Source organism: Spinacia oleracea, chromosome 3 (genome assembly GCF_020520425.1).
Source record: "Spinacia oleracea cultivar Varoflay chromosome 3, BTI_SOV_V1, whole genome shotgun sequence".
Lineage (NCBI taxonomy): Eukaryota > Viridiplantae > Streptophyta > Magnoliopsida > Caryophyllales > Amaranthaceae > Spinacia > Spinacia oleracea.
Genome location: NC_079489.1, coordinates 94,431,418 through 94,575,596, shown reverse-complemented (window position 1 = coordinate 94,575,596; position 144,179 = coordinate 94,431,418). Strand labels below are relative to the sequence as shown.

The window sequence follows — 144,179 nt, the reverse complement described above, 5'->3', positions numbered from 1 at the left end:
CAAGTTATGGGACAGGATACGTTCTGTTCGATTTATGGATCGATTGCGAAAAAACGCGTGATCAGTTTAGCAGCGTGAGGCTTAGGCTTAGGCTTAGGGGTTTAGAGTCAATACTCAAAATAATAATTGTGTGTTGTGTTCTTTTCACGTCGAACTTAGGGCTAAATTTATAGAGAAGAGTTCGTGGAAAGATAGAATTGTAGAGCTCTAATCCAAGAAGAATTAGGAGAAAACACGTACCAGGGTATTTTTAGCGCCCAGGGCTGGGCGTCAGAAATTTCGGCGCCCAGCTCTGGGCGTTGAAAATAGGATCCAGGCAATTTCAGCGCCCAGGGCTGGGCGTTTAAAATGATGTTTGGGCTGTTTTCTTTGTCAGATTTGGACTCTTAGAATCCGGAGTGTATGAGACTTAATCGAGTCTTTTAGTGCGTAATAATTTTATGACGGAATGCGTCTGGGCCCGTTACGAACTCTAGGCTCGTTAGGATTTAATTAATATGCAACTCTTATTTTTGAATCGTATTAGGAATAGGATTCTCTCGCAATTTCTATATCATTTAGGATTTATGTTGGAGTGCAACACCTAATTCTGACATTTTTCTATCTTTTATGACTTGCCACTTTTAACAACTACCCATTACGGCAGTTACTATTTTTAGCAGATTTCCATAAATAGCAGGTTTCTATAAATAGCAGGTTTCGGGTGAAATGAAAAGGGGAATTGAGATTCGTTATTTTATAGGAGATGCGTTGTCAAGTGGAGATTTACGTTTTCATCATCGAACCTTCCCTTTCGGGAATGGGGACAAAAGTAGGTGTCTACAACGGCGTAGGAGAATGATGTCATAATTATAACTTTCACTCAATTAAATAATTCTGGAAAAAATATCCTAATTAAGTTAACTTACCTATAATCCTTAGCTTATATATACTTCCTTTGTTCCACTCCCTCTTTCTCTCTTTTTAGGATTTACAAAAATTAGGGTTTTCTAGGGAAGAAATTTGGTTATTTTCGCCACATTCTCTTCAATTCTGTTTTGTTTTTTTTTGCATTAGATTTCAATAAACTACATATTCAGTGTAGTAAGTACCCTATGGTGGGTTTGATTCTAGTTAAGTTTTGTGTGTTTAGTTTAGTTCAAGTTGTTTCTTTGTAAAAGGTTTGTGCAGGATCGAAGAGGAAGTCGACTACAATCAGGCGAATCAGAAGGATCCGAAATCATATTTGGCACGGCTAAAACAAATCTATAGTCCCCTCATCGAAGAAGATCGAAAATCACAACGATATAAAAGAGGAGATACAAATTTTTTGTTATTTTACGATCGTAGGTATGGTGAAAGGAAGTTTTTATTTGATTCGATTGTTATGTATTTGTTACATTCAAATTTGTATGTAGATGTCATATTACTTTGTATCAATGAAATAATATGATTATAAAAATAAAAATAAAAATTCTTATACTCCTTAGTTAATCATGAATTTTTCAAAAATTAACATCTCCACTTCCTTTCTCTTTCCCCAATTTGTTTTTGATCACCAAAACAAGCAGAATAACAAATTGTGTTCGGGCGAGCAGAATAATTGAGTTCCTGGTATTAAACAAATTGATTTGTAGATGTTGTTGGATTTTTTGTTGCCGGAGTTGCTGGTAAATCGGAACACCAAAACGAGCAGAAGTGGAGGAGAGACAATTGATGTTATTGCTAGTCAGAGAACAAAGATCAATGGTAGGAGAAAACAGATAGATTAACGATGAGAAGCCATTGGTTCTTTGTTTAATCGATCTCATCAAGTATTGTTGTTGTGAGAGCGATAATTTTAAGTTGTTGAGATTGTTGTGTTTTATATTGTTGTTTTTTTTTTACATAGGATAATTTTGCATTATGAAAGAAAGTACAACAAACTAAACTAGAATACTAGGGTCTTTAGAAACTAATACAACATTAGTACAACAAAAATACAAAGCATTGACCGCCGAGAGAATAGTAGGCTCTTTTGGTGTCTTCCCTTTGTTTGCCGGGATGACCTTGCTTGCACAACCCAGCGATCCACTGGAAATTAGCATGCCAAAGCCACCATTGGCTGTAGTTTTTGTTTTATAGGAGATAAAGCGAATATTGGAATGGTAACCAATGTGAGGCATCCTTGCTAACCTGTTAACCTTGGAGTACAAAGAAAGAAGTGGAAGTTTGACAATACCACAAGCGAGCTGGAAAGACCTTCTGATCGAATCACAAGCATCTTGAGCCACAAAACGAGACTCGAAAAGCATGCTATAAATCCCAAAAAATGGGAGAGCAGCGTTTGAATTGAAGATTTTGAAAGCATAGAGTACAAAGCTCCACACTAACCTAAATTGAAAATTAACAAAGGTTAATCCTAATAACCAACTGACAACTAGAACCTGTGAACATTGGCCCTTCCTTACACAAACTCCTTCCCTTGCCAAACTACATAACAACATGTCTCCAAAGAAACTAACAAAGATCAGAGTGACTTGCAACACATACAACCTTCCTCTCCCTTCGAACTTCAGCATCCCTACTTCAGAAAGGGAAAGAACATCACTCCACTCTACCCCCCAAAGGCTATAAACTAAACCCAATTTCTTCGCTATCATACCATATCCAATTTTAAACCACAACAACAAAAAGCACAATTTCTTACCAATTACATCAACAAACTTCAAAAGGTACACACCAAAACCACAAAGAGACCAAACAACTATCCACACTACACTACAATCACATAACATAATTACAAGAGAAACACATAAAAGCCAAACAACACTAACAACTAAGCTAACCTCCATAATCAAAAGCGAGGAGACAACAATTAAGGAGTTCAAATCCAAACCAACAACGAATTTAAGACCAAAAACAGAAACCCTAGCCCAATGATTACCTTTACCATCAAGGTCGGCGTTTTTCGACACTACAAGACGACGGAGACACGGCTAACTTAGGAATCCCTACCATAATCTTTACCTTTACCATCAAGGTCGGCATTTTTTGACACAATGAGACGGCAACGACTAGGATAGATTCAGACTTAAAGACAATCACAACCCAAAGAAACGAGCGATTCTTACCCCAAATAAGCAACCCTAATTCTTAATTTTACCTTTACCGGCGTTTTAACGGCGGCGGCGATTAGGATGATCTCGGAATACCCGCCCAAGGGTTAAGTGAATCTGCTCCCACAAACTCCCCCTCACGAAACCTGGAATTAGCCTTAGCTTCTCCAATAACCTTTTCAGCAGAAAGAAGAGCAAATAAGAGTAGATCGAAGCCTCTTATTACGAAAAAACTTTGCTCCTTCTTCAACTTTGCTGGAAATTCACACCTACTAATTTTTATTTTCCGATCTACAATCTACAAACAACAGAACTCGAAAAAAACTGCGGCTCGCCGGTGATCTGTAGCAAGCAAGGATTCTCAAGCCACCAGCGAGCCGTCGGTGGAGACGGCGCTAGGGTTTGAGAGTTTTTCTTAGAGAAAAGAGAGAGGGTTTTATTTTGAAATTACTTCCTGTGAGGGGGTCGAAAAAGCACGAGGCTAATGCGTGACCTTGTCCCTCGTGGGTGTGACGTTTCTTTTTGTCAAATCAAGTGTAATTGGTTTTCCTGTGAGTTTACACCCAATTGACTAGTAATATAGGAGTCGCCATTCAGTTTTTAACGACAATGAGAAAAACTGACAAAACCCGGTTATCGTGGCATAAAGGGAGTGCAATTATGTTTGACCACGACGGCCGTAGGTTCCCTTGTGATCCCTGGTGTGGGGATCTCTCAACATACACCCGCAAGGTAGAGATTGAGGGTTCGGGGGACTGTAACTACCGAGAGGAGTACTCGCTCTTCGATAACTCCAGAGGCAGGATATCCTTACTAGCTCAGCATAAATAATCGAAGGGACATGTGTTAACTATTAAACTAATCTGAGTTTATTTTATCAATATGCAACATATAGTACTAGATCGAGCGCGATTATCTGATTTAGATTGTTTTAAGGGACCTAGCATGATAATCCAATTTCCCAAAAATATCATATTTATTAGGCGTGATCGAACAATCAGATTTAGTTAGTTTAACAGTTCATAAAAGGGCGAGGAAAGCACTTAAATCATAGAAAAGGGACACATTACGACGCACCCTTGAGAGGTGCGTCACGGTTCTCAGAAAACTAACCACTTTGACTTTTCTATTTCTCCTTTTATTTAACGAATCTCAAATTATGGGACAGGATACGTTCTGTTCGATTTATGGATCGATTGCGACAGAACGCGTAATCAGTTTTGCAGCGTGAGGCTTAGGCTTAGGGGTTTAGAGTCAATACTCAGAATAATAATTGTGTGTTGTGTGTCCTTTTTTCACGTCGAACTTGGGCTATATTTATAGAAAAGATTTCGTGGAAAGATAGAATTGTAGAGCTCTAATCCACGAGGAATTAGGAAAGAACACGTCCCAGGTAATATCAGCGCCCAGGCCTGGACGCCGAAGATATCGGCGCCCAGAGACAGGCGTTGAAAAAATGATCTGGGTTATTTTCTTAGTCAGATTCGGATTCCTAGAATCCGGAGTATTTGAGACTTAATCGAGTCTTTTAGTGCGTATTAACCTTGTGACGGAATGCATCTGGGCCTGTTACAAACTCTAGGCTCGTTAGGATTTTAATTAATACGTAACTCTCACTTTCGAATCATATTAGGAATAGGATTCTCTCACAATTTCTATCTCATTGAGGATTTATGTTGGAGTGCAACACCTAATTCTGACAGGTTTCTATCTTTTATGATTTGCCACTTTTAACAACTACCCATTACGGCAGTTACTATTTTTAGCAAGTTTCCATAAATAGCAGGTTTTTATAAATAGCAGGTTTCGGGTGAAATGAAAAGGGGTGATCGAGATTCGTTATTTTATAGGAGACGCGTTGTCAAGTGGAGATTTATGTTTTCATCATCGAACCTTCCCTTTCGGGAATGGGGACAAAAGTAGGTGTCTACAGTTAGCCCCCACTTTGACTGAGTCTTGGAGTAAGACGATGGTCAAAGTATTAGACGGAGTGCGTCGCACAAGCCCCCGAGTGATAACATTTGACTTAAGGGTCATCACTTGAAGTCTCGACATATCCCTCACGTGTCATTGGGATTTGTCAACGGATAGTATAGAAACTTCCTCACTTTGTCATTGGAAGGATCTAAAGGTGCGTAGAAACTCCCTCACTTTGTGATTGGGAGTAGCTACAGATGTTTTCGAAATCAAAGCTATAAAGTGTAATTGGGCCTGGCCAAGCCCAATCACGAGGTAAAAATGTTTTTAAAGATTCTCATTTTCAGGGTTAGCTAAACGAGAAAACCCCTTGTTTTTATGGGACGTAAAACGAAGGAAAATCTAGCACATCGTTCTTTTTTGGAAAAAACGAAAAACCAATCTTTGGAAAAAGGGAAAGCTACTCACATCTTTCTTTTTTGAAAAAACGGAAAACCAGAAAAAGTTATCGCTGCAGCGACTAAGGACCTGCGCGGTTAGTGACGCAGACCCCACCGGCTAAAGATGGCGAGCCTGTCCGCTAAGGGTGGACACCTCGTCCGATAGAAGTGGACGAATCTATTTTTGAAATTTGAAAATAAGGACCTACGCGGTTTGTGACGTAGACCCCGCCGGCTAAAGATGGCGAACCTGTCCGCTAAGGGTGGACACCCCGTCAGATAGAAGTGGAAGAATCTATTTTGAAATTTGTTTTGTGTTCATTTTTTGAAAATAAGGACCTACGTGGTTTGTGCCGTAGACCCCGCCGGCTGAAGATGGCGAGCCTGTTTCATTTTGTTCATTCTGGCAATAGCGAATTCTTTCGAGGGATGCTCGAATTTAGTTGTAACCTGAACGTGGGTTGACAACGGGTTTAGACGGACCTTTGTCTTGCGACCGTCTGCTTTCGTGGTTTTGAGCTAGTCTTTACGGCTCGAATTTTGCCACTACTTGGTCTTTGATCAGAGGATCACGTACAAGTGTCAATGACGACCCTTCTCTGAGGTCGAACCTGTTCTTTTGAGATCATCCAAACATGGGACGGCGTATAGCATAGTCCGGGAATGTGATTTCGATTGCGCACTCTTTGTTGGAGTATACTTTTCGCGAGCCCCCAAGCACTTGGGCTTTGTTGGTCATTTTTTGCATACTTCATAACGTCTTTTAATCATGTTTGGGGTCGTGCTCGTACGTGCGAGCGACCTTTCATAGTGGTGTGCTATTTTGGCGAAGTCATGGGGTGCGACTTCAGTCTTTGGGCGACAAGGTTTAATATCATCCGGTTTAGCTTGGCCCGGATTAATCTTTTGACGGACTAACATTTTTTATTTGAGAAACCAACGACTTAACAACATTTTTTTGGTGTTTCGAAGAATGACCTTGATATTTCATATTTGTTTTGAAAAGCGTACATATATGTTCCTTGAGACAAGTCTAAGTTTCGACCAAGTTTTACCATTCATTTTTGCTATTTGGGAGCTTAAAGGTGCTTTTGGGCTAGATCTTAATTGCAATAGGGCCTCGTGTCTAGCAACACGGTTTTAAGTCTTTTCCTGTTCCGCGTTTTGTGAAATCTGGGCCTTGGGCTGCATTTTCGGCGCCCAAGGCTGGGTGTTAATTATTTCGGCGCCCAGCTTCGGGCGCTGAAAGTCCTTTCCTGGCGAATTCTGACTTTCGGATTTCTTAACGCGTTTCCGAATGGGATCAGGATGTCACTTGATGCGTTCAGCTATATATAGGGGCTAGATACGTCCCTATTTTCCATCACTCTTAATTTCCTTCTTTCTTTGCTGTGTTTTAGTTACTCCTTGCTTTCGTCATGTCGATTCCTACTTTCTCACTCCAACGGGCTGTTAGGCGTTGGCTACGAACCCTTACTCCCACAGAAAAGGCTTTGTTAAAAGAATACCACTTAGAGGCACTTTTAGGCTTACAACAAATAAATATTGACTATAATTTTTTGCATGCAGCCCTAAGCTTTTGGGATTCCGATCATCATGTTTTTGTCTTTCGGGGCAATGAAATATGTCCTTTGCCAGATGAATTCGATGCGATCCTTGGTTATCCTACTAATGCTACCCCTGCCACTCCTGGCACTATTGAAGAGGATAAAACAACCATAGGGGATTTCCTAGGACTAGATGCTAACATGCTTGCTGAAATTGTTGTAGGTGATGAGGTTAATTTGGCAAACCTTGTAAAACATCACTTTAGGCCTAGTAAGAATATGACCGAACAGAAATTAAATATTCGAGCCCTTGTATTTTGCTTGTTGAATCATTATTTGCTGTCGAATAATAATGGTGAGTTCGGTGACATAAGGTTGATCCCCTTGATTAGCCAGATGGAAAGTTGCTATTCTATTATGCCGTTGGTTGTTGCCGAGACTTTGCTGAGTGCGGATGAGCTGAAGAAGGATGCCAAATCTGGATATTTTAAGGGAAGCCCCCTATTACTGCAGGTGATCGATTTTTTTTCTTTGCGCGCGTATACGTTTTTTTGCATATATATTTTTTATTTGTCCTGCCTTGGGGCTGAGTTTCAGCGCCCAGGGCTGGGCGCTAGAATTTTCGGCGCCTGGTCCTGGGCGTTGAAACTGCGCCCCAGGAACCGTTTTCTTTTTTTTTTTTTTTTTATCGTACCCGTTTTTTGCAGATTTGGCTCGTGGAACAGCTTAGGCTCTTGGAAACTCCTGCCATTCCTAAACATTATCGCTCTATAGCCTTGGGTAACCGCAAATATTTGCAGCGAGGCCAGGACGAGGCCGAGTGGGCCTCCTTTTTTACTCATGGTATCTGTTCTATTAAGTGGGTGGTACCGTGGTGGGGTTTGACTACTATGACGGGGGGTTCTGATGTATCGGTTTATGTTTCCTTGTTGGGGCTATCTCAGCCCATTGATATTTTCCCTTACCGAGTCATGCGTCAATACGGTTTAAGGCAGACTATCCCCTTTTCTAATACGGTACCACCTAAAGTAGCGGCCTTTTCACAAGCACGGGTTCAAGCGTGGGCTAAGTATTATGATGGTCTCCCGCGTTGGGCCGTAGCTACAAATGGCTTTGTGGGTCTTTCTGAAAACTATAAGTTGTGGATGAGCTCCGATGATAAGGCCGTGAGGACCGAGGCTCGAAATGGGGAGCCGGCTGAGCTTTTGATACCTCTCATTCGGGTCAGATATGAGGGCCGTGATTCTGCCAATCCTCGCACCCATGGTATTAAGACTGTGAAAGCTCGTCCTGATCGAAAGCGAAAGGAAGTTCCTCCCCGTTCCAGTTCTAGGCCTAAAAAGGTGCCTAACATGAAGGGGCCTGCTGTTGTTAAAAGAAGTGCAGGCTCTCGCGGAGATCGTCGCCGGAACAATGTATGGGTTAGGAAGGCTCAGCCGCCTATAGAAACAGTTGCTAGTCTAGTTGATGATAATAATTCTTCTCCCACCATTGTCTGTGCCCTTGAGGCTGAGCGGGCTATAACCGAGAATGTTTCTGAAGCCTTGGCATCTTTGGAAGTTAGTGTCCATGAGACGGTTCTTATGGAGATTGATATAGGGTCTGAGGGGGTCGAAAAAGCACGAGGCTAATGCGTGACCTCGTCCCTCGTGGGTGTGACGATTCTTTTTATTCAATCAAGTGTAATTGGATTTCCTGTGAGTTTACACCCAATTGACTAGTAATATAGGAGTCGCCATTCAGTTTTTAACAACAATGAGAAAAACTGACAAAACCCGATTATCGTGACATAAAGGGAGTGCAATTATGTTTGACCACGACGGCCGTAGGTTCCCTAGTGATCCCTGGTGTGGGGATCTCTCAACATACACCCGCAAGGTAGAGATTGAGGGTTCGGGGGACTGTAACTACCGAGAGGAGTACTCGCTCTTCGATAACTCCAGAGGCAGGATATCCTTACTAGCTCAGCATAAATAATTAAAGGAACATGCGTTAACTATTAAACTAATCTGAGTTGATTTTAGCAATATGCGACATATAGTACTAGATCGATCGCGATTATCTGATTTAAGTAGCATTAAGGGACCTAGCATGATAATCCAATTTCCCAAAAATATTATATTTGTTAGGCGTGATAGAACAATCAGATTTAGTTAGTTTAACAGTTCATAAAAAGGGCGAGGGAAAGCAATTAAATCATCGAAAAGGGACACATTACGACGCACCCTTGAGAGGTGCGTCACGGTTCTCAGAAAACTAACCACTTTGACTTTGCTATTTCTCTTTTTTATTTAACGAATCTCAAATTATGGGACAGGATACGTTTTGTTCGATTTATGGATCGATTGCGATAGAACGCGTGAACAATTTCGCAGCGTGAGGCTTAGGCTAAGTGTTGGAGTCAATACTCAGAATATGAATTGTGTGTTCTTTTCACGTCGAATTTGGGGATGTATTTATAGGGAAGAGTTCGTGGAAAGATAGAATTGCAGAGTTCTAATCCACAAAGAATTAGGAAAAAACACGTACCCAGGTATTTTTAGCGCCCAGGCCTAGGCGCCGAAGATTTCAGCGCCCAGAGCCAGGCGTTGAAAATAGGGCCTGGGCTGTTCTCTTAGTCAGATTCGGATTCCTGAAATCCGTAGTGTTTGAGACTTAATCGAGTCTTTTAGTGCGTATTAATTTCATGACGGAATGCGTCTGTGCCCGTTACGAACTCTAGGCTCGTTAGGATTTTAATTAATACGTAACTCTTATTTCCGAATCATATTAGGAATAGGATTCTTACAGTTTTCTATCTCATTTAGGATTTATGTTGGAGTGCAACACCTAATCCTGACAGGTTTCTATCTTTTATGACTTGCCACTTTTAACAGCTGCCCATTACGGCAGTTACTATTTTTAGCAGGTTTCCATAAATAGCATGTTTCTATAAATAGCAGGTTTCGGGTGAAATGAAAAGGGGAATCGAGATTCGTTATTTTATAGGAGATGCGTTGTCAAGTGGAGATTTACGTTTTCATCATCGAACCTTTCCCTTTCGGGAATGGGGACAAAAGTAGGTGTCTACAGTTAGCCCCCACTTTGACTGAGTCTCGGGATGAGACGATGGTCAAAGTATTAGACGGAGTGCGTCATACAAGCCATGGTGACCTGTTTTGGCGAGGGTCTCACGAGCCCCCGAGTGATAACATTTGACTTAAGGGTCATCACTTGAAGTGTCGACATATCCCTCACGTGTCATTGAGATTTGTCAACGGATAGTATAGAAACCTCCTCACTTTGTCATTGGAAGGATCTAAAGAAGTGTAGGAACTCCCTCACTTTGTCATTGGGAGTAGCTACAGATGTTTTCGAAATCAAAGCTATAAAGTGTAATTGGGCCTGGCCAAACCCAACCACGAGGTAAAAATGTTTTTAAAGATTCTCATTTTCAGGGCTAGCTAAACGAGAAAACCCCCTTGTTTTTATGGGACGTAAAACGAAGGAAAATCCAGCACATCGCTCTTTTTTGGAAAAAAAAGGAAAACCAATCCTTTTAATTTTTGGAAAAGGGAAAACCAGAAAAAGTTATCGCTGCAGCGACTAAGGACCTACGCGACTTGTGACGTAGACCCCGCCGGCTAAAGATGGCGAACCTGTCCGCTAAGGGTGGACACCCCGTCCGATAGAAGTGGACGAATCTATTTTTTGAATATTTGAAAATAAGGACCTACGCGGCTTGTGACGTAGACCCCGCCGTCTAAAGATGGCGAACCTGTCCGCTAAGGGTGGACACCCCGTCCGATAGAAGTGGACGAATCTATTTTGAAATTTGTTTTGTGTTTTTTTTTTGAAAATAAGGACCTGCGTGGTTTGCGCCGTAGACCCCGCCGGCTGAAGATGGCGAGCCTGTTTCATTTTGTTTTTGAAGACTTCATTTTTGGAAAACTGAGGACCTGCGCGGCTGGTGACGCAGACCCCGCCCGCTGAAGGTGGGCGAGCCCTGTCCGCTAAGGGTGGACGCCCCGCTCGCTGGAGGTGAGCGAACCTGAATTCGTCTTTTCGATTTGGGATTCGTGTGCCGCGATCTTGCCCGATTGAGGTGGGCAAGTCCCTATTTCATTTTTTTCTTGTGATTTCTTTTGAGAATTTCTTTTTATTCATTCTTATAGGACCGAATTCTTCCGAGGGATGCTCGGATTTAGTTGCAACCTGAATGTGGGTTGACAATGTGTTTAGATGGACCATAGTCTCGTGGTCATCACCTTTTCATGGTTTTGAGCTAGTCGTTTTGGCTCAATTTTTCCACTACCTGGGTCCTTGATTAGGGGACTATGTATAAGTATCAACGGCGACTTTTGTCTCGAGGTCGTAATCCGGTTTTATTTTTTTGAGACATCCAAACACGGCACTTCGTACAGCGTAGTCTGGGAATATTGTTTTAATTTTTCATACTCTCTTTTGAAATATATATTTTCTTTCGAGCCCCCAAGCATTCGTGCATGACGGTCATTTCTTGTGAAAGGGGTTCCTTGGGGATACGCAATTTGTGATGTCCTTGATCGTGTTTGGGATCGTGCTTGTAAGCGCGAGCGATCTTTGTAGTGGTGTTCTACTCTTGACAAAGCCGTGAGGTGCGACTTTCAGTAAAGAAACCGGCAATTTTCGAGTCGAATGGATGCGGCAGGGCCAAATAGAAGTTAGGTCAAAGTTAGGGCCTTTTTTGAGCCTGGGTTCATTTTCGGCGCCCAGGCCTGGGCGTTGAAATAATTCACACCCAGGTGGGGCGTTGAAAGTGTTGTTTGGGCTGGTCTTTTGATGACACAGTTGGCCTCTTGTTCATTCGTTTATTTCACTTGGAAGTTCTATGTATTCTCTTCTCTTTTGTTTTTTCCTTTATTTTTAGAACGTGATGATTTTCTCGAGAAGCCGTAGCCGATTGGTGGACTACGGTGCCTGTCGCTTTGGGGCGATTATTTTAAGGAACTGTTGCTCTTAAGGCGTACAGTTATTTCGATAGTTGGGCGAGTCGATATGGCCCGAGGAACATACCTTGAGGCGTAAGACTTTGACCGCTCTTGTTGTTGTATATTTTTCCTTTTGAACGCGTTCGTGAATGTTTGATACTTAGAATGATGATATGTATGTGCGGTCCATTAATCAGTTTGCTTGAATCATATTTTTTTTGAGCAATGACTGATTTTGAATAGTTTGCTTAGAAGCTTGATAGGGTTCAGGCCCATTCATGAAGTAGGCTCAAGCATCGTGCCCTTCTTGATCGTTCAAACACTTGCTTCGAGTTTTTTTTTGCTATGGTCGTTTCGTAGCTTGGATCCCCCAAGTATGCATGTTGGGATGCTTCCTTTTGGCGTACGATTTCTGTAGGTTCTTTCGAAAAAGATGCCTTGGGGTTCCGCTCGTGTAGGTGCGAGCTATCCCTTTTGTGGTAGGTAATATTTTGCTACCTTTAATCCTTAATGTAGAAGTCGTGTGGCTTGCATTTTGAATTTGGGCGATAAGTAGTCTTTGCCTCTTTTACACGTGCTCTTGATCGTGCCTACATTAGTGCAATATGCCTTACTCTCTTTTTTTTAGACTTGCACCGTGGGATGGCTGAACTTATGGTGCGACGTAGGCTTGTGTGGCCTAACAACATGTATTAGAGCATTTCTCCAGGTGTTGGGATATCATTGCATTGGAGTACTTCATCACGCCTCGTTCAGGTGCTCGAACAAGTGTAGCACCTTCTGCGTGGGTTTGCACGGCTTATTACTTCGTTCGATGCGAGGATTCATAGATGTTTATTTCTTGTTTTCATATCTGGGAAAATTTTTGACAAGCAGAAAGATTCAGCGCCCAGGCCGGGGCGTTAAAGATATCGGCGCCCAGCTCTGGGCGTTGGAAATGATTTCTGGGTATATTTGGGCAGTTCTTATCCCTTGATTTTTTCTTTCGCTTTTGCTTTGGAACGAGGTAGACTGTGTAACGGGCGCTTGTAGGGCGAGCGTTATGTGCAGTAGTTTGATCGGAGTTTTGGTGACTTGCGATTTTCAGTTACCCTTGTTAGTGGGGTGACTTTATATATTATAAGTAGTGCTTAGAATTTGGGAGGGGTTGTAGCCATTCTAAGGTTTGTTTTACACAATTTAAGCTTAGGATTGTGCCCCTATCCCGTGTGTATAGCATTAGCGTCGAGAATTCGTGATGAAATCGTCATTTCGAGCATTTTTAGAGTGTTTTTCTCAAGCCCCCAACTGTAGCTACGAGATTGTCTTGGTGCTATAATGCTTGGCATACGTTTTTATGCATTCATGGTGACACGGATCATGAATAGTTTGAACCAGACTCGTTTAGTGCGAAGTATGTTCGAGTAGTGATTTTGCTACTTCTCTTGTAAATGTCGTATTGTGCGACATTGCGATGGTCAAGGTAGTAACATGTGGAGGTGTGCCTTGACCAAAAGTTAGGTGCCTTTCTTTACCCATAATCATATTTAGAAATCTTTTTGACTCACTTGCAACACCGGGATAAACGCATACTTAGATTAAACCAACGACTCTTTATTATGTTCGAAGAAGTCTTTGAAAATTATTTGAAAAAATCCGAATCCTACCGTGTACAGTCCGAGGTGTCCTAGGTAAGTTGACTTATAGAAAGGTTCGTACAGGATTATATGAGTGAATCAGAATACTGTTACGATTTTTGGAATGCTGTCTAAGGATTTGCTGGAAGCCATGGTGCAGGTGTCAAGATATTACTTGTGCCCGTTTGGCATATGCTTTTAGGCTTTTAGGGCCATCTTTTCCAGAATTGCGGGAATATAAACCGTTTTCAAATCGACTTAGATTTACTTGGTGTATGTCTGTACAAAAGGTCAAGGTATACTTAGTTCTTTCCCTATCTCTTTCATTTCAATTTTTTTTAGCCCCCAGTTGCTATTATGTCTTCCCATTAACGATGTTTTTAGATTTCGATCTTAGATGCCCGTGTCATATGTCTGAGTAGGGTGAGCCTTGGTTAAGTGCCAAGTCCTATTGACAATGTCTGATTTTTTTTTTCAAAGGGGATTCGCAAACATTTGAATTACCATGAACGGGTGCCCTGAGTTCGAATGAACGATGGGGCGATGCCGTAGAACAATCCTCTTTATTGCAAGCTTACTGCCTTTACTACTTGTTGGCGATTATGACTGTGTCTAGTGGTGAAAGAAGGTCTTTAAGCGAACGACTATGTCTAGGGGTGAAAGTAAGTCTTTAAGTGAGTTAGTTCGCTCTAAGGAGGGTCAAGTCGAGTACTTTAGAGGTCATGGACGTTTGCGCTAGCCCCCATTCAATTGAGGCAAAGCAATTTTTTTTTGAGTCTTGGCTAAGTGCCTAGGAGTGTGAGTGCTCCTTCTGGCAAGGGTACGTGCCCTTATTATTTTTCGATGTGTGCTCATTAATTTTGGCATCTTGGTGACTTGGATTCTTCCTTTGACTTAAATTTTTCTTTCGACTTGGGTTGCAAGTAATTAAATTTCAATAAGGGACTTCTATTTTTTATTCTTGTTTTTCTATAGGCTTTAATATTTTTGCAAATTGGTTGGACCGAATCATGGATTGCCTACGTATCCTCCTTAAATAGATTTAATTTGGAATCGGGTCTTGCGTAGTTCTTAGCCTAGAAAATGGTTTCTTAGAATGCCGATTCTAAACAAGTACGTTCTGAGGTGGAAACATATTATTTGAAACGGTAGAATAAGTGAAGTTTATTATTTTAATCTGCTGCTTTGCCGTAAGCCAAAAATTTGTTTTATATTTTTTTGAGTACATGTATTTCTTGGTGGTACGTATATCTGAATACGTGTTGTACCCCTCCAAGTGTTCCTTAGTTTTCCGTGTATGTGCGGATAAAATGACGAGCACTTCTGGACAAAATTTGGCTGGCAGAGAGATTCAGCGCCCAGGCTGGGGCGTTAAAGATTTCGGCGCCCAGCTGTGGGCGCTAAAATAATTTCTGGGCGGATCTTTTTTGGTGCGCTAAATGCTTCGTTTTTCTTTTTAGACTTTTAGAGGCGCTTTTGCAAAGTTTCTTTTTTATTATTCACATTTTATTATTATTTTGCAATTTTCATTTGTTTCCTTTTTTTTGTGTTTGTGAATCAAGACGGCTTGAAAGATGGGTTGAATGAGGTAGGATAATTTGTATAGGTATTGGTCAAGCATGAGCATTATATCTGCTAGGACTCATAATTTGCAGCCTCAAGCTTGTGTCACGAGTTTACATGAATCAAGGCCAATGAGTAGCATGGGGGCGGCTTAAGGGTATATCAACAAGATGTATCCACACAAGTTATATGGTCATTATGCTAATGGTGGTGTAAGAACAGGTTTTGGAAATAATGGGCATGACGCACGTGTCAATGACCGTACGTGGTTCGACAACAAAAACAAGAGTCGAGGTAATGGTTTCTTGGGTTATGGCAATGAGAACATGTGTGGGTTAAATGAGCTGAACAGGGGCCCCAGAGCGAAGGCGTCTAAGAACATAAGGATTGGAAGAGGTAGAAATCGTAGAACTTTATGTAGTTTTTGTGGCATGATTTGGATTGGTTGACTCAATTCTTTTCCTTTGCTTTACTTGTGTAAATTTCGCACATTGGGAGGTACGGGCTAAGTATTTCACGGCTTGCTCTTTTCGCTCTCCCTTTTCTCTTTCTTTTTAAGCATTTCATGGCTCGCTCTTTTCACTCTCCCTTTTCTCTTTCTCTTTTTTTCTTTTCGCTTGGGATTTCTCCTCAACATAAATCCTTCACTCAATTTGGGCTAAAAGGTAGATGGTTGTGGTCTTTGAGTCACGAGGCGAGACTGAGTGAGCCTCGTTTGGTAGGCCTATAGTGGACCTTTAATTTTAGTAGGCCTAGGGTGGACCTTTAAATTGTCTTACTTTGCAAGCGTATTTAGTCGTTTCTTAAAATGTGAAAATAGCGTAGATTCAAAATGTTATTTTTACCTTATTGAAATTTAACGAAAGAATTACATCGAAGATAATTTTTTGCTTCTTTTCAAATTCCGGTTTCCGGGATGGAAGTTGTGATTTAGACTTGAACTTTCATTAATTTTTCTGATTATAACCCGTGTATGAATACAAGGAGGTGGCCTAGACTCAAAATAATGACATGGTGTAAGCCTATAATACTTGACCAAGCGACTCTCAGACTTAGGCTAATTGGACCGTAACTTTCGTTGGTTGACACTTTAGATTTTAACCCTTGGGTGTTCATTTGTCATGCGCCATTTTGCTTAATGTTGGCAAGGTAGTTAATTGGGGAGATCGAATTTTTACTTTTGCAAGACTAGAATCATTAGTGCGGCTTCTCTCTTAGTGTGTATTGCTTTACCCCAATGGTAGCCTTATGGTATGCCGATTTGGGTATTTTCATGGTTTGTCATGTTGCATTCATGGAAAATCTTTTAGTCCGTACTTAGGAGTATTTAGAGGAGCGAGTGGCTCGAGAGGACTATGATAGTCGTGACCCAATGTGATTATAAGCCTTGAGGCCATTAATTTTTTTCTTTGCCAATGGTATTAACACCTTAGGTTCACTTTGGGGGTTGTGCGACTATGGGGGAATGATTTCCAGAATGTGACCGTTTCCATTTTGCAAATACTATAATATATTCTTTTTATTGGCGAGAGAGAGTATTGAGGCCGTGGATTCCTAGCAAGGGATGACAATTACATATGGGTGCTCATTGATTTAAGTGTTAGGAAGGGAGACTCAATATGGTTTAACCTTTTAGCTTGCAGAACGACACCAAGTATTAGGACCGATTCTATGGATAAGACAACTAAGACTTAGGATTTAGATTGTACTTCGCCATAACCTAGTCTAGACTCGGATTTTTTTTTATTCGAACATTATTTTTCTTTGAAGACTCCATTTGAACATTATTTTTTGAATACTTTGCCCATGTGACATTCAAGGTCGTTTAATTAGCATACTCGGTTTTGGTGCCGAGCATTGTCGTCGTAGGAGACCTAACAATGACACGAAGAGTTATTTTTTTTTTAGTCGCTTTTAGAATCGAGTGCCTTTCTTACGCCCTCGTAGCAATTCTTTTTACGAACATATTTTTGTGCTACGTATTTTCCTTTTGCGCGGGCACCGAGGCTGCTGCGCCTGACCAGAAGACCCAGCTGCAACTTCAGCGCCCAGCATGGGGCGGGAGAAATTCTAGCGCCCAGTCAGTGGCGTTGAAAATGCGTCCCTGGCTGGTTCTCGTTTTCTGTCTTCTGTTTACGCGACTTCTATTTGCGTGCTTGCCTAATAACGTCCTTTACGCGTAGAAGCGTTTGTGGGATTCGTTACAGGCCATTCCGAGCGTCGCTTATTTTTGTGGCGATCATTCGGGTTTGCGGAACACGTATTTCGGTATAACTCTTTGGCAAATTAGTCTATGAATGTTTGGTCAATTTTTAAGGTCGTTGGTTTTCTAGGATAGTTTGTCACACACAATCACATATTTTGCTACACATAACTAACATTCATCGTCAGGCGATAATAACATGTCATGTAGTTTATGATAGGCTTCTATGGGTAGTTATTTGCGCCTGGCTTGGTACCGCTTCTATCGTAAATCCAACACATGCTCCGGTCGAGGTAGTGTCTTCAACAGACGAATTTCGCTCAAGAGGCCAACCCGCAAGTGCAAGCCAAGGGGGCATGCAGGCGAGAGGGACCTAATGAGCGAGCGATTGGGTTCGGGATAGGTGTACTACCTGCACAAGTACCGAGTGGGCAACATGCGCGGCGTATGCACCCCCCTATTGGCGGAAAAAGGTATACTTAGTCCCAACTCCCGAGGGAGCCGAGATTCGTTATGCGGTTCTGCCCGTTCACATTAATATGCTGATTTTCAAGTCGTCCCAACTTGATGGGGAAATAAACGCGGGGTAGGATCGTTTCACCCTTCGGTTATTTTGATTACCTACAAGAACGAGTATTTCCTTCACTATCCCCAGTGGAGTCGCCACTGTGAGGGGGTCGAAAAAGCACGAGGGTAATGCGTGACCTCGTCCCTCGTGGGTGTGACGATTCTTTTTATTCAATCAAGTTTAATTGGATTTCCTGTGAGTTTACACCCAATTGACTAGTAATATAGGAGTCGCCATTCAGTTTTTAACAACAACGAGAAAAACAGACAAAACCCGGTTATCGTGACATAAAGGGAGTGCAATTATGTTTGACCACGACGGCCGTAGGTTCCCTTGTGATCCCTGGTGTGGGGATTTCTCAACATACACCCGCAAGGTAGAGATTGAGGGTTCATGGGACTGTAACTACCGAGAGGAGTACTCGCTCTTCGATAACTCCAGAGGCAGGATATCCTTACTAGCTCAGCATAAATAATTGAAGGGACATGCGTTAACTATTAAACTAATCTGAGTTGATTTTAGCAATATGCGACATATAATACTAGATCGATCGCGATTATCTGATTTATGTAGCATTAAGGGACCTAGCATGATAATCCAATTTCCCAAAAATATTATATTTGTTAGGCGTGATAGAACAATCAGATTTAGTTAGTTTAACAGTTCATAAAAAGGGCGAGGAAAGCAATTAAATCATCGAAAAGGGATACATTACGACGCACCCTTGAGAGGTGCGTCACGGTTCTCAGAAAACTAACCACTTTGACTTTGCTATTTCTCTTTTTTATTTAACGAATCTCAAATTATGGGACAAGATACGTTCTGTTCGATTTATGGATCGATTGCGATAGAACGCGTGAACAATTTCGCAGCGTGAGGCTTAGGCTAAGGGTTGGAGTCAATACTCAGAATATGAATTGTGTGTTCTTTTCACGTCGAATTTGGGGCTGTATTTATAGGGAAGAGTTCGTGGAAAGATAGAATTGTAGAGTTCTAATCCACAAAGAATTAGGAGAAAACACGTACCCAGGTATTTTCAGCGCCCAGGCCTAGGCGCCGAAGATTTCGGCGCCCTGAGCCAGGCGTTGAAAATAGGGTCTGGGCTGTTCTCTTAGTCAGATTCGGATTCCTGAAATCCGTAGTGTTTGAGACTTAATCGAGTCTTTTAGTGCGTATTAATTTCATGACGGAATGCGTCTGAGCCCGTTACGAACTCTAGGCTCGTTAGGATTTTAATTAATACGTAACTCTTATTTCCGAATCATATTAGGAATAGGATTCTCACAGTTTTCTATCTCATTTAGGATTTATGTTGGAGTGAAACACCTAATTCTGACAGGTTTCTATCTTTTATGACTTGCCACTTTTAACAGCTGCCCATTACGGCATTTACTATTTTTAGCAGGTTTCCATAAATAGTAGGTTTCTATAAATTGCAGGTTTCGGGTGAAATGAAAAGGGGAATCGAGATTCGTTATTTTATAGGAGATGCGTTGTCAAGTGGAGATTTACGTTTTCATCATCGATCCTTTCCCTTTCGGGAATAGGGACAAAAGTAGGTGTCTACATAGGGGCAGCGCAGAAGACTGTGGGGGTGGATCCTGCGAACATTGCCCTCTACAAGACTTTATTTGATGATCCGGAAGAACTAGAGTAGTGTAGTTCTTGCTAGGGTGTAGGTGCCCTTTATTTATTTCAGTTGTGTTTGTGTTTTCATTTCTTAGCACTTTGTTTTCCTTCTTATTATTTTTCAATAAAGGCGTATTTTATTTTTCATTTTCATTTTTTGTTTGTCCTCTTTTTTATATTTTTATATGTCTAACACTTTTTGCACAATTTATATATGTTTTTTTTTATTGAACCGAATCCTTGGTAAGGATTGCCTACGTATCTTGTCAGAATCAGGTCGCGCGTAGTTCTAGCTAGAATAAATTCTAAGATGCCGGATTTTGATAGATATGCCCTGAGGTGGAAGCATATTACTTAACCGGTCAAATGAGTGAAGTATTATCATTATTTTCGTCTGCCGTTTTTTTTTTTGCCGTAAGTCGCATAAAAAATGAAATTCGACTATTTTTTGTATGGCTATATTTTTTGGTGAGCCTACGTGATGTACCCCACAAGTGTTCGTTTTTTTTTCCGTTATGTGCGGATAAAATGACGAGCACTTCTAAAAAATTTAGGCAGGCAGAGAGTTTCAACGCCCAGGCTGGGGCGTCAAAAGATTTCGGCGCCCAGCTCTGGGCGCTGAAAATGATTTCTGGCGGTCGTTTTTGACGCTTTGCTTCACGTGTTCTTGCATTTTTTTCTTTTTCTTCGTTTTAGTGCTTTGCTTTTTTACTTGTATAAAAATTGATTTTGAGGCTATTTCGAAGGCTTTTTTGCTTGTTAGCGTGAGCCGCATTTTTGTCCGGATTAATTTTTTCTATTCGTGACTCGAAACGGCTTTGAAAATGGAGTTAGGGTGCGGGAGTTATGAAGATCTTTGTGTAGGCTTTTGGGTGGGTTGAGGTGCGTGTCGTTTTTGAAGGGTATGGTGGGGTTACATTTTATTAATTCCCTTTTTAAGCAACATTTGCATTTGTTTTGGATTTTGATTTCCTTTGATTTCTTTGGGTTGCATGGATTGACTTTTATGATGACACTGGTTGACCTTTATGTTTTGGGGATATGAAGGGGATGGTACGGTTTATTTTTTGGATTTCGGGAATTGGTTCCCATGGCACGATTTCAAGACCGAGTGGGCCTCGTTTATTGGGCCTAGAGTGGGCCGCCTCTTTATTTTTGTATTTTGCAAGTACATTTGGTGCTTACTTAGTGTTAGAATAAAATTTTAGGAGAAATATTACGCCTTTATTAATTTGGAGAGTAAGGAAAACACACTGAAATAAAATTGACCTATATTCTAAGGGGTCTTAGGACCGTCTAAAGTCTTTATTATTTTTTCTACCAATCTAAAGAACTACTAGGCGCTTTTTACTAAGGTGCTCTATGTGGCTCAAGCCTTGGGTTTAGTCTCGTAAAACTTTGGTCCTTCACCGGTACTCATCTTGAATTCTATTCCTTTTGCATTGACCCACTGATATGTCTTCACCCATCCGTTCTCGATTTCTTCTACTGTTGATGCAGGAGCGATTAACCGGGTTGGATCGAAACCTTCATCTTGTAAAGCTAGGGTAGTCATCACACTCTCGTCCTCCATAGGCCTCGATTCGTTAAATAATGTCCGTAGAGCCTGGTTGTCCAATATTTCAGTTGTTCTAGTCTTGGTGAGGTGGGGTGCCTCATCCAAGGTGTGGCAGTCATGGAAGATTTCAAATCCTGGTTTTAGCAAGCCATCCTGAACGAAGGGTTCAGGGAAATCACAGCATGGGTGTCATTCTCCTTCCTAAACGAACATCCCGTTAAGGGTTCTTTGATACGGGGAAAGGAGGGTGGTTTGTTTGGCCTTGTTAAGGCGTAGCCCAGACAGGCGGTCGGCAATATCTTCCTCCGTTGGTTCATAGCCTAAGCCAAAGGGAGTAGATTTCTTGGGTAAAGGATGGAATGTGCATTCCTTCTTCCTTATGCCCAATGGGGTTCCAGGGAAATAACCTTGAGCTAACAGCATTCTAGGGATGACTCGGGATGCGTGCGGGTCTAGGAATGCTGGATCATAATCTTCGATGAACTGGCTTGCTTCTTTCATTTGAAACCCGTAAAGGTCGTCTGCAGTTTCGGCCGTTCCAACCATAGTACAACTGACGTCGAGAGGAGGGGCGCGGATTTCTAGTATTACCCCGTTATGGTTAAGTTTAACCATTTGGTGCAAGGTAGAAGCCACACCTCCTAAGTCATGGAGCCAAGGTCGCCCCAAGAGGAGGTTGAAAGTGGGCTTGATGTCGATTATTTGAAACTCCGTGGTGAGTGCCACAGGCCCGGTTTGTATGGTAAGGTTGATTTTTCCCAACACAGGCCTTCGGGAGTTATCATAAGCTCGTACCCCTTGCGTGGAGGTTTGGAAGTCATCGTTTCCTAGCCCCAAGCAATGGGCGGTTCGCAATGGGCAAACATTAACCGCCGAACCGTTATCTACGAGCGCTAGGGGGATGTTTTGTCCTTTGCATCCGACTACTAGATAGAGGGCTTTATTGTGAGCACCCCCCTCTTTGGGCAAGTCTTTGTCAGTGAAAACTATGGCGTTTTATCCGGCATCTCTCTTGACATGGATAACCAATGAGTCAGGTGTGATATCTGTAGGTACTGAGATGAGGTCGAGTGAGCGAATAAGCTTTTCGCGATGTTCCTTTGAAGTACACATGAGATCCCAGATGGTAATTTCGGCTTTAGTTCTTTTTAGTTGTTTCAAGAGAGGATTTTCAATGACTTCTGCGATGATGGCGTGTCGTCCATTCTCAGGAGTTTGCCTAACTGGGATATCGTCCATAGGAGGTGGGAGAATATCTGGTTGGTATATCCTTCCGGATCGGGTGAGGTTGTCGATAGTGAGTGGTGCACCTTGAGGCGTAATGTACACCGTAGGGTCGAAGTTCTCATTTTCTGGTTGGTCGAGAGAGATGTGACAAGAGCCGAGTGGGCTTTTGTTTTTGTTGGGTTTGCCAACGTTAGGGAGAGGTATCACTTCATCCTCTATCATGTCCTGGATTGTATTTTTCAGGTTCCAGCAGTTTTCGGTGTCATGCCCATTTCCTTGATGGAACTTGCGATAAGTACCTTCGACCCAATATTTTCTCTTGACAGGAGGGTCACGGGTGGGGCCTATAGGTCTCAACTTTCCTTGATTGGTTAGTCTTTCGAAGGCTTGTACCAAAGTCGACCCGAGTGGGGCAAACTTTCGGTCTCGGACCCATCTTCCGGGGCTTCTTCGGGCGGGAGTCTCCTCTACGGCATGGACTTCTTGGGCTTGGGATGTGTTGCCCCTGTTGTAGGTGTTGCTTTTGTATGCGGGTTTACTTTGTATTGTTTTTGCGAGATCATCCTCGATCTTTATTCCCACATCATAAACTCTTTTGAAATTGTCAAGTCTCAGGTACCTAAGGTGTTGTCTGTAAGCCGGGTCCAGGTTGTCAATAAATTTTTGGACCAATTCTGTTTCGGGAGGCCTATTGATTAGTTGGGCCGCCTGGTCCCTCCATCTAGCAAAGTAGGTTGTGAAACCCTCATTTTTCTTTTGGAAGAGAACTTCCAGCTCGCGCATGGTGACTTGAAAATCCATGTTCGACGAGTATTGCTTGATGAAGACATTGACAAAGTCTTCCCAAGTGGGGAAGAGCTTAGGGTCCTGGTGATAGTACCATTTGAGCGGCACAGGTTCCAAGGACAAAGGAAAGGCAGGTAAATACATGGACTTGTCCACGCCTTTCAAGTTCATGGCATTCACAAAGCTCAATAAATGATCACGGGGATTGTCTGTGGCTTTAAACTTTGGTAAGTCAGATGAACTAAACTTTTCTGGTAGTTTGCCAGGAAAAGGTTCAGGACCGAGGGAGAAGTACTTGCTCCCCATGGTTTGCTGTAGGACCATTTTTTCAATCCTCTTCTCGTTATCGAGGTCATATTTGGCTTGTGCAGCCGCTAAGGCTTCGTTTTCCTTTTTCAGTTGGCCCATGAGTTGGGTCATTTGAGCCATCTGGTCTCGCAATTCTTCGATGGACATGTTTGAGGGTGCGAATCGAGGTTGGGGAAGCGGAGATCCTTGAAATGAGGGATGACGGACGGAGCTTGGAGTCACTAAACCTGGTGTTGGCGATGTATCTTCGAGACGTACTAACCTTTGATTTCCCGATCGGCACCAAGTGGCAGGACCAGTCCTGTGCATCAGATAAGCTAAAGTTTAGGCCCCAAAGTTTCAAGCATTACTTAGTCTAGACTTTGACTCTCTCTATTGGTTTTTCGCTCTTTCTTTTGTTGGTACACTTTTAGTTTATTTTTGCTTTTGGTCATTCTTTGGCTTTTCGAAACACTTGCCCGTGTGACATTCATAGTTATTAGCATGTTCGGTTTTGGTGCCGAGCATTGTCGTCGTAGGAGGTCTAACAACGACGCAAAGAGTTATTCATTTATTAATTTTTTTTAAGTCGCTTCTAGAATCGAGTGCTTTTACTTACGCTCTCGTAGCAATTTCTTTTTTTACGAACGGTTTTTTGTGCTACGTATTTTCCTTTTGTGCGGGCACCGAGGCTGCTGCGCCTGACCAGAAGGCCAAGCAGCAACTTCAGCGCCCAGCGTAGGGCGTGAGAAATTATGGCGCCCAGCCAGGGGCGTTGAAAATGCGTCCCTGGCTGGTTCTCGTTTTCTGTTTGCGTCTACTTTTGTTTATGCGACTTCGATTTTGCGTGCTTTCCCAATAACGTCCTTTACGCGTTGTGCAGCGTTTGTGGGATTCGTTACAGACCATCCCGAGCATCGCTTATTTTTGTGGCGATCGTTCGGGTTTGCGGAACACATATTTCGGCATAACTCTTTGGCAAATTGGTTTATGAATGTTTGGGCGATTTTTTAAGGTCGTTGGTTTGCTAACATTGTTTGTCATACACAATCACATATTTTGCTACACATAACTAACATTCCATCATGAGGCAATAATAATATGTCATGTAGTTTATGATAGGCTTCTATGGGTAGTTATTTGCGCCTGGCTTGGTACCGCTTCTATCGCAGATCAAACACATGCCCCGGTCGAGGTAGTGTCTTCAACAGACGAATTTCGCCCAAGAGGCCAATCACGATGTAAGCCAAGGGGACATGCACCAATGAGAGGGACCTAATGGGCGAGCGATTGGGTTTGGGACGGGTGTACTACTAGCGAAAGTGCCGAGTGGACAACATTCGAAGCGTATGCACCCCCCGGTTGGCGATGGGTATCCTTAGTCCCAACTCCCGAGATGAAACATCTAAGGGAGCCAAGATTCGTTATGCGGTTCTGTCCGTTCACATTAATATGCTGATTTTCAGGTCGTCCCAACTTGATGGGAAAATAAACACGGGGTAGGATCGTTTCACCCTTCGGCTATTTTGATTACCTACGAGCACGAGTATTTCCTTCACTATCCCCAGTGGAGTCGCCACTGTGAGGGGGTCGAAAAAGCACGAGGCTAATGAGTGACCTTGTCCCTCGTGGGTGTGACGTTTCTTTTTGTCAAATCAAGTGTAATTGGATTTCCTGTGAGTTTACACCCAATTGACTAGTAATATAGGAGTCGTCATTCAGTTTTTAACGACAATGAGAAAAACTGACAAAACCCGGTTATCGTGACATAAAGGGAGTGCAATTATGTTTGACCACGACGGCCGTAGGTTCCCTTGTGATCCCCGGTGTGGGGATCTCTCAACATACACCCGCAAGGTAGAGATTGAGGGTTCGGGGGACTGTAACTACCGAGAGGAGTACTCGCTCTTCGATAACTGCAGAGGCAGGATATCCTTACTAGCTCAGCATAAATAATTGAAGGGACATGTGTTAACTATTAAACTAATCTGAGTTGATTTTATCAATATGCAACATATAGTACTAGATCGAGCGCGATTATCTGATTTAGATTGTTTTAAGGGACCTAGCATGATAATCAATTTTCCCAAAAATATCATATTTATTAGGCGTGATCGAACAATCAGATTTAGTTAGTTTAACAGTTCATAAAAGGGCGAGGAAAGCAATTTAATCATAGAAAAGGGACACATTACGACGCACCCTTGAGAGGTGCGTCACGGTTCTCAGAAAACTAACCACTTTGACTTTGCTATTTCTCCTTTTATTTAACAAATCTCAAATTATGGGACAGGATACGTTCTGTTCGATTTATGGATCGATTGCGACAGAACGCGTGATTAGTTTTGCAGCGTGAGGCTTAGGCTTAGGGGTTTAGAGTCAATACTCAGAATAATAATTGTGTGTTGTGTGTCCTTTTTTCACGTCGAACTTGGGCTATATTTATAGAAAAGAGTTCATGTAAAGATATAATTGTAGAGCCCTAATCCACGAGGAATTAGGAAAGAACACGTCCCAGGTAATTTCAGCGCCCAGGCCTGGGCGCCGAAGATATCGGCGCCCAGAGCCAGGCGTTGAAAATAGGATCTGGGCTATTTTCTTAGTCAAATTCGGATTCCTAGAATCCGGAGTATTTGAGACTTAATCGAGTCTTTTAGTGCGTATTAACCTTGTGACGGAATGCATCTGGGCCCGTTACGAACTCTAGGCTCGTTAGGATTTTAATTACGGTTTTTTCATGAAATGCCCCTGAGGTTTCACGAAATTCACCAAATACCCCTGCGTGTTTCAAAATACATAGTATACCCCTAATTTTTTCATACTGTTCACCAAATACCCCTATTATGACTTTCCGTTAGTCCTCCGTTAAGTCATGTTTATAATTCACTAATTGCACCTATATATAAACTTTTTGCATAATATACACCTATTTGTAAAGTTCTTTGCACCAAATACCCAAACTGCCTTTTTTCTTTTCTCTCCATCCCTTCTTTCTCTTTTCCTGATCCATCTTCTCTAGTACTCCTATTTGCTTTGTCAGTTTTCAACGGGATGATTGTCCTTGCAAATGTGTGTTTTAGTGTTGTTGTGTTGGTGCTTTTGATGCATAAATCAAGGTTGTTTTTAGGTGTATACAAAAAGGGTCCAAGCTTGGTAGTTAAATTTCTAAATCACTACATTGATGATGCCATATACGAAATACTCTGTATTAGGTAACTACTTCATCATAATGAAGCATATTCAGTCCAACTAACGACTAATCCATATTTTACGCTTTGCAACAAATCTTTCATCGATTTCATTGCTATAATCATAATAGATTAAAACCCGACTACAATATCAACAAAAGAACACGAGATCTATATTTAACAACAAAGATCAAAAGATTTATCAGACATGCAATTATAAGAAAACACCATGTCAATTTGATTCAAGCCAACAATACAAAACACCCCCAAATTACACTATTAATGGTAGAAATTATATACAAATTGAAATGGAAAATGAATAAAAACAATTGGAACCATCAACAATTGGAAAATAATCGCCCACAAATTGGACTGAGATTGGAGATACAAGAAGGAAGAACCCAGAAAAGAACATACGGGAATGTAGATTGGAGAAACTCGCGTTCATTGCCTTCCTCCGATTCACCGCATTATCCATCTTTAAAATTGCAAACCCCAAAAAAATCAAATTGGGTAAAAAATTGAAAATTGCAAACCCAAACAAATTATCCATTATATCACCCACAAAACTGCACCAAAATCTAGAAAAGTCATCCACAAATATTATGGAAAAGCAGTCCCTAATTTGCAGAAAAATCGAATAAAATTAAACTCCCACAATCCCTTTTCGGTGCTTGTCAAGTGGTACTTCGTGGGATGATGAGAAATGGGTTGGAGAATGCAATACTTTTAACCGGTTCCGCCATCGTCGCGAACGCCTGACACGCCGCGGTGAGATCCGCTCTCATTGGCGACCGACACGGGCTGACCGGAGGTAATAGCATGTCGGATAAGTCGTCGCTTGAACTGATATTGGAGAAACAAGAAGGGCGAACCCACAGAAGAGAGTATAAGGTTGAATTCGGATTGGGATGCGGATATGAATTTGTGTTGGGTTAGGCTAATCAATGGGGTAGAAATATTTGTTTTTGTGAAGAGAGCAAAAATGGCAGAAGAAGAGAGGAGAGAGAAGAAGAAGAAGAAGAAGAAGAAGAGAGAAAGATGGGTCGAACAACAGAGAGGAGAGGAGAGAGAAGAAGAATAAGAAAGAGGAATTTTTTTTTTTTTATAAAAAAAAAGGTTAAATGTAGAATATTGGGTGAGTAAGGGTATAAAGGTAAACTAACGTTAACGGAGCACTAACGGCCGTTAAGTCTAGGGGCATTTGGTGCACTTTAACTTTAAATAGGGGTATACTATGTATTTTGAAACACGCAGGGGTATTTGGTGAATTTCGTGAAACCTCAGGGGCATTTCATGAAAAAACCGTTTTAATTAATACGTAACTCTCACTTTCGAATCATATTATGAATAAGATTCTCTCGCAATTTCTATCTCATTTAGGATTTATGTTGGAGTGCAACACCTAATTCTGACAGGTTTCTATCTTTTATGATTTGCCACTTTTAAAAACTACCCATTACGGCAGTTACTATTTTTAGCAGGTTTCCATAAATAGTAGGTTTCTATAAATAACAGGTTTCGGGTGAAATGAAAAGGGGTGATCGAGATTCGTTATTTTATAGGAGATGCGTTGTCAAGTGGAGATTTATGTTTTCATCATCGAACCTTCCCTTTCGGGAATGGGGACAAAAGTAGGTGTCTACACTTCCAAATACAATCAAATCAATCAATTCGTTTTATATTTTTGTTGTTGTTGTTGTTGTTTGTGTAAAAGAGAGGAGAGAGAAATTGGAGGCAACCATGGCGATGAGCAGGGGCTGCCATGGCTGCAACGGGGGAGGAAAGAAAAAAGAAAGGGGGGATTTAATTTATGAATTTAATTAGTGATTAATTACGGGAAAAAACCTCAAGTGTGGGCTCATTTTAAGGGGTTTAGTGCGGGCTTTTAATCTCTCACGATTTTCTATTGGGACATTAAATTTTTGGGTCGTTTAATCTCTCATAGTTTTCTATTGGGACATTAAGTTTTTCTCATTTTGCCAATATCAAAATTTTGGTAAGAGTGAAACATTATAAATGAACGTAATTTTCCTTGTTTAAATAAAAAAATAGAGGAATCTCAATGCACATTAATTAGTCGTTAATAAACGTGGAAAGGGCAAAATGTAAAAAACAAAAAGAAACGGAGGGAGTAGTTGTTAGGTTATGATACATATGACATTACATAGATCATGCGGAAACAACCATTAACCCAGGACAACATATTATTTACACATAATCATATAGCATAATTTAGATGCATACTCTTTGTTGCGTGCCCTCCCTAGCTGCGCCCGAACCGAACAAGAACAAGTCTTTAGGACTCCAAGTGTCGTCCCTCCGTAGATAGTCCACAGCACGTCCGGATCCGCCTTAAGATTGACCAACTAGAATCGCCCTTAAGGTACTAGAAAATTTCGGCACTTTTATGAGCAAGATGTGTGTTTTAATTTTCTCTCAAAAACTCACTTTTTGAATACTTTTAAACTTGTTATAAATTGTGAGCCCTAGCCTCATATTTATAGGGGTATGGAAAGGGAATCGAAATCCTATTCAGATACAAATTAATTAAACCTAGAATCCTACAAGAACTCTAATTTAATTAATTTATCAAATAGAATTAGGAATTTAATCATTAACCGAACTCTGCATGTTTTAGGAAACGTGCACGAACACAAACACTTACACACGCACACACGGCAGCCACGATGGGCCGCCCATGCGTGCGCACGAGCAGCAGCCCATGCAGCAAGGCCTGCGCGAGCTGCAAGCCCACGCAGCTCCCGCGCGCGCTGCGCGCGCTGTGCGCGTTGCCACGGCCTGCTGGGCCTGGCCTTGCGCTGGGCCTGTCGTGGCTGTTTGTGCGGCGCGCTTGGCTTGCTGGGCGATGGCCTGGCTTCGTGCTGGGCCTCGTCCGGCAGGCCTCGTCCGATGCTTATTCGTACGATACGCTTCCGATTAAATTTCCGATTCCGGAATTCATTTCCGATACGAACAATATTTAACATTTCCGATTCCGGAATTAATTTCCGTTTCGAACAAATATTTAATATTTCTGTTTCCGGAATTATTTTCCGATTCCGGTAATATTTCCGATTCTGACAATATTTCCGTTTCCGGCAATATTTCCGATTCTGGCAATATTTCCATTTCCGATAATATTTTCCGATACGTACCATGTTTCCGTTTCCGGCAACATCTACGACTTGGATAATATTTATATTTCCGATACGATCCATATTTCTGTTTCCGGCAATATCATCGTTTCCGGAGTATTCATTTCTTGCCTGTGACGATCTTAGCTCCCACTGAAACCAAGATCCGTCGGTTCCGAATATTCATAGATGGAGTATTTAATGCCATTAAATACTTGATCCGTTTACGTACTATTTGTGTGACCCTACGGGTTCAGTCAAGAGTAAGCTGTGGATTAATATCATTAATTCCACTTGAACTGAAGCGGCCTCTAGCTAGGCATTCAGCTCACTTGATCTCACTGAATTATTAACTTGTTAATTAATACTGAACCGCATTTATTAGACTTATCATAGAATGCATACTTGGACCAAGGGCATTATTTCCTTCAGTAGTATTTAAAAATAATAAACAAATTTGTTTGGTCCCCTCATGCCACATGTCAAATTTTCCATGCATGAAATTGGTTTTCCATTTGATGTTAATGAACACCAATTTTTAAATGGTTTTACTCTCTCTCTTCCTTTCTCTCTCATCTCTCCCATCTCTCTAATCATTCTATTGTTTTTTATTCAATTTTCTTTCTTAAGCACCAAAAATTGGTGTTTGATAAACATGCTCCAAATGTGGTTGGTGTTGGGGAGAGAGAGGAGGTAAAATATTATATTTTACTGTTTGATAAACATGCTCTAAATGTGGTGGGTTTTGAGGAGAGAGAGAAGATAAAATATTATATTTTACTGCCTTCGTCCCAAGATTACAGTCCTGTATTTCAAATCGGGCGTCCCATAATTATAGTCTTCTTTTCTTATTTGAACATAAAATACTTCCTATATTACCCTCATGTGGGTAAAAATACTGATGTGGGTAAAAATACCCCGCCTACATGGCCCAATCGCGGCACGACACGTGGCACAAAATTGCTTATTTGACAGCCACCTAGGAGTCAGCCAATGATGATGTATGGCTGAGTTTAATGTACAACTCTCCTTAAAGGCCCATGGCCCATAGGGAATGTTATGATAGTGACACTTGTCACATTATAGTAAACTATCCAATCATGATAAACCCCTCTAGGGTTCCCCCCCCCCCCCCCCAAAAGGGGGAGACTATAAATACACTCGATTCCCAAGGAATTTGTACACAAGTTCCTAAATAGAGAAACACCCTTTAATTCCAGATAGTTAATGCTTTCTTTTCATTAAGTACTTCTTTCTAAAAACCCTAATCTTACTTAAGCATCGGAGGGAATATTCCTCTAGGAATATACTGGTTTTGTAGGTACGCGCCCGACGTGGACTAGACTCGACTCTACTTGGAACCTGATACCTCCTCGTCATCAAGCATTGGAAAAACTCCCACAACATTTAGCGCCGTCTGTGGGGAGGTAAGGTAACATGGTAGACATCCAGCACTTCGGGGACGCGCCCATCAACCAAAACGAAATCGATGAGACCACGATGTATGGTGACCGTCCTCCCTGAACCACGACGAGAGAAGTAACCAATCTGTGGGGCAGGACGGCCGTCCTGAACCACAACCTGAGCAAGTCCAGGTGGAAGATGAGGCGGGTCAGCCTTCATTTCCTCCTGGTGGTCACTTGAGGGCTGACGCCGATACAGTCATGGAAGAGAACCCAGACCTGCCGGTGTCTAGCCGGATTTAAGGCACAGATGGACACACTCCAGGATAAGATCAAGACCATCCGCTCTCAGTCTCATGGGACGGGGATGCCATTCTTTAATGGGCTTACTCGGTCTAATGTCTGGCGGCAAGACCAAGCTCGAAATGACGACCGAGACAGACGCTTCGACAGAACTAGGACTTCTTTCTAGCCTATGGCTCCGCGTCGGATTCTAACAACCGCTCGGCCTGAACCTGGACCATCCAGAAGAGTACCAATCATTCAGCTAGACAGGCCTCAAGAAACTGAGCTGTCAGATACAGGTTCCACCCCTGTCATGCAAGATTCACCCCTTGCTGCTCCTTCGCGCCGTCTCACCAGGACCCATGTCAGTCGCGCGGATAGCGAGCGACGTAGAACGTCCCAGGGTAGAAGGCAAGATCCGATATTCAACAGGGGGTAGCCGGCCTCATCCTCGACTACACCACTCCATTCTGTGCTGACATTATGAATGCTCCTAAGGAGCCTAAGGTGAAGCCACCAGCTATTGACGCCTACGATGGCACCTCTGATCCTGACGTGCACCTTTTGGCCTATCGTCATCACATGTATGTCCAGGGGACTACTGATGCAACCTGGTGCCAATACTTCTCGTCCACTCTGAAAGGGGTTGCCTCGAAATGGTTTGAGAAGTTTCTCGCTGGAACGATCAACACTTATGCAGAACTGGAGATGTTGTTTTCTGCAAGATTTATGGCTTATAAAGAGGAAAAGAAGACGAGCGTGCATTTGGGCTGAATACAACAAGGGAAAGACGAATCTTTGCGTAGCTATGTGCGACGCTTTAATTTAGAGTCAGGACAGATTCCAGACCTACCTGATGGGGTGGCCTTTGATAACTTCTTTAGGGGACTTAAGAAGGGTTCCTTTAAGTTTAACTTGGTAAAGAAGAGTGTGAGAACTATGTCCGACGCTCTGGATGAGGCCGAGTCCTTTATCCATGCCATCGAAATCTGTTCTGTCCCCAAGGAATCCAAGGGAACTGAGACTACAGACCATCCTCAGCGCAAGGACAAGACTGATAAAAAAGACCAACCGTCCGAATGGGACGTGGGCTATTGAAAAGAAGGGATATCAGGCTAACACCTCCCAAGGACAGAAGAGAGGACGACCCTACGACAAAGAGAGGTTTGAGTATAACACTGACCTGTACACGATACTGCTAGACGTCAGTGATAGATATGAGGTTGATCGTCCGTTCCCTATGAAGTCGCCGGTAGAAACCATGGACAGCTCCCTTTACTGTAAGTTCGATTGTGATGTAGGGCACGAAACAAAAGATTGCAAGAGTCTGCGCAGAGCTCTTGATGGATTAGCCGCCAAAGGATTTCTGAAATCATATCTCAGCACGAGCACAGGGGGAAGTGGTAAAAAGTTCTACAAGAAAAGTAAGTCACCGTCATATCGACGTGATGACAATGACACTGATCCAGAATTTGTGGCCGTCATCTCAGGAGGCCTAGCCACTGGGGGTCCAACAATGAGAGGACAAAAACATTATGCAAGCCGGTTGGGGCAGGTAATGTTGTCAAGAAAAGCCCCAATGGATCACTTTCCCAAAGTAGAGATTTATGAAGCTGACAGAGGAAAGATAGCCACCCCTCATGACGATCCCTTCGTCATTGAGCTAAAAGTGGCAAACCTCAAAGTAAGGCGTATCTTAGTAGACACGGGGAGTTTGTCAGACATTATCAGTACAGCTTGTCTGAATCGTCTTGAACATGATCCTAACACGATTGAAAAGATACATTATCCGATCATTGGATTCGGAGGCGGCATAATTCATCCCCAAGGGATAATCACCCTGCCCTTACGAGTGGGAGGCCGGCATCAGAGTAAGAACTTGAACGTCCGATTTCTGATTGTGAAAGATCTCACTGCTTACAATATCATCTTGGGACGTCCCACTTTGAATCAGGCCAAAGCAGTAGTCGTCACCCATCTTATGCTTATGAAGTATGTCTGTGATAAAGGCCAAGTCGGCACTATCCATGGTGATCAACAACTAGCAAGGGATTGTTATCTCACCACACTAAGTCCCGAGGCTTGGGGAGGCAGCAAGGCTGATGAAAACAGAGCAAGCTCAAAAAGAAAACTAGATGAGATAGAAGATAAAGTCAAGAAAGAAACTTTTACCATTGCCACAGCCCACATGGAGACAAGACGGCCTAAGTCGGTTGGCGGTCACTATGAAATCATCCTTGACGAGGCACGTCCAGATAGGACGGTGCCAGTAGGGGTCTCTTCTGACGATCAGCTTGGGGCACATCTGGTCACCCTCCTGAGAGAGTTACAGGACATCTTTACTTTCGCCGTTGAGGAGATGTCGGGCATCGATCCAAGTGTGGCTGTCCACAAGCTCAATGTAGATGAGTCCTTAAAACCTGTTCGTCAGAAGAAGATAAATCATGGGGAAGCTAGAAATAAAGCCGCAGCTGAGGAAGTTCAGAAGTTGCTAGATGCTGGGTTCATTCGGCCAAGTCAATATCCGAATTGGGTAGCAAATGTAATGTTGGTGCCAAAGCCTAATGGATCCTGGAGAATGTATGTGGACTACACGGATTTAAACAAGGCCTTGCCAAAAGACAGCTTCCCTTTGCCCAAGATAGACCGATTGGTAGACTCGACGGCTGGTCATGCCATGATGTCCTTCATGGACGCTTATTCTGGCTTTCACCAGATTCCCTTATGGCCAGAGGATCAAGAAAAAACGTCATTTGTTACTGAGCAAGGCTTGTACTATTATAAAGTAATGCCGTTTGGCTTAAAGAATGCGCCGGCCATATTTCAGCGTCTAGTCAACACCATCTTCTCTAATCAGTTGGGACGAAACATTGAATCCTAAATTGATGATATGATAGTAAAAAGCAAGCAACGTGAAGAACACCTGGCTGATTTGAGAGAAACTTTTGAGACGCTCTGAAAATATCAGATGAGGTTGAACCCAAAGAAATGTGTTTTTGGAGTAACGGCTGGGAAGTTCTTGGGATTCCTTATTGATGAAAGGGGAATTGAGGCCAACCCTGACAAAGTACAAGCAGTAATAGACATGACGTCGCCGAAATCAGTAAAGGAAATCCAACGCCTAACTGGATGTCTAGCGGCCCTGGGACGGTTCTTATCAAGAGCAGGTGACAAGTGTCATTATTTCTTCGGCACGATCAAGAAGAAGAGCAAATTTGAATGGACTGAATCGGCAAAAACTGCCTTCGTCCGATTAAAGGAACATCTCCACACCTTACCACGGCTTGTCAGTCCTCTTCAAGGAGAAACTTTGTATGTATACCTGGCCATCTCCGAGTGGTCCTTGAGTGTTGTGTTGTTAACAGAAAGAGAGGGAGTGCAACTCCCCGTCTATTTTGTGAGCCACGTCCTGCAAAATGTCGAACTGAGATATCCTCCAATTGAGAAATTTGCACTTGCGCTGTTTATGGCAAGCAAAAAGCTGCGTCCCTACTTTCTGGCACACAAACTGGTGGTATACACAGACCAACCCTTGAAACAGCCACTTACTAAGCTAGACGCTGCCGGGCGAATGCTCAAATGGGCAATTGAGCTGAATGCATTTGATATCTCATATGAACCTCGAAAGGCTATCAAGGGGCAAGCATTTTCCCATTTCATTGCAGAAATGACAAGGCCAACTTTTGAGAAGAATGTGGCGACCCGTTGGACGGTATATGTAGATGGGTCATCCACCCAGAACGGATGTGGAGCCGGCATAATATGCCAATCCCCTGAAGGAGACAAGTACGAGTATGCCATGAGATTCAAATTCCAAACATCTAACAATGAGGTTGAATATGAAGCTTTACTAAAAATGTGCAAAGCTGCCGGAGCTCAAGAAATACTTGCCATTTCTGACTCACAGCTTATTGTAAGTCAAGTAAACGGGGACTACGAGGCAAGAGATCCCAACATGATCAAATACATGCAAGCTGTGCGTCAAGAAATAGAACATTTGAAGAGTTTCGAAACTAAGCAGATTCCCAGAACAGAGAACAATCAGGCTGATGCCCTGTCTAAACTAGCTAGCTCAGCTTCCTGTGATACTCCGCGTCATGTGTTTTGGGAAGTGAAAGAAAGACGAAGCATCGAACAAGAGTTGTGCGCTCCTGTGGTAGCTATCCTTGACCGGTCGTCAACTTGGATGGACCCTATCATTGCATATAAAGTAGACGTCTCGCTTCCAGACGACTCAAGTCTAGCCGCCAAAATTCAGAAGAAAAGTTCTTGGTTTGAATGGTGGAATGGAGTTTTGTATAAGAAGTCATTTTCCAGACCCCTCCTGTGGTGCGTCACTCTTGAGAAAGGGAAAGAAATTCTGGACGACCTGCATCAGGGATTATGTAGCTCCCATATTGGAGGACGAGCTTTAGCTGAAAATGCCCTGCAAACTTGGTATTACTGGCCCACTTTGAGAGAAGACGCCCTGGCCATGGTGCAGAAGTGTGACAAGTGCCAACGATTTGCTCATCTCATTCACAGGCCGGCTCACCCTCTCACCCCTATCATGAGCCCCATTCCATTTGCCAAGTGGGGAATGGACTTTTTAGGACCATATACAGCAGCCCCTGGAGGCCGGCGCTACGTAATTGTAGCCGTTGACTACTTCACCAAGTGGGTGGAAGCAGAATCCCTCAAGAATATAAGGACTAGTGATGTAAGGGCGTTTATCTGGAAAAATATTATGAATCGCTTCGGAATACCACAAGCTATCGTCTTTGACAATGGGCCTCAGTTTGAGACGCCTAAGCTGAAGGAATGGTTAGCAGACCACGGCATACACAGCTGCTTTGCTTCTGTAGGACGACCTCAAGCCAATGGCCAGGTCGAAGCATTTAACGAGATAATCTCCGAGGGGATCAAAAAGAAGCTGGACGAAGCTAAGGGCCTATAGGCTGATGAGCTGTCAAACGTCTTATGGTCAATCCACACCACAACTAAGAACTCCACCGGCGAAACCCCATTCTTGCTAGCCTATGGTGCCGAGGCCGTACTACCCATAGAGATGTGTGAACCTACACTGAGAGTCATGCTATATGACGAGAATGCCAATTGGAAAATGATGAAGTTGGCCCTGGACTTTTTACCTGAAGTAAGAGGAAATGCGGCATTGAGGCAACAATTGTACAAGATAAGGATGGCAAGGGAGTACAACAAGAAAGTCTCCAAAAGAGTGCTCAAGGTAGGGGATTTTGTTCTCCGAAAGATGGAGTCTGTGGGACGAGCCAATGAACAACGCAAGCTGACGCCCACTTGGGAAGGACCCTAAGAGATCTATGATGAAGTCAAGGATGGAACCTATCGTATTCAAGACAAGCAAGGCCGACCTATTCTGCGCACCTGGAATGCAGACAATCTCAAGAAATATTTTTTCTAAGATATATTCTGATTTCATCCTTTATGAAAGAATCTGTTGCCTAGAAAATGACCTCTAACGGTCCTGATAGGGTAGTAACCTCTCTTGTAACTGGCTAAATTTGCCTTACAAAGTATAAATAATACTACTCTACTTGTTTCATACTATTTATTACTCGCACATCAAACACTAATTTATCTAACATATGCATGCAAAAAGCCTAATCGAATAAAGGCCTAAGAAGTAGCCCCAGATTAGCAAAACATTTCCAAGCCTAATTGATTGAAGCCTAAGGAGTGGCCCAGATTAGCATAAATATAGGCTGATCACCTATCAAAATTACGGAAACCGTTCTCTTAAAACGAATCTAAGGCACTCAGGAATGTGTTACCAAAAGCCGCTCAAACAATCCCCATACCCAAGTTCAGCGGAAATCATACTGATTGATTGACTTGCGTCAATCAATCAACCAAAATAAACTTGGGTATAGGAGTCCTGTCCAGAGACTTACGAATACCTGCTCTAGGGCACAAGATAGACGTCCAATAATATACAAAACATACAATAGAGAAGTCGTTCAAAAGTCAAAGTAAAAACGATAAATATAAAAAGGTGACGCATCACCACATGTCTGCGCTCAAAACGGCGCCAAAACCAGCAAAAATAAAAAAAATTATCCAAACAAACGCCCCAGGCGTCAAATAGAAATAAAAATTATTCATTACAGAGGCTCGTGGCGCCATAAAAACTGATTATGGTTTTGATGAGGAGAATTGGAGTTAGGGCCCAGCAGGACGAGCAGCGACAGAGTTGGCAGAGGTCGACGTGCCCACACCATCTGGACCGTCGACAACAGGCTTTGAGGTTGGCTGAGCTGAAGTCTCCTCCTCCTGAGCCGGTGAGTTCACCTCCTCACTTCGGCATCGGAATCCTCAAACACGGGAGGAGGAAGACCTTGTTTCTCGGCGGCAATGATTGCACCCTGCTTTTGAATTTTCCGTTCAAACCAGGCGAACGAGAAGTCCTCCATGCAGGCGTCCCAGGCTCGGCGGGTCATTTCCCTCATCTCCTCCGCAACCAACTTAGCCTCAGCCTTGACCTGAGAAACCTCGGCCTGAGAAGCCGAGACCATCTCTTCAAGACTAGCCACCTGCTGACGCAAGCTTGCAGCTTCCTTCACCTTGGCCTCGGCTTCTTGGAGGAACGATTGGGCAGAAAGGGCTTCGGCATTAAGAGTCTCAATAGCAAGAACTTGTTCATTAATTTTGATCAAGAACTGCTTCTTGTCACTCCTCAGGACGGCCAGCTCTTTGCTCTGAGCCTCAATGGTCTCCTGCTCCTCTAACCGAACCTTTTCCACCGTCGCCATGGCATAGTCGCCGGCGTTGGTAGCCTTATGCACCTGCCGCTGAAGCTGACTGGTGACGTCAGCTCGCCAGCGTTTAAAGCCCTCGGCTTTAATAAGCAGCTGCGAGAAAAATATAAGTGAAAGGTTAATTACCGCTAAGTACAAGGAATGAAACGACAACAAAAGTTCCTTCGGGTCCACATATTCCTGCATAGCCCCAAACTACGCATCCGCTGCTGGAGGGAATTGCTCCACATATTCCTTCGGCACGGCTTTAATCACCGACGAGATGATCTTAGCCTTATCTCGGGACGAGAAATGCCGAAACGGAGGAATATTGCGGATTTCCTCATCCAATGCCGCCTGCCGGCCAGAAGCTGTACAAAAGAAAAGTGGGAGTTTACAGAAGTACTTAACCAGGAAAACAACTAAACTTGAAGAATCCAACACCTACCTGGATCGTCGCTCCCCCGAGGACGAGGACGAGGCGCTTCCGGAGTCTGGGCCGCCTGAGCCGATGGTTGATCGTCCTCACCATCAAGGATCTCAACCGGCGTAGGTGAAGCAGCCCTCATGCTGGGACCGGCTCCTCCTCTGGCGTCCCCCCTCTTGGCCGAACCCATCTGAGGAGGATGCTGCCGCAAAGGAATCACGGCCATGGGAACGACCTCTACCGGAGAGTTAGTCGACTTCTCCGCTACGTCCTCCTTTTTGGGATGCCTGATCCCCGCCTTGACCTTGGGACGCTTCCCTGCAGTAGAGGCGTCCTTGTCTTCGGCCTTGCGCTTCGGGACGGCCTGACCCTTCTCACCCTTCTGTAATAACAGAAAAATCAACATAAAGAAAAATGTCGAGCCAATACATCAAAGTTAATAAAAATAGACAACTTACTTTCGCCGGAGCACCTCGAACGATCCCTTTCAGCTTCTGGTCAACCATTTGGGTTAACCACTCCTTGGTGCTAATTCCTCCTTTTTCCTGGGCCGGGAGCTTAGACATGGCAACAGCTGCAAAAGCATATTTTTACACCAATTAGTTAGAAAATTATATCTAACACACAAAAGCAGTAATGCCTCGATACCTTGGTCTAACCCATGATCTAGACCAGCCACCGTCAAGAACACTGGGTCCTTGAACTGAGAACATGACGGGAGCCAAGATTTAGGGATGTTCAAATTTTTAGTCTGCACCGTCACAGACTCAGCCTGAAAGTGGACAGCGATCTGATCCCACTCCTGCGCCGTCAAGGCCGGCAACTCCTCATTCCCCCCGGCAAAGCGAGGCTCCAACTGCCAACGGCTAAACTTCAGCTCCGCCTCCTCGTCCGCAGTCCACATAACAACCCACCTCATCCTCCAGAAATGATGTTTTGACGCCTTGGCAAAGGTAGTCGCATACTCACCTTTGTTAGCCAATTAGAACCAACCTTCGGCTCCCTTTACCTTATGAAGCGCACCAGTCTAAGGAAGGCATTAAAAGACGGCCTCAGGCCCAACAACTCACACTTAGCAACGTACCCCAGTACGTTCGTCCAAGAATTGGGTGACAATTGGCAAAGACTAATGCCGACCCCATCCAACACTTCCTCCACGAAAGGATGGATAGGAAAACGTAAACCACTTTTGAAAGCTCCAGCTTACACAGGAAATTCACCTGGGCCCACATCAAAAATAGTGGACGCCTCACTTTCAGGAAACCTCATCTCATAGCCAGGGCCAGTATTCATGCCAGCGGCATAATTCTCCCCATGTTTCTCCAACCACTTTAACCCCTTCGGATCAGCCCCAATCTGATCCACAACAATTTGAGCATTTTCTCCCTGTACACCTCCAGCAACAACTTGAGGTACTCCAATCACCTCCTCGGCCTCCTCACCCACAGCCTCGACGTCGCTCTCATGTTGCTCTGACTCCTCGAACGAGTCGGCGGGCTGTCTTGATCGACCAACATCTTCCATCTCCTTCATCCAAAACTCATCAAAGTATGTAACCCCTTGGCGAGCACCTTTAGCCTCGTCCAGTGGAGTCCGGCTTATTTCCCCCACCGGCACTCTGACGGGTCTCCCCCCTGAGAAAGAAGGGTCCATTTGCTGACCTCTTAGCCGCAAGTCAGCAATGTTAGCCGTCTTTTTCGTCCTCGCCGTCGTGTCCAGCATAAGACGCAATGGGAGGCCGAACTTAACGACGGGCTTAAAAAATGAGGGATATTGGTGCGGCGCAGATCAGACCACCATCCCTAGAAGTTCCAACCTTAACGGCTCAAGAACCTTAAAAACATCGACCGAAATAATGGACGGTGCAAAAATTAACGAATGACAAAAGTCATGCAAAATTACTGACATACATAAATACTATGGACGAGAGGGTTAGACAGTAACCTTAAAAATGTCGGAGATAATGGCGTCAAAAGCAGGCGCCCAGAAAGGAGACGAAGGGCTCGCACGATCCGTCCGCGTCCTAAGAAACTGGCCGAATCCAAGAATGCGTCAGAAATCTCGCTGTAAATTCTCTCTCTAGAAAGCAAGAAGGTGGAGTTTAGAAAGTAAAAATCGAAAAATTTTACCCTCCTTCATATATATATAGGAAGGATAGAATGGGAAGAGACGCCACGTGGCGCGCTCTCTTCGGTTCAAAAGAACCTGATTAAGAGATCGAATGATCAAGAATGGGCACTACACAAACTGTTTTACTCTACTACCCTTCTTGAGGGGCAAATGATGTGGGTAAAAATACCCCGCCTATGTGGCCCAATCGCGGCACGACACGTGGCACAAAATTGCTTATTTGACAGCCACCTAGGAGTCAGCCAATGATGATGTATGGCTGAGTTTAATGTACAACTCTCCTTTAAAGGCCCATGGCCCATAGGGAATGTTATGATAGTGACACTTGTGACATTATAGTAAACTAGCCAATCATGATAAACCCCTCTAGGGTCCCCCCCCCCCCCAAAAGGGGGAGACTATAAATACACTCGATTCCCAGGAATTGGTACACAAGTTCCTAGATAGAGAAACACCCTTTAATTCTAGATAGTTAATGCTTTCTTTTCATTAAGTACTTCTTTCTAAAAAAAACATAATCTTACTTAACCATCGGAGGGAATATTCCTCCGGGAATACTCTGGTTTTGTAGGTACGCCGCCGACGTGGACTGGACTCGACTCTACTTGGAACCTGATACCTCCTCGTCATCAAGCATTGGAAAAACTCCCACAACACCTACCCATGTACTTTATTGATTTTTACATGTAATATATTCTACTTCCCATACAAATGAATCATCAATGTACAATATTTCAATTTCCCACAAACTACGGAGTATATTTTACATTTCTTAAAATTCGTGTTTTTAGTCAAACAACACTATAATTTTGGGACAGAAGGAGTATTAGGTTAAAGGTGTTTGATTGAGTGATTTTTTTTTTATTTGTCTCTTTTGGAATCTTTATATATTTGTCTAACATTTATCCCCTGTATACCTTAAAAATATCAAAGGTCCACTTGTTTACTTTCAAATAAACTTTCTTCCCCATCAAAACCCCCAACTATTTATTTCTCTTACCCAAATGAGTTATACGAAGTACTCACTCCGTCCAAAAATTATAGTCCTGTTTGACTAAAAACACGAATTTTAAGAAAAGTGGAATTAAGTGTATGTAAAATTGAAATATAGTACATTGATGATGAAAAAGTAGAATATAGTACATGTAAAAAAGAATAAAATACATGGGGAAGAGAAAATAATACATGTTAAAAGGAATAAAGTACATTTTCTTTTTGTTTTGTGGTCCCAAACGAGGGTAACATGAAAAACTTTTTGTGTTCAAATAAGGAAACGAGACTATAATTATGGGACGCCCGATTTGGAAAATAGGACTATAATTTTAGGATGGGGGGTATCTATTAAAATTCATATGACAATTGTACTTTTATTAGATTGTCTTAGATTTCAAAATATATAGTGACATAAAAAAAAACAGAGGGAGTATACACCAATTCTTAAATAGACTTGGTCCACACTAAATTTATTGTGGACCATGCCTTAAAATAAAGTTAACAACTTGTTCCTAATTTATTTTGGCATTTTCTTAGGATTATTATGAACAAAAATATCAAATTAGTGTCATTGATACATGTTGTGCTTGAATAATGTGATTTTAAGTCACAATTTCCTTTTAAAAACATAGGATTACTATGTTTCAAAAAATGGTTACAATGTCTAAGAATTTTGGTGTTTGATTTATTATAGTTACTATATGTTGTGGGATCTTTTACGGTGATGACGTGTCACGCGTTCCTCGGAGGTATCAAGTATGAGCTGGCACGAACCTCTGGCAACCTGCAAAACAAGAATATTCCCGGAGGAATATTCCCTCCGATGCCTAAGTAAGTATGGGATATAGAGAGAAGTAATTTTAGAGAGAAGGCAGAGCAAAGATAGTTTAAAGTTGGTGGGAATGAATTGCATGCCCCTTTTACCTTGGGAATTGGACTATATATAGGGCTAGGGTTTTTGGGAAGTGTCCAAAAACCCTAGTTATATGATTGACTGATCTTTAGGGATGAAGACATGTGTCCTTATCTGGTGCGTTTTGAAATAAAGGGCTTTAAGGTGCCTTTTTAGGACTGGGCCTGTCAAACAAGTTGGGCCTTTGTGCCATTTATGAAGGACATGTGTCAAGCTATCATTGGGACACGATGTCCAATTATTTTTTGCCACATCATTTGCCCCTCAAAGGGGGTCTTATCTTTTTTACAAGGTAAGTCACCTTTGAAAATTTAATGAGCGACTCAACTAGTACCTTATGGCGGGAGGCAACATTTTGTCAGTTGCGACTCAACTTGGGGCACATTTAGAGAGAAACTTGGGCTCTAACATGTGGCTAGTCATGAGTCATGATGGGAGTTTGCAAGTCATGATAGGAGCTTGCAAGTCCTGATTGGGAGGAGGAAGACGTGGAGGAAGAAGTGAATTCCTCCGTCGAGCTGGACGTCCAGGATAGTAGTTTGACCGCTCCTTGTCCTTAACCTTTTCTTTGACTGTTGGTTTTCGCGGCGCCGGCGCTTTGTATTAACATTAGTGCTTTTTGGCACTCTTTATTTTGGTTTTCGCGTTGTGTGCGCATGTAGGAATTTTTGTGCCTTCTGTGCACTTTTTATGTATTCATCCCTTTTCAGTCATATGCTGGTTTTTTGAAATGAATTTTTTTGCCCATATGTGGACGGTAATCCCAGTGTTTTAGGTGATCAATCTAATTTGGTGCGCTAATCTAGGCCACTCCTTAGGCCGTCAACCGATTAGTCTTTTCTGACGCCATCTATGAGAAGGCGTCGATATTGATTGACTATCTTTATTGAGTCATGATGGGAGCAAGTCCCGATGGGGAGCAAGTCCATGAGGGAGTAAGTTCGATGGGGAGCTTGCAAGTCTTGAGGGGAGCTTGCAAGTCCTGACAAGGAGTTTTGACAAGGCGTCTTGATGAGGCGCCTTGACGAGGAGCAAGTCCCGATGGGGAGCAAGTCCATGAGGGAGTAAGTCCCGATATTTGTAGGCGTTTAGTAAGCCGTTCGGTTTTATAGGTTCTGACAAGGGGTCCTGACGAGAAGTCCCGTCGAGGAGTCCTGATGGGGAGCTTGCAAGTCCTAATGGGGAGCTTGGGAGTCCTGATGAGAAGTCTTGACGAGGGGACTTGATGAGGCGCCTGGATGAGAGGCCTTGATGAGGCGCCTTGATGAGAGGCCTTGATGAGGCGCCTTGACGAGGAGTCTTGATGAGGCGCCTTGATGAGAGGCCTTGATGAGAGGCCTTGATGAGGCGCCTTGACGAGGAGTCTTGATGAGGCGCCTTGATGAGAGGCCTTGATGAGGCGCCTTGATGAGAGGCCTTGATGAGGCGCCTTGACGAGGAGTCTTGATGAGGCGCCTTGATGAGAGGCCTTGATGAGGCGCCTTGACGAGGAGTCTTGATGAGGCGCCTTGATGAGAGGCCTTGATGAGGCGCCTTGATGAGAGGCCTTGATAAGGCGCCTTGACGAGGAGTCTTGATAAGGCGCCTTGATGAGGCGCCTTGAGGAGGAGTCTTGATGAGGCGCCTTGATGAGAGCAAGTCCTGATGGGGAGCTTGCATGTCCTGAGGGGAGCTTGCAAGTCCTGACCAGGAGCAAGGCGTCCTGACTGGGAGCTAGGCGTCCTGACTGGAGCAAGGCGTCCTGACTGGGAGCAAGGCGTCCTGACTGGGAGGAAGGCGTCCTGACTGGGAGCAAGGCGTCCTGACCGGGAGCAAGGCGTACTGACTGGGAGCTAGGCGTCCTGACTGGGAGCAAGGCGTCCTGACTGGGAGCAAGGCTAGGCGTCCTGACTGGGAGCTTGCTGACGCGTCGAAGGGCACTCCGGCTTCTTTCCTTAGATTGCAGTTCCGCCATGATACTATACCTCCCCACAGACGGCGCCAAATGTTGTGGGATCTTTTACGGTGATGACGTGTCACGCGTTCCTCGGAGGTATCAAGTATGAGATGGCACGAACCTCTGGCAACCTGCAAAACAAGAATATTCCCGTAGGAATATTCCCTCCGTTGCCTAAGTAAGTATGGGCTAGAAAGAGAAGTAATTTTAGAGAGAAGGCAGAGCAGAGATAGCTTATAGTTGGTGGGAATGAATTGCATGCCCCTTATACCTTGGGAATTGGACTATATAAAGGGCTAGGGTTTTTGGGAAGTGTCCAAAAACCCTAGTTATATGACTGGCTGATCTTTAGAGATGAAAACATGTGTCCTTATCTGGTGCGTTTTGAAATAAAGGGATTTAAGGTGCCTTTTTAGGACTGGGCCTGTCAAACAAGTTGGGCATTTGTGCCATTTATGGAGGACATGTGTCAAGCTATCATTGGGACACGATGTCCAATTATTTTTTGCCACATCACTATATAAACAATAAAGGTCAGTACGAGTGTAAAAAAAGTATTAGAGAAAACTATTGATTTTGGGTCCACATTAATATTATTGTGGAACAGGTCCACTCAAGAATAATCCGAGAGTATAAAGGATAATTAACAAAACGGAAAAAGATAATTAAAGAGTTGCCACACAAGGGAAATAGTAGCGCGCTTTTAGGAGAAGATAGATATGGGAGTGACGCTGACAAATAAAATAAGAAATTGATCGAGATGTTAACAAAATAATAATGCTGGTGTGGCATTGGCGGAACATAAGCCAAAACAAATTTGTGGCATTCAACTAGTTGACGGTGTATCCGCGCAAGCCCTGAAACGTGGATAGATAGTGGTGTCTGATTGTATTCCAAGTACTACTGATTTGGCCACTTGGACATCCACTAGAAAATATTCTGAAATTAGTTTAGGACCCGTGCCATGCACGGTAGTTTAAAATAATTGAGAACATAATGATCTAACAATATATTTTTTCATTCCATAATGCAATAAAAAAATACAATATATTTTCCTATACCACTAAACTTTTTAAATATAACTAAAGTGGATGAAGTGGCAGAAAATATCTACTCCCTCCGTCTCTTTTTGTTTTTTACGTTTTTATTTTTGGGTATTTCAAAATGTTCTTTACATTTTCTTTTATATTATCACATAAATGACTTAGTATCTATTACCTAGGTTTAGTTCTAAATCAAAATTTGTATCCAATTATTATTTTAACCAATTAAATTCATTAGGTCATTTAATCTCTCACACTTTCCATTGGGACATTAAATTTTTCTCATTTGCCAATATCAGAATTTTGATAAAAGTGAAAACATTATAAATAAACGTAATTTATCTTGTTTAAATAAAAAAAAATTGAGGAATCTCGATGCAAATTAATTAATCGTTAAAACGCGTGAAAAATACCAAATGTAAAGAACAAAAAGAGACAGGGGGAGTATGTATTAAATATAGATAGATATTCCGTAGTACTTTCGTCCAATTTGGTCCCGTACAGACGTGCGTGGTAAATTGCTACCAAAACTATGATGCATCCATAACTTAATTATATTAAATAGATTATTATAAATTATTTTAAATAACTTAAAAAGGAAATAAATAAAAATGTGAAGTTTTGGACTTTTAGACCAAAAAATATTAGCCGTAAAAAAAAGTAAAAATAAAATAAACAATGGGCTAACTTTTGGAATTCCACCGCCATCATTAATCAAACCATCATCTTCAATCTTTATTGTTGTCTCCGCTGTGTTTTCCACCTACCCTTCATCTTCTATTATTCTCAAACACTCCATGGATCATAGAAATTTAATTCATCTTCTCTCAAATTTCAACTAAAATCAATTAAGTTGCCAAGAAAATTCATGATGATCCAATATGCGTCAAGTTATTAATGTCCTGTTTGAAGGAAATAATGCCCTTGGTCCAAGTATGCATTCTATGTTAAGTCTAATAAATGCGGTTCAGTATTAATTAACAAGTTAATAATTCAGTGAGATCAAGTGAGCTGAATGCCTAGCTAGAGGCCGCTTCAGTTCAAGTGGAATTAATGATATTAATCCACAGCTTACTCTTGACTGAACCCGTAGGGTCACACAAATAGTACGTAAACGGATCAAGTATTTAATGGCATTAAATACTCCATCTATGGATATTCGGAATCGACGGATCTTGGTTTCAGTGGGAGCTGAGATCGTCACAGGCAAGAAATGAATACTCCGGAAACGATGATATTGCCGGAAACGGAAATATGGATCGTATCGGAAATATAAATATTATCCAAGTCGTAGATGTTGCCGGAAACGGAAACGGAAACATGGTACGTATCGGAAAATATTATCGGAAATGGAAATATTGCCAGAATCGGAAATATTGCCGGAAACGGAAATATTGTCAGAATCGGAAATATTATCGGAATCGGAAAATAATTCCGGAAACGGAAATATTAAATATTTGTTCGAAACGGAAATTGATTCCGGAATCGGAAATATTAAATATTGTTCGTATCGGAAATGAATTCCGGAATCGGGAATTTAATCGGAAGCGTATCGTACGAATTAGCATCGGACGAGGCCCGCTAGACGAAGGCCCAGCACGAAGCCAGGCCGTCGCCCAGCGAGCCAACGCACACCATCGCACGCCAAGCCTCGACCAGGCCCAGCGCAAGGCCAGGCCCAGCCAAAGCCTTGGGCGCGCGCGCGAGAGCACAGCAGTGGGCCGAGCGCTGTGCGCCTAGCGTGGGCCGCAAGGCTTGCGCGGGTGTACGGTACTCGTGCAATGCTTGTGCGGGAATCCTGAAGTAATCGGGATTCGAAGTGTGATTAAATCCTAAAACTATTAGATAATGATTATTTAATTAGAGTCCTAGTAGGGTTATAATTAAATAAATTAGTATCCTAATAGGATTCCAAAACCATTTCCATAACTCTATAAATAGGTGCCTAGGGTCACATATTTTCATAGATTATTCAAGTATTCAAAGTGAGTTTTTGACAGAAAATTCAGACACATTCCTTGACTAAAAGTGCCGAAAATCTTTAGTACCTTAAGGGCGATTCTAGTTGGTCAATCTTAAGGCGGATCCGGACGTGCTGTGGACTATCTACGGAGGGACGACACTTGGAGTCCTAAAGACTTGTTCTTGTTCGGTTCGGGCGCAGCTAGGGAAGGCACGCAACAAAGAGTATGCATCTAAACTATGCTATATGATTATGTGTAAATAATATGTATTCCTGGCTAAATGGTTTTTCCGCATGATTTATGAATTGTCATATGTATCATAACCTAACAGTGGTATCACGAGCCTCTTATTATTTTCATAATCTAAATTGCATGAACATGGTTAAATATTACAAATTTGCAAGAATTAAAAGGGGTGATTAATTTTCGTAATTGTTAATTAATTGCAAATTGCGTTTATTTAATTATACGTACGCAGTTTTTCGGCAGTTTCTTCGTTACTCATCCAAATCGAGTGATTTTTGTGTCAATTCCGCATGTAAAAGGCATTCTAAAATTTTGACAAAAATAATAATTTTCTGCCGAACCCAGAATTCTCAAATTCGAAGCCTAACTATGACTTTTCGAAAGTTTTAGTTTTTCGAATGCAAAATTTCGTAAATTTAAGATGTTAAGTTAAATATTTGCGATTCTTGTTGATAAATCTTGAATTTTTGATTGACCTACTGTATATGTTTAACAAGTTTGAATGCCTAGCCTTGTTAATTATGCAATCTAATTTGTAATTATGATTAATTTGTTGAAAATTAGAATAATTTAGAATTAATTTGATTTTCATAATTAATTATAATTTAATTAGATACCTATGATTAAAAACCACCATAAAAATTGTAAATTTATGATAAATTTTAAATTTTTATGACCTAAACTTGAATCCATGTTAATCGGAAATCAATTGAATAATAAATTTTTGATTTTTCGCCCTAAAATTATGAAATTAATATTAATTTATTAATTTGTCATTAATTTTAAATATAAATTTTTAAATTTTATGCGATTCGTTCATATAACTTGCACGCACAAAGCAATGGACGCTACGTGTTACCCTTAAGGGGTGTTGTATAGTGCGGGCATGCGACGACGAGCAAGGGAGCTCGTCGCCCGTGCGGCACGAATGCAATGAGCAAGGGCATGGTGCACGAGCACAAGGCAGCAGCCCTGCCTTGTGTCGTGGGCCACGAGCTATGGACGAATGGGCATGGGCGAAGGCAAGGCACGGCAGTCGCGTGTGGGCAGCAAGCGAGCTGCGCCACAACGCGCACTGCCTCGCGCAAGCGCGCGCAGCCTCGCGCGCAGCGAGCGCAAGCTCGCGTGCCACGAGCGCTGCGCCCAGCGTCGATCGCGAGCAGCGAGCAATTGCTCGCGCACAGCGAGCGATGGCTCGCGCACAGCGAGCGATGGCTCGCGTGCATCGAGCGCTGGAGCGCGCGCAGCGAGCGCTGGCGAGCGCGCACAGCGAGCGATGGCTCGCGTGCATCGAGCGCTGGCGCGCGCGCAACGAGCACCAACTTGTGCGATGGCTTGCGATGGGTAGATGCAGCAGCTATGCGACGAGCGCATGGGCTGCGCGCACATGGCCAGCGATGGCTGTGTGCGTGTGGCCCATGGGCGTGCGATGCGTAGGGTGTTTGCGTTGCGATTAGATCGTTTTGAATGTTTAATTTGAAATTTTCAGTTCACGTAATTTTAATTAATTTTAAAATTAATAATTTTAAATTATTTTCTTGGATTTTAATTTTGAATATTGTAATTATAATAAATTTTATTTATTCTAATTATTTTACTAAAATTAAAATCATGAATTAATTTAAATACGACTGAAATCAAATTAAAATTTTTGGATTCAATTATAAATTTATATGGGCTTTAAATTTTAATTAAATTTGGATGTTTCCGGTTAGACTTGAAATACATTTTTATGTTTAAGATTAGTAAAGCATATGAATTTATTGGTTTAAGTGGGAGCGTTTTTTAGTCATAAACTCTTGATTAGGTCTACGAATCCTTAAGGTTAAAACAACTTGATTAGAATTAATAAGGACTGAATAATTGGTAGATTATTGGTGCCCTTGATTAATTGCTGCAAATGTTTACGTGATGCATAATGTGTTATACTAACCAGCTATGTGGGCCATTCATGATAATGAATGGGTGAATGGTATATATTGTATATGTACTGTTTTGCAGGTTATGAAGTGACTAGTATGGCCCAAATAGGATAGAAAATATGGTCTGCGTACCATTAATTTGAATGTAATTGGTCTAAAGTACCAAAGTTGTTTTTCAATTCAAATATGGTCTGCGTACCATCAAATAGTTGTAATTAGTTTTAATTATAGCTTATCCTATTTGAAGAAAATGGTGCCTCCCACGGAGATTTTCAAGACGGACTTTGAAGTTAAAGCTTCAAGATGAAGTCGGGCCATACTAGATCACATTTATCTTATGCATGCTTTAAGTTATTTATTGCTTTAAATATGTCTTAATTATGCATGAGATTGTGGCTTGATTATGTTGCATGATTAAGGATTTTAGTTCACTTAAAATCTAACCAACATAGTAAGAGCCTTAAGTTCCAAACTTAAAAATTGAGTTAAAAGGTGTCATGCCAAAATATACACTTGCTTGGATATCCTTTACATCAACCTAGTCATAGTTTTCGATCAGCAAGGTGTTACTTATTGGTCCTAAAGGGGCAAGGTACACAAATAATTGTGAGTACATGTTAGTTTTGGTGAAACTCAACGATATAAGTAAGGAGTCCTTTTATGTCGTGGCAAAATCGATAGGTTTACCTAATAAGTTCTTAGACGTACCTATCAACCAAGAATAGTTTCTAGACTATTAGCAAAAGGCTTTTGCTTACCTAAGATGTTTTAGGATTAAGTCGACAAACTGTGCTTAGTTCTTCAATGATTTTAGGATCTTGGAATCATTTTATTCACACCTGCCGGAACACATAACTTGAATAAAATGCTTAATAAACATTGAATTATGCATGTATGCTAGAATTTAAGTTTATTAAGAGAAACTGTGAATGGTTATTTATTTGTTTATTCTTTTCAATTGTAGTTTTTAATATGGCAAACAACAATTCATTCAACATTCGATTAATTCTCGAAAAGGAGAAGTTGAACGGGAAAAACTTCCTTGACTGGCAAAGGAACTTGCAAATAGTTCTTATGCAGGAAGAAAAGGAGTATGTCCTAGATGAGGCGATGCCCGAAGCCGCAGGCGACGGGGTCACTCAGGCAGCCCTCAATCGTTGGATTGATGCCAACAAGGATATGAAATGTCTAATGCTCGCCACCATGAGTGCGGATCTGCAGAAAACGTTCATCAACTCAGATGCTTTCACAATCATCAGTGAGTTGAAGAACATGTTCCAAGATCTGGCTCGAGTTGAAAGATTCGAGACTCATAGGCAAATTCTTGAGACCAAGCTTAAGAAAGGCGAGCCCGTAAGTCCACATGTTCTCAAAATGATTGGACTCATTGAGAATATGAGTCGGCTGGATCAGCAATTTTCTCAGGAAATGGCTATAGACACCATCCTCCATTCTCTTCATAGCGGGTATGATCAGTTCAAACTGAACTACAGTATGAATAGTCTGGACAAAACGCTCACTGAGCTTCACGGTATGCTGAAGACCGCTGAAAAGACGCTCAAAAGTGATAAGCAGGATGTGCTTATGGTGCGTGGGGGCAAGTTCAAGAAATCTGGAAAGAAGAGGAATGCTAAGAAAGGTGGCAACAAGGCCAGCCCAACTAAGCAAACTGGCGCCAAATCTGTAAAGAGGAAGGTCAGTCAACCCACTTCTGAATCCGAATGCTTCTACTGCAAGAAGAAGGGGCATTGGAAGAGAGATTGCTTGAAGCTAAAGGAAGATCAGAAGAACGGAACAGTCGTTCCATCTTCAGGTATTTTCGTTATAGACTGTATACTTGCTAATTCAACTTCTTGGGTATTAGATACAGGTTGTGGCTCACACTTATGTTCCAATCCACAGGGACTAAGAAGAAGTAGAAAGTTAAGCAAGGGTGAAGTCGACCTACGAGTGGGAAATGGAGCACGGATTGCTGCATTAGCTGTAGGAACTTACTATTTGTCGTTGCCCTCCGGGCTAGTTTTGGAACTGGAAGAATGTTTCCATGTTCCAAGTCTTACTAAAAACATCATTTCAGTTTCTTGCTTAGATGCTAAGGGATTTTCCTTTTTAATAAAAGACAATAGTTGTTCGTTTTATTTTAAAGAGATGTTTTATGGATCTGCTAGATTAGTCAATGGACTTTATTTATTAGATCACGACAAACAAGTATATAACATAAATACCAAAAAGGCCAAAAAGGATGATTCAGATCTCACCTATCTGTGGCATTGTCGATTAGGCCATATAAACTTGAAACGCTTAGAAAAGACTTCAAAAGGAAGGAATTCTAGAACCATTTGACTTAGAGGATTATGGTAAATGCGAATCATGTTTACTTGGCAAAATGACAAAGCAACCTTTCTCTAAAGTTGGAGAAAGAGCAAATGAACTATTGGGTTTAATCCATACAGATGTATGTGGACCAATGAGTACAAATGCTAGAGGTGGTTTCAGCTACTTTATCACTTTCACTGATGACTTCAGTAGGTATGGTTATGTCTACCTAATGAAGCATAAGTCTGAATCCTTTGACAAATTCAAGGAATTTCAGAGTGAAGTAGAGAATTAATTAGGCAAGAAGATTAAGGCACTGCGGTCTGATAGAGGCGGTGAATATCTGAGCTATGAATTTGATGACCATCTGAAAGAATGTGGAATTCTATCAGAATTGACTCCTCCAGGAACACCACAATGGAACGGTGTGTCGGAACGGAGGAACAGAACCTTGCTAGACATGGTCAGGTCAATGATGGGTCAGGCCGAACTTCCATTAGAATTTTGGGGACATGCACTAAATACAGCTGCACTCACTATAAATAGAGCTCCGTCTAAAGCTGTCGAAAAGACTCCATACGAATTATGGTTTGGAAAGCCTCCAAATGTGTCTTTTCTTAAGATTTGGGGATGTGAAGTATACGTCAAACGATTAATTTCAGACAAACTTCATCCAAAATCTGACAAATGTATCCTTGTGGGCTATCCAAAGGAAACAAAGGGGTATTACTTCTACAATACATCTGAGAACAAGGTGTTTGTTGCTCGAGATGGTGTCTTTTTGGAGAAAGATCACATTTCCAAAATGACAAGTGGGAGAAAAGTAGACCTCGAAGAAATTCGAGTCGAACAACAAACTCTAGAGAATGCTCAAGATGACATTCAGGATGAAACTCAGAGATCTTTAGAAGAATCTAGTGAGAATCATGGTCAATCTAGAAATGTTACCCCGCGTAGATCGCAAAGATATAGATCTCAACCGGAAAGGTACTTAGGTATTTTGACGAACGAGAGCTATGACGTTCTATTACTTGAAAGTGATGAACCTGCGACTTACAAACAAGCTATGACGAGCCCTAGCTCCAAGCAGTGGCAAGAAGCCATGCAATCTGAATTAGACTCCATGTCTGAAAACCAAGTATGGGATTTGGTCGATTTGCCAGATGGCTACCAAGCCATTGGAAGCAAATGGGTTTTCAAACTGAAAAAGGACAAGGATGGGAAACTTGAAGTTTTCAAAGCTAGATTGGTTGCAAAAGGTTACAGGCAAGTCCACGGTGTGGATTACGATGAAACCTTTTCACCAGTTGCAATGCTAAAGTCTATTCGGATAATATTAGCAATCGCTGCATATTACGATTACGAAATATGGCAGATGGATGTCAAAACTGCTTTCTTAAACGGCGTTTTAACAGAAACTGTGTTTATGACACAGCCTGAAGGTTTTGAGGATCCAAAGAATGCTAAAAAGGTATGCAAGCTAAAGAAGTCAATCTACGGATTGAAGCAGGCATCCAGGAGCTGGAATATACGTTTTGATGAAGCAGTTAGTGACTTTGGTTTCATCAAGAACGCAGACGAATCTTGTGTATACAAGAAGGTCAGTGGGAGCAAAATTGCTTTCCTAGTATTATATGTAGACGACATATTACTTATCAGAAATGACATTCCTATGTTGAACTCTGTCAAGATTTGGCTTGGGAAATGTTTTTCGATGAAAGATCTAGGAGAAGCACAGTACATATTGGGCATCAAGATTTACAGAGATAGATCTAAAAGGATGATTGGACTTAGTCAAAGCACTTATATCAATAAGGTGATTGATAGGTTCAAGATGGCGGACTCCAAGCGAGGCTACCTACCCATGTCTCATGGAATGACTCTAAGCAAGACTCAGTGCCCAAAAACACTTGATGAGCGTAGACGAATGAATGGGATTCCATATGCATCATTGATTGGTTCAATAATGTATGCTATGATATGTACACGCCCGGATGTTGCGTACGCACTCAGTGCTACGAGCAGATACCAGTCAGACCCAGGAGAGGCGCATTGGACTGCTGCCAAGAACATTCTGAAGTACCTGAAAAGGCACAAAGATGACTTCCTGGTCTATGGTGGAGATGATGAATTAATTGTTAAAGGCTATACGGACGCAAGTTTCCAAACCGACAAAGATGATTTCAGATCACAGTCTGGGTTTGTCTTCTGCCTCAACGGAGGAGCAGTAAGTTGGAAAAGTGCTAAGCAAAGCACCATTGCGGATTCTACAACTGAAGCGGAGTACATTGCTGCACATGAAGCAGCAAAGGAAGCTATATGGCTAAGGAAGTTCATAGGTGAACTTGGTGTATTCCCCTCCATTAAAGGACCAATAGCCCTGTATTGTGACAATAACGGAGCTATTGCACAGGCAAAGGAGCCTAGACACCACCAGAGAGTCAAGCATGTACTTCGTAGATTTCACCTTCTACGAGAGTTCGTTGAAAGAAAAGAAGTCGAGATAAGCAAAATTGGAACTGATGACAACATATCAGATCCATTGGCTAAACCTCTGCCGCAAGCGAAGCACAACTCGCACACTGCAGCTATGGGAATCAAGCATATTGGAGAATGGCTTTGATGTCTCTGTTTAATGTTTTAAAGTTTTAGAGTTTAAATCTTTGTAAAACATTATTGGTTAATCATTCACAATAAATGAAAAGAATTCATTTTTTCATTTAATTTGTGGTTTATTAAATGATGAGTCCCTTCAATTTGACGATATATTCAAGATAGACTGTCAGGACCAGTCCTGTGACTAAGAAATGTCTATCAAGTGAACTTGAATGTCAAAGGTTGAAAAAGGGTCCCTGGTCGGAGTTTTCAATAAAATTGGACGCATAGAAAACGTTAGACGATTCGAATGCAAGATGACTAGTAGTTCTGTTTCTTGAACTATGTGGACATGGCAATGTCATAATCGTTTGCATAGATACTTACTTTGGGAAGACTAGTATCGGACAAGACCTATGAAACTTTACTGTAAGAGATGAAAATCTGTCATAAGTAAATTTCATTAAAATTATTAGACACTAAATCCTCAATACCTGAGTGATTTGAGATTACTTGTTTGAGAACTGGTTGCTTTGACGTTGACCAACCGTCGCACCGTAAAAGGAGGCTATAAAGGCAACGCTCAAGTAATCACCTATCAAACGAAGTCTAATCTCAAGATCACAAGATTGGGATTGTCCTCCCATAAATCGGGATGAGATGCTTAAAAGTTGTACAAGGCCACTCGGAGAGCTAGAAACTGTGAAATGCATGGCCGTGCTCGGATGAATCATAGGCTATGATTATCTGTTTATTTGATCAGTTGAACTCTAAAACCGAGGAACACCTATGGACATAATAAGGATGACAACTCTTACCTTATGTTCAAGAGCAAGCATCGAGCGACAAAGGAATTAGGAAATGCACACTTGTCCCTAAGGACAAGTGGGAGACTGAAGGAAATAATGCCCTTGGTCCAAGTATGCATTCTATGTTAAGTCTAATAAATGCGGTTCAGTATTAATTAACAAGTTAATAATTCAGTGAGATCAAGTGAGCTGAATGCCTAGCTAGAGGCCGCTTCAGTTCAAGTGGAATTATTGATATTAATCCACAGATTACTCTTGACTGAACCCGTAGGGTCACACAAATAGTACGTAAACGGATCAAGTATTTAATGGCATTAAATACTCCATCTATGGATATTCGGAATCGACGGATCTTGGTTTCAGTGGGAGCTGAGATCGTCACAGGCAAGAAATGAATACTCCGGAAACGATGATATTGCCGGAAACGGAAATATGGATCGTATCGGAAATATAAATATTATCCAAGTCGTAGATGTTGCCGGAAACGGAAACGGAAACATGGTACGTATCGGAAAATATTATCGGAAATGGAAATATTGCCAGAATCGGAAATATTGCCGGAAACGGAAATATTGTCAGAATCGGAAATATTATCGGAATCGGAAAATAATTCCGGAAACGGAAATATTAAATATTTGTTCGAAACGGAAATTGATTCCGGAATCGGAAATATTAAATATTGTTCGTATCGGAAATGAATTCCGGAATCGGGAATTTAATCGGAAGCGTATTGTACGAATTAGCATCGGACGAGGCCCGCTAGACGAAGGCCCAGCACGAAGCCAGGCCGTCGCCCAGCGAGCCAACGCGCACTATCGCACGCCAAGCCTCGACCAGGCCCAGCGCAACTCCAGGCCCAGCCAAAGCCTTGGGCGCGCGCGCGAGAGCACAGCAGTGGGCCGAGCGCTGTGCGCCTAGCGTGGGCCGCAAGGCTTGCGCGGGTGTACGGTACTCGTGCAATGCTTGTGCGGGAATCCTGAAGCAATCGGGATTCGAAGTGTGATTAAATCCTAAAACTATTAGATAATGATTATTTAATTAGAGTCCTAGTAGGGTTATAATTAAATAAATTAGTATCCTAATAAGATTTCAAAACCCTTTCCATAACTCTATAAATAGGTGCCTAGGGTCACATATTTTCATAGATTATTCAAGTATTCAAAGTGAGTTTTTGAGAGAAAATTCAGACACATTCCTTGACTAAAATGCCGAAAATCTTTAGTACCTTAAGGGCGATTCTAGTTGGTCAATCTTAAGGCGGATCCGGACGTGTTGTGGACTATCTACGGAGGGACGACACTTGTAGTCCTAAAGACTTGTTCTTGTTCGGTTCGGGCGCAGCTAGGGAAGGCACGCAACAAAGAGTATGCATCTAAACTATGCTATATGATTATGTGTAAATAATATGTATTCCTGGCTAAATGGTTTTTCCGCATGATTTATGAATTGTCATATGTATCATAACCTAACACTGTTTTGATAGAAAAGGAGGGCATGCCTTAATTCAATCAGTGGCCTAGACCTTAATGGTCGAAGATATTCTTGACAGAGTGACAGGCGTTGATTTGGAATCGCACCAGGAATTTTCGGCTGATTATTCAAAGATCTTTGATTTTGTATGTATAATAATTCGGGAAATATCTTATGTAATATAGGTAATTAGGTTTTGGATCCTCTAGAGTTCCAAAATAACTCTACAAGGTAGAGTTTGAGCATATCAAACATTGGATAAAAATCAATGGTTCATATATTATCTTTCCAAAATTCTCCATATTTTTTCTCATCAATATGAGCCATTGATTTTAAAATGTATGGTTTAGATACAACTCTACCTTGTAGAGTTTTATTAAAACTATAGAGGATCCGGACTCAGGTAATTACCATAAATTTTCCGTAGATTACGATTCTCCGTTTTAGGATATTATGTAATCTAATTATTTATGTAATGTTGAAATCTTATTTATGGTCAAAGGCGTTGATTATACCCATTCAGAATCGTTGGTTTGACCCTAAATTGAAACAAATTGCTGAAATCTTTCCTAATTCTATAGCTGAAATCTTGTCGATATATTTTCAGCCCATTCAATATTCTTTCGCTGAAATCAGTCCCTAAGATATCTCGCTGAATTGAAATCCCATTCAATATTCAGTAACTGTTTTTGGAATTTTTTAAGAGATCAAATAAAGGAACAAAAATTAGATAATCAATCCCTAAAATCTCTCGCTGACAGCCCATTCATTATTCAGTAATTTATTGCAGTACTTTTTTAAGAGAATTAAAAAAAAGCAAAAAAAGAAGAAATTTTTTGGCGGGAAAAAATCGCACCAGGAATTGACACGTGTCATTCCTGGTGTCTCTTTTAGTATATAGTAATAGATGTGGCGTGGAAGTTGGTGTTTTGCTTATGTCTTATGGGTACGGGTAAGAAGGTTGTAATAAAAGCTATAAACCCATATCTATCTCCATATTTGATACTCCCTCCGTGTCTTAATACTTACACCGTTTTGACTGAATACTTATGTCAATGTATAACTTTGACCATCATTATACATATTATAAAAACTTTTAAAATTTTATTATTTTGAAAATATATATACTTCCTCCGTTCCGGAAATATCGCACCATGGCTGACTTTTAATCCTCCAACCCCTACTTTGACTCTTAATATCTCAAATAGTGTGCAAGTACAAGTTATAAAAATTTAATATTTAGAAAATATATATCGATACGAATCTAACATGACCCACATGACTAAAATTTCCTTACGTACGAATCACAAAAAATGGTTAAAGTCGTAGTGTGAATAGTGTAAAAAAAAAATATGGTGCGATATTTCCGGAACGAAGGAAGTATTAAGATTAAGCCAACAATATATTATACTTCCTCCGTTCCGGAAATATTGCACCATGTTGACTTCACGCTTCCCAACACATGACTTTGACTCGTTATCTCTTGAATTATGTATAAGTAAAAATTATTTTAAAAAAATTATACTTAGAAAGTATATATCGATACGAATCTAATAAGATCCTACTTGATTACATGCTTTTTACGTATATTTTACAAAAGATAGTCAAAGGCACAACGTGAATAGTGCAAAAGTCGACATGGTGCGATATTTGCGGAACGGAGAAAGTATACTAACATTTATTTTCATATACTAGAAATAAAATGGGGTCAGAGTGAATTATGTGAATGCAAAAAATCAAAACGGTGAGAGTATTAAGGAACATAGGGAGTATGAAATAAGTCGTAAAAATTTCCGCTCCATATTATTTTCGTTGAAAATTATTAGGTGCACCTAAGTGCATCTAGTATTTAGGTTCTCTTCTCCTCATTACTTTTACTTATTTTAAGTTTAATTAGATAAAATAAAGTAAAATAAAGGCTAATAAATTCATAAGATATTATTTGCTGTATTTTTATTTAGATGATACATTACATTTTAGCACAAAATTTAATAGGGTTGAATGAGAAAGTTTAAAGACCATAATACCCCTAATTATGAAAACAACGAGGTAGTGTGAGGGAGAAGTAATGTGGGGTGAGTAAGGGTAATATTGGAAATAGGGACGGATCTAGAAGACACTGATAGGATCTAAATGGACCTCTATTATCGAAAATAAAAATTAATAGGAAAATTTGGTAATATTAATCCAACATTTGTCCGGTTTTCTTTTATTAATCTCACCTACTACATATTTTTTTAATAATCCCACATTTACTACCCAACGACTTTTATTGGGTTTAAGTGACCGATAACCGGTGAAAAAATCATCGAGATGGTGATGAATTGATGATGATGACTGAATATATCGAGAGAGAGTACTTCCACGTAGGGACATATTATCGCCTACAATAGGTTTATAATGTGTTGGGCCCAATAAAAGTCGTTGGGTGGTAAAGGTGGGATTATTAAAAAATATGTCGTAGGTAGGATTAATAAAAGAAAATCGGCCAAATGTTGGATTAATATTACCAAATTTTCCAAATTAAATTAATATTATTAGAATCGTCTCAATTAAAAAATAAAATAAAATCTAATAGAGTTAAAACTTTTACTGTATTACATGTATTTGTATAATTAGATATAGTAATAGATAGAATTATGCATAGAAAACATGAAAACGTATTTCAAAGTATTTCTATTAAAAGGCGAAGACAATATGTTTTTTATTTACACTAATATAAACCTGGTCAACGGAGTAATTTATATGGGCAACATATGTAATTGTCACGTGACAGTTATTTTGTGATTGTAAATAGTAACTATATGCGTATTACAGTAACTGTGTGTTTTAAAGAGTTACTATAGAGTTTCAATGCGATTTGTGTCTAGCTCACTTTATATATGTTTTAAACTTTTTTATTTTTCAAAATTTCAGATCTACATTCTCTTCATTTCTCTTTTATTTTTCTCTCTTCATTTTCTCTCTATGCTTTTCAAAATTTAGCCCAAATTTCTATGTTTTGTTCGATTTTCTTCGTAATTATCTTATAATTTTTATAATTGGATCTGTTAGATGAGGAAAAATTGGAGGAAGTAGTAGATCAAGAAGGAGGTTCGTCGTTGCCGAAAACGAATCAAAGAATTTGTGCTCGTCTACAAATCTTCGCAAGAATTTTTAGAGATAACATCTCGGTTTGTTGTTTTTTAAAGAATTTTAAGTCTATTTTTATTTAAAATTAAAAATATTTGTTGTTTTGGAGAAATTAATGTTTGTGTTTTACCGAAATATCGTTTTCAATTCGCGAATTCGATCAGTGACTTCACGATTTCAAATAGTAACTATATGAGTAATACAGTAACTACATGGTTTAAAGAGGTACTATGTAATTTTAATGGTTACTATATGTGTACAATAGTTACAATATGTGTACAATAGTTATTATTTTGTGAGTGATTTGAAATGTTTGTTGTCTTTGTTGACATTAGGGTTAGTGTTTCACATAGTTAGTATATAAATGATATAGTTACCTTTAATTTATGTTGCGAAATAGCTAGTGTTTTTAATAGTCACTGGAATGTTCGTTGTGTTTATGTTAGTAGTAGTTTTTAGAGTAACTATATTTTTTAAAAAGTTACTATAACTTTAAAAGAGAAACTATGTGTTTAAAATAGTTACTATATTTTTTAGAAAGTTATTATAAGTTTAAAACAGTAACTATGTGTTTAAGATAGTTATTATGTTATGAACAGTTTATAGTGACTTTTTGATAAATAATAGTTACTATACGATTACATTATGTACTATGTTATTTAGAGTATGATTTTGTCCGCTTCTTAGATAATGACTATATGATTATAATGGTTACTATATGTGTACAATAGTTACTATATTATAATAATAGTCATTATATATTTTATATAGTTACTACATGGTTTATATAGTTACTATATATTTAAAATAGGTACTATGTTTATTTTATCATGATTTGTTACCATATGTTTATTTTCTTCAATAGTTACTATATTATTTATATAGTTACTACGTAGTATATGTTTGAAATAGGTATACGTAGTATGTTTATTTTATCATGATTTGTTACCATATGTTTATTATCTTCAATAGTTACTATATTATTTATATAGTTACTATATGTTTGAAATAGGTAGTATGTTTATTTTATCATGATTTGTTACCATATGTTTATTTTCTTCAATAGTTATTGTATGTTTTATATAGTTACTATATGTTTGAAATAGGTACTATGTTAGTTTATTATGTTATGTGCATGTTTTTTATGTTTATCCTATATTTTTAGTGATGTAGTTACTATATTATGGATCGAGTTACTATATTATTATCACACCAACTATGTCTGCAACTTTGTGACTAAATGACCATCAATAATATTTATAGGTATTATATATATCTTGTATTATAGTAACTATATGTTTGGTATAGTTTTTTATATATATATTATAATGTTATTTTTATGTTTGGCCTCTTTATTGTCCTCTATGTTATTAGTAATAAGAGTTACTATGTTATGATCATAACGATAAATATATCTGCAACCCTGCTCGTATATGACTACCATTAATATTAAGAGATACTATATCATGTATAATAGTAACTATATGTTTTTAACAGTTACTATATTATCATTATGTTCTTTTTATGTTCTTTTTTTTTTACTATATGTTATTAATAATAAAAGTGACTATATTATTATGATAGTAACTATATGACTACAACAATAACAATAATTATATCTGCAATTTTGCGAGTATCTTACCATCATTAATTCTAAGAGTTACTATATACGCATAATAAAAACTATATGTTTTACATGGTTACTATGTTATTTTTTCATATTTAAATGTTAAATTATTAACTTAGTTTATACATTATTGATTCAGAAATACAAAGATGATGCATCCAGAATTGAAGTCGTGCAAAGAATAACTTCTACAAGGAAAGCAAAAGCAGGAGAAGAAGAAGAAAATTTTGACAACAATGAAAACCAAGGACGTGGTAGAGGAAGGAGAGGACGTGTTGGTGGAAGGAAGGGACGTGGACGTGGCGATTAGTATTTTTTAGTTCAAAAAACATTTGAGTTTAATGTAATTTATTTAATAGATGCAAATAATTAGAATGTCGTAGTTAAAAACGACTAACCATGTAGTTAATATTTTTCTTAATTATCGTTCAAAAGTTATAATACTCTTACTTTTGATATAATTACTCTTTTTTTTATTTCAGTAATCATATGATATATAATAGTAACTATATAATAGAAAAGGTTACTATGACCTCTAAAGCATCTATATCATATTGTTTATTTTATAATATAGTAATTGTTCTATCGTTAAATTTACTTTTCTATATGATATAGTTACTCTTTTGATATAATAGTTATTCTTATCGAAATGACTATATTATTATTATTTTCATAGTTTCTATTATGAAGATATAGTTACTTTACAGAACATATAGTTTCTATAATTTACTCTTTTTGTTTGCAAGAATTAATATATAATCACTCTCATTTTTTTTATAGTTACTCTTTCTGATAACATTAACTATATGATATATAATAATTATAGAATAGAAAGAGTTACTATATGATATAGAAGAGAAACTATTTCTGTACGATAGAAGTATTTACTATATGATATAAAACAATCAATATTTTCGTATATGCATAATTAAGTAATTGGATTCTTATTATAAAATTTAAAAAATTAAAAGAATTGTTCTTTTGGTGTGAATAATTGAATGTTTGGTTTCTTGGATCAAAATTTTTGTGTTTATTTTTTATTTGATGGTTGCTTGTATATATTTATCATATTGGATATATATAGTTACTCTTTCAAAGTTATAATAACGTTTCTTAATAATATAGTTATCGTTAATTTGTATATTATACGTAGTTTCCTCTTTGTGGGTTTTTTCGGCAGACATACTCTTTGTGTTTGAAGGATTTGGAAAACAAGAATTTATATATAGTTATTCTTTAAATGTTATAATTACTCTCCAAATAATATAGTTACTCTTTTTAACTATATTACATATGTAAGACTATGTATGCCTTTTATGACTATTGGAGTAACTATATTACGTATAAGTATAACTATATCAATATGAGAGTTACTATATGAACTATGCAGAAACTATATCACATATATTCATAGTTATAAATTTGAAGTTGTTGTATGACTATTCCAGTAACTATATTACATATATGTATAACTATATGAACATAAAAGTTACTATATGATCTACGTAGAAACTATATCACATATATTTATATGGAGTAATTATAAACTTAAAGTTACTATATGATTATTAGAGTAACTATAATAATATTAGAATAACTATATTGAAGTAAGAGCAGAGAGGCCCATAAACGGGGTTACAAGTTAGAAATAGCAGTGGCACCCAACTTTCTCCCACTCTTCCTTATTTCTTTCCATAATCTCCTAACGTGACACTCCTCTTTGAACCTCTTCGGCTCTTCCATCATTATATCTTCAACTATCAGCAACTCCTTCTTTCTCTCTCTCCTCTCACCTTTCTTTTAACCGCCAAAAACATTTGCCGCCTTCTCAATCTTTTCATTACTTCATTGAAAAACATGGCAGAAGATTTGGATGACGGAGAGTTCTGGCTTCCTTTTCATTTTCTCACCGACGATGATTTTACAATTGCTGTTGATGTTGCAAGATCTGGTCCACTTTCAGTCAACACTTGCTTCAGCCCTGCTTATTTACGAGAGAGAAGAGAGAAGCTGGAGCAGAAGTGCAGGAGGAGAGAAGATGGAGATCACGTGAAATACTCATGATCTATCACAGCTTATTTACGAAATTACCCTGGTCCACGCTAATTATAGCGTGGACCGGGTTCATGCAAGTGGAATTGTATCTTTTTTCCTTACAACCGAATCGGTTATTTTGGATTTTGAATTTATGTGACTTTTACCTTTCTGTCAAATAATTTTTCACAAGTACTTAAATTTTTATCCCATTACAAACTTAATTTGTGGATCCTTCACTATCTGGAATTGCATCATATAAAAATAAAAACGTGTCAACTAAAAAAAGTCCCAAAAAGAATACTTGTCAACTAAAAGAAATAATATTTTAGTGAACTTACTGGCCTGTATTTTATTTTATTTATCTTATCTTAAATTATCTTACTAAAAATCACAAAAAAGAATAAGTTCAACGCAAATAAGATAAGAGTTAATAAGTTTTGAGATTTTCTACTCCGCGGAACTTATTTTTGTTGCTTTCTAAGTTGGCACTCTACTGTTGTTAAACAACTTTTATGCCCTTACTTAGCAAAATTATATTAAACAACCTAACCAAGTATGAAAAAGTGCGGAAATGTTTGTCTCTAAATTAAAATTAACGCAACCACCACATCACAAAGAAGGACAACCACCCGACTACCATCAATCTCCCCACCTTGAAACACCGATGCCCCGACCATCATGGCATCACCCTACCCCAGAGTCTCGTGGAATACCGGTGACAACCTGAAGTGTTCTAAGCGAAGAACAACTGCATGTCGAGAGAAAGAAACCTCCCCATTCTTTATGAAAAACTAAAAATTTCAAATTGATCATTTCAAATTCACTTTTTGTTTGGAAATTATGGGATTCCAATTTCATAATTGAATACTTGAACCTTTCCTGCACTGAGTATAATCCAATTTAACAAAACCAAAAATCCTTGACAAAAAATAAAACCAACAGAAAAACAATTAATTTGTACTTATACATCAACAAATTTCTTCCCCTTACTTCCACATTCACATCAATTTGCATGATTTTGATTATTGATACATAAACCCTGAAAATCAAGGTTTATTAAGTGATTCATTTAGCCCACATTGACAAAATTCATATAATTGTCAAGGGGTTGAACCTGTGTTGGAAGTCCTAGTGAGAATACAAAAGAAAATGAGTGGGAAAAAGTGGGAACATGAAAAGTCCCACATGGGAAAACACCAACTAGTTTCAATGTTTATATTTGGGGACTTGAGGGAAACATTTGTTTAAGAAGGCATGAGAGTGGCATGGGTGGATAAACAACACACACGCGCGAGCGCCGTGGGCCATGGGCCTTGGTACTTGCTACTTGGTACTTGGCAAATGCGGGCGTGGGGTTGGTTTTGTGGGCCGGGTTATTCATTTTGGTCAGAAGTGGGTTTAATTAATTATGTGATTGCACACAAACCTTGGTGTCGTGTTAACCCTGGAGGGCAACCGCAAGTGTTCTACTGCATCAGAGGTAGCGCAGAATTGCCTTTTAGAGCAGTGGTTCGGCCACGGCGCGAAAAAATTATTCAGTTTGTGTACACGTAATATCCAGCTAAGTTGTTCCAATTATTTATTTAGCTAACAATCTAAGGGACAAATTTAATTATGGCTATGAATTTGAAATTTCTTATTCCTAACATGTCAAAATTGGAACCTCTGGATGGAAAGAATTATAAACGTTGGGCTGTTAGGATGAAATTTTATTTGGAACAAATTGATGTTGCGTATGTTATTTATGATGTTGTGAAACTTGATGATGAATCTGAATTGCATGATTTTGAGGTGAAGTTTGCTAAGGATGATAGAACCTATAAGGGAATATTGTTGCATCACATGTCGAATGCTTTGCTTGATATTTATATGGGTTATAATCATGCTAGGGATATTTGGGATGGTTTAGCTAAAAAGTATGGAACTGATGATGCTGGTACTAAACGTTATTGTGTTAGTAAGTGGTTAGATTTTCAAGTTGAGGATGATAAACCAATTATTGATCAGATTCATGATTATGAGAATATTTGCATTGCTAAGGCTGTCGAGGGTTTGGGTATTTGTGATATAACCCTTGCTATTGTTTTAATTGAGAAACTGCCACCTTCATGGAAGGATTTTAGAAACCAATTAATGCATAAGAAGAAAGACCTTACCTTAGAGGAACTCGTAGTCGTAGGTCACCTGAAAATTGAGGAGGAGAACCGTATTAAGAATAAGGGCCAATCTGTGTTTTCTGGTTCTGCAAAAGCTAATCTTGTTGAACCTAAGGGTAACTTTGATTCTTATAAGTTTAAGGGGAAGGGCAGTCCATTAAAGCCACAAGGGAAAACAAGGATAATGGTATCATCAATTGGTACTTCCATACGGAGTTGTTCCAACCACCTAACAAGGATAATGGTATCGTCATCATCCCAATGGGGAGACACGATTTAGGTGTCTACAGTTCCCGACAGGGGAGGAAATATTCGGTCAGGTCTAGTAACCTCTTCGTTAGGGTGCATGTTCAGCCGTCGCCTAGTTCTCCTCTCCTCGCGTCAGTCATTTTCCAGACCTTGCTCCTTCTCGTTGAAAAGGAAGTTTTGCATGATGGTTATGGCCGCGGTGAGCTCTTCCCGGGTTGGAATAGGAGGCCTTGCGGTCACGGCGGTCGTAGCCCTGCTCGGCTGTGACCTCCCCTCTGACCGCGGCTGCATCTCCGCGTCGGATTCTGAATCCGTGTGAACGATGAAATCGTTGTGAACGACGTTGTTAGGGTTATCCATTTTTGAAGCAAAAACGGTTAGTTTTTCAAGGCTTTGAAGTGTTCCTCCCCACAGACGGCGCCAAATTGTTCTGGTGTTGAAACAATGGGATTCATATGAAGACCCTTTTCATTAGTGTTGAAGATCTTGCTTGCTTGATTGAGTTGTGTCCGAATTTTACCTGCACAATGACAATGTCACTAGCCTCGGGGGTGTTTCCGAGGAAAGCCCCTCCGATGCCTAATTAAGAACAATGCTCAGATCCTAGAGAGAGTTCTCTAAAGAGTAGTCTTAAGGCAATAAATTGGACGTACCTTGAGGTGTGAGCCTTGACGGCCAATTTATAGTGTTTGATGTAATAAATGTACCCTTAGATCATTTATTGCTGTTTTGGGCCTTGGGCCTTGTTTGGCGGCTGAATAGCCAATTAGGGTTTGATGTTGTTGTGTTTGAGCCATTGGACTTTGGACTTGCTGGCCCAATCGGTGTCCAATTGGGAGCCCAAACACTTAGATAATCACTATAATGCTAATACATGTAATCTAATAAAAAAAATAAACATGACAGCTAATCACCATAATAGTAATACATGTAATCTAATCAAAATAAATACGAGAAGCTATCAGAATTTCGCCGCCCGCACTAGTATTTCACAGCATAATTATTTCCTAGTTCTAACCTAAACCATGACTTTACCTATTGACCTTAACATGATACTAAGTATTTTTAACCAATTATACACACAAAACATCATGATTTATAGCAGCTATTCATGCCGGAACAAATGAAAAATTGGGCAAAATCATTTAGACAATATAGAATTTAAATGGCAAAGATTAATTAACAGAATAAACTTATAACTTAAACCTACTAATGAAAGCTAATTTTGTTGCAGGAAGGAATTCGAATTAGCATACAATTCTAATGGTGACGAATTAGTCCAAGAGTATTAGATTATATGTTGCGTTGACTTATGCCTAGCAGGAGTATTAGCATCGGAAAGCATATATCAATTAGGATTGGGTCATTTGAATTGGATTACAATTCTAAAGTATTAGCATTTATGTTTATATAGATTACATGCACATGTGTACCTTGTAAGTAGATGATCCTTTAGTATTACAAGTCGAAACCTTAAGCCTTTGCAATATATATTACGTATATATATTAAAAAGTAAAACATAATTCACCTAAAAATAATCCCTTAAATCAAACCTAATTTCGTATCTAATCTTTATCTAAGCATAGCATGATTTCTAGAGTTTAGGATTGTACTAATTACCTTGAATTCCAAGATTGACATAAGGAAACAATACGGAGGAAAGGAGGGAGATTAATCCCTTGATTGATCTTAAAATGTATGGTTTAGATACAACTCTACCTTGTAGAGTTTTATTAAAACTCTAGAGGATCCGGACTCAGGTAATTACCATAAATTTTCCGTAGATTACGATTCTCCGTTTTAGGATATTATGTAATCTAATTATTTATGTAATGTTGAAATCTTATTTATGGTCAAAGGCGTTGATTATACCCATTCAGAATCGTTGGTTTGACCCTAAATTGAAACAAATTGCTGAAATCTTTCCTAATTCTATAGCTGAAATCTTGTCGATATATTTTCAGCCCATTCAATATTCTTTCGCTGAAATCAGTCCCTAGAATATCTCGCTGAATTGAAATCCCATTCAATATTCAGTAATTGTTTTTGGAATTTTTTAAGAGATCAAATAAAGGAACAAAAATTAGATAATCAATCCCTAAAATCTCTCGCTGACAGCCCATTCATTATTCAGTAATTTATTGCAGTACTTTTTTAAGAGAATTAAAAAAAAGCAAAAAAAGAAGAAATTTTTTGGCGGGAAAAAATCGCACCAGGAATTGACACGTGTCATTCCTGGTGTCTCTTTTAGTATATAGTAATAGATGTGGCGTGGAAGTTGGTGTTTTGCTTATGTCTTATGGGTACGGGTAAGAAGGTTGTAATAAAAGCTATAAACCCATATCTATCTCCATATTTGATACTCCCTCCGTGTCTTAATACTTACACCGTTTTGACTGAATACTTATGTCAATGTATAACTTTGACCATCATTATACATATTATAAAAACTTTTAAAATTTTATTATTTTGAAAATATATATACTTCCTCCGTTCCGGAAATATCGCACCATGGCTGACTTTTAATCCTCCAACCCCTACTTTGACTCTTAATATCTCAAATAGTGTGCAAGTACAAGTTATAAAAATTTAATATTTAGAAAATATATATCGATACGAATCTAACATGACCCATGTTGTGGGGTTTTTCCGGTAAGATACCTGGGAGGTTTCTTGGTAACTTTTACAGATTAAACAAGATTGTATTTTTATAGAGAGAGAAAGTAGAGAGAAGGCAGAGCAGTAATTGCTCTAGAATGTATTGATTGTGACCCTTTTTTCTAGGGAAGTGGGAATATTTATAGTACTAGGTTTTTGGGGGAATGACCTAATATTCCCCTTACATGATTGGCTGGGGAATGGGAGGAGGACACGTGTCCTTTCTCCTTACAATTCTCTGGCCTCTTTGGGCAATAGTGGGCTGTTTGGGCCTATTGTGCTTAGTCATTCACTTGGGGTACATACTAATTAAGCCCCTTTCCAGGTATAGGTTTTATACATACATTTATACACACTTAAATACATACACTGTAGATACCTAGATTAATACCCATGCCTCGGAGTAGACTTCGTATGATTTCTGCTTTAGGGGGCGCAATACGTGCCATGTGTCACATCCTCATTGGTACACGAAGGCACGGTAATTTTGCCCACAACATTTGCCCCTCAAGAAGGGCATTTCTGGAAACACATTCCGGGTATCGCTTCTTGACTCTTGTTTTGCATCTTCGTCTTTGGGTCAGGTGTTGAGATGGTGACACGTGTCACCTTTCTCCATTTTGCCCCTCCCTATATATAGAGGTGAGGGGGGGTAAATTTCATTTTTTACATTTCATTTTCACAGAGCTTTCATAGGCGATTTCCGGCGTGCTCCTACCACCATCAGGCGATTTCCGGCCACCAGGAGACTCATCCTTTTCCTCGTCACACTCATCCCGTTCTTCGCGAAACTCATCTCGTTCTTCGCGAAACTCATCCTGTTCTTCACCAAGTACTTCGCAGATCTTTCAAGGTTAGTTTTCGCCTTTCTTGTTTTTGTTATCCTCTCGTCATTTTTCCCTTTGTTAGCGGCCGACCTCTTAGTACTAGGTAAGGGTTTAAAGGTTTTATTTAAGATTTTTCCGCCGTTCATCTTTTGTCGGGGCGGACGTCCAATCGCGTCTTTTTCTTCATTGTTGGTCACCCCTAAGCCGTGCTTCGTTCACTATGCAGAAGGCATGGCTAGAACCAAGCAAACGGCAGATCCGACGCGCCTGCGCTTGCGGGAAGAAGCATCGACACCTCCTAGGGAGAGATATTCTTCCACCGCCTCGGCAGTCGACGAAGAATTTGCCGAACTCTTTCAAGAGATCGACGAGTACGTCGAGGCGGGGGAGCAGGCGGCAAGCTCGTCGGAGGGTACAGCGAGCCAGGCAGTGGGGGAGCCAAGCGTCGCTCCATTGTCATCGGCCGCCGAGGAACAAGAAGCTGCTCCCCAGCTTATTAGGCCCAGAGGACGGGAGGAGGCCCAATTGCTTCCGTCAGAGATTCACCCAGACGTGGGCTGGATGCGGTGGCTAGACAGGCACGGAGCCAAGATGAGGGATGACCTCTGCGTGGGGGAAGGGTACCAAATGCGCGTGCCGGCCGGTCTGGACTCGACCGTCAGCCTGCTTGCCGAGGGAGAATTCCCTGTGTATGCAGCGTCAATCAAACTCGGCATGAGATTCCCTCCACACCCCTTCGTTGTGGAGGTGTTAGACGGTTTCAATATTGGGGTGGCCCAGCTGACCCCCAACTCATGGGCGGATATCTTTGGCTACATTGCCAAATGTGCATTGAACGACGTGGAGCCGTCCTTCAACGCCTTTCTGCATCTGGTCTCCCTCTCTCGTTCCCCCAGTGCCGCCAAAGGGTGGTTTAATCTGAGCAGCCGTGGTACCTACCAGACAGTGGTCGGCAAGCTCAGCAAGTGGCATATGTGGAGGAAGAGGTGGGTCGTGTTTTACACTGACGACCAGGAGATGTATGAGAGAATGAGCCGTTGGAACTGTGACGCCAACTTCATGGATCGTGACGAGCCCCTTCCCCCCCTTACTGCCGAAGAGTGGGATCAGATAATGGTCCTGTTCAGGGCCAACACTTACCACTTAACAGTGGATAAGAGTTTCCATGTGCCGGCCGAGTGGTTGCCGCACATTAGCCAGTTTCGGAACGAGGCCTTTCTAGCGGCCGTAGGCTTAGGATATTCCATGACTCGAGGTTGTATGCCAATTTATGTGCCGTTCTGCGTGGGTCTATTAATTTTTTCTAACTTTGGATTTCTTTTGTTCACAGAGGAAGGAATGAGCAAGCTATCGGCGGCGGATATTGGGAAGGGCGATATGACCGATTGGATGGCGGACATCTATGAGGCCAAGATGCAGAAAGCCAAGGCCGAGTTGGAGGAGAAGGTGAGTATTCTCTTAGGTTGTCGTTTTTTTTTTTTTTTTTTTTTTTTTCTTTTTTGCAAGTTGAACTTCTCCCGTCCAGCGTCTATAGTGGACGTCTTTTTAGTGACGAGCCGATATCCTGATATCTGACCCGTGTTTGCTAAGGTAGGCCTCGTCACTTTTTATTGACGGGCCCCTTAGTTAGCGTTTTTTCAAGTGACTCGTGATTGATAGGGTACGCCTCGTCATTTTTGGGACGGGCGTCCTTTTTAATGACGAGCCACTTTTCTGCGATTGACTTGCACTTGATAAGGTACGCCTCGTCATTTTTAAGGCGGGCGTCCTTTTTAATGGCGAGCCACTATTTATTGAGTGACTTGTGATTAATGAGGTACGCCTCGTCATTTTTAAGACGGGCGTCCTTTTTAATGACGAGCCACTATCTTGTGAGTGACTTGTGATTGATAAGGTACGCCTCGTCATTTTTAAAACGGGCGTCCTTTTTAATGACGAGCCACTATCTTGTGAGTGACTTGTGATCGATGAGGTACGCCTCGTCATTTTGAAGACGGGCGTCCTTTTTAATGACGAGCCACTATCTTGTGAGTGGCTTGTGATCGATGAGGTACGCCTCGTCATTTTGAAGACGGTCGTCCTTTTTAATGACGAGCCACTATCTTGTGAGTGGCTTGTGATAGATGACGAGGCCTAATATTTGACTGTCCTTTCTTTTTTAGCAAGCTAAGGACGCGGCTAGGGCGTCTGGGAAGAAGAAGGGGACGACTCTGTCCCAGCTGAAGAAGAGAGCTGTGCCGGCTGGCTCGGAGACTCCGAGTACCTTCAAGAAGCCAAAGCCTCTACCTCGCCGTCTCGTGAAGAAAGACGAGTCGAAGGTTGCTGAGGGGGGATGCCCTGATGACGAAGAGATGGGCGTGGACAAGCCGTCTCTGGTGGTGGACTTGGTGGAGGACCCTCTTTCGGGAATCCCGGCCGACGTCCGCTCTCAGATACCGGCGGAGGTGGCCCGCCGAGCTAGGTCTTCGGGCGGTAAGTATTATTCGAACGTCGTTCAGACGTATCGAGCCTCCTCTGGCAGTTCTTCTTACTCTCCGCGTCATCCTAAGGCCATTGTTTTTCCTATAGCCAAAGACAAAGGGAAGGATGCAGCTGCTGCCGAGGATGAGAACGTACCTGCTACTCCACACTATTCGTCAAAGGATAGGGTGGCTATATGCCGCAAGGTTTTTAAGGCCGTCCCCGCTGAGTATGTTGCTTCTCTTCCTGGCCGCAAGACTGACGCCCAGTTTGGTGCGATCCAGGCCACTCTTCTCGACGTAAGTCTATTTCCAACTTGCTTGTACTTGTCTTCCCTTTTAGAGTCATTTACTAATATGTAGCTTATTCTGCAGTTGTTCTGCCGCATGGAATTCTGCAAGAGCTGGAAGGCCCGCACTGCTGAGGAGCTCAAAGCTCAGGTGGCTGAGTCCACCCACCATGGTGACTATGCGTTCAAGTCCATTGAAGAGGTCCGCCTGCAGATGCAGACGACCATAGACCTTCAAGCGAAGGAGGTGGCTGCGTTGAGATCTGACAAGGCCGAGCTGCTTAAGAAGATCTTGGCGCAGGACAAGGACATGGTGGCAATGGTCGAGGAAGCCAAGACAGCGGCGGCGGAAATACGGGCGCTTCAGGACCAGTTGCGGGAGTACCCTCAGGTCAAAGAGGCGGCTGAGGAAGCCGAGCATCTTCGTGGGGAGCTAGAGACGGCCAGATCGCAAGTTCGCACCTTGCGTGAGCGTCTTCTGGAATCCTATGATCAGGGGGAACAAGCGACCAAAGACGCTGTTAAGCACGCCTGGGAGAGCCACATGTCAGAGTATGATCTTGGGTGGTTCCAGCGGCGAATGGAGCACAGTGCCGCTGTGTTGGCTGCTGAACGTCTTGGTCAGCCGCCCCCTGAGTTTGTATCATCTGATGACGAGGACGATGCGGCCGCCCCCTGATTTGCTTCCTTTCCTATTTTTTTAAAAATTTTATTCAAGCGTTCCAGTGCCTAAGGGCAAAAACAATTATGTTGTAAAGTTTTGGCGCTGATGGCGTCTGTATCATTGTGCCTGCTGAGCACACAACAATTCTCTTTCTTTTTCCTGGTCAGGAATTCTGAGCTACTTTCACACGCCTTTCTACAGGCGTTGTTTTATAAGTAAATAGGTTTTTTGATGTTTCTCCTATCTCGCATTTACTTGCTCTTCATAGTTTGATTATTCCTTGATCAATAGGCTTAATAGGCTTAATCAATAGGTATGGTTGCCAAGGTGCATCCGAGAGTACACTAAGCACGTTAATGCCGCAGGCAACTGAGTAGGCGCTAGGCCCTACTTTGGTCGTCACTTTCTTTGGCGAGCGTGTCTATAACGATATTGATTGGCGCAAGTCAATCAATAGGTATGATTGCCGCTAGACATGCTCGTCAAATGGACTGGCCGGCCAAACATTCGTGCCGCCGCGCTTTTTAGCAAGCAACCTTTGTTTCGAAGTTAATCGTGCCGCTGAACTTTTGAGCGGACAACCTTTGTTTCCAAGTGTTTGGTGCCGCTGGCAACTGAGCATGCGCTAGGCCCTACTTTGGTCGTCACTTTCTTTGGCGAGCGTGTCTATGACGATATTGATTGACGCAAGTCAATCAATAGGTATGATTGCCGCTAGACATGCTCGTCAAACGGACTGGCCGGCCAAACATTCGTGCCGCCGGGCTTTTTAGCAAGCAACCTTTGTTTCGAAGTTAATCGTGCCGCTGAACTTTTGAGCGGACAACCTTTGTTTCCAAGTGTTTGGTGCCGCTGGCAACTGAGCATGCGCTAGGCCCTACTTTGGTCGTCACTTTCTTTGGCGAGCGTGTCTATGACGATATTGATTGACGCAAGTCAATCAATAGGTATGATTGCCGCTAGACATGCTCGTCAAACGGACTGGCCGGCCAAACATTCGTGCCGCCGCGCTTTTTAGCAAACACCCTATGTTTCAAAGTTTGTTCATGCCGCTGGGCTTTTGAGCGAACAACCTATGTTTCAAAGTTGTTCATGCCGCTGGGCTTTTGAGCGAACAACCTATGTTTCAAAGTTGTTCATGCCGCTGGGCTTTTGAGCGAACAACCTATGTTTCAAAGTTGTTCATGCCGCTGGGCTTTTGAGCGAACAACCTATGTTTCAAAGTTAATCGTGCCGCTGGCACGTATTATGCTGTAATGGTCGGCCAGCGGCTTGCTTATATTAGGAGGGTAGTTGGATAGGTGATCAGCCTACAACTTGGTGCTAATCTGGGCCACTACTTAGGCTTCAAACAATTAGTCTTGCTGAGTTTTTGCTAATCTGGGCCACTTCTCAGGCCGTCATACAATTAGGCTTTGGTTATGCATTGGAGTGTATATGTTTATATTCATTGTGCGAACAATAAATATTACGAAACAAATAGAGTAGTATTATTTATAACTTTGCAAGGCGAATTTAGCCGGTTACAAAAGTAATTACTACCCTACTATGACCATTAGAGGCCGCCCCTTGGGCAATGGATCGTGGTAAGTAAGACAAGGCTTAGCACATATCTTAGAAGAAATATTTCTTGAGGTTGTCGGCATTCCAAGTGCGTGAAATAGGGCGGCCTTGCATGTCTTGAATGCGGTAGGTTCCATCTCTAACTTCATCATAGATCTCGTAAGGTCCCTCCCAAGTGGGCGTCAGCTTACCTTGTTCATTTGCTCGTCCTGTGGACTCCATTTTTCTGAGGACAAAATCTCCCACTTTGAGCACTCTATTAGAGACTCTCTTGTTGTATTCTCTTGCCATCCTTATCTTGTACAGCTGTTGCCTGAGCGCTGCATTTCCTCTAACCTCGGGCAGAAAGTCCAAGGCTGCTTTCATTGTCTCCCAGTTAGCATTTTCGTCATACAGCATGACTCTCAACGTTGGCTCACACATTTCTATGGGTAGGACAGCCTCGGCGCCATAGGCTAGCAAGAAGGGCGTTTCACCGGTTGAATTCTTAGCCGTGGTGCGGATGGACCATAAGACATTTGGCAGCTCATCAGCCCATAGACCTTTGGCTTCGTCAAGCTTCTTTTTAATTCCTTCAGAGATAATTTTGTTGAACGCCTCAACCTGACCATTGGCTTGGGGTCGTCCGACTGATGCAAAACAGGTGTGTATACCGTGATCTGCCAGCCACTCTTTCAGCTTAGGCGTCTCAAACTGGGGCCCATTATCGAAGACTATAGCCTGTGGAATCCCAAAGCGAGTCATGATGTTCTTCCAAATGAATGCTCTCACATCAGCAGTTTTTATGTTTTTGAGCGCTTCTGCCTCCACCCATTTGGTGAAGTAATCTACGGCAACGATGACATAACGCCTTCCTCCTGGTGCGGTCGTGAATGGGCCTAGGAGATCCATCCCCCATTTAGCAAATGGAATTGGGCTTATAATGGGCGTCAGAACTCGTGCCGGTTGATGTATTAGGTGAGAAAAGCGCTGACATTTGTCACACTTCTTGACCAGTGAGATTGCGTCCTCCTTAAGGGTCGGCCAGTAATAGCCGGTTCGAAGTGCCTTTTCAGCCAAAGCCCTTCCACCAATATGCGAGCTGCACAACCCCTGATGAAGGTCTTCTAAAATTTCCTGCCCCTTCTCAGGTGTTACACATCTTAACAAAGGACGGGAGTAGGCCTTTTTGTAGAGGGTGCCGTTCCACATTTCAAACCAAGAACATTTCTTTTGAAGTTTTGCCGCTTCCCTTGAGTCTTCGGGCAAGACTCCATTCATTTTGAAGTTTACTATGTCATCCATCCATGTGGACGTTCTGTCAAGAGTTTCCACTTCCATTTGCTCAACACTTTTGTGCTCTTTTACCTCCCAGAACACGTGCCGAGGGGTATCACAAGACGCGGAACTTGCCAACTTTGACAGGGCATCAGCTTGGTTATTTTCCGAGCGAGGGACTTGCCTTACTTCAAAACTTTTCAGTGGCTCTACTTCCTGATGGACGGCCTGCATGTATTTGACCATAGTCGGATCCCTAGCTTCGTAGGTCCCATTAACTTGGCTCACAATCAGTTGGGAGTCAGATAGTGCTACAATCTCCTCGGCGCCTGCCGCCTTACACATTTTAATGCCACAAAGCAGGGCTTCATATTCGGCTTCATTATTTGACGCCTGGAAGTTAAATCGCATAGCATATTCAAAAGTATCTCCTTCTGGGGAGTGACAGATTATCCCTGCTCCACATCCATTCTGTGTGGATGAGCCGTCTACATACACTGTCCACACTGTGCTTGTATTCTTGGCAAAGTCTGGCCTCGTCATTTCAACAATGAAGTCGGCACATGCCTGCCCCTTGACAGCTTTCCTCGGCTCATAGGTGATATCAAAGGCGTTCAGCTCTATTGCCCAATTCAGCATTCGTCCTGACGCCTCCAGCTTTGTGAAGGGCAGTTTGAGCGGCTGATCGGTGTAGATCACAATTTTGTGAGCTAAGAAATAAGGACGGAGCTTTTTGCTGGCCATGAACAGAGCTAAGCCAAACTTTTCCACTGTAGGATATCTAACTTCAGCATTTTGAAGAACATGACTGACAAAGTATACCGGCATCTGTATTCCCTCCCTCTCTGTCAGTAGAACGGCACTCAACGAGTGCTCGGACACGGCGAGATACATGTACAAAGTCTCTCCTAGCAAGGGACTAACAAGACGAGGCAAGGTGTGTAAGTGCTCCTTTAATCTGACCAATGCCGCCTCGGCCTCGTCCGACCATTCAAACTTGGCCTTCTTTCTGACAGATCTAAAAAAGTAGTGGCACTTGTCTCCAGCCCTGGAAAGGAATCTGCCCAGGGCGGCCAAGCAACCTGTGAGCCGCTGAACCTCCTTCACTGTCTTTGGTGAGCTCATATCAATTACTGCCTGGATTTTGTCTGGGTTAGCTTCAATTCCTCTTTCATCAATCAAGAAACCTAAGAATTTGCCTGCCGTCACCCCGAACACACACTTCTTAGGATTCAACCTCATGTTGTAAGCTCGAATAGTCTCAAATGTCTCTCTGAGATCAGTTATATGCGCCGCCCTCAGCTTACTTTTTACGATCATATCGTCAATGTAAGCTTCAATATTCCTGCCGAGCTGCTTAATGAACACAGTGTTAATAAGACGCTGAAAAGTGGCCGGTGCATTTTTTAACCCAAACGGCATCACCTTGTAGCAGTAAAGGCCTTGTTCAGTAACAAATGACGTTTTCTCCTGGTCGTCAGGCCACAACGGAATCTGGTGAAACCCTGAGTAGGCATCCATAAAGCTCATCATGGCATGCCCCGCTGTAGAGTCGACGAGCCGGTCAATCTTGGGCAATGGGAAACTGTCCTTTGGACATGCCCTATTGAGGTTGGTGTAATCAACACACATTCTCCAGGTACCATTAGGTTTTTTGACGAGGACCACATTAGCAACCCAGTCGGGGTACTGACTAGGCCTGACGAACCCAGCCTCCATCAACTTCTGTATTTCCGCGGCTGCCGCCTGATTTCTATCTTCCCCATGGTTCCTTTTCTTCTGACGAACCGGTTTAAAGTTTGGGTCCACATTCAGCTTATGGACGGCCACAGCAGGGTCAATACCCGGCATTTCGTCCACCGTGAAAGCAAAGATATCTTCAAATTCTCTCAAAAGGTGGACCAATTCTGCCGCCAGCGGGTCGTCAGGAGAAATCCCGATGGGCACTACTCTGTCAGGTTTGTCTGTGTTTAAAACCACATTGAAATGGGCCCCAACAGGCTCTGGGCGTCTCTCTTCCATGTGCCCTGCTGAGATAGTTAATGTTTCTTTGACGACCTTGGGTTGCGTGTCGCCACATTTTCGTTTGTTGCTCGACGTCCCTTTCTCTTCACCCGTCCCCCATGCTTCTGGACTCAAGGTGGTTAGGTAGCAATCTCTAGCTTGTTGCTGGTCACCATGTATAGTGCTGACGCTCCCATCGTCACAAATGATCTTAAGAAGCATCAGATGAGTCACAATGACAGCCTTTGCCCTGTTCAACGTGGGACGCCCCAAGATGATGTTATATGCCGTCAGATCTTTCACTATGAGAAAACGGACATCCATTTGCCGAGATTCCTTTTTATTTCCCATCCTCAGAGGAAGGGTAATTATGCCGACTGGGTGGATGACACTACCTCCGAAGCCTATAATGGGATAGTGGATTTTCTCAATTTTTGAGGGATCATGTTGCAGCCGATTCAAGCACTCTAGACTAATTATGTCCGACGAACTTCCTGTATCAACCAAAATACGCCTAACCCTTAGGTTAGCTACTTTTAACTCAATTACCAAAGGATCGTCATGCGGGGTGGAGATTTTCCCACGGTCGGCCTCGCCGATTTCAACTTTTGGAAACGGGTCAACTGTGGCCTTGCCGGACAGCATCACTTGTCCCAGTCGCTTGGCATAATCCTTCTGGCCCCTCATGGTCGGCCCGCCGGCGGCCAATCCTCCTGAGATGACTGCCACGCACTCCGGGTCGGTACGATTCCCATCTTCCTCCGAGGGGGGGGATTTGTTTTTCTTGTAGAAGGGTTTGCCTGAACCTCCCGTGTTCCTGCTGATATAACTTTTTAAGAACCCCTTGGTGGCTAGGCCATCCAATGCCCTTTTCAAGCTCTTACATTCATTGGTGTCATGCCCAATGTCACTGTGAAAGTGACAGTACAGTTTGGGGTCCCTACTCTCTGGTGGCGACTTCATGGGAAATGGACGATCAATGTCATATTTGGACCCGACGTCCATCAGAATTGTGTACATGTCTGTGTTATACTCGAAACGCTCCCGATCATAAGTTCTGGGCCGTTTCTGACCTGCCGCTCCGGGGGCCCTGTCTGATTCTTTTGCAATAGCCCACGTCCCGTTAGGCCGGTTCTTCTTTTCAAATTTCTCCTTTTTTGCCGCTAGCTCGGCGTTATCACTTCCTCTGGGGTCTTTCGGGACGCTGCAAATCTCTGTTGCATGAATGAAGGCCTCCGCCTCATCCAGCACTTCTGCCATTGTTCGGACGCTTTTCTTTACCAGATCAAACTTGAAAGAGCCCTTTTTAAGCCCTCGAATGAAGTTATCGAATGCAACACCATCTGGCAAATCCGGAATTTGCCCTGCCTCTAGATTGAATCTCTTCACATAACTCCTCAGGGACTCGTCCTTCCCTTGCTGAATCCTACTCAGATGCATGCTCGTCTTCTTCTCTTCCTTGTGAGCCATGAACCGAGTAGAGAACAATAGCTCGAGCTCCGAAAAAGAGCGAATAGTTCCGGCTGGAAGTCTCTCGAACCACTTAGAGGCTACTCCTTTGAGTGTGCCCGGGAAATACTTACACCAAGTTGAGTCAGTTGTTCCTTGGACATACATGTGATGCCGGTAAACCAAGAGGTGCATGTCCGGATCTGTGGTACCATCGTAAGCATCAATGTTGGGCGGCTTGACTTTGGGTTCCCTCGGGGCTCTCATGATAGAGTCTGCAAAAGGGGTGGTGTGCCCTAATGCCATGTTGGACACCCCCTCCTGAATGTGATATACAGGGTCTTGACGCCTGGAGTAAGGTAGCCGCAGGGAGGACTCGCGTCCGCGAGTTTGACGGGTTGGACGGGTGGCCCCTGGGCGTGCCTGGCTCAGATGCGTATAAGTTGGATGAGGGAGAGGTCTATCCGGCATGACGGGGGTTGACCCGGTGTCAGAAAGTTCCGACTCAGAGTCGGGCAACTGCTCTGCGCGTGGCTGCTCACGTCCTCGGGACGTTTCTCCGACCAGCCGCCGTGGCATTCGGCGTGGTAGGTAAGACATGGTCTGATTTGGCTGACTTGTTGGCGGCTGTCTCCTTAGGTCCTCGCCTGTCAGCCTGGTCCAGACATTTGGGGGGCGTAAAGAAAGTGTTGGCCTATTGCTTGCCGGCCTCTCAGGATTTGCAGCCACAGCAGTGGTGTAAATCAGCATACTCTTCTGTACCTCAGCATTAACTGTCTTCCCTACATCAGCTTGGAACTCGGCCAAAATAGCCCGAAGAGCACCCACAGAGACAGGCATATCAGGGTTCTCCTCTATTACCGTATCCACCCGAGGATCCAGGTGTCCTCCAGGAGGGATGCGATTGGCCTGGTCGTCCTCCTCGCTGAGCACCTCTACCTCGGCAGTGTGACGAGGGGTGTGCCCGGCCGCAAATGTACGTGCGGCATCTTCAGTGATTCTTGTGGCCGGCGTATGATGTTCAGTCGGCATTTCTCTTTCGAGGGGTGGCCGCTCTACGCGTGTAGGCCGCCCAGCATCGTTGTCCTGTCGTTGATCTTCCATGTTACCGTACCTCCCCACAGACGGCGCCAAATGTTGTGGGGTTTTTCCGGTAAGATACCTGGGAGGTTTCTTGGTAACTTTTACAGATTAAACAAGATTGTATTTTTATAGAGAGAGAAAGTAGAGAGAAGGCAGAGCAGTAATTGCTCTAGAATGTATTGATTGTGACCCTTTTTTCTAGGGAAGTGGGAATATTTATAGTACTAGGTTTTTGGGGGAATGACCTAATATTCCCCTTACATGATTGGCTGGGGAATGGGAGGAGGACACGTGTCCTTTCTCCTTACAATTCTCTGGCCTCTTTGGGCAATAGTGGGCTGTTTGGGCCTATTGTGCTTAGTCATTCACTTGGGGTACATACTAATTAAGCCCCTTTCCAGGTATAGGTTTTATACATACATTTATACACACTTAAATACATACACTGTAGATACCTAGATTAATACCCATGCCTCGGAGTAGACTTCGTATGATTTCTGCTTTAGGGGGCGCAATACGTGCCATGTGTCACATCCTCATTGGTACACGAAGGCACGGTAATTTTGCCCACAACAACCCACATGACTAAAATTTCCTTACGTACGAATCACAAAAAATGGTTAAAGTCGTAGTGTGAATAGTGTAAAAAAAAAATATGGTGCGATATTTCCGGAACGAAGGAAGTATTAAGATTAAGCCAACAATATATTATACTTCCTCCGTTCCGGAAATATTGCACCATGTTGACTTCACGCTTCCCAACACATGACTTTGACTCGTTATCTCTTGAATTATGTATAAGTAAAAATTATTAAAAAAAAATTATACTTAGAAAGTATATATCGATACGAATCTAATAAGATCCTACTTGATTACATGCTTTTTACGTATATTTTACAAAAGATAGTCAAAGGCACAACGTGAATAGTGCAAAAGTCGACATGGTGCGATATTTGCGGAACGGAGAAAGTATACTAACATTTATTTTCATATACTAGAAATAAAATGGGGTCAGAGTGAATTATGTGAATAGTGCAAAAAATCAAAACGGTGAGAGTATTAAGGAACATAGGGAGTATGAAATAAGTCGTAAAAATTTCCGCTCCATATTATTTTCGTTGAAAATTATTAGGTGCACCTAAGTGCATCTAGTATTTAGGTTCTCTTCTCCTCATTACTTTTACTTATTTTAAGTTTAATTATATAAAATAAAGTAAAATAAAGGCTAATAAATTCATAAGATATTATTTGCTGTATTTTTATTTAGATGATACATTACATTTTAGCACAAAATTAAATAGGGTTGAATGAGAAAGTTTAAAGACCATAATACCCCTAATTATGAAAACAACGAGGTAGTGTGAGGGAGAAGTAATGTGGGGTGAGTAAGGGTAATATTGGAAATAGGGACGGATCTAGAAGACACTGATAGGATCTAAATGGACCTCTATTATCGAAAATAAAAATTAATAGGAAAATTTGGTAATATTAATCCAACATTTGTCCGGTTTTCTTTTATTAATCTCACCTACTACATATTTTTTTAATAATCCCACATTTACTACCCAACGACTTTTATTGGGTTTAAGTGACCGATAACCGGTGAAAAAATCATCGAGATGGTGATGAATTGATGATGATGACTGAATATATCGAGAGAGAGTACTTCCACGTAGGGACATATTATCGCCTACAATAGGTTTATAATGTGTTGGGCCCAATAAAAGTCGTTGGGTGGTAAAGGTGGGATTATTAAAAAATATGTCGTAGGTAGGATTAATAAAAGAAAATCGGCCAAATGTTGGATTAATATTACCAAATTTTCCAAATTAAATTAATATTATTAGAATCGTCTCAATTAAAAAATAAAATAAAATCTAATAGAGTTAAAACTTTTACTGTATTACATGTATTTGTATAATTAGATATAGTAATAGATAGAATTATGCATAGAAAACATGAAAACGTATTTCAAAGTATTTCTATTAAAAGGCGAAGACAATATGTTTTTTATTTACACTAATATAAACCTGGTCAACGGAGTAATTTATATGGGCAACATATGTAATTGTCACGTGACAGTTATTTTGTGATTGTAAATAGTAACTATATGCGTATTACAGTAACTATGTGTTTTAAAGAGTTACTATAGAGTTTCAATGCGATTTGTGTCTAGCTCACTTTATATATGTTTTAAACTTTTTTATTTTTCAAAATTTCAGATCTACATTCTCTTCATTTCTCTTTTATTTTTCTCTCTTCATTTTCTCTCTATGCTTTTCAAAATTTAGCCCAAATTTCTATGTTTTGTTCGATTTTCTTCGTAATTATCTTATAATTTTTATAATTGGATCTGTTAGATGAGGAAAAATTGGAGGAAGTAGTAGATCAAGAAGGAGGTTCGTCGTTGCCGAAAACGAATCAAAGAATTTGTGCTCGTCTACAAATCTTCGCAAGAATTTTTAGAGATAACATCTCGGTTTGTTGTTTTTTAAAGAATTTTAAGTCTATTTTTATTTAAAATTAAAAATATTTGTTGTTTTGGAGAAATTAATGTTTGTGTTTTACCGAAATATCGTTTTCAATTCGCGAATTCGATCAGTGACTTCACGATTTCAAATAGTAACTATATGAGTAATACAGTAACTACATGGTTTAAAGAGGTACTATGTAATTTTAATGGTTACTATATGTGTACAATAGTTACAATATGTGTACAATAGTTATTATTTTGTGAGTGATTTGAAATGTTTGTTGTCTTTGTTGACATTAGGGTTAGTGTTTCACATAGTTAGTATATAAATGATATAGTTACCTTTAATTTATGTTGCGAAATAGCTAGTGTTTTTAATAGTCACTGGAATGTTCGTTGTGTTTATGTTAGTAGTAGTTTTTAGAGTAACTATATTTTTTAAAAAGTTACTATAACTTTAAAAGAGAAACTATGTGTTTAAAATAGTTACTATATTTTTTAGAAAGTTATTATAAGTTTAAAACAGTAACTATGTGTTTAAGATAGTTATTATGTTATGAACAGTTTATAGTGACTTTTTGATAAATAATAGTTACTATACGATTACATTATGTACTATGTTATTTAGAGTATGATTTTGTCCGCTTCTTAGATAATGACTATATGATTATAATGGTTACTATATGTGTACAATAGTTACTATATTATAATAATAGTCATTATATATTTTATATAGTTACTACATGGTTTATATAGTTACTATATATTTAAAATAGGTACTATGTTTATTTTATCATGATTTGTTACCATATGTTTATTTTCTTCAATAGTTACTATATTATTTATATAGTTACTACGTAGTATATGTTTGAAATAGGTATACGTAGAATGTTTATTTTATCATGATTTGTTACCATATGTTTATTATCTTCAATAGTTACTATATTATTTATATAGTTACTATATGTTTGAAATAGGTAGTATGTTTATTTTATCATGATTTGTTACCATATGTTTATTTTCTTCAATAGTTATTGTATGTTTTATATAGTTACTATATGTTTGAAATAGGTACTATGTTAGTTTATTATGTTATGTGCATGTTTTTTATGTTTATCCTATATTTTTAGTGATGTAGTTACTATATTATGGATCGAGTTACTATATTATTATCACACCAACTATGTCTGCAACTTTGTGACTAAATGACCATCAATAATATTTATAGGTATTATATATATCTTGTATTATAGTAACTATATGTTTGGTATAGTTTTTTATATATATTATAATGTTATTTTTATGTTTGGCCTCTTTATTGTCCTCTATGTTATTAGTAATAAGAGTTACTATGTTATGATCATAACAATAAATATATCTGCAACCCTGCTCGTATATGACTACCATTAATATTAAGAGATACTATATCATGTATAATAGTAACTATATGTTTTTAACAGTTACTATATTATCATTATGTTCTTTTTATGTACTTTTTTTTACTATATGTTATTAATAATAAAAGTGACTATATTATTATGATAGTAACTATATGACTACAACAATAACAATAATTATATCTGCAATTTTGCGAGTATCTTACCATCATTAATTCTAAGAGTTACTATATACGCATAATAAAAACTATATGTTTTACATGGTTACTATGTTATTTTTTCATATTTAAATGTTAAATTATTAACTTAGTTTATACATTATTGATTCAGAAATACAAAGATGATGCATCCAGAATTGAAGTCGTGCAAAGAATAACTTCTACAAGGAAAGCAAAAGCAGGAGAAGAAGAAGAATAAAATTTTGACAACAATGAAAACCAAGGACGTGGTAGAGGAAGGAGAGGACGTGTTGGTGGAAGGAAGGGACGTGAACGTGGCGATTAGTATTTTTTAGTTCAAAAAACATTTGAGTTTAATGTAATTTATTTAATAGATGCAAATAATTAGAATGTCGTAGTTAAAAACGACTAACCATGTAGTTAATGTTTTTCTTAATTATCGTTCAAAAGTTATAATACTCTTACTTTTGAAATAATTACTCTTTTTTTTATTTCAGTAATCATATGATATATAATTGTAACTATATAATAGAAAAAGTTACTATGACCTCTAAAGCATCTATATCATATTGTTTATTTTATAATATAGTAATTGTTCTATCGTTAAATTTACTTTTCTATATGATATAGTTACTCTTTTGATATAATAGTTATTCTTATCGAAATGACTTTATTATTATTATTTTCATAGTTTCTATTATGAAGATATAGTTACTTTACAGAACATATAGTTTCTATAATTTACTCTTTTTGTTTGCAAGAATTAATATATAATCACTCTCATTTTTTTTATAGTTACTCTTTCTGATAACATTAACTATATGATATATAATAATTATAGAATAGAAAGAGTTACTATATGATATAGAAGAGAAACTATTTCTGTACGATAGAAGTATTTACTATATGATATAAAACAATCAATATTTTCGTATATGCATAATTAAGTAATTGGATTCTTATTATAAAATTTAAAAAATTAAAAGAATTGTTCTTTTGGTGTGAATAATTGAATGTTTGGTTTCTTGGATCAAAATTTTTGTGTTTATTTTTTATTTGATGGTTGCTTGTATATATTTATCATATTGGATATATATAGTTACTCTTTCAAAGTTATAATAACGTTTCTTAATAATATAGTTATCGTTAATTTGTATATTATACGTAGTTTCCTCTTTGTGGGTTTTTTCGGCAGACATACTCTTTGTGTTTGAAGGATTTGGAAAACAAGAATTTATATATAGTTATTCTTTAAATGTTATAATTACTCTCCAAATAATATAGTTACTCTTTTTAACTATATTACATATGTAAGACTATGTATGCCTTTTATGACTGTTGGAGTAACTATATTACGTATAAGTATAACTATATCAATATGAGAGTTACTATATGAACTATGCAGAAACTATATCACATATATTCATAGTTATAAATTTGAAGTTGTTGTATGACTATTCCAGTAACTATATTACATATATGTATAACTATATGAACATAAAAGTTACTATATGATCTACGTAGAAACTATATCACATATATTTATATGGAGTAATTATAAACTTAAAGTTACTATATGATTATTAGAGTAACTATAATAATATTAGAATAACTATATTGAAGTAAGAGCAGAGAGGCCCATAAACGGGGTTACAAGTTAGAAATAGCAGTGGCACCCAACTTTCTCCCACTCTTCCTTATTTCTTTCCATAATCTCCTAACGTGACACTCCTCTTTGAACCTCTTCGGCTCTTCCATCATTATATCTTCAACTATCAGCAACTCCTTCTTTCTCTCTCTCCTCTCACCTTTCTTTTAACCGCCAAAAACATTTGCCGCCTTCTCAATCTTTTCATTACTTCATTGAAAAACATGGCAGAAGATTTGGATGACGGAGAGTTCTGGCTTCCTTTTCATTTTCTCACCGACGATGATTTTACAATTGCTGTTGATGTTGCAAGATCTGGTCCACTTTCAGTCAACACTTGCTTCAGCCCTGCTTATTTACGAGAGAGAAGAGAGAAGCTGGAGCAGAAGTGCAGGAGGAGAGAAGATGGAGATCACGTGAAATACTCATGATCTATCACAGCTTATTTACGAAATTACCCTGGTCCACGCTAATTATAGCGTGGACCGGGTTCATGCAAGTGGAATTGTATCTTTTTTCCTTACAACCGAATCGGTTATTTTGGATTTTGAATTTATGTGACTTTTACCTTTCTGTCAAATAATTTTTCACAAGTACTTAAATTTTTATCCCATTACAAACTTAATTTGTGGATCCTTCACTATCTGGAATTGCATCATATAAAAATAAAAACGTGTCAACTAAAAAAAGTCCCAAAAAGAATACTTGTCAACTAAAAGAAATAATATTTTAGTGAACTTACTGGCCTGTATTTTATTTTATTTATCTTATCTTAAATTATCTTACTAAAAATCACAAAAAAGAATAAGTTCAACGCAAATAAGATAAGAGTTAATAAGTTTTGAGATTTTCTACTCCGCGGAACTTATTTTTGTTGCTTTCTAAGTTGGCACTCTACTGTTGTTAAACAACTTTTATGCCCTTACTTAGCAAAATTATATTAAACAACCTAACCAAGTATGAAAAAGTGCGGAAATGTTTGTCTCTAAATTAAAATTAACGCAACCACCACATCACAAAGAAGGACAACCACCCGACTACCATCAATCTCCCCACCTTGAAACACCGATGCCCCGACCATCATGGCATCACCCTACCCCAGAGTCTCGTGGAATACCGGTGACAACCTGAAGTGTTCTAAGCGAAGAACAACTGCATGTCGAGAGAAAGAAACCTCCCCATTCTTTATGAAAAACTAAAAATTTCAAATTGATCATTTCAAATTCACTTTTTGTTTGGAAATTATGGGATTCCAATTTCATAATTGAATACTTGAACCTTTCCTGCACTGAGTATAATCCAATTTAACAAAACCAAAAATCCTTGACAAAAAATAAAACCAACAGAAAAACAATTAATTTGTACTTATACATCAACAAATTTCTTCCCCTTACTTCCACATTCACATCAATTTGCATGATTTTGATTATTGATACATAAACCCTGAAAATCAAGGTTTATTAAGTGATTCATTTAGCCCACATTGACAAAATTCATATAATTGTCAAGGGGTTGAACCTGTGTTGGAAGTCCTAGTGAGAATACAAAAGAAAATGAGTGGGAAAAAGTGGGAACATGAAAAGTCCCACATGGGAAAACACCAACTAGTTTCAATGTTTATATTTGGGGACTTGAGGGAAACATTTGTTTAAGAAGGCATGAGAGTGGCATGGGTGGATAAACAACACACACGCGCGAGCGCCGTGGGCCATGGGCCTTGGTACTTGCTACTTGGTACTTGGCAAATGCGGGCGTGGGGTTGGTTTTGTGGGTCGGGTTATTCATTTTGGTCAGAAGTGGGTTTAATTAATTATGTGATTGCACACAAACCTTGGTGTCGTGTTAACCCTGGAGGGCAACCGCAAGTGTTCTACTGCATCAGAGGTAGCGCAGAATTGCCTTTTAGAGCAGTGGTTCGGCCACGGCGCGAAAAAATTATTCAGTTTGTGTACACGTAATATCCAGCTAAGTTGTTCCAATTATTTATTTAGCTAACAATCTAAGGGACAAATTTAATTATGGCTATGAATTTGAAATTTCTTATTCCTAACATGTCAAAATTGGAACCTCTGGATGGAAAGAATTATAAACGTTGGGCTGTTAGGATGAAATTTTATTTGGAACAAATTGATGTTGCGTATGTTATTTATGATGTTGTGAAACTTGATGATGAATCTGAATTGCATGATTTTGAGGTGAAGTTTGCTAAGGATGATAGAACCTATAAGGGAATATTGTTGCATCACATGTCGAATGCTTTGCTTGATATTTATATGGGTTATAATCATGCTAGGGATATTTGGGATGGTTTAGCTAAAAAGTATGGAACTGATGATGCTGGTACTAAACGTTATTGTGTTAGTAAGTGGTTAGATTTTCAAGTTGAGGATGATAAACCAATTATTGATCAGATTAATGATTATGAGAATATTTGCATTGCTAAGGCTGTCGAGGGTTTGGGTATTTGTGATATAACCCTTGCTATTGTTTTAATTGAGAAACTGCCACCTTCATGGAAGGATTTTAGAAACCAATTAATGCATAAGAAGAAAGACCTTACCTTAGAGGAACTCGTAGTCGTAGGTCACCTGAAAATTGAGGAGGAGAACCGTATTATGGATAAGGGCCAATCTGTGTTTTCTGGTTCTGCAAAAGCTAATCTTGTTGAACCTAAGGGTAACTTTGATTCTTATAAGTTTAAGGGGAAGGGCAGTCCATTAAAGCCACAAGGGAAAACAAGGATAATGGTATCATCAATTGGTACTTCCATACGGAGTTGTTCCAACCACCTAACAAGGATAATGGTATCGTCATCATCCCAATGGGGAGACACGATTTAGGTGTCTACAGTTCCCGACAGGGGAGGAAATATTCGGTCAGGTCTAGTAACCTCTTCGTTAGGGTGCATGTTCAGCCGTCGCCTAGTTCTCCTCTCCTCGCGTCAGTCATTTTCCAGACCTTGCTCCTTCTCGTTGAAAAGGAAGTTTTGCATGATGGTTATGGCCGCGGTGAGCTCTTCCCGGGTTGGAATAGGAGGCCTTGCGGTCACGGCGGTCGTAGCCCTGCTCGGCTGTGACCTCCCCTCTGACCGCGGCTGCATCTCCGCGTCGGATTCTGAATCCGTGTGAACGATGAAATCGTTGTGAACGACGTTGTTAGGGTTATCCATTTTTGAAGCAAAAACGGTTAGTTTTTCAAGGCTTTGAAGTGTTCCTCCCCACAGACGGCGCCAAATTGTTCTGGTGTTGAAACAATGGGATTCATATGAAGACCCTTTTCATTAGTGTTGAAGATCTTGCTTGCTTGATTGAGTTGTGTCCGAATTTTACCTGCACAATGACAATGTCACTAGCCTCGGGGGTGTTTCCGAGGAAAGCCCCTCCGATGCCTAATTAAGAACAATGCTCAGATCCTAGAGAGAGTTCTCTAAAGAGTAGTCTTAAGGCAATAAATTGGACGTACCTTGAGGTGTGAGCCTTGACGGCCAATTTATAGTGTTTGATGTAATAAATGTACCCTTAGATCATTTATTGCTGTTTTGGGCCTTGGGCCTTGTTTGGCGGCTGAATAGCCAATTAGGGTTTGATGTTGTTGTGTTTGAGCCATTGGACTTTGGACTTGCTGGCCCAATCGGTGTCCAATTGGGAGCCCAAACACTTAGATAATCACTATAATGCTAATACATGTAATCTAATAAAAAAAATAAACATGACAGCTAATCACCATAATAGTAATACATGTAATCTAATCAAAATAAATACGAGAAGCTATCAGAATTTCGCCGCCCGCACTAGTATTTCACAGCATAATTATTTCCTAGTTCTAACCTAAACCATGACTTTACCTATTGACCTTAACATGATACTAAGTATTTTTAACCAATTATACACACAAAACATCATGATTTATAGCAGCTATTCATGCCGGAACAAATGAAAAATTGGGCAAAATCATTTAGACAATATAGAATTTAAATGGCAAAGATTAATTAACAGAATAAACTTATAACTTAAACCTACTAATGAAAGCTAATTTTGTTGCAGGAAGGAATTCGAATTAGCATACAATTCTAATGGTGACGAATTAGTCCAAGAGTATTAGATTATATGTTGCGTTGACTTATGCCTAGCAGGAGTATTAGCATCGGAAAGCATATATCAATTAGGATTGGGTCATTTGAATTGGATTACAATTCTAAAGTATTAGCATTTATGTTTATATAGATTACATGCACATGTGTACCTTGTAAGTAGATGATCCTTTAGTATTACAAGTCGAAACCTTAAGCCTTTGCAATATATATTACGTATATATATTAAAAAGTAAAACATAATTCACCTAAAAATAATCCCTTAAATCAAACCTAATTTCGTATCTAATCTTTATCTAAGCATAGCATGATTTCTGGAGTTTAGGATTGTACTAATTACCTTGAATTCCAAGATTGACATAAGGAAACAATACGGAGGAAAGGAGGGAGATTAATCCCTTGATTGATCTTCAAAACCTTGACGTAATTAAATATGAATTGTTAGATTATGTACAAAAAATGTACATAAAAGAATCTGAAAACTTAAGGGAAGAGAATTATGAACTTACGTGAATGCTTGCTAAATCCCCACCTTGAATAAAGCTTAATAATTCCTTGAAGACTAAATGAGGATTAATGGATGGATATTGTGCAGTTATGCTGAAGGAGAATGCTTATAGAACATGAGGGAAGGAGGGAATGAACGTGCACTAGAAAGCCAAACCCTAATTACCCCATGAGTACCACACGGCTCGTGCAGCCCAAAACCCATGCCTAACACTACAAGAAATCATCGCACTAGCACCTTAAAACATATAAAATTTTATATAAAAATAATCATTACACGTAAACGCACAAAATTTTTCGGTCCAAAAATTTAGGGTGTTACACCCAATTCCACCACCCCCGCCCTCACCTCGGATCACCCAGAGTCAACACAGGATTTTAAAACCCAACCCAAAATATGTTCTAACCGTTCTCCCTAGCTAGTGGCCCCACACTCACCAGTTCACCCATTCCTAAAAATCACAAATTAGCTTTGGCTTACCGAAATTGGAATGCGTCGATGCAAGATGAATATATTGCTTTAATTAATACAAGGACATGTGACTTTGGCTATGGATCGGAAGTGGTTTATTCATCAACTAGATGTCAAAATTTTTTTCTTCATGGTGACCTACAGGAGATTGTGTACATGCACCAACCTCCAGGATTCGTTGACATGCAGGCTCTATATGGACTCAAACAGGCTCCTTGTGTGTGATATCAAAGGTTTGCTCAATTTTTATTACAAATGAGTTTTGGCATTGCTAAGAGTGACACTTCTTTATTCACCTTTAAACAAGGTGATAACATGACATACTCAATACTTTACGTTGATGATATTATTTTATGCACTTCTTCGGACTCACTACTTGACAGGATAATCACCCATTTAAGGACAAAATTTTCAATGTCTGATTTGGGGCCCTTAAATTATCACTACTACATTTCTAATCAGATGCGACGGTTCAAAGAAGGATAATACACTTATATAGAACCGTTGCATTAGATAGGGCTAATGCGACGGTTTTCTCTATAACACATCATAAGGTTGAGCTAATGTAACGGCTATGATAAACCGTCGCAATAGGTTGTCTAATGCAATGCCTTTTTAGGCTAATGCAACAGTTATGGATTTCAATTTATTCCCTCCCATTATTTCCAAAAATTTCAAATCACGCGCACCTAAATTATTCCCACAAATTATTTTCCAAAAAAAGAAAAAAAAATGGAAAACAGAAATTAGGAAAAACGCAAACACTTTCTACTCCACCGAAGAAATAGAGAGGAGAGAGACTGAGAGCGTTTACAAAGTTAGGGTTTCGAAATGTGATTTGATCTGCAATTCACAATTTGGTCCGAGGCTTAATCGAATTTCTTGCAAGGTCTAGCCATTGGTTGCGAAAATTCTCTCTCTCACGTCGCTTAATCGAGTCACAGGGTTGAATTGGAGCAACTTACGAGAACAAATTCTCCTTAAACCAGCCGAGTAATTCACGGTAAGTAATTGATTCACAATTCAGGTTTGTGTATTAATTGTATGAATTTGGATAATTTTTTGAGGGTTTGGTTCGATATTGTTTTTTTTCCCCTTTTTTACACATTTGTCAAAATTCTCAAAGTTTAATATTGAATGATATTCTGTAAATTTGAAAGATTTGATTTAGTTTTACTAAATTTTGATGATGGAAGGTCTAATAGTTGAAAGATGAATACAGTCCTGAGTTTCTAGCCTATAACTTTCAATTGTGTTATATTTGGGAAAATTTGTTAAATGTACAGAACATTACTTACATGAATTTTGAGCATTTAGCAAGTAATATAATGATTTTTTTGGTCGTTAACATATGACAATGTGAGACGAAAAGTAATTCATATTATTCCACTGTTTCAATCTTTTACATGGAATGCTGACATGACAAGGTTGATATTTCATTTTCTTTTGATACTTGCCATTCATTCTGTGTTTTATTGGAAGAATATTTAGGTTTTAGAGTGATTTGTGCTGGTTTGTTAGACTGGAAAAATGAATATCTGCCACCCTTATAGGAAGAGTGATAAGACATAATTCGAGATGGTTTTAAGTGTTGTGTATGGTGGGTGTTGTAGTTAGTCCGTTAGTTTCTCTGTGCCTCTAGGAAGCAGTAGCCATCTAGGTGGTGTTTTTGTTGTGATCTGCTTTCTGCTAGTATTTCAGTTGGATGACTTCTTGTTGTTTTTTGGGCGTGTTCTTTTTGTTTTGCTGCTGTTGCTTTAGTTTGAGTGCCTGGTATTGAAATTACTGGAAATTTTTATTCATATTCTAACTTATTTTTACTCTTTAATGTCTTTCATATCTCGTTTTGACATATAGGACTATAGGTACATGATTTTCCCTTTTGACATGCTTTTCTGGTTTTTGGCATTTGCAGATGAAAGCCAATAAGGCCAACTTTTCTGGTCTACACAATCAGGTTAGAGTTCAAGAATATGAAAGAATGTGGATGGAGAATTTGAAAATGAATGTAAAAAGAACGAATGCTAAAGGTGTTGGGCTCTTAGCCAAGAAAATACTACAAGAAAAAACTTATGGTTCGGGTTTTCCAAATGGAAATCACAATAACCAGGTGGAAGAACGAAATGATGACTCGAGTATGATGGAGGCGGTAATGAGGATGAAAATACTAGCAACATGATAATTAAAAATTTCACTTGTCATACAAAAAGGTAAAAAAGTTGAAACTACTATTTATTTGCTGAAGTCTTAGATTATGTTGTCTATGCTGCTATTTATATGCTGCTATCTATGCTGGTTTTCATGAGACTCACCTGTAACATATTCTGGAAAAAGTTATGCTCACTACAACTCTGGAAAAAACATTAATGAAAATTTTAGAGTTTTGGCACTTGGCAATATGAGTCGTATGACATGTAAACAGTTCTTGTTCCATAAATGCCTGGTGCAATGCATTCATTTTTTAGCTTTCATAGGTTTCTTCTTGGAGAACGGTTGTATTACTTTGCGTTTTTCCTGCTAATTTACGCCTTCTGAATCCAAACCATTTTGGAGTTTTCGTTTCTTAAGATGGTTACAGAAATATAGCGGAAGTGTTATTTTTACTTGTATTGATATGTTTTGCTTACTTGGTTACCTTTCTCTTTTCTGCATCTTATCTCTCTGTTATTGGCATTGCTTCAATTATTAGTGTGGCCATATATTTCACCAGCAGCAGTTGCTTGGGCATAATATAAGTAGCGCAGAATTGGATCACACTGAAACTCAAAGAAAAGGGACAAGTTTATTCAAAGATAATAGCAATAAAAACAACCTGAAAAACGAGTCTGCTGAAGAACATGAAAAAGAAAAACGAAGTTTCAGAATCACTGAGAAGCACAACATTCAACAAATATTGCACATAATCAGGACAGTAAACAAAATTGAAGTGATGTACTTATGTTTATAATATGCACTTTAAAAACACAGACTGTTAGTCAGTCTACTTCTTGGCCTCTTCATACTCGGCTTCAGGGGTCTGGTCACCAGTACCAGTACCACCTGAACTACCACCTTGACCGCCAGACATATGTTCCCCGATCTTTGACACGGCTTTGTTTGCAGCATCAGTCTTTGCTTTGATCTCCTCAAGGTTGTCATTTTGCATGGCTTGAAAGTTGATCTCCTGAAGATTACCTTTTACATTGGCTTGAAAGTTATCATGATCCTGGTTTTGGCTATTTCAACTAGGGACAATTAGTTTGGTTTTTTATGACAGTGAAAAAGGAAATGCAGTATCTTTTCTGTGCTTAGAATGACCTTGCCGTCTTGTTCTTTAGGTCTACTCACTCCTTTTCTCTATTGTTAGGTAATACTTCTTCGATTTGGATTGTCTACAGTCTGAAGCCAATTGTCATTCAAAACTGCAGTTTCTAAAATGATCATGTATCCAAAAGTTAGAGTTTTCAATTTGCTTAAATTCACCAAGTATACAAATGATCATGTATACTAACTAGAATTTTTTTGTTCCGATCTATTTTTTTCCTTCATATTTGGAAAGTCATATATATATGCTCGGTAGTGTTTCAGCTAGTGAAAGCGATTCCAAAGGATGCATCTAGTCGCCGCATGTTAGTGAGCAAAACGGGTAGTCTGGGGGGACAAGTAGGACAATTAACCAGGTAATATATTTGTTTTGGCATTATATTATGTTGTATTTTCTCATTCTGTAATACAAAATCTGATTTCTGTCTCCCTTCTTTTCTATTTTTTTTTTGTCTTCTGAACTTCTAAAAAGAAGTGGACAACTATGGACTAATGTATGCAATGTTTATTTCTTGAGATGGGGAAAACTATGGACTATGCTACTGTTCGATTCCAAAATTTAAGAAATGATCTACATTCATAGCGGTTGCACATGATACAGATTGGAGTTTTGAGTTTTTTTACTTTAGCTGACTAATATTGAATTTTGATGTTGTGCTTGGCTGTTTGCTGCACATTAGGAAAGTGTTGCTGTTGTTTTCTTAGTTGTTGTACCTGCTTCAGACTGCTTTTGTTGCTTGCTTATTTGAGATTCTATTCTTCTAACCAGTTTTGGTGCTGCTTGTCTATTCTGATCTGCTAAGGTTGTCCTCCACCTCCTGCTTATGTTCTTCCCCTGCTGATGTTATTGTTCTGCTCTTCTTCCGGTTTTGCATTGTTCCTTCTGGGATGCTTAATGTTTCTGCTTATGCTATGTATACTATTTCTGGATAGATGGGAGGTGGTGACACGCAAAACTGTTATACTATTTTGTAGTTGGATACTGATTTTTGTTTCCCAAAAAACGAAGGGTTTAATTTTCTAGGGGTTTCTCAAATTTTGTCCTTTTTTTTGGTGAGTATAATTTGAATAGAAATTCAATTTACAGGCAACTGATTATTGAGTTGCTTGAAATGTTACTTTTATAATTTACTACTTCATATCTATTTCTTTTATAATTTACTTTTAAATCCTCATTGTGTTTCATTTATTTTTTAAATCCTCTGTAAGTTGATATGCTGGTAAAATAGTTAACTACTGATTTTGCTCCTTGCAGACCTAGACTCACATGGTTTGAGGGTCTGAAATTGATTTGGTTGGTTATATTAGATTCAATTACAGTTTATTTTGAGTGGTTCTGCAGTAATCCACTTATGAATAAATATATATTGTTTGCTGGACATATATATATTGTCTACATTTCTGACAATCATCATCTCATAGAATGGTTTTGCCAATATATATCATCTCATAGAATTGTTTGCTGCACAGATTCATCATCTCATCTCATAGTAAGTTTAGGGTCTGAAATTTCATGCTTTATTTGAATAAATATGAAGTTTATTAAATTATTTAATTTATCGTGTTTTAGCTAGTGCACCATCTCTAACTTGTGGCCATTCGTGATTTAAACTTGCAGGAGCATGGTGAGCTAAATGGAGAAGAAATGTAGATCTAGCAATGACATGGTGGAGGCTCTTGTTTGTTTTTGAGTCATTTTATGATTTCTAGTAATGTACGTTGAATTTGTTTATGTGGATTTTAATTTTATGCATTTTGTCATTAAAAACACTAAATTAATTAGTGAACGATTATTTTGTAATGCATGTGTCCTATGGGCACTAATATTGTAATATTACTCTTTAAGTCAATGAAAATCTTTTATTATTGACATCCTTTCTTAATTTAGAATAATAATTTTAATTATTATTATTTATTATTATGAATAAATGAACCCGTTGCATTAGGTGCTCAACATATCGATTTATTTTGACAATAAATTACCGTTGCATTAGGCTAAAACGTGTTGCATTATTCTTTTAAGCCAATGTAGATATCCGTCACATTAGCTAAAATAACCGTCGCATTAGCTAAAATAACCGTCGCATTAGCTTAAATGTTCGTCGCATTAGCTAAAGAACTAATGCGACACCCATCTAAGGACCGTCGCATTAGATGTTTATCTAATGCGACGGTATTAATTTTCCCGTTGCATTAGGTCACTGATCGTCGCATTAGGCCTAATGCAACGCCACCGGATGTAAGGGTCATTTGTCGTCGCATTAGGTCTAATGCGACGGATTTTGATGCCTAATGCAACGTTTTTAGGCGTTGCATCTGATAAGAAATGTAGTAGTGTATTTTCTGGATTTTTTGTCCCTCGTACTCCTTCTTTTATGCTTCTTTCTTTATAGAAGCAGTATGCATGGGAAATTTTGGAGTGTGCAAGCATGGGGACTTGTAAGCCTGCCGCTACTCCTGTGGACACTAACTCAAACTTAGTGCAGATTCCGATCCTTCAGTAACATATCTACTCTTAACCGCAGTTTAGCAGGTGCTTTTTAGTACCTCACCTTCACTCGCTCTGATATTTCTTATGCGGTACAATAGGTTTCCCTCTTTATAAGTGATCCACAAAGGTCTCACTTCAATGCATTAAAGTGCATCATGCGTTACATTCAGAGTACCATTGATCATGGGTTACATTTATATCCTACCACCACTACGTACTTGATTACTTATACTAATGCAGATTGGGGAGTGTGTCCAGGCACTCGTTGCTCAACTTTAGGATATTGTTGTTTTTTATGGGACAATCTCATTTCCTTGTATTCTAACCGTCAGCCTACACTGTCCAGATCAAGTGCGGAGGCGGAATACCGCGGCGTCGCTAATGTCGTTGATGAAGCATGTTGGCCTTGTAATCTACTTCTAGAATTACATTTCCCACTACGACATGCGTACGACCTTTTCCCGCTAAGACAGCGGGGGTGTGATAGAGATAGAATTTCTTAAAATATTTTATGTACAATAGACTTCTAGTCGCATTAGATTTTCTAATACAGACTAATGTTATAACCCACTATATATATATAAGATCAATGAAATCACTCTAATTCACGAAGTTTCACAAAATCTATCCCCTTTTTCAAACATTTGTAATTCCTTACCGCTCATTCTTACCTAAAATGTTAGGCACATATATCGAGAGCTAGAGAGGTAAGTGGTAATTATCCAACAAAATACTTCCTCCGTTTCAAACAAATTGTAACACTTTTAGTTTTTCCACTATTCATACAACAACTTTGACCATGTATTTTTGTTAATTTATTATAAGAAAATGTTATCAAATTAAACATCGTTGAATTGATTTTATTATATACTTTCGTAATATTAAATTATTCATAAAAAATTATAATTAGATATAATTATGGTCAAAGTTGAATTTTTACAAACGTATTAGTTAGTCAAAGCGTTAGGAATTTTTTCGAAACAGAGAAAGTATATGATTTGATACACAAATAAAAACAAAAGATATGCTACTGAATATAGCACAAAATGTCACACTTTTTTACGCAGAATCAAAGCATTCACACTTGGACTTTATTATGTGATATTTTTCTTCCTTTTTGGGACCTTTTCCCATTAATATATATATATAAGAATATTGCACAATTCATAGGAACATTGCATCATAAAATCATCTCTCATTCAAAAGAAAATGACAAGTGTGAAATTAAGCTTGGGTTTCCTCTTGCTTGCACTTTTCTTCTCAGATGTTCATTGCTGGGGCACTGATGGTCATACCGCTGTTTGCAGGATTGCTCAGGTTAATTTATTACTTTACCAGCAAATTTTTCACTATAATATTTTGTTTGGATCATTTCAAGTCAGTTTAAACTTTAACAATTCGGTGAATTCTAAATTGGTTTATGTTATGTCACGACCATAATTAGTGTGAAGCAACTAATGATATCTTTGTTTATTCGATAAGACTGATGGTATGTGTATTATAAAGGTTGTTAACTTGTTATTGTTGTTGTGTAGTTGTGATGTACGGAGTACTACTTGTATTATATATTAGATTAAATTCCGTGCACACATGAATATTTGAAAATTATTCCATCTTTAAAAAAAAAAAATTTAACTGAAATATTTACATTATTTAAAACTAATCCATAATCAATACTCCCCCCGTCCCAGAATACTTGCACTGCTTTCCTAATAAAATCGCCTCGAATTACTCGCACTATTTTTATAAATGGCAAAATTTTATTGATACTCCCTCTGTATTTATTCAAGAGATACACTTGGCCGAGCACGGGTATTAAGAAGAAAAATTGAATGAAATAAAATAATAAAGCAAGTAGGGTTAGGTAGATATTTTAATAAATAAACAAGTAGGGACCATGTCATTTTGGGGGTGGGAGGTGGGGTGAGTTTATAAAATTATTTGTTTAATAGGATGGTGGATCATAGGGTAAATTAAATGTATTATTTAATTAGATGGGGGGTTGATAAAAATGACAAGTATATCTCTTAAATAAATACGGCCGAAAAAGGCAAGTGTATCCTTAAATAAGTAAGGGGGGAGTATTATACTTACCCATGGACCCACTTATATCTCTACTCCTTAAAAACATTAAAAGTGAGTCATTTTCCACTATTCTTTTAAAAAGTTGACACAATTCTCACTATCTATATTAAAAAAATACTCACTATCAACTACTCCCTCCTTATTTATTTAAGGGATACACTTGCCTTTTCCGGCCGTATTTATTTAAGAGATACACTTGCCATTTTTAGTAACTTATCAACCCCACCATCTAATTAAATAATACATCTAATTTATTCTATGACCCACCATCCTATTAAACAAATAATTTCATAAACCCACCTCACATCCCACCCACCAAAATGACATGGTCCCCATTTGTTTAATTATTAAAATATCTATCCAACTCCACTTGCTTTATTATTTTATTTCATTCAATTTTTCTTCTTAATACCTGTGCCCGTCCAAGTGTATCTCTTAAATAAATACGGAGGGAGTACCATCCAATTAATATTAAGTCTATTACATTGCATTAAAATCTGTGCCGGTTAAATTGGTTTGAGTATTCCGGGACGGAGAGAGTAAATCTTAGGGCGTGTTCAACGGTAAATTTATAGGTAGCGGGTAGCGTTTTGACTTTTTCAAGACACTATTTGTAAATTTGTGAGTGTTTGGCAAGGTAGCGGTTTAGGTTGCGGTTAGCAATAGAGGTAGCGGTTGGATAGCTTTTGTTAACCGTTAAAATGTGTACCTTTTAAGGTAGTGGGTAGCGTTTGACAAATTTTACAATATCAACTGTTACTTTTAGCAAACTCTCATGTTAGTTACCCGCTACTTTGACAGCTAACCGTGACCCGCTACTATTCACTGCTACCCGCTACTCTAACCGCTAACCGCTATCCGTTGCCGCTAATTTTTACGAAGAGGGCCTTAAACACACTCATTTATTCATCTAATAATAAGCAATTTTTGTACTACTACGTATTATATATTTTGTATGTTTAATATGATAATTTGACCAAAATATTCGATATGTTTAATATGTTAATTTGACCAAAATATGGAGCATGATATATTTTCTATTATTGATATAAAAGATTTGACTAAAATGTTACCAAAACCGTCTAATACTATCATATTCTATAATTCTATTTTTTCTTTCCATACATAAATGGCTTATATACCAGAAAATAATACGCGTCATTTATGGTGTATGTTTTAATATAGTCCGTCTTTGACATTGTTAAATGGTTTTGGTTACAATTGAGGGCAGTCGCGGTTAAATGAAGGAGCAAATGAAGCAGTAATGAGGTTGTTACCAGATTACGCGGAAGGGGACTTGGGGAGTGTATGTTCATGGGCAGACCATGTCAAGTTCCATTATCAATGGTCTTCATCCCTCCATTACATTAACGTCCCTGATTCTCTATGCACTTTCCAATATAACAGTACGCCCTTCTTTATGCTTGTTTTTTTTACCCCTTATTCTTAATCATCAACGGTACTCAGCTTAAAAGGTCTAAAATTTTCAAAAGGGGATTGCAAGGATGAAGATGGCGTCAAGGACAATTGCGTTGCCGGGGCAATCAACAATTACACTACTCAGCTTCTTGCCCACAAGAATAACAATCTACTTACTCTATCTAATCAATGTAAGACTTACTTAACATTGTCTAAGATACCAAAATCAAGAGAAATGATGCATCTATTGCGGAACGGAAGAAGTATATCCTAAAAAAATTGATAAATCTTCAAATAATTCATACATTCATAATTGGCATAGGACCCTAAACTTTTGAAGACGGCCATGTAACCCATTGTCTTTCTCTCGTGTCATGCATGCCCGTCTTAGGCAACCTGTTTGCTGGCCCAGCCCGTACCCAATTCTAGGTAAAACTCGAAACCACTCTATGAATGAGATATGTTGTCGGGCGGCCTAGGCTTATTGATAAGGGGTATGGATTGTGGCCTGTGGGCTTGTTCTTTTGTTTTTACTCTTTTTCCTTTTTCACAAGTTTTGTTTTTGGCAACTCAGCTTTTCGTCAAGTTAGATTGTTGCTAATCCGACCGGGTTAAATTCGACATCCGAAAATAACCTGACTCTAATTTACCCGATAAAAGAAATTCACCCGAGATGAATAAAAAAATAAAAATTAACACCCGCTTTTACCCGAATCCTATTCAATTTACTCGTCATTTATGTAACTCAAGTTAACCGGATTGAACTATAAATTTTGTAAATCCAACTTAAATATAAAAAATTATTCTAAATTCTATTTTATTAAATAATTTGGAGATACAGTAATAGTATTTTTTAAAAATCTTTATTTTCCATGAAGTCATAGAATAATAAGTGACCTTATTTTTATCACACATTCGAGAGTCACTCGATTATTAGAACACAAGATTACAAACTAAACTTGATATAAACTTGAACCGCAAACCCAATCCGTAACTAATCCAAGATACGTCTTATCCGAACTCGACCTGAAAACCGAGACTCACCGATCCATATTCGGCCTGAATTCGAGAGTTAGTCGATCCAGACATGACCTGTATCCGAAGTAAATCGGTCAAATTGTCCCCGAATTCGACATACACCCGAACCAAACACAATCTGAACCAAATCAAATCGATACAAAATTGTTTTAAACCCAAACCAGTTCCAATGGAACCCGAGGTTGATCGGAACCAAGGTTGCTAGGTCCGAAACCGAGTTTAATCCGAAAAAATTTATAACCAGACCTCACTGAGGCTGAAGTTATCGGAATCTACCCGAATAGAAATATTGACCCGACATTAACCTATTTCGACGTGACCCGAACCGTTTATAACCGATTCGATAACCCGATTTGACAGCCCTAATTGCACTAGCCAATTTCATACTCCTTTTTTTAGTTGACATAATTTTTTTTATCAAGTTTCTCAATACAATATTTCAATCATTTTATATTTAATTATCAAAGAGTAAAAATTATAAATTCTTGATAATATAAATCTATACAATGAGACAATTATAACAAGACTACGTGATTATTTTTTTTGTTGAAATTGAGAGGTAGAGCCCCTGAATACAATAAAAGCAGAAGTTAATTAACAAGAGCAGCAGTAGAAAACAAAGAAACAAAAACAAAAAGAAAGTATAAATCACAATTGATAGTCAAAGTAAATTATATGAATAATGTCAAAAATCAAATTGTGTACTCAGTATTTAAAAAAGAATGCAGTGAGGAAGGTCATGTTCTTTTGGACTTAATTTCAGTTACATTCAGTTTAGTTCAGCTCAGGTTCATTCAATTGCATTCAATTCAGTTAAAAAGAACGACGTTATACTCATTTCAATCTTATTTTATTATTTTATTTATTATTATATTGTTAAAAATAACTATTATTATATTGCGTTGTTCATCTTTTATTATTATTGTTATTATTATTATTATTATTATTTTTTTTATTTTTTATTATTTATTATTATAAGTTATTAATTATTTATTACTTACTACATCCGTTCCTGAAATTTCTTTACACTATAGTTTATTCCATTTTTGGCATAGAATATTTATACTCTCATTTAGCCCATCACAACATACAACTTCCAATATTTTATCATGAGAGTCCACTATAACTTACCCACTCACAATACTTTAATATAATTACTTTTCATCCACTCACATTGTTGGATAATTTATAGCAACTTATTTTTTCACTTGTTAGTTGTTACCTCCACCATAGCATGGTCAACAAAGTTCCTTAATTATCGTGCAAACAGTAAGCGTAAATATCATTTAGGAACGGAAATAGTATTATTTATTATTATACGATATATTATTTATTTACTATTCATTCATCTCAATTCATCTCAATTCATTACTATTGAGCCAAAAAAAGAGTAGAAGAACAGGGCCGAAGTATTATATTATATTTATTATATTAATGACTCGACCTCAATACTAATGTGTTATATTTAAATACTTGTATATCACAACAGATAATGGCACGGAAGCACTTCTTTTCCTATCTCATTTCATGGGAGACATTCACCAGGTATGTACGTTCCTGTAATTAATTTAAGCCTATAACAACCCAAAATTATTATTTTTTAGAGAAAAACACATTTATTGAAACAAACAGTATTTCTACGACCTCATAATTACTAATCCTATTCATTTAATTATGTCGCCGGGTTAGCCATTGCATGTAAGTCATGCTTCCGACAAGGGAGGAAATACCATAGATGTGCACTGGTACACAAGAAAGACAAATCTTCATCATGTAAGTTTATTGTTTTACTTCATACTTCCTCGGTTATTTAATTGACATATTTTGACTTTTTAAGTACATTAGCTATTCATATGTTGTGGTTTGAATATTCTTTTGCGGTTTGTTCATTTTTGTCAATCTTAATACTTATGGTCTTGCACTTGAGACAAATTAAAAATTAAAAATTAATAATTGAATGAATCCAGGTTTGGGATGACAGCATTATGGAAACAGAAGAACAAAGCTTCTACCATTCAAATTTGGGTGACCTTATTCACGCCATTCAGCAGAATATTACGGTTTTGCCATTAGTCTTTACTAATTTTCTATCTTAATCTAACAATTAATTAACATACATTTTCTCTTACTAAATTTAAATATGCAAACATAGAAAGAATGGGCTGATCAAGTTCCAGAGTGGGAAAATTGCGCTCATGACGAACCAACATGTCCAAACATGTACGATCTACTAACCTACTTTTTGTTTCTTCTTTAACTTTTTATACGTCGTATATTAACTTGAAATACATGGAAAATTATAGTGTAATATTAATCGACGTCAACGTTTTTTAAAAACGCCCGTATTTAAAGTAGAAAAATACGGATTTGTCCTTTAATTGTTCAACCCCTCCAATAAAATAATAATTCATAATAATAATAATAATAATAATGATGATGATAAAAATTATAATAAAAATTATTATTATTGTTATTATTATTATTATTATTAGCTGGGGTGAATTTTTAAAGGGCAAAATCGTATTTTTCTGCACTATATGCGGGCGTTTTTAGAAAAATGGGGGCGTCGTTTAAAAACTCCCCAAATCGTATCATCCCCTAATATAGGAAAAATATAGATTACAGTTAGATTTCTAAACAATACTCCGTACATACGTACACATAATCCAAAACCTGTACGAAGTATATGACGGATTTATATAGAAGATAAAATTCTTACTACTACCTCTGTTTCATAAAGATCTTTACGGTTACTAAATAAAAAATGGGAAAGTTGATTGAATATATTAAAGTATGGGTAAAGTAAGAGAAATGTGTAAAAATATGGGTGGTTATAAGAAAAAAAAAAAAAAAAAAGTGAGTGAAATTTTTTTTAATGTTGTGGGGTAGGAGGGGTAAGAAAATTAATGATTTTTGATATCCAGAAATAGAATAAAGCGAAGTGTAAAGAACACTATAAATCAGACTAAAACGTAAAGGGTAAAGATCATTTTGAAACAGAGGTAATGTATAGTTATACTTTATAATCAAATAGTTAAGTTCACTTCTTATAATCAATCAGATAGTTACAATTTATTATATATATAAAAGTGGAATATTTTGTTCCATAGATATGCATCAGAAAGCATAGAGGCAGCTTGCAGTTGGGCATACAAAGATGCAGATGAAGGTTCAACACTAGAAGGTGAGTAACTCATAATTGTTCTAACAATTAACAATACCTATATGGAACTATGGAAGTTATGTCCATCTAGCTACTACCTAATTAATTGACATCAAATCTATTCAATTATTGCAGATGATTACTTCATTTCTCGTTTACCAATAGTTAATCTACGATTAGCACAAGCGGGAGTACGACTTGCTGCCACACTCAATCGTCTGTTTTTCTAACAAACTTGCCGTTGTTTGCAACATTGTCACAAAATTAGAAGGCTGCAAATCAAACAATTATACTTAGATTTTGTGATTCTGGCACCCGCATTGTTGTTCTTGTTTAGACATTACACAAATGCTTATTTAATTGATGGTGTGGCGTGTTCACACTTGACAATATGAAGAAAGCATCATTGCAAAGTTTTGTCTCCTGCGATAAAATGCCAACCCTTGTACTATGGAGCTTGACTGATCTAGTTTTATCCTCAATTTAATAGAACAACTCCAGCACAATATTTTACCATAACGTGCTGGTATAAAATAGCAGCATACTTAAAATAACATCAATACATAACCAGAAATCAAAGATGTCCTTCAAACTTGTTGCCTTACAACAAGAACAGGACACTTTGCATTATTAATGCAATAGTTGCTAACACTTCCAAGAAAAGCCCTGCAAGAAAGATGTACTGTATATTAGTATATAAGAGGCCAAAAACTGAAAAAAGAAAAGTTATGTGTAATCTCAACCAAACAGACCCTCAGTACACTATTAGTGTACCACCAGGTATCAAAATAATACTTATTTTTTCCCATTAAACTCAGAGCAAGCGCAATAATTGTCATATATGCGCTTACTCTAAGGGGGCTAGTTGTACGGGGTGTCCTACCGGCACCACCTGGTACCGGCAGAACTCCCCGTATGTAAACTCAACCTGCAGGTAATCTGGTCATCTTAGGTAAATATCCTCAACCGGCATTATTTGCCAGACCCCATACCGGCATTATCATGAAGACAACCAACCAAGGGTCACTATCAACAGGTCGCTATCTAACCACAAGGGACCTACCAGATCGTAACCTTGGATTGGTCTATATAAGGAGCACCTCATTTATTGCTATGAGGTACACAAACACTTAAACACACTTCTTTCTTACTCTCTAATCATCTCCTAATCATCTCTTAATCATCTCTTAATCTCTCAGTAATCTTACTTAAGCATCGGAGGGGGGATCCTCGAACCACCCCCGAGGCTAGTTAATCCATTCTGTTGTGCAGATATCAACCGGCAATCTCGACAGGAGTCCAGTATCCCACAGTCAGCTGTTCTCATTCCACACTCGGAACAATTGGCGCTAGAAGGAGAGGACCTTATCCCTTGAAACGGTAGAACAGTCAACATGGATTTCTCACAGAAAGACGGTAAAAAATCAAAGAAAAGTCAAGAAAAGGCAACAACCCTGCAACCGGCGACAATCTCCAAGTTCCAACCCTCACTTCTAAACCCCGCCCATCCGTCATAAGCACAATCAGTTATAAGCCCAGCAACAAAAAACACCTCGATACCGGCACAAAGGGAATTTACAGTGGAGGACGATGATGAGTTAGAAATAGAAAGCCCTGCCAGAGAGCAACCGAAAACTCCGCTGGAGCAGACGCTGCAGGAGCGTCTGTCTCCTCTATCGGAAGTATTCACGGGAGAGCAATTGAAAACACTGTCAGCGGTGATGGCCGCTTTGTCAGAGCTACCAGCCTCGCCGCAGCTAGGGTCAGTCGACAGTCTAAGAAAGACCAGGTCGGCAGTTCCCCAGTTACCTGTTAGGGATCTCCTAATCGCCCTGAATCAAGAAAACACCCCAGAAAAAGAAAGCGCTCGGATCTGGCGGAAACAGAATGGCCTGAAACAGAGCAAGTCCCCATCGCGGAATATGAACGAAGAGCGCCGGTTCTACAGATAGCTAGACGGCAGACAATCCAGCCAAAGGATTCTCCTCTGTGCCGAGAGATCCTAGAAGAAAGGATGGAAAGGATAAAAATCCCGACAGGGAGATACGATGGGACGACGGATCCGGAGGATCACTGCACCACATTCGAACAGCACATGATGCTGTACACTGATTCTGATGCCATGTGGTGCAAAGTATTCCCATCTACACTCCTAGGAGTTGCAGCGAGCTGGTATAAGGGCATAGAGGCACACTCCATATACAGTTTCCGACAGCTGCAGGCGTCGTTTTTGTCACGATTTGTGAGCAAACAGAAGAGAAAAAAATCATCGGGAGAGTTGATGTCGTTCGCTCAAAGAGATAGAGAGCCGTTAAGGGATTATCTCACCCGCTTTAACAACGAGTCAATCACTATTCCCAATTTGCAGCAGGAGGTTGCTGTTCTGGCTCTTATGAGGGGAATGCAAGAGTGCGAATTCAAGAAATATCTCAGCCGGAAGTCATACACCAATCTGGGTGACGTCCTGCACAAGGCCAACGAGTACATCAGGGGGGATGAAATGATGAAGATCTCCAATGTGGTAGTGGAAACCGGCGGAAATGTCGGGTACAATCCAGGCTATAACCCACAGACGGGAAAAGGAGGAAATAATTTTCATCAGAGCAATAATCAGCAAGGGGCAGGCCAGAGAAACCAGAATAACAGAAATGCCAATCCACAAGGGCAGAGAAGCCGGCAAGACAGAAGGGAGTCCAGAGGACTCTTTGATAACTACACTCCGCTGAACACACCGCGGACGGCAATTTATAACATAAACAACAAGATGGACGGCTGGAGAAGGCCGCCACCAATGCAGAGTAGGGAAAGGAATGTCAAGAAATTCTGTGACTTCCATAATGAGCACGGCCACCTAACAGAGGACTGCAGAGACCTCAAAGATAACATTGAGGATATGGTCAGAAAGGGGTATTTCTCGCAGTATAGGGCGAGGCAAGGAAATGGTAACAACAACTCGGTGGGGGGAAACCCTACCAATTCATACCGGCCACAACAGCAAAATCAACAACAATACCCTAGAATCGAGCAGTCATATCAGCCGCCTAGAATCGAGCAAAAACAGCCGGAAACCAGTGCCAGTAATTTCTGGCGGCCCAGTCCACGGAGGGACAATAAGCGGCGCCAGTAGAAGCTTGGAGGAACACAGGCACATGGTAAACTTTCATAACACAAGAGTGTGGCCTAACCCACCCAGCATACCAGTGATGACATTCTCGGAGTCGGATTGCAGAGGCATCATTTTTCCGCATGATGACCCACTAGTTCTTACAATTGATATAGCAAATGCCGATGTGAACAGAGTACTGGTAGACGGCGGCAGCTCACATCATCTTCTGGGAAGCCTTCAAACAACTGCACATACCAGAGGACGAGCTTCAAAGGGTGAACTACCCAGTAATCGGTTTCTCAGGATCTACAGTGTACCCAGAGGGTAGTATAAGGCTGCCGGTGAAAATCGGAGAAGGATCTGAAATGCGAGATCTCATGGTGGATTTCCTAATCATTAAAGTACCAGCGGCCTACAATGTGATCATCGGTCGCCCATTCATACATGACGTGCAGGCGGTAGTCTCCACCTATCACTTGACAATGATATATATGTCGAACCTGGAAAGGCCGGCAAAGATAAGGGGAAGTCAGTTGGCAGCAAGGTCCTGTTACTTGACTGCTTTGAGAACACCGGGAAGGATGGTCCCAGAAGTGAATTTGACTACTGAGCCGGCAAGGCAAGAGGTACACTTGACTACTAAGCCGGCAAGACAGGAACAACTGTCAAAAAGGAAGAGCTGCACAAAAAGGGGTCGAACCGACCTGAACATGGAACACTTTGATGAGAGGCCGGTATCAGCACCAAGACCAATGCCAGATGGTCTGACAGAAAATATCGAGCTGGAGGTTGGAAACATGGATAGAACAGTCGTGATCGGTACAGAAATGGGGAGTGACATGAAGGTTAACCTCATAAGCTTGCTGAGAGAGCACGCGGACATCTTCGCATTCTCGGCGGATGAGATGCCTGGTATCGATCCAGAGATAATGGTTCACCGATTAAACGCCGACAGAAATGTTAGGCCTGTACGGCAGAAAAAACGTAATTTCTCCACGGAAAAAATGACAGCAATATAAGAAGAGGTGGATAAACTGCTGGCGGCAGGTTTCATTGAGCCATGTGACTACCCTGAATGGTTGGCAAACGTAGTAATGGTAAAAAAGTCAAGTGGGTCATGGAGAATGTGCGTAGATTTCACCAACCTTAATAGAGCATGTCCGAAAGATTTCTACCCACTACTACGGATTGATAGGCTGGTAGACTCCACTAGCGGCCATGCGATGCTTAGTTTCCTAGATGCTTTCTCAGGGTATCATCAGGTCAGCCTGCATAAATCAGACAGGAAGAAGGCGGCCTTTATCACGGATGCAGGAGTTTTCTGTTATAAGGCGATGCCATTCGGGTTGAAGAATGCAGGGGCAACGTATCAAAGGCTGGTCGACAAGGTGTTTGCCGACCAAAAAGGCAGAAACGTGGAGGTCTATGTAGACGACTCTATCGTAAAAAGCCGGAAGGAGGAGGATCATGTTAGCGACCTCCGAGAAACTTTCGAAACTTTGAGGAAATACAGGATGAAATTGAACCCAAAAAAGTGCGTCTTCGGAGTAAGGTCGGGAAAATTCCTGGGTTTCTTGGTCAGCGAGCGTGGCATAGACGCTAACCCCGAAAAAGTAGAAGCAATCATCAGTCTGCCGCAACCCAAAAGCGTAAAAGACATACAGCGGCTGACAGGAAAAATGGCCGCCTTAAACAGATTCGTGAGCAAGTCGGCAGATAAGCAAATGCCCTTCTTCACAACCTTGAGGCAAAACAAGAAGTTCAAATGGGGGCCGGCAGAGGAAGAGGCTTTTGAAGCTCTAAAAAGTCACTTAAAGAACCTGCCAACAATAGCAAGGGCAAAAGAGGGCGGCAAATTACAATTGTACATATCGGCGTAGCCAAAAACAGTTGCAGCAGTACTGGTAGCCGAAACAGAAAACAAAGGGCAGCAGCCGGTATATTTTGTGAGCCATGTGCTAAACGGCCCAGAAACAAGGTACACGTTGGTGGAAAAAATGGCATATGCAGTCCTCATCGCGACTAGAAAGTTAAGACCATACTTTGATGCGCATACAATCGAAGTGCTAACAAACTTTCCTCTCGAAAAGGCCATCAGCAAGCTAGATACATCAGGCCGGTTGCTAAAATGGGCAATAGAGTTGTCCGAGTTTGACTTGGAATTCCGGCCAAGAACTGCAATCAAAGCCCAGGCATTGGCGGACTTCATAGTTGAAGCGTCATACCAAGAAGATGAAGTACAAGCTGAAGTATGGGATGTGTCAGTGGATGGTTCAGCTGCACAGACAGACAGTGGGGCAGGAATAATCATGAAATCGCCAACAGGAGACATTTTTGAGTATGCTATAAAGTTTACGTTCAACGCGTCAAACAACGAGGCAGAATACGAGGCAGCAATTGCCGGCATCCAAATGTGCCTCGCAGCAGATGCCAAAAGAGTAATACTGACAACAGACTCCCAGCTGGTAGCAAGTCAATTCAGCGGAGAATATGAGGCCAAAGAACCTTCAATGGTCAAATACCTGGAGAAGTTGAGGTCGGTGTCGGCTCAACTAGAGAAATACAGCATTAATCTGGTACCCCGAGCAGAAAACACACTGGCAGACGCACTATCAAAGTTAGCAAGTTCAAATGTCGCCGACTTGAAAAGAACAGTCATGATGGAAGTCATGAATAAGCGAAGTACGGAGTCGGAGGTAATACGGGTCATGGCCATCACAACTACCTCAGAATGGTACGATAATATCCAAACATACATACAGACTGGAGCTCTACCAGCAGATTTGGCAGAAGCCAAAAAGACAAGAAGGGACTCGGTTTGGTACATCATCCTGTGGGGACGGTTGTACAAAAAGTCATTTAGCCTGCCATTCTTAAGGTGCCTGACAGCATTCGAGTCAGCAAGGCTGATCGAAGAGATGCACGAAGGAACATGTGGGAACCATGCCGGTGGAAAACCCCTTGCCATCATCTGTCAAAGGGAAGGTTATTACTGGCCAACAATGTTAGAAGATTGTCGAGCTTATGTAAAAAAGTGCGAGAAATGTCAAAAGTTTTCAGTTGTGATAAACTTGCCGGCCAATGATTTGATGCCCATTCTGAACCCAATCCCATTCGCACAATGGGGAATGGATATTGTTGGACCATTCCCAATGGCGACTGGAGGGCGCAAGTTCTTAATAGTAGCAGTGGACTACTTCACCAAGTGGATAGAAGCAGAGCCGGTAGCAAAAATAACGGCAAACCAGGTGAAAAAGTTCATATGGAAAAATATAATAACAAGATTCGGGCTGCCGCATGCAATAGTTTTTGATCATGGATCACAGTTTGATTGTGCACCCATACAATGCTTCCTGGGTTTATACAGAGTAAAGTTAGCTCACTCGTCAGTATGTCACCCACAGAGCAATGGGCAAGCAGAGGCGGCGAATAAGCAAATCCTGGCTGCACTGAAAAAGAAGCTAGAAGACTGTAAAGGCAAGTGGGCAGATCTTATGCCAGAAATTCTGTGGTGCAACAGAACTGCTATCAAGGAGGCTACCGGCGAGAGTCCATTTAAATTGAGCTTCGGGTCTGAGGCTGTGATACCGGCAGAAATGGCTCTGCCAACCATGCGAATCCAGCATTACGATGAGGAGAGAAACGATCAGCTGCTGCGACATCAGTTGGATTTCATGCCAGAAATCCGCATGAAAGCAGAAGTAAGCTCGGCAGCATACAAAAGCAGAATGAGCAGAGCATACAACAAGAAAGTTAAGCACCGCCCTCTAGGAGCAGGAGACCTAGTACTGCGGAGAACGGCGGCAACAGGAAAAGGAAATGCTCAAGGAAAGCTGACAGCCAATTGGGAAGGACCATACCAGATATGGGAGGAAATAGTTCCTGGATCATACCGGTTAATGCAAATGGATGGTACCGCGCTCAAAAACTCCTGGAACGCCAGTACTCTGAGAAAGTACTATGTTTGAAAAACTATAATGATTGTGTATGAGCAGACTGATTGCAATAGCAGTCTGCATTTTGCTGTTATGTATAATTAGGGCGGTCCTCAAATACGGCCAGTCAATAAATGAAGGAAGAAAAAAGCAAAAAACAAACGCGGCACAAATCAACACGAAAAGGTAATGTATGGATGTGATCAGTAACAGTAAAGAAAATAAATGCCGTTTGGGCACTTTACTGTGAAGCGTAGCAGTCCATAATAAAGTTGTTGTGATTAGTAGCTTTGGAGAAAATAAATGCCGTTAAAGGGCACTCCATTGTGAAGCGTAGCATTCAGTGAATTATATGGATGTGATCAGTAACAGTAAAGAAAATAAATGCCGTTTGGGCACTTTACTGTGAAGCGTAGCAGTCCATAATAGGATGATGGGATTAGTAACTTTGGAGAAAATAATTGCCGGTAAAGGGCACTCCATTGTGAAGCGTAGCATTCAGCGAATTATGTGGATGTGATTAGTAGCCGTAAAGAAAATAAATGCCGTATGGACACTTTTACTGTGAAGCGTAGCAGTCCATAATAAATTGTTGTAATTAAAAATGTTAGAGAAAATAAACGCTGTTAAGATGCACTCCATTTCGAAGTATAACAATCATTTCGAAGTGTATCGTTCAAACAAGTTAACAATATAGAAAGGCCGACAACAAACAAGAGTTCATGCTAATAAAATCAAAAACTACTTGTTATAAATGCATGATTACAGCAGAAAAAACACTAAAAACCGACAGCCATCACCAAAAAATCTTGCGAAGTGATTAGCTGATCACAAGGCACAAAAGATGTTGGTTAAAAACCGACACCCCTACAATAAAACGATGTTCTAAGATATGTTACATCAACAATAAGTGCCCTAACAGCATCTGGCAAAAAGTTAAAAGCCAACCGCCTAAACTAAAAAACCCTAACATGTAGAGGATCCGCAAGAAGAGGAGGGTGATGACTGCCAAGACCGTCAAACGGCATGCTCATCACCAGACCAGTAGGCATCTTCTGGAACTTGCAAGGGGGGCAAGGTTCTTTGATTGGCATTGCAAATCACAGCCTCGGGTAGCTCCTGAGGCTCAAAGCCGGTAGCAACCTTGTACAGCTCTTTCTCCTCATACCCATCCTCAAATTCTTGCCACCCATCCTCATCCAGCTTCTTCACATGGCAAACGACCCGATGAGCAGCGCACCAACCACCGTTATGGCGCAGAGTAAGAATATCATTAAACCAGTCAGACTGGAGAAGCTTATCAACAGCTCTCTTGGCGGCAGTCTTCTTCACCACAGGCAAACTCTGGTTAAGATCAGTCAGCTCCTCAGTCAGACCGTCTGCCCTCTCAGTTTCAGCCTTCAGCTTCGGCTCAACCTCTTCCAGCCTTCGGTTCGCCGCCTCCAAATCCGAAGAAGCACTCTCCAACTTCTTCTCATTAATCTTCAAAGCAGATTCAGCCGCCTCAGCCCGCTTCTTCAGCTCGGCAATATCAATGCTATTTTGCGTCAGCTGCATCTGGTTCCAACGATAGACATAATACAAATCCATGCTGGATTGAACAGCCTAAGAAACAAAACAAAAAAACAAGTGAGTAATCAAAAATAGCCGGATAGAAAGTTGTAGCAAACTAAGCAAGAAATACCTTGTACAAATCGTTGAAATGCTGAGCAGCAGGGGCGTCAATCTGACCCTGTGGCCTGTCAGCAGGAGTAATCAGATCCCGAAAAGCACGGTAGCCCAAATCCCCACCGTCCTTAGCAGAATCGGTCGCCACCAACTCCCCACACAGCAGATCAATGTTTGGGTAGAACTGATCGGTGGGTTCGCCGCCAGAAGACCCGAACCATGATTTCATTGCTTCCGGGATCTTAAAGGGGGTATCCTCAATCCAACCGCCGGTACGAAGCGGCAGATGATAATTCAGTCGAGAATCACCAGATCGATTCTCACTACGACTAACAGGAGGCATACTAGAATTACCCCCTGTCACTGCGGCCGACGTGGCACAGTGCTGAAACGGAGCCTCATTCTCGCCGCCACCACCTTCCACGTCCAAAATCTCAATGGACGGCTGCGGAAACGGGTGAACCGCAACAGCAGAATCAGCCGTCTTTTTGAAAACATCGTCAGCAGGGATTTCGTATTGGTCAACAGCAGCCGAAACATCATCGCCGCCAGCGGCCTTAGACTTCTTAGTGGGGTCAGAACGCCCACTAGTAAGTGACAACCTCTTTCGAGTCTTCCCACCACGGCCGGTTGGATTAGATTGCATAGTGGGCGGTTGCACAGTTTTTGGAATAGAGACAGACGAAGATTTGGTTTTAGAACCGCCGGCAACACGATTCTTTGCAACAGTAGCAATTGAGCGACGGGATGAGGCCCGTGTGGAGTACGTTGATATGGTGTCGTACTTTCCCTTAGGCGGCGGAGGCTGCGTACACACAGGTCTCCAATTCTCGTCAAATCCGAGAATTTCTCTATCCAATGTTTTAGTACCTGCAAAGACAACGACTCAATTAAAACCGGCAAAAAACTTATGCAATACACAAAGCTATAAATAGCAATAATAAGTACATCCCATTCAGCTGAAAATATGTTTACCAAAGCAGTGGGTGTTGCAAAGGCCGACAGCGGACAAGGGCAGATTACCCAAAATATAATAGGCATTAGGGAGCCAATTCCGATTAACAGCCTGTTTTTTGCTGAGGCCGACATCTAAAATGTCACACGCCAAATAATCAAAAGCCTTTCTCTCCCGTCGGCCCAAACCACACTGGTTATACTGCTCCATTCGAGGCCGGGGTTTAGAAAATGTCCGTCGGAGCAAAAAGCCGTCAGGAACTTGAACGAAGTAAAAGCGATCCTGCCAATCTTTACAGCTCGACAAAGGAGGATGCACAGTCTTTCTCTTCGTTGCGCTATACGCCGACATCCACCCCGTCTCTCCATCCTTCTTCAACCATAACAGCCGCTTGAACAAATTCAACGTCAGCGGCCATTGTTTAAACAAACACAACCAGACATATGAGATAACAGTTCTGATGGTAGTAGGGGTAACTTGGGCCAAGCAGACGTTCCAAGCCCGGAATATTTTCTCAACAAAGGGGTGCAGAGGAAAGCGAAGCCCAAAATCGAAATGCTTCGCATACACAGCAATATGGCCGGGAGGACAGTCAAATATAGTTGCACCTTCATCCGGCACTACCAGCTTATACTCGGCCGGCAATCCAAGAAAAGTCCCTCCATGAACCACATGATTCTTCTTTATGATCAGATCGCGCCAAGACGTCAAAATCGCGGTTGTACGAGGAATACTTTTTAAGGGAGGGTGTTCTTCTTTCCTATGAACATCCGCGGAGTCGTCGGTAAAATAAGGCTGTTCTTTAGCCTCATCCGCAAGAACTTCAACGACTATCACGTCGGCCGGATCGTCATCATCTGAACCAATACCGTCGTCTCCAATGTCTGCGTCATTCCTACCAGAAACGCCAGCATCTTCACCATCATCACCCCTATGAGCATCAACATCCTTGCCGGCGGAATCCTCGAAGATGGAATCACCATCGGAGTATTTGCCGGTAGCCATATCAATATCATCATTAACAGGCTCTTTACCAGGGCGGCGGCCACTAGTGCTAGCCTGTTGTTCGGAAGCCATCCTATCAGCCTGACCAAAAGAAACACTGAAGTTGCCAGTATTAGTTCCATACTGCCCGTGGCCACTGCCGGCGGAATCCAAGAATTCCCGGTAATCACGAATATAATACCGCACCGAAAGGGGAGAAACATCTAAAGCAGGCTCAGAAGCCGGAATAGGATGCTCATGAGACCTCATTTCCCGTATCATTCGAGCCCGCAGATGATGTAGGGCATAACAACGCTCTCTCTCAGCCTGATTCAAACCCTCGTCATAAACCTCACGAATGGCAGTCCGTCTTAAATTAGATTGAGAGTACGGCTCCTCCCGGGCCCAACTACAATTACTCTCTTGAGGAACACTCCAACCGGTAAACCCAGAAGACTGAGAAGAAGGGTTGTCCCCACCCAAATTTTTGGTCATTTTGTTTTTAAGGCGGCGGATAATTAAAAAATTTGACACCACAGAAATGCAAAAACAAAAATATATGTATAGCAAAGAGTAGCAAAATAGAGGAGGGGATACCTACTGTTTTTCTGGAGTTTGAAATACAAATGAAGCACGCGAAAGAGAAAAAAAGGGAGAACCTACAAAAAACACATAAACGAAAGAAAATCAAGCACAAAAATAAGAGAGGAAGAAAAACCCGAAATTCGGTAACAACGAAAAGGGAGGCTAATAAACCTTGGAAAATTCAAACCACAACAACAGCAAAAGCTTGAGAATCAAACAGCAACAAAGTTCAGCGAAAAACCCCAGGGGAAGAGAGAGAGAAAGGTCGGAAGTTCAAGAAAAAAGGGGGTGAAATAAAAAATCTCGAAGAGGTTAAGGCCTTTTATGGGTCAAAAGGGGGGTATGCAAAACGTCACGACCCGTAAGTCAAGCAGTTAAAAGGTCAGTTACACTCAGAATGAACGACCCAGATTAAGCGCACCAAATAACGCTCGGGATGAAGGCCACGTGGGAGAACGTGGGTAACAATCTCCCGCCACTTGCACGATAAAAATTCAAAATAATGCCTAGTCACCCACAGCATCTTCAAGGGGGCTAGTCGTTAAAATCTTTTTTCAAAGGGGCTAGTCGTCCAAATCTTTTTTCAAGGGGGCTAGTCGTCCAAATCCTTTTTCAAGGGGCTAGTCGTCCAAACCTTTTACAAGGGGGCTAGTCGTCAAAAACTTTTTTCAAGGGCGCTAGTCGTCCAAACCTTTTACAAGGGGGCTAGTCGTCAAAATCCTTTTTCAAGGGAGCTAGTCGTCAAAATCCTTTTTCAAGGGAGCTAGTCGTCCAAATCTTTTTTCAAGGGGGCTAGTCGTCCAAATCTCTTTTCAAAGGAGCTAGTCGTCCAAACCTTTTACAAGGGGGCTATTCGTCAAAATATTTTTCAAGGGGGCTAGTCGTCCAAACTTTTTTCAAGGGGGCTAGTCGTCCAAATCTTTTTTCAAGGGGTCTAGTCGTCCAAACCTTTTACAAGGGGGCTAGTCGTCCAAATCTTTTTTCCAAAGGACCTAGCAACAAAGTTCCTCATTCAGAGCGAAGGCAGTCGACAAACTGTTCGCGGTCTTTTCTCAGAAACACTCGCAACACAGTCAGCGCCCGCGCTTCACTCTGAGGGGGCTAGTTGTACCACCAGGTATCAAAATAATACTTATTTTTTCCCATTAAACTCAGAGCAAGCGCAATAATTGTCATATATGCGCTTACTCTGAGGGGGCTAGTTGTACGGGGTGTCCTACCGGCACCACCTGGTACCGGCAGAACTCCCCGTATGTAAACTCAACCTGCAGGTAATCTGGTCATCTTAGGTAAATATCCTCAACCGGCATTATTTGCCAGACCCCATACCGGCATTATCATGAAGACAACCAACCAAGGGTCACTATCAACAGGTCGCTATCTAACCACAAGGGACCTAACAGATCGTACCCTTGGATTGGACTATATAAGGAGCACCTCATTTATTGCTATGAGGTACACAAACACTTAAACACACTTCTTTCTTACTCTCTAATCATCTCCTAATCATCTCTTAATCATCTCTTAATCTCTCAGTAATCTTACTTAAGCATCGGAGGGGGGATCCTCGAACCACCCCCGAGGCTAGTTAATCCATTCTGTTGTGCAGATATCAACCGGCAATCTCGACAGGAGTCCAGTATCCCACAGTCAGCTGTTCTCATTCCACACCCGGAACAATTAGTATATAAGAGGCCAAAAAAGAAAAGTTATGTGTAATCTTTTGAAGTTGACGTTAATTTGTGCAACACAAAATAATTTGTAAAAGTTACAGTTTAATCTTGAGATAAAATTCTCTAATTTTAGACAAACCTTTGTATAGCTCCCCGGCTATGACTTCCCATAACAAGTAAATTACAGTGAAACTTCTCCACAGCATCACATATCATCTCTTTCGGATTGCCCATCACAGAAACGGTCTCAGCATCAACCTGCATCAACTCAAACAACGAGTATCAACAAGTGCACATTGAGAACTTTGTTTTTGACAGGATGTTAATTATGTGATAGATCTTCTATCTAAATGTTTATTCTATAAGACTAAGCTCTAGTATATATGCTTAGTGCTTAGCATTCCCGGTGCTACGTCGAAAACACAAATATAAAAGCATACATGCATGATCATCTGTAAACGATTTTAAAGAGAAATCAATAATTGAATCAGAAAGGAGCTGAGAAAGTCCAGAATAAAATTAACAGGTAATCAAGCTCTTATAATTCACAAATGAATAAGCTTGCCTTATAATTCACAAATGAATAAGCTTGCCTCTAACTCAGAGTACACCTAAAATCTTCCATGATGAACCAATTAGGCCCTGTTCTATTCACCTTATTTCCACTTATTTCAGAGAAAATAAGTTCAGATAAGTTCAGTTAAGTTCAGATAAGATAAGTTCAGGAAAAATAATGGTTGACCAAGTACAACTTTTAACTAAAATAAGTTTTGATAAGTTTTAATAAGTTCAGATAAGTTCACTTAAGTTCAAATAAGTTCAGATAAGATAAGTTCAAAAAAAATAAGTGAAAATCAGGAGAATAGAACGCACTCTAAGTATTACAAAAGTTCATACCCCATGTTGTGCACAGATTTCTTTGGCTTTCGTTAGGAGACAATTTGCAAGCTTGTTCTGATTGTCCCGGATTGATGTCAGTAGTTCAGCAGCTGTTTAATTAGACAACAAAAAATGCACCAAGTAAATGTTGTAATGATATACAAAGTAGTACACAAAATTTTGCATTGTCAAACTTGCAAGTACTAGAAGTCTAGAAAGTGGAACAACTAGGATAATGATATTAGAGGAGTAATTATACTTCACTAATAAATTATTTAACTAAACACTTTGCTGAATGGACATTTTTGGTTTACCCTTGGAGTATGTACCACATGGACACATGGTCCATATCTAGTAAGTCTGACGGGACCATAAACAAGCCCATGAGATTGACCATATATAAGATTGAAGGGGTTTCATCCTAAATCCAATTGGTGATAGGTAGAGCCTACCAATTGTATATGTTAGTCATTCCCTTTCTATTTATTCAATGTGAGATAACTATTTTAATACTCACATATGGATTATACTCTTAACACTCCTCTTCACATGTGAGCCACCTTTAAGCTTGAAACCCCCACTTGGGCATTCACTAATGTTGGGCTACTTTCTCCAACAGATCTTCAACTCTTCTCCATATTGCAAATTCTTCAACATCGGTGGGCCCTCCCTTTTTGTGACAAACAATGAGTTGCTCCGATACCATGATAAACTCACAAGACCATACACTAAGCCTATACAAGAGAAGAGATTGACCATGTATAAGCCTAACAACGTTCCATCCTAAATTTAACCAATTGGTGATAGGTAGAGTAGGCCACAATCTATTAGTCAATTTCTTTCTATCTCTTTAATGTGGGATAACTAGTTTAATACTCAAATGTCGATTATAGTATTATACACTTAACAATATCATACTACCTTTGTTTCAATTAGTTATTTACATTTACTATTTGCACGGACACCGGTGCGATGTTTGATTGTTAATATATCTAATTATAATTAAGTATGGTAAAAAAATATAAAAAGTTGATATTTATAAAATAAATTTCGAGATGAATCTAACAAGATATCTCATGATAATTTTGGATAGACATAATAGTGAGAATATATGGTCAAAGTTTAAACTGTTGGACACATTTTCAAAGCGTAAAGAACTTAATAAAATAGAGGTAATATGTTAGTAAATTATATTATCCCATTTCAACATCAAATTCACCAATCATCCAATACAGGTTTTCATTAGCTTCTTCCACTCCATCTCCCCCTTTAACATCTACACCTCTACACCTATTATTTAAAAAGCAAAATCATAGATGACTATAAACCATATGTCATCTCCCCATATCATCCATCAATTTGTTTTGTTTTTTTTTTCAATTTGTTACTTTACAGTTTCAACGCGTCTTCCATTTTATCTTCCTCATTCTACATCAAATTAGTCCAATATATATATTAGCCTCTTCCATGTCATCTCCTCTTTTAACACTCAATATTAATTCATCATATAATATATATTTTTTCAACCTTCAAATTCCACCTCTATCTAAATCATACATTTTCACTTAAAACACAAGCCCATAATAAATTAGAATTTCAAAAAACGGTTTAACAATCACTATATAACAGTCCTTCTTAAATTGGATAAAAAAGAACAAAAGAACAAAGGAAGTATATGAGACGTGCCCCATCTAAAGGGTAGAAACATTTCACTTCAGATACTACCTCCATTTTGTAATGTTTTCTATTTCACACAAATATACTAAACCAGATAAAAAAAAAGTGTATATTTCAAACTATTTTCTTAAACTTTGTACTTTAGTAATTATAAAAGGAAAATTTGTAATTATTAATCCAACCTTTGCCCGGTTTTCTTTAATTAAGCCTACCTATGCGATATTTCTAAATAATCCAACCTTTATGACCCAACTACTATTATTAAGTCTGGATGACCGGTTACCTGCAACAAAGTCAAGGAAAATTTGTAATTATTAATCCAACCTTTGCCCGATTTTCTTTAATTAAGCCTACCTATGCGATATTTCTAAATAATCCAACCTTTATGACCCAACTACTATTATTAAGCCTGGATGACCGGTTACCTGCTACAAAGTCAACGTTAAAAACGTTGACAACCTAAAGTTGATTTCCCTGCTAAAATATTGGACACGTCATCATCACTTGCCACCTAAACAAGTATTTCATGTTTTTTTTCAAAAAAACCCTTAACCCTTCTCTTCTCTGTAACGTGTTTCAATTCCTCTCTCCTCCATCACTTCTGCTTCAACCACAATTGTACTGGTTCATGACATCATCAGCGATTTTCTTGTGGAAATAGGTGACTTCATCCACGCGCATTCAAATTTCGTCTCCAAAATCGTACAATTAAAGGTGAACTTATGAACCTTAGCGTTTTTGTTCCTGTTTTGGTAAATTTTGAATTTTGGGCTTCCTTGATGGTCAGTTCGTAAAAACCCTAGTTGTTGCAATAATATAGTTTTTTTTTTTTATGTTGTGGGATGTTGGTTATTATGGTCTTGTTGAAAATTTTGAAAGAAAAAAAAACCTTGAATTTGAAGAAGATCCAGATCCAGGCAATTGTTTTACCCCAGTCATAACAATTGCTGATTATTTTTGATGAACTTCGAATTGAGAGGTATGAGGGATCGACAATGGTGGAGAAGAGGTAGAAGAGAAATAATGGAGAGGAGTTCAGAGATGAAGCAGAAAATCGCAGAGGAGAGAGGAACGAAAATTAAAATAGCAATTAAAGGAAATAAGGAAAATAAATAAATTATAATTGTTATATGCCACGTAAGGGTGAATACCGCCTATAGCATGTTAGTAACTTGTTAGGCTTAATAATAGTAGTTGGGTCATAAAGGTTGGATTATTTAGAAATATCGCATAGGTAGGCTTAATTAAAGAAAATCGGGCAAAAATTGGATTAATAATTACAAATTTTCCATTATAAAAAGATTAAATTTGTTATGAAATAAGATACTACGTACACTACAAAAATCCGTGTCTTTATCAACTACTTCATCTGTTCCATAACATTCCTCATGTTTACTATCATATGGTAAAAGTTTAAAAACTTTAACCGCAATTAGTAGTATAAACTAGTGTGTAGCCCGGGCGATGCCCCGGTTGCTACTTTGAATAATTAAAATTCGAAATTCTTTTTCAACTCAATATTTGACTAAAATACATGTAGACCATAAAAGTGAAAAGATTTATTAAGTTCATCAATTACACATGTACATTACCTTTATAATGCCATGTAATTTTTTTAATGTTTTAATTGTTTAATTCATGGTTTTTCTAATATTTTAATTATTATTTTTATTTCAATATAGTCCATAAGAAATAAGAGGTAACATAGAAATTTAGTTGTTTTAGACTTCATGTTAACATGTATTTATAAATTAACGTGCATTGATAAACAACAATTAGAGGTTGGTTAAGATGGTAATGAGAGTTATTCTCCAAACTTGAGGTCTTGTGTTCGAACCTTTTTGTATTGATTTTTAATTGTCAACAACATCCCATAACCTTGGTGAGTGAATGACGTGGCGTAAACAGGAGAGTTCTACGTGGCACATAAACATTTTTCGCAACGCCTTTTAATATATTAGTATAGATAATAGAAAAAATATTAACGTGTGAAATCTCATTGGATTTCTTTCAATGTAAATTTTATATATAGCACATTTTTTATTTTTTACGAATGCGAAATTAAAACTATTATTGGTCAAAGTAATACAATGGAGACTGCGCATAATGAATAAGTGAGAAGCATCATGGAATAGAGGGAATATGAACTACCTGCTGCTTAATATTGTGATTTGGGAAAATTGTTTGTTTTTTTCATACGATGCCATGTAACCCTATACATTTATACTCCCTCCGTACTTTTATATTTTATTAAATGGTGCACTTTCCGTTTAGGATATGTTTTCACATCATAAATGAGACATTAGGAATGACAAGTGTCATCTTCGGATAATTCCTTAATTATATTTTCTATTTTTTATTAAATAAACTTTTGAAAACTCAATACTTGTATTTTGCAAAAAAATATTTCCTTTCCTTCTTCTCCGTATATTATATGTTGTATAAATCTATGGCACAAATCTAAAAAAATATGCATAGCCATACATGGATTTGAAAAATATAAGTCGAACATGCTAAAAATCTCAAATTTTATACTATTACTGATTTTCTGATAATTCTTACCTAAGAGAGTACTAATAACAAGCAAAAAAATATTACGAGTTTCAAACTCTTTATAAAAAAGTTCCAAAAATTCTTAACTCGTTTATCGACTTTATAATTACTATTCCATACGCGTACTATAGTAAAGAATTTTTATGTATTATATATTATACGTTCATACATGTACTTTCTATTCACAAATATTACATTATATTAAAACAGACACCAGAAATGACACGCCGACCGGTCGAGACCAGATCCCCCTAAAAACCGTACGTGCGGGGTGTCACTTCCTGGTGCACTTTTTTCCGCCAAAAACCCATTTCTTAAAATAACATATCTATTTTATTTTATTTTATTTTATTTCATCTCCTTTTGTATAAACTGTTATATATGGAAAAAAAGTAAGGATTATAGATTATATCAGCATTAAATGATTTTGGTAATATTTTAGTCAAATACATATCAATAATAAAAAATATATATAATCAACATTTTGGTCAAATTAAAATATTAAGCATATCGAATTTTTGGTCAAATTATTATATTAAACATATAAAATACATTAGATATTAAATGAGTACGCTCAAGATTTATTAATTACGCGTGTATTATAAGGGATACATATTTTATAAAAAAGATGGTCAAATATAATTTTTGAATATCTACCCAATCTAGTTACCTTATATGAAGTATGAAAAATACCAATATTGATATGCACCACTATCACTTCTTTATGGGATTTTCCTTCGCATTCTTTACTACTCCCTCGGTATTTATTTAAGGAATACACTTGTCTTTTTCGGCCGTATTTATTTAAGAGATACACTTGCCATTTTTAGTAACTTATCAACCCCACCATATAATTAAATAATATATCTACACCCTACCCCGACCCCAACCCCCCTAAATAACATGGTCCCCACTTGTTTTACTTATTAAAATATCTACCCAACCCCACTTGTTTTATTACTTTATTTCATTCAAATTTTCTTCTTAATACCCGTGCCCGGCCAAGTATATCTCTTAAATAAATACGGAGGGAGTATTAAAGTTGGAGAAATATTAAAAATAAATCAAGAATTAATTTCAAAGTGTACGTGATAGTGCAAAAAAGGGAAAAAAAAGGGGTAAGATATGTGATAAATGAAAAACATAATATCTTTAAACTACTCCGTAATAAATAATTTCTTAGAAGATATTTACATATAAAAAATAAAAAAATAAAATTGGGGCGCACGACTAATTTCTCATAAAAAAACCTGAACAAGTTTAGAAAAAACGATGGTTTCATGAATAGTTTTCCATCTTATTTTTGCAATGGCTTTTATGGGGTACCCATAAGATATTGGTTAGAGATCCAGCCATGTTCAATCGTATTAGGGTGAGTTTATCCCCAGACTCACTTTCAATTTTCAGACTCTGCCACATCAGCTTTTCACTAACTTTTTCATTATCCAGACTCACATAAAACTCACCATATTTTTACACATTATCTCCAGACTCACCTCAGACTCACCTAACTCTTAAAATAATATTTTATGTATATATCTTTTCTTTTTGTATATTTTCTAAATAATATTGAAACTATATTTTCTTATATACAAACCCGGTAATTTCCGGACCGGGTTGGGCCGGGCCCATGTTGATCGGCTCTAAAACAAAGTAATTTATAATTCGAGAAAAAAATGAAAAAAAACAGAAAAATGTTAATTTCGAAATTGACATATATTCCGTACAAATTAGAAACAATAATACAACATATTAAATTCAAAAGATCTAGAACATAAATTTAAAGGCAAATGAACAAAATAATACATATACGAGATAATTTTATACCGTGTCTTTAATTTCTCGAATGATACATGACAAAGTTTGAGTTTATTTTATTTCATAAAAAAATTGTTTTTAATACAATACATTAGCGTAATAGCATTGAAAAAAAAATATACGTACTCCATCTTTTCTCTTTTGTTAGGCCTATTTGCCTTTTGCACAAATTTCAATCAAATGTTTAAACGAATAACTCTAAATACATACACAAACTTTTCAGAAAGACCGATCTACGATAATATATCGTGTGGCGGTCCAAAAAAGGAAGGTTATCCGCACCTATTCTGTTATTTTAGTTACCCTTATTGATGTTATTAGTTTTCTTTATTGTAGTTATAAGTTACCTTATTTTTCAAGGCTATTAACTCAAAAGGTAAAACAAAGTACAATATTGCACATAGTGTGGGTTCAAGCCCCACATAGCCTACTATTTATATTACGCTTGTGTATTGGTATATTCTCGTTGTTGGTGTTGTATTGGTCATACTTAGAACTTGTAACAAGCATACATTACGCTTGTGTATTGGTATATTTATATTACGCTTGTGTATTGGTATATTCTCGTTGTTGGTGTTGTATTGGTCATACTTAGAACTTGTAACAAGCATATCACTCTTGATAAAAGTCACTTCATTGATTATTGTTAGGGTCACATTTTCATTTGTTAGGGTCACATTTATCAATGAGTAAGGTAATTTTAGTCCTTGAATAAGGTGACTTATATCTTTAGTCGGGTACACTTTTATCTTTGGTCTGGGTCACTTTTTACCTTGAGTGAGTTTTATTTTTCACTTTTTATGCGCTAGGTTGGATGTACAGTAAAATACCGTAGATCAAGAGCACACAAAAGTTTTTGAAATACATACTACCTCCGTTTCAAAAAGATCTTTACAGTTACTATTTGCACGGACTCCGGTGTAATGTTTGACCGTTAATATATCCAATTTCGTATGGCAAAAAATTATAAAAAATTGATATTTATAAAATACATTTAGAGATGAATCTAACAAGATATCTCATGATAATTTTTGATAGATATAATAGTGAGAATTTATGGTCAAAATTTTGATTTTTAGACACATTTTTCAAAGCGTAAAGATCTTTTTAAAACAGAGGTAGTATGATAAAATATTTTATATTATAAGACTATATATCGAGACAAATATAAAAAATTTCACACGAATAGGTTTTGAAATATAATATTGAAAAGAATTTAGGAGAATTTGCTCAATCGTAAATAGCCTTAAAATTCAAAAAAAAAATGATAAAGAAGACATGACAGAGAGAGTACATACTCCCTCCGTCCTTTAATACTCGCACCGGTTTGCGGAGTTTAAGACATTTGAATTGACTTATTAATTTAATGGTGTTAGTTGATAGTCGGGTATTTTTTTAATATTGTTAATGTGAAATGTGTAAGAGGTGGGGAGTGGTGAGTGGAGTATGTGAATTTTTAAATAATATTTTGTAAAGAATAGGGGTGTAGGTGGGGTAGTAGATAAGTGTGAGAAATAATATAATATTGATAAAAAATTTCATTTATAGAAACGGTGCAAGTATTAAGGGACGGCCAAAAAAAGAAGCGGTGTGAGTATTTAGGGACTGATAGGAGTATTTAGTAACATCTCATCACTCTTCTCATGGTCCCACTCCCACTTATTTTATTTATTTCTTTCTTAACTTTCACATTTTTGAAATAATTTAGTACCCTTATATAGCCATTGTTTATTTCGCATTTATCCCACTTACACTATGACTCGTCTTATTTTGTTTTCATTCATAAATACAGAGTAATAATTTATGTGAAGTTAAAGATAATTTTAGATAATACTCCCTCCGTCCCAAAATTATCTTCATGCTGTCCTAAACGAGCGTCCCAAAATTATCTTCCTGTTTCTAATTTTGGCTACTAAGGTCCCCACTTTATCATGTACTATATTAATTAAAATTGAATTGAAAACCCCACCCATGTACTATATTCTATTTTTCCCATTTACTATATTCTCTTTCACATGTTCTTTATTCCACTTTTCCATACAACTCAATCATCATTTGTACTTTATTCCACATTTTCATGTACTATATTCCACATTTTCATGTACTATATCCCACTTTTCTTAAAATCCGTGTTTTTGGTCAAACAGGAAGATAATTATGGAACGGAGGGAGTATAAGATAAGTTTAGAAATTTTCAAAGATAAGTTTATTTAAGACAAAATAAGTTAATATAAGTTCAATTAACTTCACATGTATAAGTTGCAACAAAAGAAGTGAAATAGATTCATATAATTTCAATTTCAATTTTAATTATTTAAAGAAGGTTATCGAATTCGCAAGGTTGGAAATTTTCCACTAACAAAGATCTCAATTTGAGATTATCGTTTCAATATTAACTTTATAGCAAATGATGTGACAAAATTAGGAACGGAGGTAGTAGTATTGATTTGGAATTTCTTTTCCACCTCCCTGATTTAGTGAATTGATTTTACAAACTAGGTATTAAGTCAATTAACTTAAAATTTTAGATCACATGATTAGCTTGTCACTGAAGTTGTTCTAATCTTTAGAAAAACCCGATTTAATGTCAAACGCATTAATTTCAGGCAGAAAAGAAAAATGAAACAATTCAAAAAATGAACCCATAAATATACGGAGTAATTAAAAAGACAGGAGAGAAAAAAGAGAAAGAACTTACGAACAGAGCCATAACCGCCAGCAAAGACGCCCTTGTAGTCAATAGAAACCGCTGTAAAAAGAATAACACCAGATTTGAGCTTATCATCAAGATTTTGCAACGCCCACTTAAGCGCGTAGCTACTACACTCGCTCTCATCTATTGCTATTATCATCTTCCCCATTTGTTTCATCTCTGCTGATTCTTCCGCCATTTTTATTTTGCTTCTCTGTTTGATAAAGTCAAAGGACCTCAACTTTCTGGTTTCGACTGCTGCCAATTCAAGTTATTCACGTTACTGCTATTTTCAATCTGTGTGCTCTTTACGTTTGGACGAATCACACATCCACGTGTTTCTAATGACAAAATAGTAGTGGGGTCCCGTTCATTTTTAGTTATATATAGAACCAATTTATTCACGACATACCACGAGTTTACGACAACAAACAAAGGAGGGAAGTACTAGAACATTTGTACGGGTACAAGTGTAACTTTTTCCTTTTTTGACACTAGTGTATGCCCGTGCTAATGCACGGGGTTTTTTAATACATAAAATCAGAAAATACTTTTAAAAATTAATGGGATTAAATTGTGTGGATTAGTAATTTTACAATCAAAAGCTTTTGTGTCAGACGGACTAACCCTCACGCGCCTGTGAGACGGGAAGTTTCCCCACGCACGCGTGAAGTCACGCGCAGGTATAAAAAAAAAAAAAAAAACTCTCCTTCCATTTTTCATTTCGCGTTTCTGCGTTCTTCCTCCTTTCATCTCTTACGTTTCACTTTTCTCTATCTTCCTCCTCCCACCTCATTTTCTCTCTCTTCTGTTCCTCCTTCCATCACAAGAGAAGGACACACCTCAGCCGCCGTCTCCGTCACCTCCTCGCCGCCGTTGACCTCGCTACCGCTGCCCATCGATCTCGTTGCCGACATCTCTCCTTATCAAATTCGTCGGCGATCTCTCGTCCTTCTCAAGCTCAAACTCAAGCTCAGAAGACGATCTCTACCGTCTAATTATCTGAATTATTCTGGTAGATTTTTTTTAAAATTTTGATTTTGATTTAGGTTTTTTTTCATGTTCAATTTCACACTCAAAACGCAGATCTAGGGTTTCGTTCCTTCGCATATATCTTAGGTCTCTTCATTACACTGATTTAGTTGAAATTATTCATTTGAATATGCATGAAATTGTTGATGAAATTTACAGTTTAGTAATCTCTTTTCAATTTTACTTCTGAGTTGTGATATTTTAGTATGTGACATGCTTAGTTATGAATTAAATTAGTTAATGATTTCTCATATTTAGTTATCATTTTGTTGTGTTTAGTTTTCAGTTACGAATTAAATTAGTTAATCCATGGTTATATTTAGTTAACAATTTGCTTAGTTTAGTTAAGATTTGTGGGAGTTGTACATCAGATCAGAAGGTTAGGGTTTTTCTGAATTAAAATGTTAATTCATTAGTTTTTATGTTGGTTGTCTTGCAATTGATTGAATTTTTCATCTGTTTGTGTTGTTACACACAAAATCTGGTTTAATTCGTAAGACTCCATGTAGCTCAGAATACGTTTGATCGAATCTGAACTTTAATTAGTTATATTTTTGTTATACTTAGTTAAGAATAATATCGTATTAGTTAAGAATAATATCGTATTAGTTAAGAACAATATATGTTTAGTTATGATTAAATGGAGGACTAGACCAGTAAGAAAATCCATGAGTGTGTCAGTGTGTGTATGCATTTTGCTTTAAATGTCTGTATATGTCTTGGCGGTGAGGGAGAATTGAGGTAGAACATTTGCATATTCTGGAACTTGTGATAGGCTGACAATATCTACCCAGAACTGGGTAGCAATGTACTTATTCACTTGAGATCATAGGATATTTCTTTGACATGTCTGATACAATATGTGCTTTGAAGCAGGCAAGAAATTGTAGTTGAAATCATACTATGTTTTCTGGAAAGAAGATGATGATAAGGACTCAATTCCTCTGCCTCCTCTTGTGTGCAGTGTTGTGGGTGGCTTAGCATCGGTGGTCAGTGGTATGCAGACAGGGGTGAGGCTGAAAGAGGATGATGTGGGTCGCAGGACCTCCTGTTGCCCCGCCTCTTCATTTCATCTCAAGATCCTAAGAGTTTCACACTTTGCAACGGAGAGGGGGGATTCAAGATATTGTTCGCCATAGCGAAATAATCGGGAAGTCCGAGTGTGGTGCAGGAGATGGTGCAGACAGGGGTGGTGACTAAGTCGTGCTTGGTTTTGCAGGTGGATGTTGAAGCAAAGACAAAGAATTAGGAAGAACGCAGAAACGCGAAATGCAAAATGGAAGCAGACATTCCTTTTCCGGCCATTTTGAAGGAGCAATAGTGTATACTTCGCATTTGGTTTATTTGTAATGATTATTGGTTTTAGTTAAAAATAATATTATTTTAGTTACCCTTTTATTGTATTTAGTTATGAAATAAAATGGTTTAGTTAAATCTTTTCTTAATTATGATTAAAGTTGTTTTAGTCAAGAAATGGTTTCATTGTTTTAACTATTTCGTTTCGTTGCTTAACTAATTGGTTTCATTGCTTAACTAATCGGTTCTAATGTTTAACTAATTGAATTTCAGATTTAACTATTTGAATTTAAGGCTAAACTTATTGGTTCTGTTGCTAAACTAATTAGTTTCGTTGCTTAACTAATTGGTTTCATTTCTTAACTAATTGAATTTCAGGATTAACTAATTAGTTTCAGTGCTTACTAATCAGATTCATTGCTTAATAATTATTTTCAATGCTTAACTAATTCAATTTCACGCTTCACAAATACTTATAAAAATCACTTTAACGAAAATAGGAACAACATGAGTCAAAACCATTTTCCAAGGAAAGGATGGGTCAAAGCCCAAAAACAATACACCTGACCCATTATAATATCACTTTAGGGTCACTAGTAAAGAATTTTCATTAACGATTTAATCTTAACTAAAACACGATTATTCTTAACTAAATCTAAGAAAATCGTAACTAAAACTTATAAAATCTTAACTAAACTTAGAAACATATAACTTAAACTTCTGAAATCATAACTAAAACTTTGAAAAGCTTAACTAAAACTTCTAAAATCATAACTAAAACTCAGAAAATCTTAACTAATTAGTTCTAATGCTTAACTAAACGGTTTCAGTGCTTAACTAATTTGTTCGGTTGCTTAACTAATTGGTTTCATCGTTTAACTAATTGGTCTAAATGCTTAACTAGTTGATCATTTGTTTAACTAATTGGTTTCATTGCTTAATTAATTGAATTTCACGCTTAACAACTAGTATATTTATAATTGTAAATTCATTAGTTTCATTTCTAAACAAATTAGTTCCACTGCTTAACAAATTGGATTCGTTGCTTAAATAATTGGTTTCAGTGCTTAACTAATTGGTTTCATTGCTTAACTAATTAGGTGCATTGCTTAACTAATTGGTTGCATTGCTTAACTAATTCGTTAGTAAAAATTATTTCGTTTTAATTAAGGTTAATCATTAAAATTATGTAATTTGACGTTGTTAATGATTGCTTATCTTGTATCGTTGCATCCCGTTCTTCTGAACTGTATATAAATGCAGCGCAATAGAGGCAAATCTTTTTTTATTGAGACGTACATCGACAAATCCCAATTTTGTTATATTAAACTTATGATTAAGTGTAAATTTGTTAATATATTCTTTTTAGTTAAACTTTTGTTATATTTAGTTATAAAATAAAATGGTTTAGTTATACTTTTTTAAGCATTTAAGTCGTTTTTTAATTTATTATAAAATAAAATGGGAACGAAATTATTCTTAACTAAAACGAAATGATTTTCAACTAAAACAAATATAATCTTTACTAAAACATAATTATTTTCAACTAAAACTTCTGAAATAATAACTAAAACTCGAAAATCTTAAATTAAAACTTTGTACTTAACTAATTGTTTTCATTGCTTAACTAATTGAATTTTAAGCTTAACTAATTGAAATTCAGGCTTACCAAATACTTCCTTTATATCTGTAAACTTATTAGTTTCACTGTTTAACTAATTAGTTTGAGTGTTTAACTAATTGGTTCGATTGCTTAACTAATTAGTTATAATTATGACCTATAATTCTCCTAACTATTTTTTTCCATCTGTATCGAATGATTTAAGCTTACTAATTGGTTTCATCGCTTAACTAATTGAATTTCAAACTTAACTAATTACTTTCATTGTTTAACTAATTGAATTTCAAACTTAACTAATTACTTTCATTGTTTAACTAATTGAATTTTAAACTTAACTAATTAGTTTCATTGCTTAACTAATTGAATTTAATCTTAACTAATATAAAATTATTCCGAACTAACAAAGTTTTTGCATAACTAAAACGGTACTATTCTTAACTAAAATGAGAATATTTTTAACTAGACACAACGAAAGAATAACTAAAAAATTAATTAGAATGAAAAAACAATGTAACTAAATCATTTTATTTCATAACTAAATATACCAAAAGTATAACTAAAATAGAATAATTCTTAACTATAACTAATTTAAACATTACTAAAATAAATAACACAAAACAAAATTAGTTTACATTTACAATACAAATCCAAAATCATATTAGAGGCTTGTAAAGCATGAACTGGAGCAGTAAGCACCAGTTACTCTACTCGACATCTCGCCACAACACCAACAACAACTCACAACCATCCGCCACCACCGAAGGTTCAACAAAACCAACACCAACGCGCGGTAGCACCAAATTCTCCTTCCTCCCTCTCATCGACGGTGAATCGAATGAAATACTCGGCGTCGGGAACCAGCCACAACCACCACTCTTAGCGCATCCATCGTTGCATCCACATCTGCGAGATTGGGATTAGTTTCCGGTAGTTTGACGACCGCCGAGATCACCTAATCGCATAAAAAAACCAATCAAATCCTTATCAAATAAAATGAAAAACAAAAACTAATTGAATGAATTATAATCGAAACAAAAATAAAACTGAAACAAAGGAGAACAGAGGAGAACGGAGGAGAGAGAGGGACGAATTACCATCCTTCGTCGTCATCGCCGCCGTCACCATCTTTCGTCGCCGTCGTCCCATGCTTCAACCTCGTCGGCACAAATGATATCCTGAGGAGAGAGAGAGAGAGTAGAGAGATCTTGGGGGAGAGAGAGAGAGCACACAGGAGGAGAGAGAAAGTGAATTAGGGTTTCAAGTTTGGTGAAAATTAGGATTTTATAGGACCCGAAAATAGAATCCATACCCGCTAGATTGACCCGCGAAAATTGGAAGTCCAACTCATCTAAAAGTTGGTCTAACGGTTAGACCGTCTTTCCTAAAAGTTTGTATTTTACAATAGCCAAACGAATATAAGAAATTTTGCCTGCACAACCCAATAGATTTTAATTTAAAGTTTCTATCCGAAAATAAAAGAGGGAAATAATTAAAAAGCTAACTCAACTTCGTTTATAAACTAATTCATGAGCAAAGTTCGTAAACTTGAAAATGTGAGATGATGTAAAATTACACCTAAAGTGAAGGAAATAATGCCCTTGGTCCAAGTATGCATTCAATGTTAAGTCTAATAAATGCGGTTCAGTATTAATTAACAAGTTAATAATTCAGTGAGATCAAGTGAGCTGAATGCCTAGCTAGAGGCCGCTTCAGTTCAAGTGGAATTAATGATATTAATCCACAGCTTACTCTTGACTGAACCCGTAGGGTCACACAAATAGTACGTAAACGGATCAAGTATTTAATGGCATTAAATACTCCATCTATGGATATTCGGAATCGACGGATCTTGGTTTCAGTGGGAGCTGAGATCGTCACAGGCAAGAAATGAATACTCCGGAAACGATGATATTGCCGGAAACGGAAATATGGATCGTATCGGAAATATAAATATTATCCAAGTCGTAGATGTTGCCGGAAACGGAAACATGGTACGTATCGGAAACTATTATCAGAAATGGAAATATTGCCGGAATCGGAAATATTGCCGGAAACGGAAATATTGTCAGAATCGGAAATATTATCGGAATCGGAAAATAATTCCGGAAACGAAAATATTAAATATTTGTTCGAAACGGAAATTGATTCCGGAATCGGAAATATTGAATATTGTTCGTATCGGAAATGAATTCCGGAATCGGGAAATTAATCGGAAGCGTATCGTACGAATTAGCATCGGACGAGGCCTGCCAGACGAAGGCCCAGCACGAAGCCGGGCCATCGCCCAGCAAGCCAACGCGCCACAAACGCACCAGCCAAGGCTGCGCCAGGCCCACCGCAAGGCAGGCCCAGCGCGCGCCAAGGCTACGGCAGCGTGTGGGCTTGCGGCAGTGGGCTGCGAGCTCGCGGGCTGCGCGCGCGCGCATGGCGCCCCTCGTGGGCTGCTGTGCGTGCGTGTGTGTTTGTGTGCTACTCGAATCCTAAAGCTACCGGGATTTGTCATATGATTAAATCTAATCCTAAAAGATTTAGTTTATTTAATTAGAGTCCTAGTAGGATTATAATTAAATAAATTAGTATCCTAATAGGATTCCAAATCCTTTTCCATAACTCTATAAATAGGTGCCTAGGGTCACATATTTACATCGAGAATTCAAGTATTCAAAGTGAGTTTTTGAGAGCAAAATTCACTCATACAATTGCCTATAAAGTGCCGAAAATTCTAAGTACCTTAAGGGCGATTCTAGTTGGTCAATCTTAAGGCGGATCCGGACGTGCTGTGGACTATCTACGGAGGGACGACACTTGGAGTCCTAAAGACTTGTTCTTGTTCGGTTCGGGCGCAGCTAGGGAGGGCACGCAACAAAGAGTATGCATCTAAACTATGCTAAATGATTATGTGTAAATAATATGTTTTCCTGGCTTTATGGTTTTTCCGCATGATATGAATTGTCATATGTATCATAACCTAACAGTGGTATCACGAGCCTCTTATTATTTTCATAATCTAAAATTGCATGAACATGGTTAAATATTACAAATTTGCAAGAATTAAAAGGGGTGATTAATTTTCGTAATTGTTAATTAATTGCAAATTGCGTTTATTTAATTATACGTACGCAATTTTTCGGCAGTTTCTTCGTTACTCATCCAAATCGAGTGATTTTTGTGTCAATTCCGCATGTAAAAGTCATTCTAAAATTTTGACAAAAATAGTTATTTTTCTGCCGAACCCAGAATTCTCAAACTCGAAGCCTAACTATGACTTTTCGGAGGTTTTAGTTTTTCGAATGCAAAATTTCGTAAATTTAAGATGTTAAATTAAATATTTGCGATTCTTGTTGATAAATCTTGAATTTTTGATTGACCTACTGTATATGTTTAACAAGTTTGAATGCCTAGCCTTGTTAATTATGCAATCTAATTTGTAATTATGATTAATTTGTTGAAAATTAGAATAATTTAGAATTAATTTGATTTTCATAATTAATTATAATTTAATTAGATACCTATGATTAAAAACCATCATAAAAATTGTAAATTTATGTTAAATTTTAAATTTTTATGACCTAGACTTGAATCCATGTTAATCGGAAATCAATTGAATAATAAATTTTCGATTTTTTCGCCCTAAAATTATGAAATTAATATTATTTATTAATTTGTCATTAATTTTAAATATAAATTTTTTAAATTTTATGCGATTCGCTCATATAACTTGCACGCACAAAGCAATGGACGCTACGTGTTACCCTTAAGGGGTGTTGTATAGTGCGGGCATGTGACGACGAGCAAGGGAGCTCGTCGCCCATGCGGCACGAATGCAATGAGCAAGGCCATGGTGCACGAGCACAAGGCAGCAGCCCTGCCTTGTGTCGTGGGCTGTGAGCAATGGACGAATGGGCGAGGGCGAAAGCAAGGCACAACAGTCGCGTGTGGGCAGCAAGCGAGCTGCGCCACAGCGCGCACTGCCTCGCTCAAGCGTGCGGAGCCTCGCGCGCAGCGAGCGCAAGCTTGCGTGCCACGAGTGCTACGCCCAGCGTCGATGCCTCGCGCAGCGAGCAATGGCCCGCATAAAGCGAGCGCTGGCGAGCACGCGCAACGAGCGCTGGCTCGCATGAAGCGAGCGCTGGCGAGCGAGCGCAGCGAGCGATGGCTCGCGTGCATCGAGTGCTGGCGCGCGCAGCGAGCACCAGCTCGCGTGATGCCTTGCGAAGGAGAGCAGTAGCAGCGATGCGACGCAGCGCATGGGCTGCGCGCACATGGCCAGCGATGGCTGTGTGCGTGGGGCCCATGGGCGTGCGTTGCGTGGGGTTGTGGCGTTGCGATTGGATCGTTTTGAAATTTTCAGTTTACGTAATTTTAATTAATTTTAAAATTAATAATTTAAATTATTTTCTTGGATTTTAATTTTGAATATTGTAATTATAATAAATTTTATTTATTCTAATTATTTTACTAAAATTAAAATCATGAATTAATTTAAATACGACTGAAATTAAATTAAACTTTTTGGATTCAATTATAAATTTATATGAGCTTTAAATTTTAATTAAATTTGTATGTTTCCGGTTAGACTAGAAATACATTTTTATGTTTAAAATTAGTAAAGCATATGAATTTATTGGTTTAAGTGGGAGCCCTTTTAGTCATAAACTCTTGATTAGGTCTACAAATCCTTAAGGTTAAAACAACTTGATTAGAATTAATAAGGACTGAATAATTGGTAGATTATTGGTGCCCTTGATTAATTGCTGCAAATGTTTACGTGATGCATAATGTGTTTTACTAACCAGCTATGTGGGCTATTCATGATAATGAATGGGTGAATGGTATATATTGTATATGTACTGTTTTTCAGGTTATGAACTGACTAGTATGGCCCAAATAGGATAGAAAATATGGTCTGCGTACCATTAATTTGAATGTAATTGGTCTAAAGTACCAAAGTTGTTTTTCAATTCAAATATGGTCTGCGTACCATCAAATAGTTGTAATTAGTTTTAATTATAGCTTATTCTATTTGAAGAAAATGGTGCCTCCCACGGAGATTTTCAAGACGGACTTTGAAGTTAAAGCTTCAAGATGAAGTCGGGCCATACTAGATCACATTTATCTTATGCATGTTTTAAGTTATTTATTGCTTTTAAATATGTCTTAAAATGCATGAGATCAAAAGCTTGATTATGTTGCATGATTAAGGATTTTAGTTCACTTAAAATCTAACCAACATAGGAAGAGCCTTAAGTTCCAAACTTAAAAATTGAGTTAAAAGGTGCCATGCCAAAATATACACTTGCTTGGATATCCTGTACATCAATCTAGTAATAGTTTTCGCTCAGCGAGGTGTTACTTATTGGTCCTAAAGGGGCAAGGTACACAAATAATTGTGAGTACATGTTAGTTTTGGTGAAACTCAACGATATAAGTAAGGAGTCCTTTTATGTCGTAGCAAAATCGATAGGTTTACCTAATAAGTTCTTAGACGTACCTATCAACCAAGAATAGTTTCTAGACTATTAGCAAAAGGCTTTTGCTTACCTAAGATGTTTTAGGATTAAGTCGACAAACTGTGCTTAGTTCTTCAATGATTTTAGGATCTTGGAATCATTTTATTCACACCTGCCGGAACACATAACTTGAATAAAATGCTTAATAAACATTGAATTATGCATGTATGCTAGAATTTAAGTTTATTAAGAGAAACTGTGAATGGTTATTTATTTGTTTATTCTTTTCAATTGTAGTTTTAAATATGGCAAACAACAATCAAAACATCATCATAGGTTCTGAGCTTATGGTCAAGCTGAACCTGGCAAATTTTCTTGAATGGGAAGCTAAGCTAGTTGAAATAGTCAAACTCAATGGACTTGAGTATGTACTGTCACATCCCATGCCAAGCTACTATGCCAGAGACATGACCCCTGAGAGATTTTACGCCTGGGATGCGGATCTCAAAAAGGTTATGAGTCTCATGCTGAACAATATCCCTGATGATTGGGCTAGAAGGTTTGTAGCCTATGAACCTTTTACGCTCATCAAGAATCTGAGGGATATCTGTCGTGGAAGCACGGAGGACAGGGACCTGAACGTCCATGAGTTGATTGAATCAATGTCTGGTCTAAAGGTTAGTTCTCCCAACAGGTGTTATAGGATGGAGGTCCAAGAAACACATGTTCAGCTCCTTCGCACTAAACAGAGGGTAGGCGTCCCACTGAGGTTCCATGTGGATCTTATGCGTTCATACTTTGATCGCCTAAGTCTACTAGGAACACCAATAAGCGAAAGGATGGCAGTCTCTATCTTGCTCAATTCACTACACAGTGGGTTTGGTCGCTTCAAGCAACTATACCTAAGTGAACCAAGAGAAGAAACAGTTGCAGAATTTGTTCACCTTGTCAGAAAGGCTGAAATAATACTGGACTGTGAAGCCAAAGATTTACTCAAGGCTAGAAGGAGACCGTTCAAGAAAGGTGGAAAGTCCAAGGGCAATGCTAAATCAAAGCAGGACAAGTCCACATCAAGCTGTCTTTATTGTGATGGAATAGGCCATTACAAAAGAGAATGTCCAAAGCTAAAGGAAGATCAGAAGAACGGAACAGTCGTTCCATCTTCAGGTATTTTCGTTATAGACTGTATACTTGCTAATTCAACTTCTTGGGTATTAGATACAGGTTGTGGCTCACACTTATGTTCCAATCCACAGGGACTAAGAAGAAGTAGAAAGTTAAGCAAGGGTGAAGTCGACCTTGTGAGGTTATGATACATATGACAATTCATAAATCATGCGGAAAAACCATAAACCCAGGAAAACATATTATTTACACATAATCATTTAGCATAGATTAGATGCATACTCTTTGTTGCGTGCCTTCCCTAGCTGCGCCCGAACCGAACAAGAACAAGTCTTTAGGACTCCAAGTGTCGTCCCTCCGTAGATAGTCCACAGCACGTCCGGATCCGCCTTAAGATTGACCAACTAGAATCGCCCTTAAGGTACTATTATTTTCGGCACTTTATAGGCAAATGTGTGACTGAATTTTTCTCTTAAAAACTCACTTTGAATACTTTTAAACTTGTGTTATAAATTGTGAGCCCTAGCCTCATATTTATAGCGGTATGGAAAGGGAATCGAAATCCTATTCAGATACAAATTAATTAAACCTAGAATCCTACAAGAACTCTAATTTAATTAATTTATCAAATAGAATTAGGAATTTAATCATTAACCGAACTCTGCATGTTTTAGGAAACGTGCACGAACACAAACACTTGCACACACACGCACGGCAGCCACGATGGGCCCCATGCGTGCGCGCGAGCAGCAGCCCACTCAGCGCCCGCGCGCGCTGCGCGTGCTGTGCGCGCTGTGCGCGCTGCGCGCTGTGCGCGCTGCGCGCTGCGCGTGCTGTGCGCGCTGTGCGCGCTGCGCGCTGCGCGCAGCCTGCTGGGCCTGGCCTTGCGCTGGGCCTGGCCTTGCGCTGGGCCTGGCATGGCTGTTTGTGCGGCGCGCTTGGCTTGCTGGGCGATGGCCTGGCTTCGTGCTGGGCCTCGTCCGGCAGGCCTCGTCCGATGCTTATTCGTACGATGCGCTTCCGATTAAATTTTCCGATTCCGGAATTCATTTCCGATACGAACAATATTTAATATTTCCGATTCCGGAATTAATTTCCGTTTCGAACAAATATTTAATATTTCCGTTTCCGGAATTATTTTCCGATTCCGGTAATATTTCCGATTCTGACAATATTTCCGTTTCCGGCAATATTTCCGATTCTGGCAATATTTCCATTTCCGATAATATTTTCCGACACGTACCATGTTTCCGTTTCCGGCAACATTTACGACTTGGATAATATTTATATTTCCGATACGATCCATATTTCCGTTTCCGGCAATATCATCGTTTCCGGAGTATTCATTCCTTGCCTGTGACGATCTTAGCTCCCACTGAAACCAAGATCCGTCGGTTCCGAATATTCATAGATGGAGTATTTAATTCCATTAAATACTTGATCCGTTTACGTACTATTTGTGTGACCCTACGGGTTCAGTCAAGAGTAAGCTGTGGATTAATATCATTAATTCCACTTGAACTGAAGCGGCCTCTAGCTAGGCATTCAGCTCACTTGATCTCACTGAATTATTAACTTGTTAATTAATACTGAACCGCATTTATTAGACTTAACATAGAATGCATACTTGGACCAAGGGCATTATTTCCTTCAGTCTCCCACTTGTCCTTAGGGACAAGTGTGCATTTCCTAATTCCTTTGTCGCTCGATGCTTGCTCTTGAACATAAGGTAAGAGTTGTCATCCTTATTATGTCCAGAGGTGTTCCTCGGTTTCAGAGTTCAACTGATCAAATAAACAGATAATCATAGCCTATGATTCATCCGAGCACGGCCATGCATTTCACAGTTTCTAGCTCTCCGAGTGGCCTTGTACAACTTTTAAGCATCTCATCCCGATTTATGGGAGGACAATCCCAATCTTGCGATCTTGAGATTAGACTTCGTTTGATAGGTGATTACCTGAGCGTTGCCTTTATAGCCTCCTTTTACGGTGCGACGGTTGGTCAACGTCAAAGCAACCAGTTCTCAAACAAGTAATCTTCAAATCACTCAGGTATTGAGGATTTAGTGTCTAATAATTTAATGAAATTTACTTATGACAGACTTTCATCTCTTACAGTAAAGTTTCATAGGTCTTGTCCGATACTAGTCTTCCCAAAGTAAGTATCTATGCAAATGATTATGACATTGCCATGTCCACATAGTTCAAGAAACAGAACTACTAGTCATCTTGCATTCTAATCGTCTAACGTTTTCTATGCGTCCAATTTTATAGAAAACTCCGATTAGGGACCATTTTCAACCTTTGACATTCAAGTTCACTTGATAGACATTTCTTAGTCACAGGACTGGTCCTGACAGTCTATCTTGAATATATTGTCAAATTGAAGGGACTCATCATTTAATACTAAACCAAGATTAAATGGAATATGAAAATACATTTCATATATGATAAATGTTTAACCCCATTGTTTTACAACCATGGGCCTCAAACCCATCTTTAAAACAGTTCATGGAATTCAAAGCTATGCTTGATTTCCAGTGCTACAACGTGAGTGTTGCTTCTCACTTGTTGCATAGGTTTAGTTATCATGCTTTGCCAATCTTAATATCCTTTTCATCGAATGTTCTTCGAGATATGATGATAAGATCTTTTCGAGTTTGTTTATTATGTGATCTAGTCTTTCTTACTTCGATGGTGGTTTTACTCATTTTGCAATGAAGAACCATTAAGTTAGCAGACGTTTTTCTTGCTTCAAGAGTGGTTCTACGCATTTTCAATGAAGAACCATCAAGCCAGCAGATAGGTGATCTACCCAAGTTCAGTGAAGAACTTTAAACAACCCTGTTTTATTGCTTCTTAGGCAATAATTACTTTTACTTCAACTGTATAGGTTGCTAGTGATGCTTTGTTTGGATTTACCTATCCAAGCAGTTCATAGATATGTGGAAGACTCTCCAACTATATCTTAGAACATAGAAATTAATATTTTAATTTCCCACGCAACAACTCATGGTCTCCAATCCATGTTGCCATTTCAAAACACGATGCTCTATAGCTCGTCCTTATCAATGGTTAACTCCAAAGGGTCTTGCTTGATCCTTTGCCAGTGTTTATGCGTGTAGCATCAATATTTAGCATATCTTTATTTCCTTGAATCAAGAACTATTCCTATGTACCTTTTCAAGTACCATAAGTATTCTTGATCTCAATCTAGTTGATCTTTACTTAGATCAATAGAGATTGGTATATGTTCGTCATGGCTAAAGTCATACGATACGTTTTTGGCGATCCTCATATTATATCATACATGATAAATTCTTTTGCAGAATAATTCCCAATTGAATTCTATTCATGTAACTTTAGCTTATCTAGTTTCAGTAGATACTAAATTCAGCTAAATTCTTTGACATATAATATAGGTTAAGAATCTTATTTAGATCCTTTGATGTTTAACTTAGTAAATGCTTATACATAGTTCAAACATCCTTTACTTAGATTTATTCACATGGGTCGAATATCTCCAATGGAGACTTTCGTGTTTGATTTAGTAAATGCCATTTACTTAATCCAAAACAATATCATAAGATCTTTGTAAATAGATCTTAATACCCAGTATGTACTAAGTTTCGCCTTGGTCCGTCATTGATGAATAATCTCAAATCTAAGTATTTAGCATTTGAATGTTATTTCACAATAGAGAGATATGTGTGTGATACACATAGGACCAATTAAGTTTTACGTACTCCCACTAAACTTCTTATACATCTATAAGAATCATGTACATTTTATGAAACTAAAATACTTATTAGCTTCACTAAAATACAGTTCCAACTCCCAATTGCTTGCTTAAATCTGTACTTAGATTTCGTAAGCTAGCTTTCTTTTCAAGCATTTATTTGGATCCACAAATTCTATGACATACCATGTACATATTATATTCCAACATTTGACCGAGGAATACGTTTTGTCATCCATATGTACTAATATGCAATCATTGCTTGAATTATAGACTTAAGTATTACGATTTTGCATGAGGTTTCAACACAATCCATGCCATGAATTTGCTTGTAACCTTTAGCAACTAATCTAGCTTTGTGCGTGAACACAATTCCATGTTTGATGGTTTTTATCCTTAAAACAAACTTGCAACCAATAGGTGTGAAACTATTCTTGCAAATCAACAAAATTTCAATTTTTGTCATCAAAACATTGAGTATGTTTTATGGCCTCTAACCATTTAAACATATAGTCTATATATGGCCTCTAACCATTTTAGGGAATCTATATTTCGTCATAGCTTTCTTACAAGTCACAAACTCATTAATCTATATGATAATAGTTTGACTGCAAGTTGTAGGTTTCTTCACTATCTAATAGAAGAATTGCATAGTTTCAGTGACCTGAATTCCATGTTTCTTCACTATCTAATAGAAGAATCTCATAGTTTCAGTGACTTGAACTCTATGCCTACTTGGGTATAGAACATCAAACAATAGAATATCAATAGCCACTTGAAAGTCCTTTGAATATTCTATTCTCCTTGAAGCACTTGTAAAGTCTTCTAAGAGATGTCTATTCTTTAAAGCCACTTGTAAAGTCCTTATAGAATAAGTTCGGATTTTCTGAAGCACTTCGAAAAGCCTCCGGAATGTCCGTTTATGTTTGTTGTTCGCCTCGAAAACTTTCGAGGTCTATTTTCTCCCACTTGTCATTTTGGAAACGAACCTCCAAAAGGACATTATTTCGAGCAAACAAACATTATGTTCTCAAAAATTCGTGGTAGAAACAATACCCTTGTGTCTCATCACAATGAAACATATATCTATACTTGGACCTTAGTTTGTTGAATAACAAACACTAAGCTCCCACTGTGTTTAAGAACTCTTTAGATATATTATGAAAAGATATTCTGAAATTACTTTTCAATAGCTTTGACGAATTTGGTTTAGTTTGGTGGTAGTTGAGCATTTTGTTTTAGAAATTATAGGAAAAGTCTTTATGATTCATCATTGATCGAATCAAGTACTAATTGACTTCGATCATTCCAACGTAGATATGCCATATCTTATGGACCTAGATTGTGAAATTATAACACACAATCATTGATGATCATATTTGGTCTCAAGTAATCATCAACATGATCTAACCTAGATCTTTATGATTTCTTGCCAAGTGGATTTTATACTTCTGAATCTTTGAACTAGCCAAACAGATTCAACTTATATCACATTTGAGTAAATAAACCAATATTCACTCAAATCCATGTGAAATAATAAAGTCATAAAATCTTTCTTTAGCTTTGAACTCCATTGTCTAGGCGTTCTAACAATAGTTCATATCTTTTGTTACTTTCAACAAGTAAGACTAGTTGTCTTAAAATGATCTAGAAATCAATCAACTTTCAGAAGTCCATCAAAATAGAGCTTATGAATGTTAACTTGTTGATATGGTCTAAGCAACAATGCCAAAGATTTGTGGAACTCAAATCAAGGGGTTGATTTGAACCTAGTAAAGTTCTTTAAAGAGTTGTTTGTTTTAATCAAGCATATTGACTCAACCTGTAATTGACCATTTCATTCAAATAAACAAACAAACAAGCATTGTTTTTGTTCTTCTGAATGTGAGTCTTTCTGTGTTTGAAGCAGAAATTTAGGTATGCTGATTATGGAACAAAATAGCCATTAAGTTCCAGCCTTTGAAATGACTTAAAACAAACTAGATGACCCTACAATTAATGTAGCATTGCCATGCTTCATTTCCCACTTGTAGGTCATTAGTGTATCCTAGCTTCCATTGTTTGAGTTATTACCGAAGTAAGATCCTCAAGCGGTATATGATACCAAGGAAGTTTGATTGCTAGGTCACTTCTCTTTAAACATAAACTTATAGGTAGAAACGGAATCGTAAATTCCTTTCATATGTTCCTTTGTTTTCCTATTTCTTGTACCCTTTCTTATAGTCTTAAGAATTGAATTCTTTAGTGTTGACTTTTATACTTTGTTAGACATGTCCAATGTCACCAACAAGGTTCTTTTCCATTTTAATTTATGTTGAATATTTTGGTTCAACCAGATGATCTTACCAGAAGCTTCTAAAGTTCTCTAAGTATCGATCTATTCGAATGTCTAGGGACTAGACTCATTCGAGAATTAAATGGACAAAGATATTAGGTTGTTAACCATTGGTAAAGCTGAGCGTATTAAACTCAATGCTTTATGATCTCAAAACTACATTGTATTTTGAATTCACAAGCACCAATTGGTTTGCCATTCGATTTTGATCTTCGAAAACAACCATAAAAGTCGCTAAAAGAAACGTACATTTTAAATTGCTCACTTTCTCTCATTTCCGTGAATCGTTCTTGGATTCACTACCAATCGAGGAAATTTACTGTTACCTTTCTAAAAGGATTTATTGCAGTGCAAGATATTTAATTATAAACAATAATTAAAACATACATTGAAGCATGCAAAGTCTAAACATTTATCATGAATAATAACTTGAAAT

At 39.1% G+C, this 144,179-nt stretch overlaps 8 protein-coding genes and 2 long non-coding RNA genes across 11 annotated transcripts; 8 read left to right on the top strand and 2 right to left on the bottom strand.

Annotated features, from left to right (window-relative positions):
• The first annotated feature begins 34,349 nt into the window (after positions 1-34,349).
• Positions 34,350-36,317, top strand: LOC130469889 (uncharacterized). Its single transcript, XM_056839406.1, has one exon. It carries the CDS (start codon positions 34,350-34,352, stop codon positions 36,315-36,317), a length of 1,968 nt encoding a protein of 655 aa, XP_056695384.1.
• A 28,990-nt stretch (positions 36,318-65,307) lies between these two features.
• On the top strand, positions 65,308-66,214 carry LOC130469888 (uncharacterized). The gene is made up of 2 exons (XM_056839405.1): positions 65,308-66,049; positions 66,204-66,214. Exons 1-2 carry the CDS (start codon positions 65,308-65,310, stop codon positions 66,212-66,214), a joined length of 753 nt encoding a protein of 250 aa, XP_056695383.1.
• Positions 66,215-71,869: 5,655 nt separating this feature from the next.
• On the top strand, positions 71,870-73,031 carry LOC130469192 (uncharacterized). Its single transcript, XM_056838144.1, has 3 exons — positions 71,870-72,056; positions 72,153-72,343; positions 72,419-73,031. The coding sequence occupies exons 1-3, from the start codon at positions 71,936-71,938 to the stop codon at positions 73,010-73,012; spliced, it is 906 nt and encodes a 301-aa protein (XP_056694122.1). The 5' UTR covers positions 71,870-71,935; the 3' UTR covers positions 73,013-73,031.
• A 15,037-nt stretch (positions 73,032-88,068) lies between these two features.
• Positions 88,069-88,975, top strand: LOC130469887 (uncharacterized). The gene is made up of 2 exons (XM_056839404.1): positions 88,069-88,810; positions 88,965-88,975. Exons 1-2 carry the CDS (start codon positions 88,069-88,071, stop codon positions 88,973-88,975), a joined length of 753 nt encoding a protein of 250 aa, XP_056695382.1.
• A 2,813-nt stretch (positions 88,976-91,788) lies between these two features.
• On the top strand, positions 91,789-96,292 carry LOC130470442 (uncharacterized). Of its 2 annotated transcripts, none has more exons than XR_008930747.1 (4): positions 91,789-92,122; positions 93,035-93,329; positions 94,466-94,778; positions 96,041-96,292. It is a non-coding gene; the product is annotated as an uncharacterized lncRNA (long non-coding RNA). The 2 variants fall into 2 exon arrangements; XR_008930746.1 differs by having other exon boundaries at positions 91,799-92,122; positions 94,679-94,778.
• Positions 96,293-98,054: 1,762 nt separating this feature from the next.
• LOC110777621 (endonuclease 2) lies at positions 98,055-105,031 on the top strand. The gene is made up of 9 exons (XM_021982211.2): positions 98,055-98,230; positions 100,230-100,404; positions 100,492-100,608; positions 102,945-103,000; positions 103,145-103,228; positions 103,423-103,515; positions 103,608-103,675; positions 104,566-104,639; positions 104,754-105,031. Exons 1-9 carry the CDS (start codon positions 98,123-98,125, stop codon positions 104,846-104,848), a joined length of 870 nt encoding a protein of 289 aa, XP_021837903.1. The 5' UTR covers positions 98,055-98,122; the 3' UTR covers positions 104,849-105,031.
• Positions 105,032-106,713: 1,682 nt separating this feature from the next.
• On the top strand, positions 106,714-107,745 carry LOC110777623 (uncharacterized). The gene has a single exon (XM_021982212.2). It carries the CDS (start codon positions 106,714-106,716, stop codon positions 107,743-107,745), a length of 1,032 nt encoding a protein of 343 aa, XP_021837904.2.
• Positions 107,746-109,721: 1,976 nt separating this feature from the next.
• LOC130469886 (uncharacterized) lies at positions 109,722-111,692 on the top strand. The gene has a single exon (XM_056839403.1). It carries the CDS (start codon positions 109,722-109,724, stop codon positions 111,690-111,692), a length of 1,971 nt encoding a protein of 656 aa, XP_056695381.1.
• A 675-nt stretch (positions 111,693-112,367) lies between these two features.
• LOC110777620 (uncharacterized) lies at positions 112,368-127,496 on the bottom strand. Its single transcript, XM_056840586.1, has 6 exons — positions 127,150-127,496; positions 118,422-118,513; positions 117,664-117,782; positions 115,864-115,925; positions 113,344-114,197; positions 112,368-113,264 (listed from the first exon to the last, which is right to left on the bottom strand). Exons 1-6 carry the CDS (start codon positions 127,340-127,342, stop codon positions 112,677-112,679), a joined length of 1,908 nt encoding a protein of 635 aa, XP_056696564.1. The 5' UTR covers positions 127,343-127,496; the 3' UTR covers positions 112,368-112,676.
• Positions 127,497-131,603: 4,107 nt separating this feature from the next.
• Positions 131,604-132,377, bottom strand: LOC130469191 (uncharacterized). Its single transcript, XR_008929581.1, has 2 exons — positions 132,187-132,377; positions 131,604-132,044 (listed from the first exon to the last, which is right to left on the bottom strand). It is a non-coding gene; the product is annotated as an uncharacterized lncRNA (long non-coding RNA).
• Positions 132,378-144,179: the final 11,802 nt, after the last annotated feature.

Excerpts from the sequence above, each read along its gene's own strand:
- LOC110777620 (XM_056840586.1), bottom strand. The coding sequence starts at position 127,342 with ATGGCGGAAGAATCAGCAGAGATGAAACAAATGGGGAAGATGATAATA. Across the intron at positions 118,514-127,149 it reads TGGCGGTTATGGCTCTGTTC|CTGCTGAACTACTGACATCA; the intron begins GTAAGTTCTTTC and ends CTAATTAAACAG. Across the intron at positions 115,926-117,663 it reads AGCCGGGGAGCTATACAAAG|GTTCTCCCTTTTTTTCTCTT; the intron begins GTTTGTCTAAAA and ends TGTTTTTTGTAG.
- LOC130469192 (XM_056838144.1), top strand. The coding sequence starts at position 71,936 with ATGGGCGTGGACAAGCCGTCTCTGGTGGTGGACTTGGTGGAGGACCCT. Across the intron at positions 72,057-72,152 it reads CCGAGCTAGGTCTTCGGGCG|CCAAAGACAAAGGGAAGGAT; the intron begins GTAAGTATTATT and ends TTTTTCCTATAG. Across the intron at positions 72,344-72,418 it reads TCCAGGCCACTCTTCTCGAC|TTGTTCTGCCGCATGGAATT; the intron begins GTAAGTCTATTT and ends CTTATTCTGCAG.
- LOC130469887 (XM_056839404.1), top strand. The coding sequence starts at position 88,069 with ATGGCTATGAATTTGAAATTTCTTATTCCTAACATGTCAAAATTGGAA.
- LOC110777621 (XM_021982211.2), top strand. The coding sequence starts at position 98,123 with ATGACAAGTGTGAAATTAAGCTTGGGTTTCCTCTTGCTTGCACTTTTC. Across the intron at positions 100,609-102,944 it reads ACTTACTCTATCTAATCAAT|ATAATGGCACGGAAGCACTT; the intron begins GTAAGACTTACT and ends ATATCACAACAG. Across the intron at positions 104,640-104,753 it reads TGAAGGTTCAACACTAGAAG|ATGATTACTTCATTTCTCGT; the intron begins GTGAGTAACTCA and ends CAATTATTGCAG.
- LOC130469888 (XM_056839405.1), top strand. The coding sequence starts at position 65,308 with ATGGCTATGAATTTGAAATTTCTTATTCCTAACATGTCAAAATTGGAA.
- LOC110777623 (XM_021982212.2), top strand. The coding sequence starts at position 106,714 with ATGATGCTGTACACTGATTCTGATGCCATGTGGTGCAAAGTATTCCCA.
- LOC130469889 (XM_056839406.1), top strand. The coding sequence starts at position 34,350 with ATGAGGTTGAACCCAAAGAAATGTGTTTTTGGAGTAACGGCTGGGAAG.
- LOC130469886 (XM_056839403.1), top strand. The coding sequence starts at position 109,722 with ATGGCATATGCAGTCCTCATCGCGACTAGAAAGTTAAGACCATACTTT.